At 39.7% G+C, this 144,179-nt stretch overlaps 2 protein-coding genes and 1 non-coding gene across 11 annotated transcripts in view; 1 reads left to right on the forward strand and 2 right to left on the reverse strand.

Moving 5' to 3' along the window:
• The first annotated feature begins 2,860 nt into the window (after positions 1-2,860).
• Positions 2,861-72,481, forward strand: ppm1h (protein phosphatase, Mg2+/Mn2+ dependent, 1H). Of its 2 annotated transcripts, none has more exons than XM_007895272.2 (10): positions 2,861-3,168; positions 33,395-33,560; positions 38,910-39,251; positions 44,929-45,041; positions 48,079-48,163; positions 51,756-51,874; positions 54,310-54,373; positions 57,196-57,303; positions 60,319-60,470; positions 71,222-72,481. In XM_007895272.2, the coding sequence occupies exons 1-10, from the start codon at positions 2,933-2,935 to the stop codon at positions 71,367-71,369; spliced, it is 1,533 nt and encodes a 510-aa protein (XP_007893463.2). In that variant the 5' UTR covers positions 2,861-2,932; the 3' UTR covers positions 71,370-72,481. The 2 variants fall into 2 exon arrangements, with proteins under 2 accessions (XP_007893463.2, XP_007893464.1); XM_007895273.2 differs by lacking the exon at positions 2,861-3,168 and adding an exon at positions 33,262-33,292.
• Positions 72,482-98,485: 26,004 nt separating this feature from the next.
• Positions 98,486-144,179, reverse strand: part of mon2 (MON2 homolog, regulator of endosome-to-Golgi trafficking) — a 55,468-nt gene continuing 9,774 nt past the window's right edge. Inside the window, exons 2-37 of one of the 8 annotated variants that reach the window (XM_042335112.1) lie at positions 137,379-137,442; positions 135,642-135,769; positions 135,031-135,162; positions 133,970-134,099; positions 133,517-133,614; positions 133,105-133,230; positions 130,787-130,981; positions 130,246-130,370; positions 129,615-129,754; positions 128,547-128,697; positions 128,045-128,280; positions 127,057-127,138; positions 124,393-124,574; positions 124,120-124,232; positions 123,909-124,013; positions 123,340-123,420; positions 122,912-122,985; positions 122,722-122,812; positions 121,709-121,810; positions 120,995-120,997; positions 118,300-118,410; positions 116,486-116,661; positions 115,550-115,712; positions 114,655-114,948; positions 113,323-113,521; positions 112,580-113,202; positions 111,939-112,034; positions 109,589-109,732; positions 108,921-108,938; positions 107,336-107,464; positions 106,407-106,597; positions 105,628-105,688; positions 104,516-104,639; positions 102,611-102,818; positions 102,108-102,190; positions 98,486-99,509 (exon numbers count right to left, since the gene is read on the reverse strand). In XM_042335112.1, coding sequence (XP_042191046.1) covers positions 99,346-99,509; positions 102,108-102,190; positions 102,611-102,818; positions 104,516-104,639; positions 105,628-105,688; positions 106,407-106,597; positions 107,336-107,464; positions 108,921-108,938; positions 109,589-109,732; positions 111,939-112,034; positions 112,580-113,202; positions 113,323-113,521; positions 114,655-114,948; positions 115,550-115,712; positions 116,486-116,661; positions 118,300-118,410; positions 120,995-120,997; positions 121,709-121,810; positions 122,722-122,812; positions 122,912-122,985; positions 123,340-123,420; positions 123,909-124,013; positions 124,120-124,232; positions 124,393-124,574; positions 127,057-127,138; positions 128,045-128,280; positions 128,547-128,697; positions 129,615-129,754; positions 130,246-130,370; positions 130,787-130,981; positions 133,105-133,230; positions 133,517-133,614; positions 133,970-134,099; positions 135,031-135,162; positions 135,642-135,769; positions 137,379-137,442 — 5,142 coding nt within the window. In that variant the 3' untranslated portion in view covers positions 98,486-99,345. The remainder of the gene's footprint in view (positions 99,510-102,107; positions 102,191-102,610; positions 102,819-104,515; positions 104,640-105,627; positions 105,689-106,406; positions 106,598-107,335; positions 107,465-108,920; positions 108,939-109,588; positions 109,733-111,938; positions 112,035-112,579; positions 113,203-113,322; positions 113,522-114,654; positions 114,949-115,549; positions 115,713-116,485; positions 116,662-118,299; positions 118,411-120,994; positions 120,998-121,708; positions 121,811-122,721; positions 122,813-122,911; positions 122,986-123,339; positions 123,421-123,908; positions 124,014-124,119; positions 124,233-124,392; positions 124,575-127,056; positions 127,139-128,044; positions 128,281-128,546; positions 128,698-129,614; positions 129,755-130,245; positions 130,371-130,786; positions 130,982-133,104; positions 133,231-133,516; positions 133,615-133,969; positions 134,100-135,030; positions 135,163-135,641; positions 135,770-137,378; positions 137,443-144,179) is intronic. The other 7 variants (XM_042335119.1, XM_042335113.1, XM_042335115.1 and 4 more) reach the window with 7 other exon arrangements.
• trnaa-ugc lies at positions 101,775-101,846 on the reverse strand. The gene has a single exon. It is a non-coding gene; the product is annotated as a tRNA-Ala (tRNA).

The raw sequence follows: 144,179 nt of genomic DNA on the forward strand, positions 1-144,179 counted from the left end.
AGTTTTTTGAGGTCAGTATCATTAAAAAAAATGTTTTTGAACAGTTGTTACATTAACAATTCACCAGTCATTTGTCACTTTTTTGTATATTTCTTCTAGGTTTGAAGGTTGTGAGTTCGAAACTCCACAGCATAATTTCTTATTATAATCTGGTGTTGAGGGAGTGCTATAGGAAAATACCGTCTGAAGTCTCCCTTTTCACTACAGACAACATTAATCACAAAAAAGTTGTTCAACACTAAATTCCAGGATATTTAAAAAAATTCTGAATATGTTACAAATTCCAAGATATGTCAAAAACCCTGCGATATTATTTTGAAGTCGCACAGGAAGTTCTCCTGGTGTACTTGGCAATATTCCTTCCTCACTTAAAACTGGTTAAATAAATTATGGAGTGAAATTATGATTTCAATGTGAAAATTATCATTATATTATCGCCAGCGATAATTTTCACAATATTAGAATTTTCATTCCTATCAATGTCTGAGTCAGTCAATAACCCGAGAATTTGTATAACCTGTACAAAATTACGCTCCATAATTATTAGCGACATATTTTGAGCTGACATGAAGAAAAGTATAGTTTCCTCTGGGTTCACAACATGTTCACAAAATACAGTAGTATTGTTAACGTTTACAGTTGCTGTTTGGGGAATGTTGCTAGCGCACATTGGATACTGCATTTACCAAACAACAACAATCTTCAACACTTCAAAATTCATTGTGTGATACTGTATCGAATGTAAGTTTTACTCAGAAACATTGCTCATGTAAACCCTTACTACAGTACCTATTTCCAAATTGGATAAACATTTCCAACTGGAAAATTTTCTCCACGAAGACTTGGGTGTAAGATTATCTCCTTGGAGATTGAAACTATCACTGATATCTTCAGTATAACTGGTGCTAAATCCACCCTGTGAAATTAACCAATACGTTGCTTCCTGTGAAAACTGCAGTGTTGTACAAACCGTATCCCATTGACTAAATAGTCATTGGAAAAAAACAGAAGTTTGTGTAACATTTCACACCAGGGCCTTTCTGTGCTTTATATCAATCCTGCTATCACATTGGCCAGGTTAGCTATTGACTTGTCTCATGGTGCAGTTTCAGAATGACTGCACACAGTAATGAATCGCTTTAGGAAGGAAATCTTGTGGGTTAATCTCTGAAGGGCTTTCCCCTGCCCCCATGGGATTTATTTTCTGTTTTTTTGAGGTTGTTGTTTCCTATTACATTTCTCTTTTGGTCAGTGATCAAACTCTTGGTTTCTGTTAAAAAAAAACAGCCATAATTGATACTGAATGCAAGAGGGTGTTAAGGAGGAGGTTAATGATAGGTTAGTGGTTCAATGTCACCCCCAAACTGATAAATTGAGCTGTGGTTGCAATCGAGTATCGTTAATCGCCATCTCCAGCCCAGAGATAGCGGCCAGTTGAGCTCTTAACTGCATCTGTACCACAGGTAAAAAGAGAGGAGTGATCAGGCTTTTCTCACCCATCACAGATCAGCAAAGAGAATCTCTAGCCTCAAGAATAAAGTGGTCAGTGACCCATTTGAAATTGACAATTCAATCATGGATCGTACGAGTGAATTTCAGCGGAAATACTGTACCTAAACATGGAATTTGGTTAAATGTCAGGGTTCAGGAATGTGATTCTGTAGTCTATGAGGATTTGTTTTTCTTGGTCAGCCGGGTGTCTGTCACAAATGCGGAAACCCATGACCGTGCTTAAGACAAACCGAGCTGAGAATTCCACGTATCCCAACTACACATGGAAATCCCAGAGATAGATTGCTGGAATTCCATGGACTCTCTCCCTCTCTCCCTGGAGGGACACATCCTGCTCACCTAATTCCGAAAAGTGTGAGGCGCAGGTTGGCAAGAGCCGAGGCTTGGGGACCGTCCCCAGAGTGCGTGTGTGGGTAGGTGCAAATACTGTAGTTAAACATGGATTTGGGTTGAATGTCAGAGTGATGTGAATCTGCAAGTGAATCTATGAGGATGTGAAATCGCATGAGTTGTGCACGGAGACAGTGGCAGATTGAGGACACCCAGAGAGTCACTTGCAAAATACGTGGCTGACATAAGCAGGAAGTTTTGAAGGGAGAACGAGAAAGTACTGTACGTCAAAGTCAACAGGGCTTTGGGGTGGAGTGGGGGGATTTAATCATCTGATTCTTGTGGAAACGTAGTCATCTTTCACTGACCGCCGAAGGTGTTCGGGAGACCTGGATTGATCAGGAACCAGACAGACAAGGATTAAGTGAGGGTTGTTGACAAGTGCAGTGACCTCTGTGTGTGAGAGGGAGGGAGGGAGGGAGAGAGAGAGGGAGAGAGAGAGAGAGGGTAATCCTGGTGTTGTGCAGATGGCTCTGGAAGAGGACCATCCTCTCTGGGCTGTCACTGCTGAGGGGATGGTCTCTGACAGTCTGCAGTCAAGCTGAGGGGGTGATTTTTTTTGTGTGTTTCTTTTTTTGCCCTTTGCTTTTCGGTCTCCTGGAGGAGGAGAGAGGAGTGAGTGTGTGAGTGAGTGAGTGAGTGAGTGCTCCTCCAGCCCCTCACCAAAGACCCCCCCCCACCCCCCCACCCCCCCCCCACCCCCCCCCCACGGCCTCCCTCCCCGTCACATGACTCCCATCATCATGGCTTTATTTCCGCGTTCACAAACCCAACCATTCTGACCCTATCCACCGGGGTTTGTTGTGGTGCGAGATACCCTCATCCTCCATCATCTCCTCCATCTCTCCATCTCCCTCCACCTCCCTCCCTCCCTCCCTCTCCCCCTCCCTCCCTCCCTCTCCACCTCCACCTCCCTCCCTCCCTCTCAGTGCGAGTGCCCCCTCCCGCCTGCGAGACGGAGAGGCGCAGAGGGAGAGGCGGAGGCGGAGGCAGAGGCTCCGGGGAGGGGAAGCCACCGCCGGGGAGGAACATGCTGACGCGGGTGAAGTCCGCGGTGGCCAATTTCATGGGCGGCATCATGTCCGGCGGCGGCTCCGGGGCCGATCAGCTCAACGGGACCGACCTGCCCCCGAGGTTCCCCTACGCCAGGCCGGACTTCCTGGGGCTGTCGCAGGACGAGGTCGAGTGCTCCGCCGACCACATCGCCCGACCCATCCTCATCCTGAAGGAGAGCCGGAGTCTGCCCTGGGCCACCGGCTATGCGGAGTGAGTACCCCCTCCCCACCCCCACACACACACACACACACACACACTGTGACCGTACCCCCCCCACACACACACACCCACACACACACACTGTGACCGTACCCCCCACCACACACACACACTGTGACCGTACCCCCCCCACACACACACACACACTGTGACCGTACCCCCCACCCACCCTCAACAACAACAACCACCACCTGGGGTGGGAGGGTGGGTGGGGGTTGATTCCCACCCTTCAATTGTTAGGGGTTTGGGTTTTATATTTGCAAACTGTAACCCCCTAACACAACACCCCCCCCCCCACTCCCTCCCAACTCCCCTCCACCCCCCCCACTGCACTCCTCCATCACCCCCTTCCCCTCCACACCACTGCACTCCTCCATCACCCCCTTCCCCTCCACACCACTGCACTCCTCCATCACCCCCTTCCCCTCCACCCCACTGCACTCCTCCATCACCCCCTTCCCCTCCACCCCCCCCCACACATACACACACGAAATAATAATGCAGATCAACTGTGGGTCATGTATCTCCTATCTCCCACCCAGTGCTGGTGATGGTGATGGATGGTTTAATTCCAACTGCTGTGTTACAGTGCAATGGTGAACGCAGCTGGAATTGCAATCTAACGTGTCATTCCTGTTGCCTGGTCTTCCTCCAGACTTTTGCACATTTTTGCACTGTTTTGTGTTTTTTGGGCAGTTTGCAACTCGTATATTGCTTTCCAATGACACTGCTAATTATTTCCAATTGCTAACGTTTATTTGGGTACAGAGAGTGGGATTGGGATTGGGCTGATGGGGATGTGGGATATAAAAGGTGACGTTGCATTTTATCACGTTAGGTCCTGCTGCCTTTTTCTCATGGTGAGACCAGATGAAGGGATAATTAAACACAGTTCGACACTGATGAAGAAGTTTCATTCTGTTGGAAAATGTTTTTTTCCAAATATTTTATTCGAGGAAGATAAAATGACTCTGGAGTTGGTGGTGTGATGCAATGTAATTTGAAATGTCGAGTTCACACCCGCAGTTACCATACCATAAATTAAGAATTAATGGTAAGGTAGTTTGTCTGTTTGAAACTCTTATGCCCATCGTGATGATAAACACTGCAGTAAGGTTTGCAAGAGACTGTAACAAGGTCCCTTTAAGGGATCTATGTAGGTAGAATGGACAGGTGTAGAAGGGCACATGGCAATAGTTTTACATGTTCACTGCTATGATTGTATACTTGGAGCACAGATACTATTTCCCCTGCACTGCCAGCATTATATACTTATTTCGAGCGTAGATATTATTCCCCCTGCAGGAGCTGATGACACATAATTGGCATCTAATTGTGCTTATTACATATAATGAATGGAATACTTAGACTTAAATAGTCATGTTACCCAAAAATAAATTTCCCTCCAGCATTTGAACATTAGTCCATGTACCATAAAGCCCTTCCAATATATTGATATTTTTAATTCTGAATTAAATTATAATAATAATATCCTTAAATTCGATATAGTGCCAAATTACGGCATTGAGATGTTTGCAAAGCATTCACAGGATATGTTGTAAAGTGCTGTGACTGTGTGGATCTTGTGGGGGAATGTGATGGCCAATTTTGCACCCAGATTGACCAATTATATTTGTTGCCCTGGGTACGAGGAGAAATGCCCTTCTCTTTATGAAGGGAGTCAATGGTAGTTAGTGGGTGCAGTGATTTGGTGTTTAGGTGTATTGTGCCCTGGACTTACTTTGTGCTTGTAATTACCCAACTCAATTACCCCGAGTTTCTGTATTTTTGAGGGAGATGGCTAATGGAGGGAACCACATGAATGAAGGGAACTTGGGCCTTACTACAGAGGCTTGGGAGCAGGTTGTCTGACCGCTACATCAATGGAAGAATAGTATGTGTTTGGTGGAGGTAGGATTACTCACGCGCAAAACTAAATAGAGATGGAGTAAAATACGAATGTTGAAAAAAATCTAACTCTAGTACAGGTAGAATACTTCATTAAAAAATGCTTGAAAAGTTCACCTGGATTATCTACAGTGAAGCTAATTGAGGAACATGTCAGAGAGAAAGAGAGAGTGAAATGGCCAATATTGCACAGAAATCATCAATAAGATTGATTCAAAATCCACTGAATTGACCCAACCATCCACGTGTTCGGATAAGGGACACTACAGCTTTAAACGCTTTCATTATCAATCCACCCGAACTGAATGATGCCACTGATAACGTCACAGAAATCCCTGATGTTCTTTGAGGTAAGTGGGTTCTACAAAGATCCTACAGTTTTAGTGATCAAATTAGTGCACAGAAACGCAGTTTCCTGAGAGCTTCTCATTGTTTATTCTTGATGGATCAGCTTGAGAATAGTGCTGATAGTTGTTGGATATGGAACTAGTTCATTAGTCATGCTGCCGCATGATGCACTTCAAGGTTAGGCTTACCAATATCAGCTCCTCAGCAGCAAAGGAACCTTTTATGTCTGCAGTTCCTTTAATGAAATGTTGAAGTAATCACATAAGTGTCCAGTTTAATAACTAACATCAATCATCAGTGCAATAATCAGAACTACTGTAAATAAAATCAGCTTAACTGAATTACTGTTGTTAAATTGGATAGCTGCACCCTCTTTAAGTGTAGCCTTGTAAATTGGCTTCTGCGTTTTGCCCACAAAATATACAGTTGATTCACTTTACAGTATATCCTGTGAAGCGCTTTGAGATGTCTCGAGGACGTGATAAGGTGCTATATCAATTGCAAGGATTATTATTATTATTATTGACATGGAAGTACAGTGTGAAATGAAGATTGTTTTCTCATGTTCTGTTAGGCATCTGAATGTATTTCATGGAATAAACTATCATAATGAAAAAGCACAATACCCTGCATATAATGCCACTTCTCATCACGAGAGAAGTGAAGGCTTTGTAATTTCTACAGAACAGCTTTTCCAGACAATCACACAAGTGGTTACAGAAATAGATGAAACCCAATTGAAGACACCACATTTCTAGTCTGACTAGGTAGTAATTCAAAACTATAGTATAGAGAAGTAATTTAAGATGTAATTAGAAAATATTGAAGATTCGATGGCACAGACACAATGGCCTCAACGGCCTCCTTCTGTGCTGAAAATTTCTATGTTCCCCCCTAAAAAAAAAATTCATGTTATTTTAAGATATGCCACTTTTGTCCTCATTCCTCAATAATAATAGCTACTAATTTCTGCAGTTCTGGTCCTCTTTTCAAATAATGCATTGTACTATGTTAATGTTAAGATGCACACAAGATAATTCTGCGTAAGTGTAAAGTTGTATTATCCCCTTCTTTTCTCAGGTAATTAATTTGTAAATTTTATCAGTGCAAAATGTTTCTACTTATTGGTGAAAATGAGGGGGCGTAAATATATCTTAAATGCAGCAAGGTGCAGATCTAAAAGAAAGTCTAGGAGGAACTCCTTTATGCAACGGGTGATGGGAATGTGAACGCGCTGCGGGAAACTGTGGCTGAAGCAGAAAACATCCTTATACTTAAGAGAAAACATGAGGGAGAAGGGAATAGAGGCTGTGGGAGGTGGAATAAAGATGGATGGAGGCTCATGGTGATTATAAACACAAGCACTGACTAGTTGGGCTGCATGACCTGTTTCTATGCTATAATGTTCCATGTAAAAATGAAGGAACAGATGATAATAATAATAATAATAATAATAATCCTTGCATTTGATATAGCGCTTTTCACGTTGGGAGGACGTCCCAAAGCGCTTCACAGAACACACTGTAAAGTGAATTGACTGTATATTTGTGGGCGAACGCGGCAGCCAATTGCGCACAGCAATGTCCCACAAACAGTCGTAGATTGAAAATGACCAATTTATTATTGTTTTGGGTTTTTGGAGGGATTATTATTAGGCTCTGTGTGGAGTAAGGAAACTTGCCCAAGGTTTCACCCTCTGCCTGGAATTGAACTCAGGTCTCTCACTTGCAAAGTGAGTGCTCTAACCACTGAGCTACAGGACTCCACAAATGATGAAGTCTACACCTGGATACAGAATCAGAACAAGGATCTTCAAGGAAGAAACATTAATAAAATGTAACTTATAACATGCATTCACATTAGTTCATGTTTTCTTTCTGTGGAATGGTAGTACTGTACTTTCAGAATGTGTTTCTTGTGTTGCAACATTATCAGTGGCCTGAGATACTGATCTGCATAGGGACTTTGGTGATACTGTTTATACATCAATGTATACTTTGCAAGAACGCACAAGCTTTGAGAAAGATCAACATTTTGACATGTGCAATTGGGCAGTACAGCAATTTGGCAACATTCGTTGTTTAAACATTTTAAAGAGATACGTTACAAATGTCTCCTGTGCAAGTAGAGGCTGCTGATTGAAATGTTCATCACCAAGGACTTACATTAATAAGAGATAGCGGAAAGACTACATTTTTTATTTATGAAGTATTATGCGCAATCTGGTTCCAAGTAAGGGTGAAACTTATTTTTGTTTCAGTATAGTTGGCCGACAGAAAGTTCAAGCAAGAGGATTCTGCTGCTCTTTTCCTCTCGTCATGATGTCCAATATCCCTGATTGTTGTTTTATTTTATTAACTACTGTTTTGGTTTCAATTGAATACCGAAGAAGAGTAAATGATGCTCTGAAATTGTAGTTAAAATCCAAATCAAGACATTACTAAATAAAAATAGTTATGAATGGATGATGCCCTCACAGATTTTCATGAACTAGAACTAAAAATAAATGAACTAAACTGTGCTATGGAACACCTGGTTCCAACCTGTTTTGTCTATGGGAATGCCTTAGATTCATTTATTCATACATCACTGGGGACTCAACCCCAGAACAATTTAGTTATGCAATACACCAATATACAGTTCAGTGTTCTGGAGTTGCAATCCTGCACACAATAAGACGTTTCTCATAATTACTGTGCCTTTCAATTATAACTCCACTGTATCCAACTTGGAGCTTGGCTAATAGCTCCCAGACAAACTAAATTTCTGAGCAAGCATAGTACTGTCACACATTGTGCATGTCTGCTTAAGGCATGCGCATGGAGTAAGTGCTTAAGTTAATGAGTTAAGGGATTTCAGGTACACCACAGTATTGAATGGCTGATTCACAAAGGACTCAAGCTAAATTACAATGTTTGCCATAAGACTATTAGGCGCCATAACTCCTCTAGTGATTAAACATAAAGACATAATATGTGTTACAGTTGAATGGACACACAATAAATCATTATGGAGATACAAGGCTTTCTACTGTATGTAGAATGCAATTGGTTAGGGTTGAGTTACGCAGGTCAAAATGTTAGATTAATATTCTACAAGTTTGTTCAATAACCAATTTCTCTTCTTTGAAGGTTTTCGTCCATTATCTAGATCAGTTGAGAATAAATAATTTCTGGAGAGTCTACGACAGTGCAAATTAAACGTGATCTATTGAGAAAGTAGGCTTCATCCTTTCACTCTGTATTTTCTATTGTTAATGACTCACAAATGGTTGGTACTTTATAGAACATTTTGTGGTTGTCAGTCTTATGAGTTTTCCTTTTACGTTTTTTTATTTTGCACTCAGCTCAATTTCCTCCAGTATCAATCGTCTGAGGCATTTTCATTAAGAAATGATCTGCTGATTGTTTAAATTCATCAGGCAGAAGATGGCAAGAGCAATAGATTAGAATCCATGGAAGCAGATCCAGAGCATATTGCTCTTTATCAGATTCAAGCCAGGGTATTTCTTGTGTTCTGATGTGTGTCTATCACTGTTCATATCACCTCTGTTGCCATTGAATATTAACGAAAATAGAACCACAATAAAGAGAAAAGGAGCCATGTAAGTTAGACTGAAAAGGAATAGAAGCAAGACCAAAAGATGAGGTACACTAACAAAATGAAGACTCAGGTAATAATATTAATAATTTTCCTTGCATTTGATATAGCGCCTTATGACATCATCGAGATATCTTGAAGTGCTTCACAGGATTTTGTTGCACTAGTAGCCATGAAGTAAACAATCCATTCTATGAAGTAGAAGAAACAAATGCTCTTGTGTTTAGCAATTTAGTAGGTAAAAAGAAGTAATTTGAGAACAAATACAAAGCCTTGCTGCTGTATTGATGTAAATGAACTTGTACTGAAGAAGCTTATTCTAACACGGATCAAGGTTTTTCTCTTGCTGTGTTTCATGTTATCAGAGTTGCGTGATTATGCAGCAGCCTTCGGTAGAAACCATGGTATTCCTCAAGATCAGTTAAGAAAAGAACTCATACCACTTTTGGCCTAATCACGTGTACTCAGCTGGGAGCTGACCATCTGTCACTCTCTGCTGTGACATGGTCACTGACTAAAATAATCTATGTAGAGTACTTTGAAATCCGTACCACTAACGTGTTTGAATATGAGGTAACACCAACATTTAACTCTTGCTGCCTTGGAATACATGTCAAGACTGTCAATGTTTATCTTACTCCTTTCAGTTTTGTTCCAGTTATTTGGACGCCAGTAAAACCATCAATTCTCAAGAGGTTGTGAGTTTTGGGGTAAATGGATGGGGTGGGGGGGGGGGGGCGGGTAGAGAAATAGAATGGTAGAAAATGCGTCTGTTTTGGTAAAGTCAATAAATAGCCATGTGTTGTAATCGAGATAACTGCAAATAGTTGTGCAAGGGCTTGGTTGAGGAACTGACAAAAGTAGATGAGTCCTACCACAGAAATGTCAGCAGATTAAAACCTGGTTGACTTTTGGATCTAAATACAGTGATTTCTGATATTCAATAGAAAATTACTCAAAATTTCAGAACCTGGTCACTGTCTTTACATCTCTCTGGAACATAACCACAAAATGTCCTTCCCCTTGTGTCACTGCTGTTCAGAAATGTCTTAAACATTGTAGCTTTCCATAGGCCTGTATGGCTGCTTGAATTGTATTACTTTTCTGAAATAATGTAAGGTGACAGAACTATACCTCGTACTTACATATAAAGTGAAAAAGTAGAACCAAGCTGTGCTCTTAATAACACAGATAAGATAGCAGTGCAAATGCCTGACTGAGAAACTAAAGAAGCTATATCATGATTCTGACATACATGAGCAGCTGAGTATAAGTTTAAAAATCCTGTTAATGGCAACTGAACTTTTAGCTTGTCCATCGTGTAAAGCACTAAGGTAGGCCTGTCCTTGTGAAAGGAAAGGTGAACAATTTTAATAAAGTGACACTTGATAATATTTTTCCCGATTTGACGTTTGCTAGTTGCCAAGTTGCCACAGTGAGCCAAAGGTAGTTTTCCATCAATGCCAGAATTAACAAAATGCAATACTTTGACTTTCCAATTTGGATAACCTGTAATCAATGCTGTGAGCTACAGTGCTGCCTGGTTCCAATTGTTGCATCATTGGTTATGGAAATGAGAATTATTGGGCTATTTTCCAAATGTTTTGCAGAAAAACACTTTCTGCAGATCGCTTGCAATTTCAATTGAAAATAAATCTGTCCAAAATATTTGTCCAGTAGATTTGAAAATTCCACTACCAGTAAATTTTTTAAAAAAACATCCAATTGGTGTTCAGTTCAACTTATTCCAAATCATTGTGATTGGCTTTACTGCCCTATATCTTATGTTTTGCCTCTGTTCCCGGTATCGCTGTTGCAAGCTAAACTAGTTCCCACACATCTCACCACTGCTTCCCCTGCGGTGTGCTGACTTATATTTGGCACGGGGAGGTTGGGGTTGTTTCCAGCTCTTGCAATGGGATGAAATTAAAGTAATAAAATAATTCAAATGGTATGATAATATGAATCCTAATCTACAGAAATAAATATCTTAAAGCAAAATGTTGACAATTCACAGTTGTTGTTTACTTTATCATCTACGTTTTCCTCTCTGTTCTCTTTTCTTTAACATTCTTTATGTGCCCTGATTTTGCTAACTAATATTTGTCTTTCTACCAATTCTATTACTTTTCTAATTTACAAATTAAGTTTTTCACTTGCCATCTTTCACTGAAGCCTGGTAAGAAGACTGCTAGAAGGTCGTTGGCAGCTTGAGGGGATATAATAATGCAGGGTGGAATAAGGAAACTGCCCCTAGCAATACAATCATAGAATTATACAGCACAGAAGAAGGCCATTCGGCCCATCGTGTCCGTGCCGGCTCTCTGCTGTCCAAATTAATCCCACTCCCCTGTTCTCTCCCCATAGTCCTGCAAATTTGTCCTCCCAAATATCTGTCTAATAGTACTGAAAGTCTTGGAGATAAGCTCATTGATCTATGCAAGTGACTATTTCATCCATTTCTCCCCCCTTCCCCCTCCACTCTGGTAAACCATCCATTGTGCAACCCTAAGGTCTTGAGAGCAACATGTTTTTAAACAGCAAACTATTTTGCTGTTCTCGTGAAAGTTAAACAATTAATTCAAGCTGCAGAAAGGTGTGAAGTTAACATTGTAGTATACAAGTTACCCTACAATCTGAAGGAATTATATTAATAATCTTCAGACCATTGCCAACCCAGAACATTGCCAGCAGTAAAAAGAGGGCAGCAGTGAAATCAAGAGTGCATTTCCAAAACCAATGATAATAATAATCCTTGCATTTGATATAGCGCCTTATCACGTCTTTGAGACATTTCAAAGCGGAATATACTGTTAAGTAACTTGACTGTATATTTTGTGGGCGAAATGCAGCAGCCAATTGCACACCAGTGTCCCACAAACAATCGTGGATTGAGTGACTAAATTGTTAATTTTATTTATTTTTAAAGGGAACAAGGATAGCCCATATTGTGGAAAACCACTGATTCGTTCTGTGAATTTGATGCTATGCTTTACATAAATACATTAAAAAAAGTTTATAGCATATCCTGTGAAGCACTTTGCGACGTGACAGACAAGTGGAGTCCTGTAGCTTAGTGGTTAGAGCGCTCGCTCTTGTATACTACAATGTTAACTTCTCACTTTTTGCAGCTTGAACTAATTGTTTAACTTTCACGAGAACAGCAAAATATTACCCCTGGAAAAGCAATCCACCAATGACCAACAACCAGGTTCCTAATTACTGCGAGGTAAACAGAGGCATGTAGAGTAAGGAAACTCGCCTAACGTTTCGCCCTGCCCATGAATCGAACCCAAGTCCTCTCGCTTGCGAGGCGAGCGCTCTAACCACTAAGCTACAGGGCTCCACACGTCTGTCACGTCTCAAAGTGCTTCACAGGGTATGCTATAAACTTTTTAAAATGTATTTATGTAAAGCATTGCATCAAATTCACAGAACGAATCAGTGGTTTTCCACAATATGGGCTATCCTTGTTCCGCTATTACTTTTACACTGCAGCCCACAGTTGGGAACAACTGGTTCTTCAAAACCAAATGTATGGGAATATTGGTTTCAGTTGTAAACGTACCTGGGAACCTGGCAGGTTCACACTCAGTTTGCTCCTGAATTTTAACTTGAATTGCATTTTTTCAAAGCAATCAAAAATTTCATCAATAATGGTTCACAATCATTTGAGGCAAAGTGATTTTATCTTATGGTAAGAAGATATTTTTCAACAAGTGCTAGTATCTATCAGGAAGCAAACAACTATATTTTGATTACAGTGGGCCAAAACTATTGTCTTTAGGAGTCATATAGAAAGTATCTGTAGTACAACAAGCCTTGTGGTTATAGTTTCTCTTTGAGAACTGTAAATAATACAAATTACATAAGGGATGAGCTATTCCATTCCATACTCGTTCCTGGTAGCATCCTAGTAAATCTCCTTTGCACCCTCTTCAATGCCTTGATATCCTTCCTAAAGTGTGGTGCCCAGAACTGAACACAGTCTCCAGCTGAGGCCTAACCAGTGTTTTATAAAGGTTCATCATAACTTCCTGACTTTTGTATTCTATGCCTCTATTTATATTTATGAAACCTAGAATCCCGAATCTTTTTTTTAACAGCTTTATCTACCTGTCCTGCCACCTTCAAAGATATACTTATATGAACCCCAGACCTCTCTGTTCCTTCATCCCCTTTAAGATTGTATGATCTAGCTTATTTTGCCTCTCCTCATTCTTCCTCCCAAAATGCCTCACCTCGCATTTCTCCACATTAAACTTCATCTGCCACGTATCTGCCCATTTTACCAGTATGTCTATGTCCATTTGAAATCTGGTACTATCCTCCTCACTGTATACTACTTTTTCTAGCTTGGTATCATCTGCAAACTTGGAAATTGTATACACCCCATACCCAAGTCCAGGTAATTTATATAGATCAAAAACAGTAGTGGTCCCAATACTGACCCCTGAGGACACCACTGCACACTTCCCTACAAGCATAAAAACAACCGTTCACCACTCTCTGCTTTCCGTCTCTCAACTAGTTCTGTATCCATGCTGCCACTGTCCCTTTAATACCATGGGCTTCTATTTTGCTTACAAGTCTCTTGTGTGGCACTTTATCTAATGTCTTTTGAAAATCCATATAAACTACATCAACTGCCCTACCTTCATCCACCCTCTCAGTTACTTCATCAAAAAACTCTTATCAGGTTTGTTAGACATGATTTGCCGTGTTGGCTGTCCTTCATTAACCCAAATTTTTTTAACTGAAAATTAATTTTGTCCTGGATTATAGGCTCTAGAAGATTCCCCACTACTGACGTTAGGCTGGCTGGCCTGTAGTTTCCGGGTTTATCTTTCTGCCCCTTTTTGTACAGGGGAGTAAAATTTGCGACCCTCCAGTCCTCTGGCACCACTCCGGTGTCCAAGGAGGATTGTAAGATTGTGGCCAGAGCCTCTGTTTTTTTTCCACCCTTACTTCCCTCAGTAACCTAGGATGCATCCCGTCCGGACTGGTTGATTTATCTACCTTGAGCACTGACAACCTTTTTAGTACTTCTCTCGGTTTATTCTTATCCAATTTCTCTACCCAATCCTCCGATACTGTGACATTGACTGTATCGTCTTTTGTGAAGACAGATGCAAAGTACTCATTCAGTACGTCAGCCATGCCTCTGCCTCCACACGAAGATTTCCTCTTTGGTCCCTAATTTGACCTACCCTACCTTTGACTAACCTTTTATTCTTTATATGCTTATAAAATGTAATATATGTGCTGTGGTATGAGGTGAGATCAAGAACTCATTTAAGAAAAACTCATTAAAAAAAGGCATCAAATGCAAGTACTTATAAATAAATATTTTACTGGCATAAATACAGTTCCTGTAATCTCTTGACAAGATTGAGCTCCAACTTTCAATGCTGTGTTACCCTCCTCTGCTTTCTGCATTTCTATCAGTCCTTGGCTGTACCTTTAGGCAAATGGAGTCCCTAGCGTAATAATCCATGTGTGATTGCATCTTTCATTATTTGCCAATTTGAGGTTTTTACTGTAATTATTACATAAAATCTGCCTTATTGATGCAATGCATTACATTAGTGGAAGTCATTCATAATGCTGCCTCGTTCTGAATAATTGAAAGTACAGCATTCAGCACCAGACATGTCCTATCTATTGCTGAAGGGTGAATGAGCAGTGGCATATGTTTAAACCTAGTAGATCCTTGTGGATATTCATGTATTATTTGACCTCTTCAGCTATTCAAATTCAGCCTCCAGCAATGGCTGACTGTAAATATATTGAAAAACATTTGCTATTGTACTTTAATTTCAAGCAGATTGGTCACATGGTGTATCAGATCCCCACTAGATGATGCTGAGGTGTCTGTGCATTGATTGCAAAGCTGGTGCATTAAACTGCTTTAGCACAGGGTAGTGGCATGCAGGTAGATCTCCTGATATGCCACAGGAACCTTCCTGATCTTGGATACACACCATGCAGGGTCTGCTGACTAGAAGCTCTGCAACATGTGCAGATACTGTCTAATTGCCAAATGTCTGACTTATTTTGAAACCTATAATGATACCTTGGAGTTGCAAGGCTGTGGCCTCCAGGAGTCAAGAGGTTCAGACACTGTTGTAAAACATGAAAGCAAATCTTAATTGGTCTATTAACAACATCCCAACCCTGAGACTTGACAGGATCACTGGTTATGTCTAATGTTTTGAAAACTAATGTTTTTGAAAACCATTACAATTCTAATCCTGTTGCTATCTTTAAGAGAATTTCTGTGCTGTGTCAAATTGTGTTTCATTGCAATGCAGTTATTGGCTCATGCAGGTGGATGGTGGATATGAGTCTTTCTGCAGACTCTTCATTGTTAACTTCCACACAGTCAAATCACCAATGCAGAGATAAATAAATCTCTTTCCGTAGAGAACTGGGTGATTTAGAAATTTCTGTTCCTTCACCTCTGAGACCTCGGGTTGAATCTAGCAAAGGCCGATTTGGTGAAGTGTCCATCCTCCAGTTGCGGCCTGTGATTAGTATGAATGAATTGTCAAAGACAGTTGCTTTTGGAGGTAAATTGACCTCACACTCAGAGAACTATATCAGATGATATATGAGGCTAGTGTGGAAAATGAAACAAGGCTCCAAACAGCTGATATTCCAGCTTATTGCTGGGCAATGTAGAGACAGATTTATGGTCAGATTGCGTTGAGTGGCAAATGCTGACACTGGTTTAAAAAATCTGTTCTATTTCCCAATAATTTAATGAATAGACTTCCTTGTTCTGCTTCCTGATGCCTTCATGCCTTTCTTGTATGAGTTGATCTACCAGAAGTGTACATTTGACTATTTTCAAAAGACTCCACAAACACATCCTAATGGTCAGATCAAAAGTTGTGGGCTGGAGGAGGCTAGAAAGGGGGGGTGGGGCAGGGTGGAAGCAGTTTCCTTGATCATTTTCTGAGAAATGTTTTCTTTACAATTCAATTTTTAAAAAAAGCAAAATAAAACACAAAACATAGTAAAGTGAAGGGGGAACACACAGCATGCTACATAAAGTCAGAATGCTGACTCACTGAATGGCATATTAATACACATAGTTCTGAAGTTCTGCACAAGCTACCAACCTTGCTGTAAGCCAATCCATTATTTAACTGCAGATATCTTGCCTGCTCTATTCAAAGCCAACAGCTCTTTACTGATAACAGACTTCACCCTGCAACAGGACTCAACAATTGGATCAACAAACACCTACACCTACAGCATACCTTCAAACTCTGAAATTAAAGTCTGTGTACTTAAAAAAAAGTCATCTACAGTAAGTGCAGTTGTGTTGGTAGCTGGATGATTGATTCAGTGCAGTATTATTATACAACTTGGAGTGCTTTCAGAGATGCAATAATCCAAAGAGAGAGATGGGATTAATGGGATAGAAAGGAATCAATTTTTGCACAAGTTGGCTTCAATTCATTTTTTTTTAAAAATTCCAATTTTGTGCACCACTGCATTCTTAAACCAGAGGGAGCCCTGGACACAGAGAGAGAGAATATGTTATTTGTTACTTTGATGCGCACTGCACTGTCTCTGTGCTGTGGACTGGGTGAAAACTGGACTGAAGGGGTTTGTGGAGGGAGAACTGTGAGCGAAATTGATTTGCAATGATGCGTTCCAAAACTTTGGCCAGGAAGGGCATGTTTGAGATGGTCCTGAAGTTTGTGAGGGTTGGAGGGATCAAGGGTAAGTTTTTTAAGAAGTAGGTAGGAGCTGTGGTAGGAGGAGAGGATGGTGTGTTAGGCGACATGGTGGGGATGGCAGGGAGGAGGAGGCAGCCAGGCAGATATTATCTATCTTAATCCCCAGGACCTCTTCGCACTTGGCATAAGAAGTGAGGATCGAGGGTGCTCCAGAGGAGGCATGGAGGACGTGGTAGGTAGTGAAGAACAGGATTTAGGGCTTGTTTTTGGCCTGTGAGTAGAAAGTAGTTTGGGCTTGAGAGAGGGAGCGGCTGTAGGTGTGAAGATGCTCAAGCCACAGTTGGCGGTGAACCATGAGGCCGGTTTTGTGCGATCTGCACTCAAGTGATCGTGTTTGGAATTTGAGGGAGCGGAAAGGGCTGTTGTACCAGGGGGAGTGGGTTGGCTTGGAGACAGACCTGGTTTTCAGGGGGACAAGGGAATTGAAGGTTGAGCAGAGGTGATCGTTCAGTATGAATCACAAATATTATGATCCCGACTGATATGACTTATATGAGGTTTACTGTATACCATAGAGCCTGCCTGGCTATGATGTGATTTAGAGAGATTGTTTTTTTCAGCATATTTTGCTCTGTGTCCAACATCCTTCCTGATCATTCAATCTTTTTCATCTTTGGGGTGAAAAATGTGGTGATAATTATCACATCTCATGTGGCATGTTTCACCCCTTTTGTGAAAGGCATAAACTTCACCTGACATTGCGTGTGAAACATGAGGTTAAAGGGAACTGTATCTAACTGTGGGAGAAACACAGTCTAGGAAACGTGCTGTGTGTGCAATTTTCCCCTCATTCATCCCACGATTTTTTTCCTTCAGCAATAAAATCAATATCTACTTCCTGCTCATGATGCTTAAGAATATGTGGCAGTTCAAATCAGTATAATAACCCTTCAAATGACCTCATTCTGCTGCCAACAGAGATATGAGTGATGGGACACCTGGCAAACGCTAATTCCAAGTTGCCAAAGTTCCTTTTTGCAAGCAACTAATGGAAGGTGTGACATAGTTAATTTGTGATTTTTTTGTTGTGAGCACGTGTGACTTGTTCACTCTGCAGTTTTCTCTCCTCCTCTGCTGAAGACCCAGACTCGCATGGAGCTTAAATTTCACTTGTCCTGTTTCCCTTCCAGACCCTCACTCGAGTGACAGATCTTTTCATCTGAGCCTGGCAATCAATATTGTTAGACTGATCTTTTCATCTGAGTCTGGCTATGAATGTTGGTAGATTATTTGATAAACGGGAGGAGGGAGGTATTAAAGCCTAACCTGGTCCTATCTTCATTCTATGAGCAACTCACGTTCTCTGGAGTTGAGAAGGTCAAGCGATGGTGGAAGATCTCTTTGATGTCTTTAAAATAATAAAATAAATTGACAAGGATGATCATGAATGACCCTCCCTCTAGTTAGAGAAGTCAGACAATGGGATGCAATTATTATTAAAGTAACTTTTCTTAACTAACATGCCAGCTGCCCCAATGAAGAGTGTTTTGTGGGGACGTTGCACAAGGATAAGATTCGATACCCACAGCTCTGCATCGTGTTCCACCACTGACCAAGCACATTCCCTGCACGAGGGGTGCTATATAAATGCAAGTTGTTGTTGTTGATTGAGCAGTAATGCCTCTTCAGTTCAACAGCCTGCCAGTCATCATATTTCTAGGTGTATAAATTAATTTTACTTTGTTTTCAGGGCAACTCATGACAACAACAAATGCTGGTCCTGCCAGGCATTGTGGATAACATTTATTGCAATCACTAGTTGCCCTGAAAAGGTGGTGTTAGTGGTGGATCTTCTCTTTAATCCACTGTGGAGATGATGTTTCCGTGATGGAGTTGGATAGAGGTTTCCAGGACTTTGATCCAGTGATGATGAAAACACAGTAATATATGTCCAATGCAGAACATGTAAGGTACCAGAGGACAGCCATTGGCCATGGAATCAGACTCCAGCATGAATGCCTTTCGTGGGAAAGATGGAATGAATTGGAGCCCTGCATGATTGGTGCTGTGAATTTATAGACTGTTCACCTATGAAATAAAACATAGATTACTTCACTGCACAACGAGACATTGATTGACGCTATTAAACGACAGTAAATACTGTTCAGCTTGAGATTTTGCGGTCATCAACATCAGGATTTAGCAGAAGATATGACCACACAGTACAAATCATACTGTAAATCACATCACAGCTCACTGATGTTTGTGAATGAATTTTGTGCAACATTTTCTATTCGATAAAACCACAACATTGTTCAATAATGCACTAATACAAGTGAAAATGATTGCTGCTCTTCAGTGCAGTAATTTCGCTTGGCATAACAGTTTATAGTTCCTGCTGAAGGAGGCATATAAAATGCTCTTTACTGTAACTATTTGGTACACCTAGCTGAGGGAACATAGTGGTCAGAGAGCATTATTATAGGGCACTTGTTGCCTTCAGGTGGAAAAAAAAGATGCTAATGCTTCATTGTCAGTTTAATATTCCAAGTTATTCTCATTTCTCACCTTGAAAATGTGCTTGTTAGTGTATAATTTGCCATATTGCGAAACCAAATTTATGCTAACTGGAACTTGACACCACATTTCTAGTTTGAAAATGTTGTATTGCAAGTTTCATGGATTAGCAGATGTTTTCACAGCCGATAATTTCAAAGTGCCTATTCAAAGCCAATAAATACTGAAAGTCTAACCTACTATAAAGTGTATGCAACTTGATGTATTTAATGTGCTGATGTAATACTAGAGCCAACCCCTCTACCATTTCTATATCAAACTTGTTTTATCTAGCTTTATATATAATAATAATCCTTGCATTGAAACGTTTCAAAGTCCTTCACAGAATATACTGTAAAGTGAATTGACTGTATATTTTGTGGGCAAAACAAGACAGACAATTGCGCACAGCAGTGTCCCACAAAGAGTCGTGGATTGAGTGACCAAATTATTTATTTTTTGAAGGGAATATTACCCCCAGAAAGCAATCGACTAACAACCAGGTTCGTACTTACTGCTAGGTAAACAGAGGGATGTGGAGTAAGGAAACTTGCCTAATAAAATGTAATAGCTGAGTTGCTGAAATGAGACTACAGCACTCTTCTAGATTTCTCTTTACTGTGTAAGTATCTGCAAATATTTAACAGTGAATTTTGTAGGTGATGTTCTGTTTGTTAGGCACTGCAGAATATTGTTGAGAGAAGTTCAGTGTTTAATAATACAGAATCCATCATTCTGACTCACTGTTCACCATGGTGCTGGCTTGTTCATCCCTTTGTCAGGGAGTTGACAGATATATAGGGACTAATGAACAATGATCCAAATTGCTGGATAATATGAATGCAACATTTGACAGTTGCAGGTGCATTCAGAGAAGAGGGGTATCACGTATATATCACGTTGGTAGAACTTTTTCCTTTAAGCTGAAAGGTTTGGGTTCAGGCCCCACATAGGGACTTTGAACTCATAGTCAAGGCCAACATTCTAATGTAATAGCAGGGGAGTGCATCAGTGTCAGAAGTAGGAATGTAGGAACAGTATGCCATTTGGCCCATCAAGCCTTTCCTACCATTTTTGAAGATTGTGGACAATGTGCAACTCAATTTCACCCTCACCCTCTCTCCATGTCCCTTGATTCCCCTGTCTATCAAACATATATAACAACGCCAACAAATTGCATTTGTATAGCACTGATGTACAGGTGCAGAACAACTGCACCATACATGTGATGTATCCGACCTTTAAGTACAGTACTTAACTTTCAAGATACTGACATTTTGTAGGAAATCATTGTTTTTCAGTTGCTGAATGAATAAGCTACAATTGAAAAGGGCACCATTGAGTGGATTTGGGATTGCAAATCTGTTATCGTAATAATCTTTGCATTTGATATAGCGCCTTATCATGTCTTCGAGGTGTCTCAAAGTGCTTCACAGAATATACTGTAAAGGGAATTAACTGTACATTTTGTGGGTGAAATGCGGCAGCCAATTGCGCACAGTAGTGTCCCACAAACAGTCATGGATTGAGTGACCATATTTTTTTTGTAGGAATTTTTGTAGGAATTATTACCCCAGAAAACCAATCCGCCCTGCCAGCTCTTTACTGGAATTATCTAAAGTGATTTAATGTCATATTTATGCTCTCTCTATCCTTTTTATCTTCTTTCTGTTAGTGTTTAATTGCCATTGTTAAGTATTGTTATTGATGCTCTTTAGCTCTTGTTACAACAACAACAACAACAACAAGATTCCATTTATAAAGCGCCTTTCACGTCAGGAGGACGTCCCAAGGCGCTGCACAGTTGGGTCATGACCCGAGCAGGGGGGAAATGGTCAGGGTGAGGGGAGGGAAGGGAGGGAGCGAGGAGGGGGAAGAGAGTCGAGAGGGGAGCTGAAGGCTCGGTCAAAGAGAAAGGTTTTGAGACCGGCCTTGAAGGAGGAAAGGGAGGAAGCAAGGCGAAGGCACTGGGGGATGGAGTTCCAGAGCCTGGGGGCTGAGAGGCTGAAGGCCCGACCACCGATGGTAGGGCGGTTGGGGCGGGGGATATGGAGCAGACCGGAGCCAGAGGAACGGAGGGTACGGGCAGGTAGGTAGGGGGATAGTAGGTCGGAGAGGTAGGAGGGAGCAAGGCCGTGAATGGCCTTGTAGGTGAGGATGAGGATCTTGAAATCAATCCTCTGGGGGATGGGGAGCCAGTGGAGGCGAGCGAGGGTGGGAGTGATGTGGTCCCGAAGCCTGGTGCGGGACAGTACACGAGCTGCAGAGTTCTGAATGACCTGCAGTGTGGAGGGAGGTGGCGGGAAGGCCGACGAGGAGAGAGTTCCCATGGTCCAGCCTTGAGGTGACAAAAGCGTGAACCAGAGTTTCAGCGGCGTGAGGGGTGAGGTAATGCCGTAGTCTGGCGATGTTCCGGAGGTGATGGAAGGCGGTGCCAGTTGTGGTGCGGATGTGAGGGAGAAAGGACAGCTCAGGGTCGAACAAAACGCCGAGGTTCCTGACTGGCTTTGAGAGGTGGAGAGTGCAGCCTTGGATGCTGATGGTGTCAGCGCCTGAGGTGCGGAGGCGCTGACGTGAGCCAATCAGGAGGGCCTCGGTTTTTCGCACGTTGAGCTGAAGAAAGTTGTCTCTCGTCCAGGACTCGATGTCGGACAGGCAGCTGTCAGGACATCGGTGGTCGTGGAGTTGAGGGTAGAGGAGGAAAGGTAGAGTTGGGTGTCATCCGCATACATGTGGAAGTTAACTCCATGTCTGCGGATGATGTCACCAAGGGAGAGCATATAGAGGGTGAAGAGGAGGGGACCAAGGACAGAGCCCTGAGGGACACCACATGAGACAGTGCGGGGGGTGGAGGAGAAGCCATTCGTCGAGACGAAATGAAGACGGTGAGAAAGGTACGACCTAAACCATTCAAGGACAGTGCCTTGAAGGTTGAGGTGGGAGGACAAGCGGTGGAGTAGGATAGCGTGGTCGACCGTATCGAATGCTGCCGATAGGTCGAGGAGGACGAGGAGACAGAGGGAGCCCTGGTCACAGATGGTCAGGATATCATTGGTGACCTTGACCAGGGCAGTTTCTGTGCTATGGGCAGCACGGAAACCTGACTGAAGGGGTTCGAAAAGAGAATGGGTGGAAAGGAAAGAGCGCAGTTGGGAGGCGACAACTCTTTCCAAGACCTTGGAGAGAAAGGGGAGGTTGGAGATGGGCCGGTAACTTGATAGAAGTTACTGCTTTTACTATGAATAATCTGGAAGTAGTCAATATCACTATTTTGCAATTTACTTTCATTTTTTCAGCTGCAGACCCATAAATATTAAGGCCATAATATTCATCTCAATTCAGTCAGCGAGACTAAATTCGTAATTGTCAGGACAATTTAATTAGTTGATAGCTTGGAATTATTTTTCCGCTGTTTTCCTCTGATCATTGGTAGATTTAACATGCTACACATGCGTGTCAATAACACTCTGTTAGTCGCAGTGTGCTGTGCAGAGATTCTTTTCATGTAACCCAAATGGATTTTGCTCTATGATGTTTCCACATGAAAGATGCAGGTATAGTTCTTTAGATCAAATTTATGTTCGTTTGAAATGGATCTGAGGCTGGGGACTGGTTAAACAGTGAATTTGTCCTTTGAATGTTTAAGAATCACTCCAGTATAGGTTTATAGGATGAAAGTCCCTCTTAAATGTGATTTGAGGGGTTCCAGTCAAAAATGTGTTTAGACAGATTTGATCCAGTTCATATTGGGGGAGTGGAGCCTATTGGTACAAAACTGCCGATTCCCCATGATTAATATTATATTAATTACATGCAAAATGACATTGAAATACATAGAATCTACTGTTCTGAAACGGTTCAAATTTGACCTAAGTTGTCCATGCCATCATCCTAATTTCTCACACCCCAGTCTCCACCAACCCCCACTGTTCCCCTCTCTCATTAAAGATAATGGGGAGCTTTTCAAAAACTAATGTTTAAAATTAGATGCCTCACGAGAAGAGGAAAAGCGTATCATTAGTAGATTAGGGTTTATTGTGAACGTTAACTGCATTTTTACATTTTTCTTACATTTTTCCCCCTCCTTGCTCAGAATCCTGCACTGTCTCTGTGATGCACTTTTGAAACATTACTGTAAATGAAAGGCAGAATATGTCGTAGGGTATATCATAATATTGTGGTAACGCTCTTATTGCTGGAGTTAGTCAGTTGTAATCGAATATCATGTTGCTGAGCTTTATGTACGGTAATGTTGATGAGATAAATTTGACTAAATTATTGCTTAATACTTTTGAATTGCCATCACGTGTACTGGTATAGAACATGGGACAATACAAGTACAGTATTGTAATTGTCCCTTAAGCCACAACAGTTCTGCGATACAGAAGGCCCATCAAAAACTCTTGTACAATCATTTGGAGCACCCGTTTCAATGGGCTCTACAACCCTCCTTATTCATATTTCAATGGCTGCCTGAATATTTTGCAATCAATATCATCTTTAGATTTATTAAAAAAAGATTGACATTCTAAGCACTTTGTATTTGAGAATGTATTACTGTATGGGTTTCTACTTTTTATTTCTGCCTGTAGTAAAGCTAAACAAGCAATAACATTTTAAAAGGGAATTAATATTTTGAAAGCAACATAAACCACAGTGCTTAAATACCAACTGTTTAGTTAGATTATCAAAAATTTATTGAGCTTGCCCTGTGGCCATTTGTTAAAAAAAACTTGTCAGCAATACATTAGCATCTTCCAGAATTATACAGGGTATTTACACATTTTTAAAATCATCATTTTTTTAAATTTATGTTGGATTTCCACTGACAAAAAGTTTTTAGATCTGAAGAAATTTTATTTTTTACTAGTTTACTGTATAGGCAATGACATTTTTTAGCACTTAAACCATTTGCTGAAACGTTACCACAAAGTCAGTCACAAGAAAAGCTAGTAACTGGAGTCCTGTGTTAGTATTGGATGTTACTAGTCCGGTTTTGTAACTGGCCAGGCTCCACTGACTCCCCATCACCGAATGGATCGACTTCAAGATCCTCACACTCGTGTTCAAATCCTTTCACTCCATGGTACCTCCCAACTTCTCCAACCTCCTCACTCCCCAATCCACCACCCGGCGCCTCTGCTCGACTGCCACCGACCTCCTGTTTGTCCCTCGCACCCTCTGCTCTACCATTGGAAGTCACGCTTTCAGCCACTACGCCCAGAAACTCTAGAACACTCTCCCTCAATCCCGCCGCCTTGCCCCCTCTATCCCCTTTTTCAAGTCCCACCTGAAAACCTTCCTTTTTCGACCGTGCTTACGGTCATCCCCCCCCCCCCCCCACTGCGCTTGGTGTCAGGCTCCACCATTGTTAAGAGCTCTGAGACGCTATCCTGCGTGGAGGGCGCTATATAAGTGCAGGTTGTTGTTTTGTATAATTCTAGGTGTATTTTGCTCGTCGTCTATTAAAAGGGTTGTCTATACTGTGCTGACTGGAGTTTACATTATAATTCCCTTAAATGTTCAATACTGAATATTACAATTTAGGGATGGCAGAACATTTCTTTATCCTTAATCCTGGTGAAATTTAACAAACTTTTTGAACCAAAGCTGCTGCTGTCCAGCTTCATTCAATTGTCCCTTTGACCTAAACTGATTGGAAGCCATTTTAATTTTACACCATAAGACTTCAATTGCACTGGGGTCTTCAAATGATGAAGCAGGTTTAGTTACTTAATTAAAGTGATGTTGGTGCAGGCTTAGAATTGAGCTCCCTGTCAACCAAGCAGAGATGTTGTGGTTGGGAAGGCCAAGAAAAGCAATGAAGTTAGAATCATATTCTGTCTTGGTAAAATGTTGTGCTTTCAACATCCACTGAAGTGAATTTCATGAGACATGTTCTTGTAATAGTTGCCTGCAGCATCTTACTGCTATTGTGCTATCTAATGTGCAAATAATATGTTCTGTACGGGTTGTTGTTAACTCTAGTTGGTAGCTGTGACATTGAACTCTTATAAGTGCATTAGATGAACAAATTGACTTCTTTTCACTCCAACAAAGGACACAGAGCAAAATATAACTGCCCCATTAAACTTGATGGTATTTCCAATATTGCAAATAAAAATAATGGATTTGTGGATAATCTGACCTTGGGATTCAATCCCTTGATAATGAAACGGATATCTCATGGTTTATGTTGGTATCTAACCTCTTTGTGAGATTGTTACTGGGAATGCTTTGTTCATTTGCTTCAAGTACTTTGTGTGGAGGCAGGTTACGCATTAACTGTCTCAGTATGTAAGTGATAACATAAAACAATTATTTTACACTGTGATATTAACTGTGCAATATCCTGTGCAATATTTTTTGTACTTCCACTGAAAGAAGAATAAGGCACAAGGTTTTAGAAACTGATGGGATGTTGGGGTCTAATATGGTATCTCTTAACAGAATCCCTTAACCAACCCATCTGAGTCACATAAATTGGAAATACACATCACCCTCTCCCCCCCGCCCCTCCCCACTCCAGTACTTCATGTCGACCAACAAACAAGTAAGTATTCTGCTCTGTTGTAACCTCCTTTTTGCGAAACTGAGATCTCACGACTCTGCACAAGATACACACACTTTTTTTTGCTAGCTTACTAAATGCAATGACATTTTTCTAGCACCTAACCATTTGTAGATGCATTACCACAAAATAATTTTTCTCTTATCAGTCTCAAGAAAAGCTAATAACCAGAGTCACATGTTAGTATTTGATGTTATCCTGTTTTGTACAATTCTAGATGCATTTAAAAGAGTTACATAGGCTGTTCTGACTAGAGTTTAACCATTTCCATTATAATTCCCTTAAATTTTTGCTTCTAAATATAATGATTTAGGGATGGACAGCAGGTACACCACAAGAGCGCTTTTCAGATGTCACTGTTGAATGGGGGTGATGAATATGTTAACACATTATGCATGTTCAGAATTTGCACATTTCACTGACAGCTTGTATTCCCAATGGCTATTAATATTGATAACAACATCTGTCTAGATGTTGACAGTCACATGTTCTCAGGAATCTCTGGTTCATAAATTAAGTGGCTGTTTTGCACTGGGTATTAGAGATGTGATGGGCTCACACTGTGCAAAGAACTGGAACATGGATTTGCACCTGCGATCACATCCACATGCTGAGTTCCTAAACTGCACTGTGCTGCTGAGAGGCAGTTCAGAGTAGAAGCTGAACATCTCCACAAATGGGGGAAGAGAAGGAAAATTGGCACAAGAATGACCAATTTCATGAACCCCTGGAGATTGTTTTTGGGGTGATGCGGGTTGAGATCTGTGAGCAGTCTGCCAGGCTGCCTTCTGACGCCTGCAGTAATATTGGGACAAAAAGGACTATTTGAGAACTTTGGATTTAAGAGCCTGTATAAACTCACCTGTTTTTCCATGTTATAGATAGTGAAACGAATTTGAAGTTGATCAATTTTAGCGTTCCTTTAACCTTCACAGAGCCTTGTGATGAAAGCTAGTAATAATGTTAAAGAATTGGCTTGAAGATTGGACTAATTTCCTTATTTTTGGGGGGTTGAATAAATTAAGAGCAAAACTCAGCGAGCAGTCTTCAAAGATCACACACTGAACTTGTAATCAATTGTATCCATTAATACATTAGCCTACTTGTGTGTCTATGTAACAGCTTTACTCCATAAAATGTTAAATAAATAAAATCCATCCTCTGCTGGTTGCAAATTGTTGTCCGGATAACTGGAAACTAACAGTGGGTAAATATTACAGGATTAAAGAATAAAGTAGATGAAGGTACATACTGTACCACTTTAGGAACTGTATATAGTAGCAATGATGCAAAAGTAAGGAGTTGGCTTTAATCATATGAATAGTGTGGGTGAGGTGGCAGTCTACAATAAGTGCTTGCAAACAGCATTAAGTACTGTATGTGTTTATTACCACACCTTATGGCATCCAAGAATCCTTTAATGAATTACTCTTCCTTCCTCATAAACTATCAATCTACACAGAGGGAACTATCAGGGCCTTGATCAATCTTTCCATTTAAAGCAAACATTTTCTATGATAAATGTATTGCCTCCTGGACCGTAATTCAGTTCAAACCATACCAGGATTCGTAAAACTTTTTTACAGCAAACAAAGGTTTGTATCACTGATGTATGACAGTCAAGATGTGTACCAATATATGGGTGGAAGGAATCCTGCCTGGAACAATGTAACAGGAAATAGCAATTTACCAAAGTTGTGTCAACAGGTTGCAGGATTAATTGTTTTCTCAGCTCATCTAATTGTGTGTTTGTGGACCGTGAAGCGTCAGTAAGCAGGTTCATTCAGTGAACAAAGTTTGTTATTTCTATGTTAAAATACAGTCAGTAATATCACCTAGCAATGGAAGGGCCAGCTAATTAAACAACCTGAATTTCAGGGGTGATCGTCTCATTTGAAATGTTGCCTGGTAGCTCTGAGGTACTGTAACTCAATCTCAAAGCAGCCAAATCTGTTCATACTCGCCAGATTAAATTGCAACACCTGAGGGATCACAAGGGCAGCAGTTAATCACGTTGATGGACTGAAATCTTAAGTCTACTTTTCTATTAATTTGCTGGTAATCACACAACTGCCATTTAGAAATAGAAATCAGTGACACAGTCGGAGGCCGTTTGACCTATCTTATTAGTTGGTGTTTCCTCCTCCTTTGAAGCCATCTGTCCTGATCCCAATTCCTTGCTTTTTCCTGGACCCTGTAATATCTTTTTCTCTGCGCGTGTTTGACTGATTCTCTTTTTAAATGGCCCTATGAATGTTGCTGCATTGACCATCCCCTGACAAATCATTCCATATACTGATAAACCTCTTGGATCACAAAACTTCCTAACTTCCCCATTGTGCTTCTATTTGTAATCTTAAATCCATACCCTAGTATTGTGCTTGGAAGTTAAATGGAGGAAACCATACAGTGGGTCAAGCCTTCTCCTCCAATTTTATTAGAGCTTTGCAGATCTTTTAATTTCATATCCCTGCCTTTCCCCATACCGTTTAATAGCCTTTACTTCCTAAGTATCCATCTCTTCCCCTGTTAAACGTCCCAATTGACTCTGCCTCATGGCCTTCAGGGGCAGTGAATTCCATATTCTCACAACCCTCTGTGTAAAGAAATCTTATTCCTAACCAGTCTCGCTCTAATTTGGAGATTATGCTTCTCTGTTTTAGATCTCTCAACCAGAGGGAAGAGTCAGCCACTTGTCAATTCCCTTCATTATTTTAAGCACCTAATCTTAAATCTTGCTTGAGGCATGTTAATTTTATACATGTGTTCTCAAGCTCTGTGCGAGTTGAACATCCCACATGTACCTGCATTAATCCATTTCGTTTAGATCAAGCCCCATCTTAATCTTCTTTATTTTAATGAAAATTAGCTCAATTTTATGAGTTTGTCTTCATAACTGGTTGCCTTGTGTCCTAGAATTATTCTTGCCACTCCTCTGAACTCTCTTCAATCTTCTTTAGAAGGTAGGACCTTCAAAGTTCTACACAATATGAATAATGTACGTAAGGCTAGACTATATTGTATCGATTTATCGTCAAATGTCTTTCATGCACATCACAGCATATAAATTAGCATTGTAGATGATCGCTTCTGGCTGACAGGATGGTCATAAAACACCCCAAATCCTTTTCTCTTTGTTAATGGACATGGCTTCATTAAGTATACAAGAGCAGAACAGAGCAAAAAGTGAATGCCTATTGCAAAATGATATTTTGAAAGGTCAGGCTGTCCAGATTTAAACCATCTCAACTGAATTTAATTTAGATTGATTTGGACTGTTCATTTAAAAGCTCAGCCCTCATGGGAGCCAAAGTCAGCTAATGTGGAATTTACATGCACCTTCCATTGTGTTGGTTTGATATGTAATATATTATTTATAATAATATACAACTAAATTGTGCTGAGAGATTAATACATGTAACATTTTAAAACCTATACATTTGTCCAGTTATTTGAACTTCAAAGAAAATAATTTTGTTACTTACCACAGAATGTTTAAAAAGTGCATAAGAAAGAACTTGCATTTTAATCGTACTTATGTTGAAACGCCTTTGAGTGCTTCATTTTAGTAAGTACTGTCATGCATTACTTTAAATCTCATGTGAGTGACTGTCGTCATTTAATTGTGGAAATTGGGGGCTCAAAGAAAAGTATAAAACTGACAATTTTTTTTGTAAATTTGCTACATATTTACCTATCAAATGATGGCTAACAAATTCCTCAGGCAAGGGGTTGGGTTGACGGCCTGGCCTTGTGTTCATCTTAGCTTCAAGAAGTGGTTGTCTGGTGGGATGCAACTTTGCTCCTATTGGAGTCCTGTAGCTCAGTGGTTAGAGCTGGCAGGGCGAAACGTTGGGCAAGTTTCCTTACTCCACATGCTTCTGTTTACATAGCAGTAATTTGGAACCCGGTTGTTAGTCGATTGGCTGATTGCTTTTCTGGGGGTAATAATCCCTTAAAAAAAATTATAAAATAATAAATTGGTCACTCAATCCATGATTGTTTGTGGGACACTGCTGTGCGCAATTGGCTGCTGCGTTTCACCCACAAAATATACGGTCAATTCACTTTACAGTGAAGCACTTTGAGACGTCTCAGAGACGTGATAAGGCGCTATATCAAATGCAAGGATTATTATTATTTTGGGGGAAGTGGATAACTTCTGTCCCTGACTACACAACAAAGTTTAGAAAATCATCAGGTGAAGAGTTGCAGGCTTGATTCTGCCACTTATTTGCACAAACTTTTGGGAGCATCATCATGCTTCATCTGCCCGATCATTACCACAAAGGTTTTATATGCTGTGTGGCCAGCTTTTGTTCAATATATTTGAAAGTTCAGTACTAAGATTATTTTTTCATGAAAGACTTTTATTCATCTGTGATGGATATACAATAGAATCAGATTAATATTTAAACATCAACCCCCTTTAGGATATCTGACAGATCATCAAGGCATGTGTAGTGCTTAAGTCAATCTTATGTGTATTTCCGAAATGGGGAGGGAAGACTGCGGGACTATTTCTGTAAAGAGAAATCATTTATAGATTTAGAAGGAGGAAGTGCTGCGTGTTTGAAATATGTTCAACAGTTCTGTGCATTGTCCCTCAATCCTTCACTGTCGATATGCAAATCATAATCTCATTGCATGTTTGTATCGGAATCCTTAATGAACTTTTATCCTTGGGAGGTGAAGATAAGCATTGATTAATTGATCATATATTAAAGTGTCTCAATTATAACCAAAAGACCTTCGTTGACCTGCTGAGTTCTAGTCTAAACCAGTGAGGGAGTGAAGCTAGAGTGGAGACCACACACTCTGGACAAATTGGATGTATGGAATGATATTGGCTTCTTAATTTATTATCCCCTTTAAAATAAAAATCCCCGAGTCAAAGCCTGCTGACACTTCCTGTCCAGGCTTTGAATGTGAAAGGGTTGATTTTGTAGTATTTTTTTAATGGTCTTCTTAATTAACAAAATAATTTCTAAGGAATTGATTTCTTAATTAAGAATCCCAATTTGGGGCTCCTTCCACTTATTGGAAATACAGTATGTTATGAAAATGACTAACTTGAGGGAACCACTTACCGAAAATAGTTGGAGATGGAGTGACATTCCTGAGAGGCAGGTCAGTGTCACAGATTTAAGAAATACGTTGAGTCAATCGCAAAGAGCAGCCACTTGGACATGGTATTGGAAGGCAGTGGATGTCCAATGAACCAAATCTGTCACTGCTTTCCGGGGAGGAAAAGTGAAAAGGAAAGAATAATTGTCAAAACATTTTTGGTCGTACAATAGTATACGGGTGCTCCGAGATGCTGTCCGGTGTGAAGGGTGCTATATAAATGCAAGTTGTTGTTGTTATACTTTGTGAAGCATAATAATTCAACAACATTAATATCAGCCCTCCACCCCCCTCCAACACCACCCAATTGGGTATTGTGTTGTGTGTTATATATCATCAATGGCAAGTATTCTGTCCTACCCTTTTGACTCAAAGGAGGATTTCCCAATAATAAACTTTGTTTTCTTCCTCTAAAGGTCATTTGTTAAATCCTGATCCAAGCATCATAGGGAGGACAAGTTTACAGGGCTATGGGGAGAGAACGGAGGAGTGGGATTGAATTGGATAGCTCTTTTCAAAGTGCCGGCACAGACATGATGGGCTCTGCTGTGATTTTTCAAAATGTGTTCAGTCCTTATATTGTTTTTTTCTTAAAAACTCACATATATCATAAAAATGTATTTCTTCCACTAATGTTTTTTGGGGATTTGTGAACTGTACAGGTGGAGGAACACTGCACAATTGTTATATTTTTACATTGCAACTCTGAAAGACCATTATAGCAAATCTGGTTTGACAAATGGCTAAAGCAGGCAATAAATTCAACTGCACTATATTACAATTATGGCAAGATTGTTAATAGAATTTCAGGTGAGCAACAAAAATAATCTCAATGTGGTCAATGTGACCCAATAAAATAAATTTCAATTGATTTCTCCTCAGGGACAAGTGGCTAAATGTTAATTAGTATGGACTGTTGCGGCCTCGCAGATATAAATAGCTAACAGTATCTTTTCTATATATTTCATAAGCTGAATAAAAGGGAGGTTTGAAGAACCTCCAGTGCTAGATCTATGTATAATACATGGAATGGTTTGTGTGAGAGAGCTGGTTTGGCGATTTAACATTGTCATTGTTCTTTGGAAATACCCTCCATCCCCATGTGCTGTATTCATTTGCTTATGTTACAACATCTGATGCTAATCAATTTGAATAATACATTTGAGTGTATTAAGGAGAGGGATATGAATAACAATCGAAGCAAGATTAACTATTGCATATTTTTGGCATATTTTTTTCACAAAAATGGGTTTGGATTTTTTGGATAGTGCCAAGTTCCGTAATTATTTTTGGTCTCCTTGTAATGTTTTTAATGTTTTGAAATGTGAACTACAGATTATCTGCCTTATTTGAGACAGCTCCATTGTGGATAAAGGAACAGTGTGATTCATCACACAAAATACAACATTTCACTGACTCTGCGTGTCTCTAAACCTATACTGTAGGCTGGTTAATCCTGAGTTCACTTACGTATTGAAAACTGTATGTAATGTATGTAAATGCACATGCAAAAATAATCAGTGTGCAGAAAATCAACAAAGGAAGTGTATTTTCCCTAATATTTTCCCTCTCATTGTGTTCTAGGCATCAAATTATCTGTATTTTAAGATTACTGAGATGATATTGGGTGGGACAGAACATTTGCTGCTGTCTGGATTTGTAATAATCATCTATTGTTTCTTAATGTGCATAGCCTTGAATTTGTTTCCATTAACTTTTTCTCTGTCAAATTACCCAGCCGCTAATCTCTTCCAATACTTTTCATTCTCTTGTTACATTGGATAGTTCATGGCTCCCTTCCATCTGCCTTTAATTCTGTTACATAACCATAGATTCTCATCCATTACTTTTAACTTTGTCTCAGATGTATTTGTTGCCTTTAGTTTTATGGTGCTGCCTAGACTCTCAGTCCTTCCATTTCATTTAAGTTTGTTACACTCCGTAGCATCATACTCTGACTCTAATGCATTGCCTTAACTCTGTCATGTTAAATGATCTCAGACTCTTTTCAATTAGGTTTTACTCTTGTCTTATTACATAACATAGCACTCTACTTTTATTGTCTCACTCAATATTGAATAGGGTTGCACTCCTTGTGATCCTCAAATTACATTTGTATAGTGCCTTTCTCGTCGGGAAGACGTCCCAAGGCGCTGGACAGACAGGGAGTTGGACCCGCGCTGGGGCTTAGGATCGGGGAGAGTGGAGGGCAGGGAGGATAGGAGGATGACCGAAGGCACGGTCGAAGACGACGGTCTTGAAGGATGCAAGGGAGGGGGTGAGGCACAATTTGAGGTGTCTCGACAATGTGGTAAAGTGCAATATCAAATGCAAGAATTTTTATTAATTGTTTTTGATAGGTGCGTTCGTGTTCTGTGGTATGTATTTATTGTATTAATATGTTGTCTTCCAGGGTTATCAATGCTGGAAAAAGCACACACAATGAGGACCAGGCTTGCTGTGATGTGATACGTGTGAAGAAAAAGGTTGCTGCCCCCATCACACCGAGTAAGAACTCATCCGCCAAAAGGAGATCATCATTACCAAATGGGGAGGGGTCACAGCATAAAGACAATCCAGTGAGTCAAACCTCAATATGTTTTAAGTGGACCCTGTGCCATTACACTAGTACCACTTGAACACTGTTGGTATTTCGAAGCAGGAAGGTCAGCAAGGAGAGGTCACTTGTGTTTTCAGAGTGGCATAAACATTGTGCTTTAATCCACAGTGCAGTGGTTGGCAAAAGCAAACAGGAGCACCAACCACAGAATTAGCTGGTTGAGCCACTCACCCACCCTTCAACCACAAATTTCAGTCCTGCAGGTGACAGTGGAACTGCCATATCAGTCTGGCTCACCAGCTAAACCTGTATCTGTATTTCCATCGCTGAACTGAGCACTTGAGTGCTTAATGAACCCGTTAATAGTGTCTGTGTGCCAGTGTCTCCAATCAGTTGAGATCAAAAGATTATATACCTCCAATAGGTTTAAGCAGTCTTTATTACAACAGAACGTGGAATGGATCTAAGCACCAGAGGGACGGTAAACTAATTGAAGCAGAAAGTACTCGGAGAAGTGATGCTTTGCTGGAGATGATGCACTTCAGAAGAAGTGTTAAAACTGACACCCTATCTGCCTGAGGATAAATTTCTAAAATGAAAAAGGGCGAAAATTATAGAGTTCTGCCGATACATGACTGGAGTGAGTTTTACCTGTCCCTGCAGGTAAAAGTCTTGAAAACGTACCTATTACATATTAAGAGAGACAAAAAAAAACAAATTCCCTTTTTGATTATTTCAAATGTTGTTGAGGTAAACTGTAAGGCTTTATAACCCCTGGTGACTCAAAAAGGGGCAGTGATTGAGAATTTGTTCATGCCTCCTGATTTGGCCATTAATAAACACATTGTAACAAATCCATCATAACAAATCCCACATCTCCAGTTTGCAGTAAGCAGAAGGCAGCTCTGGTGACCCAGAAAATAGCGTTCCAGTGGTTAAGCAAGTACAATTCTAGGTTTTGTGACACGAGATGTAGTATTGTTGTTGTGAAACCAATGGATCACTGGGCACTGGGTCAGAAGGATTGCCTTATACGCTTACTCTGAATTTACTTGAATTTATCATGTGTATCAGGGCAAAAAAAAAAGGATTGCAAGCCACCAAAGGAACAGTGAGCCCTAACATACCTGGTTTCAGAATTCTCAATAACTACAGGGTGACCAAAAAGTCGTGATCCCATTTATTTTAATAATAATAATTACTAATAATTATCATCATTTCTTTAAGACTTATTAGATATTGAAAGGGTATCGCAACGTTTTGGTCACCCTGTACTTTCCTTCCCAGCAACTTGGCTCTCCCACCCCACCCACTTTTTAATGGTATGTGAAACGAGAGGATTTCCAGTGATTTTACGTATCTTCTTGGCTTCAGGAGGAGGTGGACCTGGAGATGAGGAAGAATAGTAATCTATACTATCAGAAAATTTCACGTCCTCTACAGGATGGAGAATGTGATATTTCATTATGTACTGGATTCCGGCTCCAATCTCACTGAAACAGTGCATACATTTCTGGCCACCTAAACACTGGCCACTCATACCAACATTTAGGAGTTAATCCCTCAGGCCTCTGAACACATGCATATTGGGTACATTCACCCACAAGCACTGCATCATGACTCAGTGTGTCAGGACACTTCATGTACCTTTCACTGAAGTATGACTTGAACATGGCTTTGCTTCCAGACTGCATTAGCTGTTGCTGATCTGCTTCAGGCACTAATAAATCTCTCCAGTGAGAACACAAGCTTTGAGAGCATCAAAGCCATTTAGAGTGGTCTGCTGAGTGACAGCAAGTGCAGTAATAATACTAATAATAATCTTTGCATTTGATATAGCGCCTTATCACATCTTCAAGATGTCTCAAAACGCTTCACAGAATATACTGTAAAGTGAGTTGACTATATATTTTGTGGGCAAAATGCAGCAGCCAATTGCACACAGCAGTGAACCACAAACAGTTGTGGATTGAGTGACCAATTTTTTTTAAAAAGGATTATTACCCCCGGAAAAGCAATCCTGCAAATCGACTAACAACCGAGTTCCTACTTATTGCTAGGTAAACAGGCATGTGGAGGAAGGAAACCTGCGTAACATTTCGTCCTGCTCGGGAATCAAACCCAGGTCCTCTCGCTTGTGAAGCGAGTGCTCTAACCAATACGCTACAGGACTCCACAATATGTTCATTGCATTGAAGCACCTGAAGACACTATCGTTAGTGGGATGTGGAAAGAGAAAGATTCAAAACTAAAAATAATTGGGGATTATTAATATTATTATTATTTGTAAACGTAGGTAGGAACACCAGCTGCCCCATCATTTGCAATACCTTGTCTTTAATGTCCATGATGCACTGTGATAGCATAATGTCTGAATAATGGAAAAGTACAGAAATATAGAAAATTAATTCTGACTGAGAGGCAGCAACTTAAACAATGTACCTCAGGAGGTTAGAGGTAGGGAGAACGCATGGTAAATACAGTTGTATGTGCTCCATCAAAATGGGCTGAATATTTTGTTTGGCTCAGTCTTCCGATATTTTACACCGCAGTGAGATTTAAGATCATAAGTTCTGCAAGTTGAATACAAAGGACTGGGTCTTTGCAAATCCCAGCTGCGTTCATGTGTGGGAGGATTCAAATGTCATTTTTTTTATTAATGTGTGTGTGATGGCCCTTCTATTTCCTTTATGTTCTTTTCCCCTCTTCCTTTTGTTTTCCTTGAGTCATGCAACAACTGCTGCCATAAGCTGGGCAGGGAACTTGCTCCGAGGCATCTGCTTATGTCACTCTCATGGACCACTGATGGAACAACCAATTGATAATTCTCCCTTCACTTTTAAACCATTTCTCTCCCTCCTCAAGGGCCCAATTCTGTACCTATTATTGCATTTACTGCAACAAATGAATAATATTCCCCCATGCCTCCAGCCCACATGTAAGGAAAGTCTTCCATTATCACAAATAACATAGAATCAAACTGACAGTTTCTACCCTATGCTGTCTCCCAGAATGATTTTCGGTGACATTGTAATGTTGAACGCCGTGTTATTAATTCAGCAAAATGCAGAAGACTACAAACTGTGGATTCTCTGAATCAATTGCAATGATTGTGATCTTGGACATTTGAAAAAATCGATATAGAAATGCTGCTAGTCTTCAAATGGTTACTCTTTGTCTGGTCTGATCTGTGTTGCATCTCCTGAAGTCATTTCACCGCTTTACAGTAATTTCTGTGATCTGGTTTTCTTTTGACTAAGTTCCTGTTTTGGTTCTTTATCCAGCCTCAGGATTCTTGTTCGCAAACCTACTTTATTTTTCTAAAAAAAAAGTTAATTCACCAGTTTGCAAACTTAGAAGAAATAAAGAACTTGTACTTTATTGCACCTTTTCACATTTCAAAGCGTTTTTTTGTAGGTAAATTTGACAGTTATGTGCACAGGATGACCCTTACAAACAGTAATTGAAATGAATGACCAATTTATCTGCACCTTTGTTGGCCAGGATAAAAAAAAAACTTTTTTTTTGAATGGGATCTTTTAACATCCATCTGAAGATGGATGAAACCTCGGTGTTGCATCTCATCCAAAACTCTGTTGATGCAACACTTCCCCAGCTCTGCACTGGAGTGCCAGCGAAGATCATGAGCTAAAGTCCCACAAACCCCAAAACCTTCTGAGCCAGAGGCAAAAGTGTTACCAACTGACCCAGGCTGGCACCCTCTTGTGGCGTTGCAATGTAAAGAAACGAAATGCCTTACTGTGTTACCTGCACTTGGTAAGATTGTATAGGAAACGTCACCAAGGCTTTTCCCCTCTCTAAAGAGCAAAACCTTGCCAAATTCTTCCTCCTGAAAAATATGCACCTGTAATAAATCAGTTTGGTAACAAATGATTTGGAAATTGTGCTCTGTTGATATCAAAACAAAGAGCTTTTTCCTAACAGCTAGTAATGTTTAAAACCCTAGTGGCTGCATTGATTCTTTTGTGTGGACAGTCTGCCCAGCCTAGTTGACAGGAGGCAGAGAAGTGTGAATTGCGGGGCTCTCTCAGGATTTCTAGCCATAATCTTACAAGTATGCGTTGAGCAAGAACTATAGCACCACCCAGCTGCACCTGACTGAATGCAGACATAATTTATCCTGAAAATCCTAGCTTTTGCCAAGATATTTTGTGCCGGAATCTGAATTTCTGTTAACTGCAGGTGAAGCTGGCTGATTTGCATTTCCTTGTTCGGCAGCTCAGTTAATAACTCTTTCACCATTTTAACGTAAGCAGGGTAAACTGTGCAGAATACAGTCGGTTTTATATATAAGTCATTAGGTCCAGAAAGCAGTTGCATCCCCACAGTTGTATTTAGTGAGCTGAGCATTTTAGCAGAAGAGGTGATTGGGGAAACGTGCTGGGTTTGAAATTATTCACAAGAATGAATGGAAAGTGGTGTGGTACATTGGAATTCTATTCAAGGATCTGGTAAGCATTTATATGGAATCCCAGTCACCTGGATGTGTATTGTAGCATCACCCAGAAATGGTGTAACGCAGGTTGAATCTGCCACGGTTTCGAATCTGGTATTACAATTGCAGGGTGGCCCTGGGTGGAGGCTGGGAGTTGCGCTTGAAGGAGAAATAAGACAAGTAAAAAGCAGAAGGGCAATCTCTCGTGATCTGGTCATTGCAGTTAACAGTATCGACTCATGGGAGGAGGCTGCCCTCCCTGGTTGAAGAAGGTTGATGGTCCAACAAGGAAATCAAATCTGGAAAACCAGAGTGCCTAGGTTCACAGCTAGACAACACCAAGTAATTGAGTCCTGTGTTATTTATGTTTTCCTGAACATCTATTTGTAGCTAAATGTTACTTTGTGTATTCTTCTCAATACAGGCTTGTATAAGAGCACAATTGAACCAAAGCATACCATGCTATGAAATCCACTGAAGCTGTGTCCTTTCTCCAAACTGAACTTGATGGAAACCTACACTGAGTGTTTCTTTGATTGTGAATTTCATTTAGCACATTGGAGGAAGGAATGCCAACTCTGGCAGCGTGAAGCAGGCTCGCTGGAACATGCTTCAGAGAAAGCTTTGACCTTCCTGTGTAACTTCTCCTTATCTCACTGCCTCCCTCACAAATAAAAGTTATTGTTATGAGACCATTGTCTTGATTGCATTTGCTACTAGTTAAACCTGCTTGTAATGTGGTAAACGTACACAGTGAGGACCCCAACTTCTGTTATTGTTAATTCCCATTAAAGCCCATAAACTCAATAATCTTATAAGAGCTTCTCAGCACTGGTAAATGGTATTTGCAAAGAGTATTCTGCATAAGTGCACTTTTGCATCTCTGAAGTGGTCTATCTGCCCTTCTTTCAGGATACCGAAGGGATTATCTTTAACTACTGGGCACTGTTTGATGGGCATGCGGGAGCTGGTGCTGCTGTGGTCGCCTCCAAACTCCTCCACCACCAAATAGCCGAACATCTTCAAGAGGTGGTTGATGTTCTCCGGAACTCCGCAGTGCTTCCTCCAACCTGTCTTGGTGACGAGCCTGAAGTAGGGAATAACACTAGGACACTAACAAGAGCTGCCTCCCTGCGGGGGGGAGTTGGGGTCCCAGGCTCACCTAGCACCCCTTCAACACGATTCTTCATAGAGAAGAAAATTTCACATGAAAGTTTGATCATTGGAGCTATTGAAAATGCTTTTAAAGACATGGTGAGTATCTTGGAGTTGTGGGAAATAAAGAATCCTGCAGGAGCAGACGTTGCCATCATTGCTCCTTTTTTAACAGTTACAACAAACTATATTTAACATCCGTTTTGTCTTTTTGATGATTTTAGCTTTGCTCAAACTGTTTAAGAGTTTATGACCTGCTCGATGGTCATTGACTGAGAGAAATTACTGAGCCATACTCTGCAAAAGATATAGTGTTATTATTATAATTATTGTTATTATATTCTATTATTCCTGGTGCTTTACTGAGTCTCAAGTTGTCATAGGTGTTTCAACAAACAATCACATAATGATAATAGCCATCTCATCAAGAGGATCTAAAAGAGAATTAGAAGGGATTTTTTTTCATGCAGAGGGTAGTGAGAATATGGAACTCGCTGGCAAAAGCAGATAGCATAGATGCCGTTTCAGAGTTTTGTGAGGCTTATAGAAAAAGAACCAAAACCTCACAATTGTGATCAAGGAGTTTGCACATGTCATACTTCAAAGTGCTTAAAAACCGACAGGAAGAATCTGGATTTTCCATTTAGGTAACTAAATTTGGATTTCACTAATTTTGTTCCAGCTTCTTATATATACAGTATTTCACAACAAAGGAATGCATTCAGCAGCATTTTTAGGCATTTTAAAGAAATCTCCCATCCTGCTGTTTCACCATGAAATTGAATCTTACAGAAGTCTCTTGTGATCTTGCAGGTATTAAACTGGTGATTACCTGGTAGATCAAAAATGCTACAGTTTCAATTTCACAGCAATTTTTTGCACTGCAACACCATTATACTGCAAGATGTGGAAAACTATTTTATATATAAAGCAGATCTTTACATCCATGGTAATGTTTTTTTTAATCTCCCGGTAATTGCATAAATTGACATAGAGAGATTCAGCCCAGTCCACTGTACTCCATATGAGCCCCCATTCCTTTATTCCCCTCATCTATACTCCTCTATTCGATTCTCCATCATAAATGCACCAAATTTTCTCTTAAATGGAAAATAGATGCTATTTGCTTCGACCACAGCTAACGCCAGTGAGTTCCACATTCTCGCCACTCTCTGCATAAAGATGTTTCTTCTAAACTCCATATTAGATTCTATCTTACAAAAAATTAAACAGCTTGTAAACTTATACTGGCATTGCATTCGCTGACCCAAAAAACCTTGAGTGACGCTGGTGGGTAACATCTTGAATGTAACGTACAGTAGTACATAAAGATTTTCACATTTAATAATTGCTGCAGAAACCACGAAACCAACACAGCATACATGAAAATAAATCATCTCAAAATAAAAAAAAATCTTACCTCTGAGCATGAAAGCTGCTGAACTCTGTGTGTGGACATGCAACAACCTTTCGAGAACGGTTTAGTAAGGTTTTTATTCACAGGTATAGTTTTTAAAATGTTTTTATTGCATTTCACTTTATAATGACCCATTTTCATTTCCCTTAATTAGTACTCGGGGAAAAGATGAAACATCGTGCCATCCGCAAAATTTTAACCCACGGAAGTATTTACGTATATGGTCGCAGACATTTCAGGCAAGAGTAGACCCATCCAATGATCCATCTTGCCATCCCACTTTCTGAAAGATTCACACAGTAATTACTTCTAAAGAGCAAACATCACCATTCTTATACCTTTTTTATAAAATTAAATGTGTTCCGAAACTGTCTTTACAAGTTATTTTAGCCTCTTTTCAGATTTGCATGGGTCATATATAATTGTAATACATAAAGTTTCCATCATTTACTCAGAGCCTAAATGCTCTACCCCACAAGGTCAGGTCATGAGCAAATACAACTTCTTAGTGTTCAAATATTTCTGTATTTGCCACCAAGAGGAAGCTCTTGTGGAAGATAAATAGTTTCTTCCTGCAATCTCTCTGGGTAGGATGGTGACAATGTGGTCAAATTAAGCTCTGTGCTATTAAGCCATAGCTTCATTAAACCTATACAGACGCGACATAAAATATAAGTGATCCACAGTGATTTAAAAATGCACATTGCAAAGAACAGGAATGATATTCATTATTTGGAAAAACAAGGCAGGAAGTGTTTTAGTTGCAAAGCATGGTACTCGTGATTTGGCAGGTAAATGGTTGATATTTGACATTTTCCTTTTACAGACTTCCATTGGGAAACGAGTCTTTCATCCCGTCTGCCTGACCTTAAATCAAACCTCGGTCACACAGCATAGAGTTTATTTCAGTTCATCTTAAAATCCCTATAACAATATTACTAAGCTAAATTATTTATTGCTGTCAGTCATTTTTCATTGGAGTTTAGCTGTCTATAAACATTAATAATTAGCAACAGCAACCTTCCTACAAAGTGAGCTTGTTGTCGACCCTCTTGAATAAGGCAGGAAATACGCACAGCGGGAATTTTTATTTGTAAGGAGCAGATAGCTGATCTCAACCTGCTTAAAATTTGATTGACTTTTTCGGCTGTCACCTCCATACCACCTCGCAGTTACCTGCTCAGATTTGCTGATATTTATGTCATTTTTTTTCCTTCGGTTTCTCATTTCTCCTGCCCAGAAGCTACTTACCTCCCCCAGCTGGAAAAGTGCGGGGGCAGATAGACACTCAAGACGTGGAAGATTTTTTTATTATTCAAGATGTGTGGATGAACAGCAATGTAATATTGTGTGATTGCATCACCTAGCAACCAATATTTAAAGGAAATACTATTATCATTGCTCCTCCGTGTGAGTGTGAGGCATTCATTGTAGCACACCTTATTGGCCTCAGCTGCTTTTCTTCCCCCTCTTTTCTAAAAGTCTACCTGTAAACCTCACCCAACATGGGACGTCATTGCTTGTAGATTGAATAGCATTCCAGCTGCCTGGGTCTTTTATAAGGCAAGAACTCCTGTACACAAGTAGCCCTTTGTATACGGAAACCCTACTTAAAATTTGTTTTGCAGAGGAATAACCTTCCATCTCCTCCCTAAGAGAACTTTAAGACAGGCTTGCCTTAGTGCTCGCCGGATACAAACACTGTAACTCAGGTGTTGATAATTATCAACATAGTTGTTAGAGAGGGTGTTTTTTTGCTATAAATCAAATAAATAATAACTAACCGTGAAATGAAATCAGTGGTTTTCGTTTAGCAAAATTGCGATGTTTTATGACTGCTTCAATATAATTATCATATCAAGCCTGTTATCACGTTTTATTTCAACCCCTATAATTGCAATGATTTCCAGCTCATTTTAGTCTATCCTTAGCTTTTAACAACACTTGTAGAAAGTATATGGGAATATGTTCGTGCTGCTGGATGAAAAGAGTCATGGGGAGCATGGCCCAATTCGGTTTACACCTGTGCTGTTTATACAGCGCCTTGGGACGTCCTCCCGACGTGAAAGGCGCTCTATAAATGGAATCTTGTTGTTGTTGTTGATACTGAGCGGGGCTACTAAACTGGTCCTGATACTAAGTGGAATATTGAATATTGAATGATTCTTTCTTGTCTGGTTTGTCAGAACATGCCAAATTTGGATTTCTTTACAATTCTAGGTAGCCACTTTTTTTTTTCAAAGTTATAGTGCTTTTCAATATTGAAAGCCCAGAGTTCAGTAGGAAGAGGCCATTCAGCCCATTGAGCCAGTTCCACCAGTTTATTAGATCTTGGCAAACCCTGCTCTTTTTTGCCAAACATTATAACCTAGAGTGGTTGAGGGCCATTGTGTGCAATGGCAAATTATTCTATTTATAAAGTGTCTAAAGTTACAAATGTGGATGCAGATTAACACAAGCAGATCAGTGACCTTCAACATGATAGTTTTTTAAAAGACTGTGCAGAGCAAAAAAAAAGTGAATAGAAATTGTTGATTTGCCCAAGGTTTTTTTTAAAAAAAAGTTTACGATTTGCACAGAAACATTTTGTTAAAACATGATTAACATTATATACATTTTATATAATAATAATCCTTGCATTGCCCATTTCACATCTGGAACATTTCTCTAAGAGCTTCACAGAATTCATAGCAAAGTGTAGTGGATGTGTACTAGTGGGAGGCAGAACACTGCCATGAGCAAATTGACAACCGTGGTTGCCTACAACTGCAGTCGTTATTGTATATTGTAAGTCTATCAAAAACAATTCGCTGTTGCATTGCACCTTTTACGTAAGGAAAATATTCTCGAAGTGCTTTGCAAAGATAGAGCTCATCTTTCATTCACCTACTGAATGAGAGATGAGAAAAGGCAGAGTCAGTGAGATAGGCTGTGCGGAATTGGTTGCCACAGTTCGCTCACAAAGTATACAGTCAATTCACTTTACAGTATATTCTGTGAAGCACTTTGAGATGACTCGAAGATGTGATAAGGTGCTACATCAAATGAAAGGAATATTATTACTATGATAGAGCTTTTATAGACAGATATTGTCTTTCCAAATAGATAGACAGATTTTGAAAACAGAGAAGGAAGGGCAAAGGGAAGGGATTTCAGATGTGAGCGGGAGGGGGGAGAAATCTCAATCATTTCTAAACTGGATTGAAATGGACAATGGAAGGGCTCTGGGCTGGAGTGATGGGATAAATGGGGCAACAGTTTCTATGAGTTTTCCCTGAGAATATGTCACCGTTCCCCAATTTTTGTATTACATCTGCAAGATACCAATCTGTCTTTGAAAGTAAGAGTAAGTTTACACATAAATTTTGAAGAACATTTGTTCTGTTGTGTAGCATTTCACAAATGAGAGTTTAGTGAAGAAGAGATGGAAAATAATTCCAGACTGCTGATGTATTTGTGTTCTTTCATATCAGTTCGTGCAAGAAATCTAAGAAGGTTTACAGCAGAGGAGGCTGTTAATAATAATAACAACAATCCTTGCATTTGATATAGCGCTTTTCACGTCTTCTAGGTGTCTCAAAACGCTTCACAGAATAGACTGTAAAGTGAATTGACTGTATATTTGTGGGCGAAATGCGGCAGCCAATTGCGCACAGCAGTGTCCCACAAACAGTCGTGGATTGAAGTGACCAATTTATTATTTTTTTTTTGAGGGATTATTATTAGGCGTGTGGAGTAAGGAAACTTGCCCAAGGTTTCGCCCTGCCAGGAATCGAACCCAGGTCTCTCGCTCGCAAAGCGAGTGCTCTAACCACTGAGCTACAGGACTGTTTGGCCTATCATGACCTCATTTGTGTCCTATTGGAGCTGTATGTTCTCATCCTATTGTCCTGCCCTTTCACCACACCCTTCAATACTTTTCCAAGGAGTATTTAAGTTTCTAAATCCAGCTGCGTAATCTGCTTCAACAGTCTATATTCTAAAAAAAAATCCTCTCTGTCATTTTTATTCTTCCTTTTTCCTTCTAGTGATAATCCTTAAATGATGCTCTCTGACTCCTGACCAAACAGTGGAAATAGTCAATTCCTACCAAAAGTATGCTGCCCTTCCATTTTCAATGCCTTAAATACAGTTACTTAATACCTTGCTAAGTGTTTATTTTCAAAAAATTCAGAAAAGCTTTTAAAGATCCGGTTCAAGAGCACTTGTCTTAATATTTATTGCAAATGTTTCCATTTCATTAAAATACTTTCGACACTGTTGAGGAACCTGTCGGAGACTGAAGCCCTGGAACATTGGTAGAAGCAGGACTGCCTGTAGAGTAATAGTGTCATTCTCCCCTTGTATTGCTGTCTACAGGATGACCAGATCGAACGAGAGAAGAGCACGTACAATATCTCAGGGGGCTGCACTGCTTTGATTGCGGTGTGCATGATGGGAAAGCTTTATGTATCGAATGCCGGGGACAGCAGGTGAGGACAACACTGTGATTTTTGACCATGCTAGCCAATACAATACAACTCACATTTACATAGCGACTTTCATGTCGGGGGGGACGTTTCAAAGCGCTTCACACTGCTGACTGGGCACCCAAACTGGGGGCTGGGAGCTGAAGGGAAAGGTGACTGAAAGTGCGGTAAAAGAGCTAAGTTGAGGCGGTGTTTAACATGGGGAGGGAGTGGTCGAGTTGGAGGGACTTCAGGACGGAGGTCCACAGAGCGGGAGCAGCATTGTTGAACGCTCATCTGCCAAAGGTGGGGCGGATGGGGGTGGGCAGCAGGAATATGAAGCAGACCAGTGTTCGCTGAGTGAAGTGTGTGCTCGGGTGAGTGGGACTGTAGTGGTCACAGAGGTAGGATGGGCCAGGCTGTGGAGGGATTTAAATGTGAGAAATTTAAAAGAAAATCCATAGTAGGAATTGTGCTTTTAGAGTTTATACTGAAACCGTGCAATTTACTAAATACAGTATGACTTTGCCTTTCAGACGTGTTTTCATGTTGAGTTGAATCTGAGTCCCACAAAGGGGTACTTTTATACATTCTTTCAGCACGTGCTCTGCAGGCTTAGATCCACACATAGTGTTTGATCAAAAAACAAATGTCCATTTAATTAAGGATTTCTCAAAACTGATACCTCCAGATCATAAAACTTACACAAAGAGGATTGTAGTTTGTTCACTATTTTTACACGGTAACCAAGTTCAATTGTTAACTTTCAAACTGTCTCATTTATTGATAGACTCCGCAAATAGTTCATAATTCTTATTATCTTTCAAGAGTTGTGCTTACTGAATTAAACTGAGACAAATGTATAAATATTGAGTGCAGATCCGCAGTGAATCTACCACTACCAACTTGGTTTCTTTTCATCACCTGTAATGTTGATTTAAGGCTTCACTGCAGATTCTTAAGCATGTTAGCTCTGTACAGAAGAGCTTTATGAAAGCCGGTATTCCAAGGCCCAGTTCTTCTCTGCTTTATATAGTAATCCCCTCCCAGTAGCTTGGTGCCAAATTAACCCAATTGAATAAGCAAAGTTAGCTACATATCGGGAAGCGTATGGATAGCCTCAACAGTCTATTCTGGACAGCTGAATTTAGTGACCACCATGTCCATTGTCGGGGAAAAGTTTGCACCACAAGAACATTTGTAAATATGAGGAGTTTTTTTAATTTAAATTTTGTGTGAAGTTTTTCTTTTTAAAAAAAATTGCCACTAGTAATTCAATAGCATTATTGTGGTTCTGACTGCATCATTTATGTCGCACTCTCTTTGGAGAACATAGGAACAGGACTTGGCCATTCAGCCCCTTGTGCCTGTTCCACCATTCTATTAGTTCATGACTGATCTATACCTCAACTCCAATTATCTGTATTTGCTCCATATCTCTTGATACCATTACCTTACAAAACTCTGTCCACCTCAGTCTTGAAAGTTTGAATGTATCCAGCATCCACAGCCTTTTGGGGGAGAGAGTTCTAGATTTCCACTACCCATTGGGTGAAAAAATGCTTCCTGAGCACTGCAAATGAAGAAGAAAACTGCACCTTTTTTTGCCCTTTGCTACTACAAGAGGACACAGATTTACAGTTGCAGTGGACAATTTTAGAACAGCTACCAGGAAGTTTTTCTTAACCCAGGAGGTAATTAGCAACTGGAACAGGTTACCGGGAAAGGTGGTTGAGGCCAGCACACTGGCTCATTAAAAAGATGCTGTGATGGGATTATGACAGTGGGGATTATGGAATAATGAGATGAGTTGAAGGGCTTTCTTCATCCAAACCGATCGGGTGATTTTGTGAGGTGCTTGACCTGATGGATGAGCCCATTTAAGCTAATTTGTGCAAAGCAATACAGATCATAACAGATGAAAGTCTTCTACAAATACAAATAGTTCCTTTAATTAAGTTAACTGCTGTTGGAAAGGTAACGATCTGGGAAGGGCTTATAAAATTCAATTTATTCAGGAATATTAGATGAGAAACGTTGAGAATGAAGTTTGGGCATTTAATAAATATTCACTCCTTGTGAGGTCAAATGTCTGAATAATTCCACCTATTTTTAGCCTGTATAACATCATTTTATCTTTAAATTGAAGATTCTGACAAATTGAGAAAACAGTACTCAAATTCAGTCAATTTGAAAAGCTGCACTTTTTAAGAACTGCTTTGAATAAAACTTCCAAGTGAAGACTGTACTTAAGTGTTTGCTATAATCCTGTGTGATCTTAAGACAAAATTATATTATAGGCTAAAAACAGGCCCATGATCTTTTATATAACGTGTATTCTCTTATGAATTGCTGTTATTTTTGAGCCCGATTAAGGCTTCTTGTCAGTTTCACAAAATCCTTCCCATGCTAAATTGTTCAAGTCTATTTTTCTCCTGCAGTTAAATCATTGCCAAAGGTTTATTGAAGAATATTTGCAGTAGATTACAAGAGTTTCTGTACACTGTTTTTATTACATTTGCAATTACAAATGGCTGGGAGTGTGCAGTGATGGAGAGAGTAATAAAGGCTCCAATTTAATTGAGAGGTTCAGATGAAATCGTGAACTATGAGAATGAAGCTCTCCTATCTGAATCAGTGACATTTTCTGAATTCAGCGATTAAAGACAGACTGCGCTTTTAAATTGAAATGGATTGGAGCCCACCAAATCCCTGGCATGATGAATTCCTTCTTGCATTGGCAAAAATTGCTTTATAAGGCTACCCTCAAGCCGATCACATGTGGAGTAAGCACTGATAAATCTGTACATCCATTTTGTCTAAATTATCTTCTCAAAATGGTCAGAAAACAGCTGTATTACAATCATTTCCCACCTCTCCGATTTGTTCATTTCTTTCACAGTTTTGGAAAGTTAAGTTAAGATATACTGAAGTTTTGATATAAGGTAGAATAGACTACTGAATTAATAAATGCTAAATCCATATTTGGGGTTGAAATCCAGTTGAGTTCAGCCCATTAAAAACTTTTCTTAAATGAACCTGTGGGTTTATTATGTTTCAGGGCCATTATTATTTGCAATGGGGAGGTTATTCCAATGTCTTCAGAGTTCACACCAGAGACAGAGCGGCAGAGGCTCCAGTATTTGGTAAGGACAATTAAAATATTATTGCTTAGCCCATATTGTTGTCATACTAGTAAGGACAGTGTGTGGAATACTATTAGTGTGGTTAAAAGAATGCTGTTTTACTTGAAGCATCGGTGTTGAATGACCAAACAAGCAATGATATTTTATGGCTTTTGGAAATTATGTACGGGAGATAGAGAGGGATTAAGAATGATGTAGCTCAGCACCGTTCATGTTATTCTCATTGGAAATGTTTCTGAGTACAACAACAACCGCAACTTGCATTTATATAGCGCCCTTCATTCGGGGCAGTGTCTCGGAGAGTAATATAATTAATGGCAGAGTGATTTGTCTTTTGAAAGCCCAATTCCATTAATTGCTTAAGTTACTTGAGCCATCCTGTCAATTTCTCTTTGGCACACAAGTACTATGATTGTGCCACCAGAATTCTAGTATTGTTGGCTCTTTTGTTTGTTTCAATGTAGGAAGTTCCAAATGGCCTCAATTTGTTTATTGGTGTCTGTTCTGCAGTGATTGATTGATTGATTGATTGATTGATTACCAGCTCTGAAGTCCTATAGCATAGTGGTTAAGCGTTCGTCTCGCAAGCGAGAGGATCTATGTTCAGTTCCCGGGAGGGGCGAAACCTTAGGCAAGTTTCCTTACTCCACACGCCTATGTTTACCTTGCAGAAAGTAGGAATCTGGTTGTTAGTCGATTGGTGGATTGCTTTCCGAGGGTAATAATTCCTCCAAAGAAATAAATAAATAAATTTGGTCAGTCAATCCACGACTGTTTGTGGGACATTTCTGTGCGCAATTGGCAATCAATCCACTTCATAATATACTCTCTGAAGTGCTTTGAGGCATCTCAAAAATGTGATAAGGCGCTATATATCAAATGCAAGGCTTATTAGAATCGCTGATTACGTCAGCGTGGCCCAGTTAGCAGCACTCTTCCCTCTGAGTCAGAATGCTTCCCTTCAAGACTTTGAGATCATAGTCTAAGGCTGATACTCCAATGCTGTACTGGGGGAGCACTGCATTGTTGAAAGTTCTAAACTTTGGTTTAGGTAAAGCATTGTTAAACTGAAGTCCTTTCTGCCTGTTGAGGTACAAGTTGAAAAATTCCATTGCAATATTTGAAAAGAGAAGGAACTTTCTCCTGGTGCCCTGGCTCACAGATACATTAGTGATTAAATTGGCTGTTGGTGGGCTCTGTCTGTGTGTAAATTGGCTGCCGTGTTTGTCTGCAAACACAGTCATTAAACTTGACAGCAATTATCTATGAAGAGGCATTTTGAAGTTATATGTCAGATCCAAGGATCAATGCACAGTTGCCTCAGGAATGTTGCTCGGCACAGAGAGAAAAGAAACATCTATTAAAAATAGAATAACAACCATTCTATTAAAAATAGAACAAAGAAAAACATGTTTTTTCCAAGTCCATAAATAAATAAGAAGTGGAGTCTTCAGTGATTGTCTGATGGAACAGTAACCTCACACAAAGCTGAAGTGTTTCCAATATGAGGCGTGGTGCCTTGCAGCAGTCGAATCAAAGGATTGTTAGTATTGAGATGCAAACACTCGGATTAGCCCAGCAGCTACAGTGAGTGGGTGCTCCACTCCCAGCCAGGAGGTTGCAGCTTTGAGGCTGTGTGTCACTCAAACCTGACAGCCACAGCTGGGTTATAGACGAAGCACCATGACCATGAGAGATAATCCATCATTTGCTGCTGTCGGCTGTTCAGGTCCTGTCTGGAGGAAGTGTATGACTCCAAATAGCCTGCAAATAAGAAAGGATGGAGAGTTGACATATAGTAAAGCAACCATTAAAAAAAAATCTAAAACTGCCGATTCTACAAGCATTATGATGCTTGATTTTAGTTTGTTGTTCATTGATTATCAATACTCAGAGAACTCAGTGGTTAGAGCACTCACCTTGCGAGCGAGACACCTGGGTTCAATTCCAGGCAGGGCGAAACCTTGGGCAAGTTTCCCTACTCCACACGCCTAATAATAATCCCTCCAAAACAAAACAATAATAAATTGGTCATTTTCAATCCACGACTGTTTGTGGGACACTGCTGTGCGCAATTGGCTGCCGCGTTTCGCCCACAAATATACAGTCAAATCACTTTACAGTATATTCTGTGAAGCGCTTTGAGACGTCTAGAAGACGTGAAGAAGCGCTATATCAAATGCAAGGATTATTATTATTATATAAGCAGTGAACTTGTGCAATGATTTGAAATACTGCAAATGCTGTAAACTGACTGACCCAGAATTTAAGAACAGAAGAAAAAGCTGAAGCTAGGGGGCAGTATGCGCACTTGCTCTGTATCTGTTCAACTTGTAATTTCAAAGGATCATAGACCCTGAATATTCTGTCCTGCAGAATATTCATTAGTTTCAAACCAAACCTTTTAGTGTTAACTTCCCACATTTGATGATATTTTTGGCCCATATACACACGTTTTATCAATAATAAGGGGATTGCATTACTACCTTGTTATGTTGGGGTTCATTCAGGTTTTGATTTTGTAGCTAGGATGCATTCTGCACGCAATTAAACCGTTTTCATTGCACCTTTGGAAAAATTGCATGCGCTTCCCAGGTTTCTAAATGAAATGAATAATAATAATAACAATGAGTAATTATAATAATTATAATCGCTACGTTTGATACAGCATCTTTTCACGTCAGGACGATATCCCAAAGCACTTCAGAGGATACACTTTAAAGTTCATTGACTGTATTTTGTAGGCAAAATGTCCCTAACGTAAATATCATTGTTGCAGCCAGCAGAGGAGGTGCCTTCAAAAATGAACATTTCAAATTGGTGAAGCAACTCTTCTGATGATATATTACTGACTTGTAGCAAATTGTGTACATTGTGCATTTTACCTGCAACAGCAATGTGATCATAAATGTTTTTAAGATTCATGCTATTTTAGATGCTCACCAATGAAGGAAATTACATAATTATGTCTAACATAATTACATCATTATGGCTGTTTATGAATGGAAATGTTTGTGTAAGATTTTCAATCAGCAAATCTTTGATGAATGAAGTGTTTTTGATTTACAGACAATCAAGTGATTCTTCACCAACCACTTAATACATTTTCTCTGGTTCATTTTAAACCATTTAATTAACTTGATTTCAATTTAAGTTTTGCTCTTCCATGTGAGGAAGAATATTATAAAGGAATACAACACAATAGCTACAACACAATAATAATCCTTTCATGTCAAAAAAAATCCTTCAAAGAGTTCACATCAGGAGGACCATTGGCGACTGTGCTTTCAGCCTCTACACACCAAAATTATGGAATTTTCTCTCTTAATCCCTCCGCCTGGTCTCCTCCTCACCCATCTCCAAAACACACATGAAGACCTTCCACTTTCGACACATGCCTACAGTCACCTGCCCCTCTCCCCTTTCAGCATCAAGCTCCGTCACTGTTAATCTGAGACTCTGAATGCCGTCTGGATGGTGCTATGTAGTCTGTGAACATTTCACCAACAAAGGAGAATCCAGGTTAAGATGAGCCTTTGTGAAGTTGGTGCACATTATCTCTCCCACTGTTACACTGTTTTCTTCTCAACAGGCCTGTTTGCAACCACATTTGTTAGGAAACGAATTCACGCACTTAGAGTTTCCCAGAAGGGTTCAGCGGAAAGAGCTGGGGAAGAAAATGCTTTACCGGAATTATAACATGACTGGCTGGTAAGAGCATGACTGTGGGGTGGGAGGGGAGTAGACGGATTCTCTGAAGTGATTGTATTGTCAACCTTTGTGATCAATTATTTCTCCACAAACCTGAAGCAATGAAATCACTGAATGCGAAAAACCTGAATAAAATGCCCATCTCAAATCAAAAGACAAAAGCTTATAAGTAGCAAGTGATACCTGGGTGGAATTACAAGGCAGTAATATGATTTGAGGGCATAGGATTATATTACAAAAGCACTAGAATAATGTCTGAGAAATTCATGTCCATCATCAAAGGCCCAGGATAATTTACAGCTTCATAGTCACCCCCTGGTAATCATTCTCCGTGCCGCTGATATTAAAGGAGTGCTGTCTTTGTGATAAAGTGTTCAGCAAACCGTTTTAATAGCTCGGGAGGGAAAAGAGCTGTGCTTCATTTTCATCATGGTGATATGTTGAGATTTTTGTCATTCATATCCTGAATGAGTGATGGATGGTGTAACGAACACATGTCATTAGGATGTTATGTACCCCTTTAACTCAAGAACCATCATCCTAGAGAAACAGATCTCTCCTGCACATAAAAGCAATAGTCTGCTTACCTGAATCAAGCAACTCATTAAGTGGCTCATTGCTTAATGGTTAACACTGTACAACCATCTACTATCCAAGCAATAACAGGTCACATTGATTCATTCAACCATTCCCTTGCACCTAATGTGTAATGTACCCTGAATGAGCTTTCCCTGCTCACATGATCAGAGGCAAAGTGACAAATGTGGGCTGGGGAGGCTGAGGAGTAAAGAAATCTGTGATACTCCCAGAGGTCGTGTTGTTTGACATGACAGTGTGCTTCACAAAGCATGTCCTGCTTTAAACAGGGAGACATGGTACACAGCCCTGACCACCTCCTGTCTCAAGGACTGGGCAGTAACCAAGGAATATGTAACTGGGCAATATTCTGCAACCCATAGACATGTACCGTATATAAACCTTCTTTCTAAGGTGATCAGCTCTCTACTTTCAGCATTCTAATTTAATCTTCAGAGCTGTACCTGTCCTGTGGATTATTTCAGTACTATTACAGTAAGTAAATATTGATTGTAAGTTGCACCATATACAGAGGCAAGAATAAATCTGCTTTTAGCATGGGCTATGCAGAGGAGTTCCATCTGTAAATGTTCTATCCCCACCCCCCATTCTCTTAAGGAAAGCTACATGATTCTGTGTCTGTACATCCTAACTCAGCTTACCAAAGCTTCATTAGTCTGAATACAAGTTTCCTCATTACAAATGCTAAGGTACATCTCAATGTTATTCTGAATGGTAGGTACATTAGTGGGTATGATTTGAGGTTTCACATTACGATGTGTGTGGGGCAGGTGGGGGTGAGAGACAAGTGTGTAATTATACCCTATCCTTCAATAGTGAAATCAATGATACACGTGGTTTGAATATTACAGCGCACCACTTTTCATAACTGCAACTCTCATGGATCTGCATATGATCATCACTGTTTTAAAATTAATCTGTGTTTATCTGTGGCTATAATAAGAGGTCTGCGCAGGAAGATTACATGTAAAAGTTCAGCGTGCTTAATGGAGGTCTCATCGTGCCAGGAAGAGTAACCATTGTAAATAATGGAATGGGAACAAAAGGCGGTAAACCTATAGCTGGATGCAGATTCTTAGCAGTGATAGATTATGCCTTGCTAAATGCAACTGCTGAATGTCTTGAGGTATTGCAAAGCCCCAGGAAACGGCGGGAGACCTGACCTGTGAGCAGCAGTATATCTGGCAGTGACGAATGGTTGTACTGTTGCTCAACGTGCTGTTGGATTGGGGGTGGGGTTTAATCCAACTGATATTACTAATAAATGGTTCTCTATTTATTGAATTGGATCATTTCTGTCGCTGTGTTTGCTAAATATCAAAATAAGATTCTTTTTATAAAGTAAATTTTTTTTTCTTAATGTGATTTTTTAGATCTAACACTGACACCACATGGCAATAAAATCTAATTCTTTTATGTATCGGGGAAAATAAAAAATCTTTATCTAGCTATAGCCTTATCATGTATGCACAGGTACTCCAGTGCTTTCTGTGCATCAAAAGGGCTGCTTTGCTTTAAAAAGCTGTAATCTCCTGTCTCACTCCATCAGAACTAAAACGGTGTTCTTTGCAAAAAAAATCTGATCTTCAAATTTAACACTGCATATCACTTGCAGAAATAATTGCTCTGCCTCCCGTATCCATTAAGATAGACACATGAGAAAATGAAATTGGCACAAATTGTGCCTTGTGCAGAGATGCACAGCTCCCCAGGGACTTTGACAAAGCTGCTACACATGAGGCCATCATTTTATGTAGATATGGAAGGGCAGTGAATCTACTGTGCTGAAGAAAACTCTTATTTGTTCTCTCTCTCTTTCTCCCTCACTCTCTCTACAGGGCATACAAAACCATAGAAGAAGATGATCTAAAGTTTCCCTTAATTTATGGTGAAGGAAAAAAGGTAGGTTGTAACACCACATATGAATAAAAGTTTTTTTTTCCTTCTTCTTACATCAGATGTGCGCTAAGGCCTGGTTTATTCTTGCACCATGACAGTAAAAAATGAACCTCAGCTTTCTCTAAAACCTTTCACAATTGTTTCTCATAAAATAAAGCTTACTTCTCACCATATGAAATGTAGTTATTTCTAAGAGCAACTCCCATTGATGTATTCAGAGGATATTGAAGGCCAGAGCTTTCCTTCTAACAACACTGGGATATAGTAATTGAGACACATTTTCATCCCATTGTACTGCACACTACACAATTTACATCTTCCTTTTGTGAAGGTGCCCACGTTGGGGGTAAATACTATATTGCCTTAGCAAAGAGCGAGATTACTGACTTAGTTTCTGTATTTTACAATTCATTTCTAGTTCTTTGCTCATTTTAATTTCCCCTCTTTTGCGCCTCTTTTATTTCTTCCTTTTTTGTTGCTGTATTTCCCCCAAACCCCAATTATTTCTGTGTTTTTTCCACTTTCCTTGCACGTCTTGCTGCCCGTCTGCTTTTCATCCGCTTTGATTCTTTTATCCAGTTTTTTTTCTCTCTTATTTCTCTTTGTGTTGTGCTGTCTTCTGCTTTGTGTTATTTCCTTGTTCTCACCTCTCTCTGTTGCCCCCTTTCTGTGTTTAACATTTCTTTTTTGTTTTTTTCTGCTCTCTTTCTTTTATTGCTAAGGATGCTCTTCATGACCTTATTTGTATGATTTTTTTTGAGCGTTTTCTCCTCTTCCGAAGATGCTCATTCTCGCTGGAGTATGTTTCAGTGGCTGTGATCATACTCCAGTGCAGAGACATAGTGGCTGAAAGCCTGGTCGCTGATGTTCAAACACAGGAAGTGAGAGGCAAGAGTTAACCCAAAATTGGTCAGAACAAGGATAATAATCAATCCTGTGTGGCACTGTGAGCCAGTGGGGCCTTGCAACGATGGGGGTCATTGGTGTGTGGAGCCCAGTGCAGGCAATTATATGGAGTCAGTGTTTGTGGAGGGTGGAGCTAGGGAGGTCAAGAGATCACTGGAAAACTATCAATTCCCCCTTGCAAACCATAACACTGATGCAAATTAATCGTACTCCCATTCCTGCTCTAACTGAGATCAGCCAACTCAGCTCCTGTGGGGAGGGGGGGGGGAGGGGTAGGGTTTGGGCCTTTGTGGTCTATGGCTCAATTTCATTCTTGGCAGTAATTTTACCAACTCAGTCAGCGGGGGGATGTGTTCCCCTTTTATTATGACTTAACGTGTAATTCTTCTGTGCACTTTTCTCTCTGCACCTCGGTCTGTGCTGTGCTTCAGAAGATATGAACGCTGAACTCGCTCACCCTTGGGTTCAGGCTCACAGCCAGACTCTATTCTTCATGAGCCAGTCCATCTCTGGGACCGCAGTGCTGAATACTTATTATTTTTTCTCTCTCTACTGGTCTCTGCCGTGATTCAGAGTGACTTGCTGCTCTTTCTTAATGAAATATTTTTTTTCTATTGGTGACACTCCAGGTCTCTCATTGCTGAACTTGCCCTTTTATCTGTCCTACTCCCAAGAAGGGAAAACCAAGTGCACGTAGATCATCTGAGCAGAACTCTGCACAACTTTGTGAGCTTATATATCATATGCACATCAACTAACAAAACAGTGTGTGTGTGAGAGTATGTTTATGGGGTTGGTGGGGGTGGCAGAGAATTCTTTACAGCTTTTATTAACCACTGACAAAATGGTCTTGAACAGAAACAAACATTGGCTACATATGACTGCTTGTGGGACACTGCTGTGCGCAATTGGCTGCCACATTTCGCCCACAAAATATACATTCAATTCACTTTACAGTATATTCTGAGAAGGGCTTTGAGACGTCTCAAAGATGTGATAAGGCGCTATATCAATGCAAGGATAATTATTATTAAAAAAATTCTACACAAACAGGACACGTGGAAAGGCAGCGAGAGCATTTACAGGTAGGCAATCTGGTGCCAGTCCTCCCCAAGTGCCACTCGCTGCTTATGAGGGAATTGTAGGTACAATCAGGAGGCTGACCATCTGTAACATGAGGTGTTGCTGCACCAACTCAGGGAGGCACCAGCTCTCTTACTTACAGATGTTTTGTTTTGTATTGACCATTTTGGAAGTCTGATTTGTCTAACAAAGATTTACTACTGCAAAATTTGACTTATTCATTGGTAATTCTGCATAGTAATAGGTGTACTTGAGAAGACAAGATTGGCGCAGTAGAGAGGTCTTGCTACGTGGTTTTTATATATAAACTGCAGAAAATGCATGAAAATCAAACATAACTGATACAGTAAATATCTCCCCGCTCTTATTTATTATTTTGTTTTCCACCTTTAATTATTGTTATTACCCCCATGTTCTTCAGATTTGTCTTCAACATATTGTCTTTTAATATTATTTTAACTTCCCTACTTCTCTGGCCCTTTCCTTCATTGGCTTTTCAGTTATTCTGCCTTTTTACACTTAGTTCTGCCCTTTCTTCTGCTTCTCATTCATGCATTGAATGTCGAGGTGAAATATTGCTCTGGCACGCTAGCAAAAAACAAGTCTTGAGGCTTGAATTCTGCAGTGTTAGTGCCACCGAGACATGCTTTACTTATACAGGTAGCTCGACACAAATATGCCGATTTTAATTTTTCAGTTGCTTAAGTGTGGGGCAGCAGAATAGGTTAAGTGATTTTCAAGATTCCACAGTCTCAGAAAAGAAACCCTGAAAACTAGATGAAAGTTCCCTGTTGATTTCCTTGCTCTAAGCCATGTCATGTGTATTGTTTTGACAGGCCCGTGTGATGGCGACTATAGGTGTCACGCGAGGTCTTGGAGACCATGACCTGAAGGTTCATGATTCTAACATCCACATAAAGCCCTTTCTGTCATGTACTCCTGAGGTAAAGAAACCATTCTCTGACTCTTTGAGCAAAATAAAATAAATGCTGGTGTATAGTTTTCGATGTGCGTTTTTTAACCTCTGCATGAGTCAACCTTCAATTAATTTCAGATTACACCTTGCGGAATGCAAATCTCTTCTTGCTACCAACTGCGAGATATTGTAACCTTGAAATGTTATATTATTACGAAGTGTACTGATGTGTTGTAGTACAGCTGTTTGACAATGCTTTTGCCCTGTATTTTAGTTTAAGTAGCAACTAATTCACCTTGCATTCCAAGAGTATATTGATGCGTGTTAGCCTGGCTCAGTTGGTAGGTAGCACTCTCATCTCTGAGTCAGAAGATTGTGGGTTCAAGCCCTTGCTTGCACTTCAATGCAGTGATGCGAGTATGTTGCATTGAGGTGTCATTCATCGGATGAGATGCCTGTTCAGGTGGACGTTAAGGATCCCACAGGACTGTTCAAAAAGAGAAGTGAGTTTCTCCCAGAGTCACCTGGCCAGTAATCCCCCAAATAAAACTAATTACTTGTTTCATGACTGTTTGTGGGATATTGCTGTGCGCTAATGGGCTGCCACATTTGCCTACAAATACACTGTCACTTCACTTAAAAGTGAGTATATAATAATACACTTATTAAGGCACTGTACCAGATGCAGGCATTATTATTATATACCCTCTAATAATAGATTTTTATATGAAAAAGAACTCCCTTTTGATTTACAACTTTAATTGCTTATTTAATCCAAGGATATTTGCATATGCAAATGAAACTGACAATTAAGTGAAGTTGCATTTCAGGATTGATCTCAGCTTTCAAATTGGATGCCACAGAAAATCTATTTTAATCTCGGCTGAGACCACAGAGCCTTAACCCAGGGAACAATGAAAACACACAAACAATTGAATGATCAATATAAGTGCCTAACGATTTCATTAGTCATTGTTTTTTTATTTCCAATTTGTGCATTATCGTTGTAGGATGGCAATATAGGTTATATCCTCAAGACTTGAGTCTCATAATCCTGGCTGTTATTTCTGTGCATTTGGTGCTAGAGTAGCTTAGTGGTTAGAAAACTAACCTCGCAAGCGAGAGACCTGGGTTCGATTCCAGGCATGGAAAAATGTTGGGCAAGTTTCTTTAATCCACACGCCTCTGTTTACCTAGCACTAAATAGGAACCTGGTTGTCAGTCGATTGGCGAATCACTTTTCTGCGGGTAATAATTCCTTTAAAAGATAATAAAATGTTCACTCATTCCACTACTGTTTGTGGGACACTGCTGCGTGCAATCGGCTACTGCATTTCACCCACAAAATATACAGTTAATTCACTTTACAGTATATTCTATGAAGCACTTAGAGATATCTCAAAGACGTGATAAGGCACTATATCAAATGCAAGTATTATTATTATATAGCATCTCCTTTGTGACTTCAGTGAGGAACGTGTATTTCAAAGGAGCCTCCTTGCATATGTAAATCAGAACATAATATGGCCTTTCCTCTCATAATAAAAGCCGGCAGTTCTTTCCATGCTGCAATCTCTGTGTTTGGTTATAGGTCAACCTTTTTTGAATATTTTTAAAATACTATTAAAATCCTTTGCAAATGCAAATAGAAGCTTGACATTGTATACCTCTTGACATATAACCTCTATGAAATGGAGAAAGCAAAGCCACGCCAGGGATTACTGAGAGAATCATTCATTCTTAATGACACTGTTGTCAGATTTACATATGCTAATGAGTAAGACTAATTACAAGAATTGCAATAAACGAGAAGTGCAGTGACATTTATTCTTACATTTTCGGTGCAATTCTCCAAACATAATTCCTGTCATACCCAACACAAGTAAAAATAGCAGATAGCCATTAGAAAGGATTTTGGGAGGACATTCTGTACCCAGTGAGTGGTGAGAATGTGGAACTCACTGCCTGAAACTGTGGTTAAAGCAGAAAGCATTAATGCATTTAAGAGTAAACTGAACACATGCATGACATAGAAGGGAATAGAGGGCTGAGGGAGAGGGGATTAGGATGAGCAGGTTCATGTCAAGTATAAACACAGGCACGGACTATTTTAGCCAAATGAGCTGTTCTTTGCTATACAGTCTATGTATATCTATGTAAAAAAGCAAGTGACACACAACTGGTCACTCAGCAGTGATTCGGGTCTGACCCTTCATCAGAGCTAGGCAGTGACCTACAGTACACAATACTGTGGATTTACACCAGACGGGATTTATTTCAAACATATTAAAATAGGGTTATGGCTTCAACAGTAGGTTTTACAATCGCTGTGTCAGTGTGGCCTCCGTTTATTGATGTTCCCTATCTTTGCTGTTCAAAGCAATTCAATTCAGAGTGTAAATCTACAAAGATGGGTCTACCTTGCATGGTTTATGAGCTGTGGAGATTAGGCGAGATAGAATGTCAAGGTGTTTCCATGGAAACATTAACGGACTGATTTCCATATCCAGTCCTTTGAATTGCTATTGACCTGAAGGACGGCACTGAAAGTTTGCACAATCTGAGTACACAACAGTAAGTCTTCTGGCCTGAAGCTTTGCCTCTAAAGCCAGATAACGCGATCAGAAAACAATGGGATAAGCAAAAATCATTATTATTAGTATTATTATTTAATAATAATGATTTTTGTTTATTCCATTGTTTTGTGTATATATTACATTTACATTTATAATGCTTACATTTGATACAGCGCCTTTTATATCGCAAAATGCTTCACAGGATATATTGTAAAGTGAACCGACTATTTAGCAGCAAATAAAACAGATTGTGCAAAAATTTCCTTTCAATGTTTTTTAACAAAATGGAAGGTAAAATAGACTTATGCATCTGATAAGAGTATTTTATTTACGAAATTTTTTTTTGTCTTGTCTTTGATATTTATTTGGGGACAAGTAATGACATTGGAGAGGGAATCCATGTTGTGTACAATTGATCTACCTTCTTTAAATGTTTAAATGGCTCACAGCATTGTTTTCTTGTCCAGGTGAGAGTTTATGACCTGTTGGAGAATGAGCACGGAGCTGATGATGCTTTGGTTATTGCCACCGATGGATTGTGGGATGTTTTGTCCAATAAGGAAGTGTCTGAAGCAGTTACAAGCTTTCTTTCCAACTGTGATCCTGATGATGCACACAGGTTTGTGGGAGGTTTGAACTATTTACAATCAAGTGTACTTGTCTTATACTCCCCAGAATATGGATGCAGATCTACAATTGCTGTCTCATAAAATTATTGGTATAAATTATACCTACTCTTTTAACTGTCCGCACTGAAGACAACTGGACCTTCTATTAATGAAATATTAATTAACGCTAGTATTTTCTTAATTATTATATTTTCCTTTACTTACTACAGTGCTTGATATACAGTGATTGACAAAGGGTGTATCATTTAGTGACATTTCATCTGTCAGTAACTGAACCACATCAGCACATGGTGCTGTTGATCGAAGTAAAACATGTAGCAAGGTTAGATGAAAGATTCATCTCCCACAATGTCTTTCAAATCTCAAACAGCTATTGGAAGCCTGTTTCTTGTAGTAACTGGACTGACTGGGATTGTTCATTGGACTGCAGACTTAGTCACTATCTCTTGGGAAGATTTAAGAGAAAAAGCTCTATTTTTTGAAAAACCTGAAATGACTCTTAAGTACCCTTAAGAGTAAATCACAGGACATACATTTAAAATGAATTGCCTCCTGTCATTTTTGAAGATGCCAACTGGTACCCTCTTGTTACGTTATCCAAGTGGTCGGTCTTAATGTGTGGGCCTAGATAGTGAGAGTTGGTAGACTATTCAACTTTGGGAGTTATCTGAACCAAACCTAAAAATCTCATCACCCAACATCCACGCACATCTACCTTTCAGCAGCAGTTATTATCTAGCCGTCAGGAATGTGACTTTTGGCTGATCCTTACATAGCCCAGGGGTGTTGAAATCAGTATTGTAACTGAGATCATTTAGTTCAACACAAATGTGGGATTGAATCCAGGATCTTCTTAGTATGTGTGGCTGAGTTTTACACTGAAGAATGACTTTACCAACTTAGCCATGGGAGAGGAGGGAGCAGCTCAGAAATATGTACTTTGGGTGAAAAAAAATCATCTTTTCAGAAGAGTTATTTCACCAAATATAACACCAAATACATCAAAAACCAACGATCCAGCTAGGAAAAAATGTCCTCTAAGTCTGTTGTATTGAGCCTGGGCTCCTCAGTAGAATACAATATTACATTTGTAAAACGCCTTTCATGTCTGGAGGACGCCCAAGGCACACATGTTTACTGGTCTTCAGAGGCTACAACAGTCCTATCAGTCTCCAGCTTGTTGCCGCTGCATCAGCTGATTCCCAGAATTGCAAAGAACATAGTCACTCTAACAAAGAGGCACTGACAAGTATGGTGGATCCACTCCATTCTCCTGATATAAGATAAAACACAAGACTCCATTTCAGTGATTGAAAAGCTTCCAGAGAAATTTATTAAGAAATTAAATTTATCACAGTGACAGCTAGTCCATAAGACAATTTTTTGTGGTAGCAAATGACCATAAATGCTGGCAAATGGAAAGGTTTTCCTTTAATTTCAAAGATATTGTTCCTAATCCTGTAGGACTGTGACATTGACTATATGAATATTACGGGGTACTGCCCTTCTGAGTAGCCTTGGCCATTAAACAAGATTATTTCAAATAGGAAATAAGATTATGGGATAGAAAACATAGGAATTTCAGGACATATGTGCATGCGACTGCCAGGAAAGTGAATGCGAACAAGATGCACCTTGGTCTTTTTTCGTCCAGCATTTCTCATGTTCTTATGTGTTCTTATGTACAAGAACGTCCCAAGGATGGTCCTTATCTGCCTTTCCATTTTTAATTTCAAGGGTGCTCAAAAAGATGATAGTAAAAGGAATAGCATTGATCCAAATTGCTTTGTACTGTTTATTAGCCATCATGAAATGTTTATAGGTCAGACGGAGGCCTCTGTGTGTGTGTGTGTGTGCCTTGCCCCTTTATATCTATCACAGAAAGATTCTACTTCCATAAAGCCAGTTTCATTGCCTATCTCACCCAGCTTGGAAATCAAAGGGACAATGTAAGTGATTAATTGCAAGTGTTTCAAGCATGCCCACTTTTCACAAATCTATAATAGCAAATAGAAGAGATTTGTGATCTAATGTCCAGTTAGGGAAGAATACACATTACCTTTTATGGGACTCCCAGGCTTCTGTTTTACATGCAGTTACTTCTCAATGATAGTTCTCTATCAGTATGCATACAGAAGAGCTATAAAGATTCCACTTTGGAGGACGGTGAGAAAGGAGACCTATTTAATGTCCGGATTCATAGCATGAAGGTAGAAAAGTAGGCCACCTTTTAAACCCATATCTCTAATATAATAACAGAATTTGATGAGCCTATAGCTATAATTAACATGAGGTTCTTGATGTAGAAAACCTTGTTCAGATGACTTGTGTCAGCTAGAAGGGTGAGTTGCATCGACTAATCACTGTGTGCAGGGAAATCATATCAACCGTTCGTACCCTATAAACCTGCCACTAAGCAAAAGATCACTCATTTTGATAGCAGAAAGTATTTTACATTGTTACCAGCTGCCGAGGAGAGATTTGAATTACGTTTAAGATGCCTCGATTCAATTGCATCAGATTTCACAGGGTGGACCTAAGCAGTGAATCTATTGTCCGTTTCACGAGCAGCAGCATATTTTGCTTACCAACATTTTAATCCATTTGAGGAGCCACAGTGGTCTAACCCTCTAAACACTTACCTCCCTTTAGCCATGTACTCTATGCTGGCGTGCAAAATTATAAGACTATTTCAACTCTAGATGTTTATGCAGGGGAGAACGATACCTTGGTGGGGGAGGGCAGTCAGTGGTTTTCGTCTGAGCACTTCCCATTGATTTAATCTTTCAATATGCTCAGCTTATCCATGCTGTGTGGAAAGATACGTTACTTTGAAGGTTTAAGAATAAATTATGCTGTGTCGGGGATAGTGAGTTTTGAAGTCCATCACTCCACACTGCCTTATGTTGTGCTGTTTTTCAAATCAGTGTTTTCACCCTGAATTATTTTGAACCTCGTCACTCAGTAATGCAACACTTAAATGAAAGCGGGCCAAAGTGGGAGCAGTTTAATTGGCAGTGTGAGACAATTCAGTTCAATGATTTATTGATTGGTTTTCAATGGCCACTCATGGACGCGTTTATAACAGTGCACATTACGTGGCCAGAAATCAAAGTGGTGTTTCTGAATTATCTAAACCATTGCTTGGTAATAATTCACCCTAGTGAGTCTTCCGCAGAATAATCAAATAACTTTAAGAATTCTGTATATATTAGGAGCGATTCTAGGGTGGCCACATTAAAGATTCTCTCCCTTTGTTCAAAATTGTCTATCATGCTGTAAAAATGTCCTTGCTGGTTTCATGCCATGGCAATAAATTTGTCGAAATGGCTCCGACAGCAACTCTCCCCCACTAATAAATGTAGTGAGCAATCACATAAGCTTACAATGCTATGGCAGGGAATTGGGGAACATTTTTCTCACCAATTGTTTTCTCCTTCCTTCTCTCTGGTCTCTGCACTGTCTGAAGCCTGGCCCAAGTGTCCATTATTCATGTGATAGCCTTGACGGTGGCCTTTGATAGACTTTTCAACCAAGAAAGAGGAAGGTTGGTGGGAGGAAGAAAGCCAAGGTCATGGTAATTGTCAGTTATGACACTAGCCGGAAGATAAATGTCTTTATTGATCTCAGTATTGAAAAAAGATGTCAAGGTAGAAGGGGAGGCATATCCCGGTAATCCCTATTGATACTGAAGGCCGTTTTAAAATTAATCCACAAGTTACATTCCAGTATCTATCCTATATTATAGGGCCTCATGCATTACAGTACCATCACCTCTTTACAAACCATTAACACAAAGCATTAGCTCGCTTGTAGAATTCATTAACATGAAAAGATATACACGATGCTCTCTTGTTTTGGGACTAACTTCAACATGATCTTGTCATAATCCACTAGAATATCTTGGTCACCGCTCACTCAAAGCTTTTAAGATGCAAACACTTCTGCAATGTATTTCCCTTACCTACTTGATTATGCTATATCTAAATAACATTGCCGAATTTAATTATGTTTATCAAATCAGTTACTACACTTGGAAATCATTTCTTGTAACGTACTTTGAGACATTTTGATGTGATGAAGTGCTATGAAATGCATATTCTTTCTATCTATGGCATGTGTATTATAAACTAGTATAGTAGTTGGTTAGTGACAGATTACTGAAGTGTCTGTAGTGTTATGTAGAGTATAACCATGTTAGCTTGACTTCAGGCAGTTTTCTTATTATTTGCACTCCAAGAGCATCCTGTATGAATAATCTAAGATAAATAAATGAGCAATAATTTCTGGCAAGCGGAGCGAGGCTGTGTCTTGGGGGCAGAAATTGGAAAATTTCATAAAATAACCATTTGAAATAAACTCAGAATAAAATGAAAGATCTCTCCTGCAGGATGTGCTACAGTTGCAACAAATCCTTCTTAAAATATAGTGCTTAGGATTGAAGTAGATTGCAATCTTATCCTAGGTGAAGTTTTAATTTCTTGGCCTTGATAATGCAGCTTCCAAACACTAAAGACCATCAGATCTGAAGGAAGTAGGCTATATATATATTCATCTTAATGAACTCCAATAATTAATTTATAAATCAGTAAAGATTGTATATATTTTAGTACTCAGCATTCTGTACTCAGATCCAAGTTACACAATGTATGTTACAATATTTAATAAACCTTGCATTTGATATAGAGCCTATCACATCATCAAGAGGTCTCAAAGCACTTCACAGGGCTTGCAGGAATGTGTAATGGCTATGTATTTGTAGGCGAACACAGCAGCCAATTTTCGCACAGCAATGTCTCATGTAACAGCCATGGAGTGAATGACCAATTTTATGTGGGGAATTGTTGGCCTGGACAGCAGAAGAAATTCTTTCCCTCATCGGGGGAAATGTGTGTGGAATTGGGATGAATTTTGCCAAAGAAATGTAACTATTACTCATACAGGAACTAGCAACTCATTGTTACTGCATGAACCTGGAGCCAGTGGTTGTGTGGCTCTTTTTCTTTTGTTATAACAACAACAAGATTACATTTGTATAGCGCCTTTCACGTTGGGAGGACGTCCCAAGGCGCTGGACAGAGTACAGCATTTCAGAACCGAGCTGGGGTCGGGTAGGGGGAGGAGGGGAAGGGAAGGGGGGTGGCCAATGGATTGGTCGAAGAGGAGGGTTTTGAGGCGGGACTTGAAGGCCCTTCTTGTGTTGAGAATTGTAGCATTAATAATACAACACTCCTTTGTATTAACACCTCAACGTTGATCCAAAATGGAATGGTTGTGTGCTTTAGTTATTCTCAAAAGCAGGTTTTGTTGTGCAGTTATTCGAGTTACTTTTAACTCTGGATGATGATTTTCCATAACCCTGAAGAAAATATTTCTACAGACATGTTCAAATTCCACATTTTAAAATCTATAAAGAAATGCGTAATTCAACCCAACCGCAGCACATTGCTGTACACTTCAGGCATCTAACGTTTCACACAGTTCAATGACAAATTGATCCCCGTCCAAAGAGAGACCAATTAAACCTGTGAACAAGCTAAGAGGCAATGAGTTGCTTGGTGTTTTTTGTCCCATTCCACATGATCATTGGTGAGGTTAGGAAGATAGAAAAGTAGGGGACTGATCCTGCATTTCAGCATTGCCATAGTACAACGTGATAATACTCCAACAAAATTGATATTAACTTTTGAGCTTCTTTACGGTGTATGTAGTGCTGATTTGGGCCATTAGGATGGGGTGAAATATGACAAAAATACAATATGAGATAGGATAATTGTTCCCAGTGACATCACATGCCACATTTGTCGTCCCAAAATCTTCCAATGAGAAGTTTGCAGAACGAATGCAGTTTGTCCTGTGTGGGACAGTGTTGCTGCTAATTTCTGGCTGATTGTGGTATGTCAGTGTTAATACTTGAGAAAATTGTGGTTATTCTGTATTCTCCAGGGAAGCTTTCCACAGGTTTACTGCACAGGAACTAAACAGCACCAATTAAAGTAATTATTAGGAATCAGACCAAAATGTTCTGACTTTGGATAAAGTACTTTAAATTGTTTCAGTTTAAATTGTACACACAATTGACATTGGCATGTATTCGATTGTTTCTTTAAATTGTCGGAATGAAACCTATTTCTTTATATCAACAAATGTACAGGGTACAAATGGCCCAGCAGTTTTTCTTCGTTTAAATGTAATTAAAATGACTTATGTTTGCTTGTGCAGTTCATTGCTAACTGTGTGACATCTGCGTACTTACATAGAGTTACATAATGGCACAGAAACAGATCGTTCAGTCCAAGTAGTCATTGCCTGTATTTATACTCCACTCAAGCCGCCAGACCTCCTATTCCCCTCAACTATACCACCTCTATCCTTCTCCCTCAGCTAAGCATCAAGTTTTCTCTTAAATGCACTGATGCTGTTTGCTTTCACCACAGCTGTGTCTGCTCAGCTGTGGGTGTTCTTTTGGGTCCTTTGCAACTCCCAGGTTGTGATACTGCTGGAGGAGAGATCAGACATTGAATTCCACATTGAGGGAATATGAAGCGAGTCTGATTGATAGGGAATGTCACTGACTATTACTTCTGCCTTAGGGACAGTCAGAATTTCTACCATCTCACCGCAGGGTAAGAATGAATTTTGTTGCTCCTGATATGACACTACCACAGGCGTGATACTGACCAAAGAATACTTGTTCTGCCTAAGTAGTTCCAAATAAAACTATACTAGATTTTACAGAGCATTCGGTTAATCATCTAGCTGGTTGAGAAGAGTTTGTATGACATCCTGTATCTCTGTTAATCCATCATTGCAACACAAGCTGCAAGCAATTCCCAATCTCTGCCACATAAGACATTGAATGGATTCCAGCCTCTGTATCAGCAAAATCCAGAGATTGCAGAGTCCATCTCAGCAGTGAAACTATTAAATTCAACAGTGAAACAGATCCTGTTGCTTTGTCAGTTATATTAACCCATGCCACTGACCAGTCCTACACCCCTAACCTCTGGAATTCCTGCCTCTAACCCTCCACCTTGCCCCCTGTCTCTGTCTTTAAATCCCACCTCAAAATCTATCTGTTCACTTACATCTATGGTCATCTCCCTGTTCTCCTTTGCTCGTTGTCCAAACCCGTCATTGTGAATTGCTCGGCAACGTTATCCTATGTGAAGGCCACTATATAAATACAAGTTGTTGTACTTGTATCCATTGTTCGTTTCAGAAACCTGCCTAGTAGACTGATCACTTCCAGACAGTAATCCAATAACCATACAAGCCCATGAATGAGCTCTGAATGTCCAGCATGTTTATCTTTACCACTTACACACTGACCCTTGCCATTGGGCACGTTAGAATGCAATTCATACAAATTGTGCAGCACTGAACTTTATTGTAGGTCTTCATTGACTGCTTCCTGTTGATGCAAGGGAGTGATTTTACTGAACTTGGGGGGAAAAGGTGGCTTGTGTACACTTCATCATGTACATGTGCTACCATCTCGTTCAAGCGAAGGTAATGCCAAGATATACTTTAACTTCTGTAGTGTTATCTATCCCTCTGGCCCCGCTGAGCTTTAGTGTTATAATATAACAATAAACAATCAAGGTGTTTGTCTGTATATATTCTAAATGCTGCCTCAAAAACCATTTGTAATGAATCGTGAATTGTATGACAGGTGTTACTAGTCCCAGTAATAATAATAATAAACTTTGCATTTGATATAGCACCTTTTCATGTTGCTAAAAGTCTTGAAGCATTTCACGGGGTTTATTTAAAAGTGTTACTGTTGTTGTATGAACCTGGCAGTCAATTAGATGGTTAATTTCTATGCTGCACAAGCGTTTTGAGGCATCCTCCTGACCTGAAAGGCACTACATAAGTTGCATCAGTTGGGATCTTACATTTAATATGACTTATGAAAAGTATGAGTTACATCTATATGCATAGAATATAAACTCTTGAACGGGACTTGGGCAGATGTGTGACTTAGGCGATTATATGATTTATACAGATCAGACTTATGCGAGTTTTACTGTATGTAACAGTATATTGCTCTTAAAATATTTGGACTAACAACATTCCAGTAGCTGTGTGAAAGTGACCCGAAGGAATGGACTATAGCTTTACCCCTGCTTATTCCAAACTCCTAAACAAGAAGCAATCGACCAGAATGTTCCAATTACATTCTGATTTCCCCTTCACAATAATCCTTGAATTTGATATTGTGCCAATAATGTTGAAACATCTCAAAGCACTTCACTGGGAATTGCTATCACCTGCAGTACAGTGTAGTTGTAGGAAAATGCAACAGCCAATTTGATCGCAGTAAATGAAACGAATGACCAATTTTATCTGGATGATTGTTGCCCAGAACACAGAGAGAAACTTACTTCACTTTTCAAACAGTGCATGGGATATTTAATGTCAACCTGATCAGACAGACAGGGCCTGGGTTTAAATCTCATCTGAAGGATACAGTAATACATTATTCAGAAGCACATCAGAAAAGAGTTACCCTCCTTGACTTACTGTATGAGGAGTAACTTAAGCCCTTTTTGCTAGCATCCAGCCACACTTTCTACCTCTTCTCATCTAATTCCTACTCCTTTATGAAGCTCAACTAGATAATAATAGTAATAACAATAATAAATAATAATAATAGATCTCATAATGCTGCACTAATTGTTGGCCTGTCTCGGGATACTGGGAGACGGGTACATAGATTTAAAGCTAACTGTAGTTTTAACTAACTTTATTAAAAACATTGATATTTCTAACAAAGATTTATTTAAATATCGACCAGTTAGGCAGTTGTGCTTCTTTTCAGTGAGGATTCTCTCACAGGCTACTCGCTCTGTATGCTGCAGAAATACTGAGTAATCAAATAAGTACCCACATAAACATCCACCCTGTAATACAGCAGCAATTAGATTTGGGGGGGGAATCTGGGACAAGACTTTGTTGTTGGGGGGCGGGGAGAGTTAAAGTTGTTGATGGGAAGGCATAGCAGGAAAGGTGGAGAGCTAAATTATACCAGCCACAACACTGAGAAACATACAAACTTGTTGAAAATACTGCACACAAGATATTGGAGCCTTCAGCCATACATAAAGCATGACTTAAGGGTGTGGGTTGGTACTGGTTCTGTGGTTCTCATCCAGCTCTGCCTGCTTATATCCTGTGGGATTGCTTCAAAGCGAACGCCTTCAGGATGAAAGTCCAGTAGACGCTATCAAGATTTAACTAAGATCCATCATTCTTCAATGCTTATTACATGAGGAGAGTATGACTCTCCAAATCCAATGATATCCGAATGTCATAGGCTGCTCTATACATTAATAACAGTTGCAAAGAGAACCATCCTGGGACCCTGGGGATTGACAGATCTTCCTGCTACTGAAGAATGAAACCCTCATTAGGGAGACCTTTCAATGCAATAGAGCCCGCACCAGAGCTGAAGGCCTCTGGGGACTAGTCTTGGGGAGAAAATATCCTGGTATTTTTTAAATCAAATATACAGAGGAACAGTAGTAGATGTGAGGTGCTCCTCAAAGATTGAAAGGTCCCCTTTCGACCTGCCCTTTTTTCCCCCTCCGTCAGTACCTGTCTCATAAATCGAGTGCTTGCAGCTTGTTGTGAGAATGATCTTTCGTTTCTAAGCTTAATGTGATGTATGATGTTGTTTCAAAAGAAGCCCGACTTGAGAAACAGCTAACATTGTTCCTGCAAAAGTGATGCAATGTTGTGCCAGCCACTGCATCAAAGCTGAGAGCAATTACCTCTCAGTCAACTTTTACTCTGCAGAGATTTCATGAGAATTTCCAGTTTTGAATATTTTACTTAGTTGTGTCCCAGTAAAGCATTTTTAAGGCAAACACATAGTTAAAAGAGATAGTGAATATCTTATAATGATTTTAATTTTGATATATTTTTAGTATATTCACAAAAGTATTTTATGTCCAAATGAATCAAGTATATATTTGAAATCTGGCACTAATAATAACAACAGTACAGGTTTGATGTAACCATTTGGTCTCTCGATAATCCCCCCCCCCCCCACCCAAGGTCCAACTAACAACAACGACATATTACATTTGTATCGCACCTTTCACGTCGGGAGGACGTCCCAAGATGCTAGACAGTCAGGGATTTGGACCGATCTGGGGGTTGGGATAAGGCGAGGTGGAAGGCAGGAAGGATAGCAGTAGGAGAGTGACCGAAGGCGCGGTCGAAGAGTAGGGTCTTGAGACGAGCCTTGAAGGAGGCAAGTGAGGGAATGAGGTGAAGGGACAATTGTTGTAAATCTGTTTCTGTCAGCCTGGAAATGCCTTTGCACCCTGCAGAAAGAAATACCTGAGAAAGTTCTTGTATGTATTGAATGCTCCTGTACAAGGCCAATATTGACTGCAAATGTTTGTTCTGTGTACAATGCATCCTTCAGCAATCTTCTGCATCACAAAATCTGCTCCGGTTCGGCTCATTGAGAAAGGAGAAGAAAGTTCAATTGAACCATCAATTTCTTCAGTTTTGTGCAGATAAAAGGAGATTTTCCAACTTAGTCCACGATCCTGCATTATGGGTCCAGTTTTTGTTCCAACAGTTTTTGTAATACGATTATATTCTTATATTTATGTGCTAAGCATTCTCATACTGAGACACTAATATTACTTGACGTTCTAACAGGTTTCTGAAGCTAAGCTCTCATAGTCATGTGCTTCACGTTTGTGTTTGTTTTTCCAAGGTACACATTGGCAGCCCAGGACTTGGTGATGAGAGCCAGGGGAGTGCTGAAGGACCGAGGATGGAGAATATCTAATGACAGGCTGGGCTCTGGTGATGATATATCTGTATACATCATTCCCCTTCTGTATGGAAGTAAACAGACATGATAACGTCAGAATCTTGTTGGTCTTGCTTGCCTGTTACTGGTCCCCAACTTCTGGTGATCAGAATCTATAAAGCAGTACTGATTCCAGCAAGTAATGAAATATAATGAAAAGCCAGAGTATGATAAACTGCTTTTAGCCTGGACATTGTTCAGATGTTCTAGACACTGTTCCCGATCTGAATTTCTCAATCATTGATTCCTTTTCAGTTGTTATAGTTGGATGTAATTTTTTCCTGCAAATTAAATAAGTATATCCTGTATAAATTCAAAAGGATGACTATTTAGCAAAAACTTTACAGACATTGAATATTAAATTTTGGGGTCTTAACTTGTAAAGTATGAAATATTTTGATGTATATTTTCCAAGTGCTGTAATGCTACGTGGGGAAAATGCCTCATCTGTGCTGTGTTTTAGAGTTCCGCATATAATCAATATGGCAGTCTCCTACCTGATAATATATTGTAATAACGTAGTAAATATTATTTCAATTTTTTTATGGGTTTGGTAAAAGATAAAATCTGTTCGTTAATTCACATGGATATATAATTCATGGTGTCTCTGGTGTAAATACTGGCAACTTCAAGATGCGATACACAAGTCTGGGTATATTTGTAAAGTGATTTTATTGGGCTCCTGAGTACACACTGAACAAGATTTTCTGCAGGCTTTCCTAATGTCTGCTGTAGTATTCCACATATAATGCACTGCACTTGAAGGATAATTTACATGCACGTTCTGTTCTTTGTTTTTTTCCTTTGTTACTATATTCTTAGCATTGTCAAAATGCTGCCATAATCACGTACTAACTACACTTTGTTAATCTCACACAGCACTATTTAAAAGGCAGAAAGAAATACTGTATTCTCCAAGAGTGATAATCATCTCAATGAAGTATTCACAGTTTTATCTTAAGTTACTTTGAAATATTTAAAAGGTACCGAAAGTAAACTGTTGGGCATTTTTTTTAACTGTTTAATTCATTTTCGGTGAGTCTGAAATGTGAAACATTTTTATTCCAAAGCAATTTTGTGTTGAACCGCGTCTGAAGTTATGATATCTCAGTGGTCTGAGTCTTGAAAGTGCAATGAGAAAAATAAAAGTACTGTATAAGAGCTGTGGATTGAAATTTGTGTTTCATCATATTTTACATACTATAATGTAGACTACACTATATCAATTAGTTTATGAAGATGTTCTGTAAAGAAGAGAAAGTATTGTTATACTGTACAGTGATTAAATGACTTCATGTGTGGGTGCTTCATGCATTTATTTTTCTAACTACATATCACATTGTTGCAATGAATCATTTCCAGCAGGAAAGCAATCTATTTTCTACTCCAGAACTGCATTCATCAGTGAATGGGGAGAACTTTGCCTATGTGGAACTTGGCCCATGCACAGAGCTTATGCCGGTGAGCTTTAAGAACATTAAAAGATTTAGGGACAAATTGGTGAAAAACTGCTTCAGTGCAAAATACAGTAGATTTTGAATTGAGTTCTAAGAATCCTGATTTACACCGTATGTTTACTGTCAATTTAGTATAAAAATAGTGTTGAATCAACATCAGCTGTATAACGTTAGATAGAGATTAATATAGTTGTTCTACATTCCTCTTCCAGTCTTTCCTGTGAAGTCAGAAAGTGAAGAACATGAGAATGATTTTAAAATGGTTAAAATAATAAAAAGATTGCATTGTTATAGATTAACTTGAGAAAAAGTAAATTGATTTAGGAACACTCTTTAACTTTTAAGTGTGCCTCTAACAATAATCAAAACTCTGCTGAGTTTTAAATAGAAAGGGGTTTTGCATTTCACACAGTCACAGCATCAAGTGCTTTCTGACCAAAATGTAATGTTTGCACAACACTGATTTAACAATGAGGCTGATAATAATAATAATAATCCTTGCATTTGATATAGCGCCTTATCATGTCATTGAGATGACTCAAAGCGCTTCAAAGAATATATTGTAAAGTGGATTCACTATATTTTGTGGGCGATACGTGGCAGCTAATTGCACACAGCAGTTTTCCACAGACAGTCGTGGATTGAGTGACCAAATTTTAAAAGTGTACTGCAAAATTATACAACCATCCCAACAGAAACCAACTCTTTATTGAACCAAATGCAGCATTTCTATTTTCCACTATTACTCTTGAGGTGCTTTCTGAAGCCGAATTCTGCACACTGGCATCCTGTATTCCCTACCAACCTGCCCGCTCCCTCCGCTCATCGGGCTCCGGCCTGTTCCATGTCTCCCGTCCGACCCGCCCTACCATCGGTGGCTGGGCTTTCAGCCTCTCTGTCCCCACACTCTGGAACTCCATCCCACGGTCCCTTCGCCTCGCTTCCTCCCTTGCATCCTTCAAGGCTGGTCTCAAGACCCTCTTCTTTGACCTTTGGTCTCCCTCCCACCTCTCTGCCTTCCCTCACCCCGACACCACCCCACCTCCCCCATGCTCAAGCCCCAACACCTGACTGTTCAGCGCTCTGGGACATCCTCCCAACGTGAAAGGCGCTCTATAAATATAATTTTGTTGTTGTATTCATACATTTGGGACCAAGGAAGAAGTAAGACAATATTCTAATTGACTCTGCTACTCAATTCTCTATTACTCTCAATATTTAATTGTCTCTTGTCACTCTAAAACTCATGAAATGCACATCATTCTACTAAAGTGAAAATTATCATTTTAAAAAGCATTTATGCCGATTATAGGGTTAGAAATTCTACCTGGGTCCAGATTTACTCTATTTCCCTAGTATTAAGAACATACAGAATTTGGAAAATTGCTGACTTTAGTCTTCATTTTGTAGTTTATCCTTTTTTGTCTTTCTTAAAAGAATTTACAGAAAATTAACTTCAGAATTAAGATTGGATACTCTGAAATTATTATCATGTACCAAACTGCATTACCCCCACCCACCCCCCACCTTATGTTAAAAAAAAGACAGGAAAACTTTACTTTAAAGGAATGGAAAGTCTTGAAAGAACAAAAATTATCCAAAATGTATTTGCAGACATAATATGCAAGTGACTTGCAGTACAATGTGGCTATCCATGAACTGACCTGTCACTTGTCATAATAAACAATGCACCGTATTCATCTGAAATGACACAAAACCACACGTTCACTGACAGTTCCTCTGGTCGTAAACTGTCTTTAAGATATTGGAAACACTTTGTGCTTCTGTGAGCAAATGCCCTCAATGCGGCGCGCAGAACTACAAGAATAACCTTCTGAATCTTCGTAGTTAGGGTGGAATGTGCAGTCCGTTACATTCCAGTACATTTAACAACAAGCAGGTTATTGAGAAGTCATAAGTCAATTTACCCAAGTTGGTGACGTGCACTTATAATGAAAATATTCCACTGAACAGCACTTGCATTCAGAACCAACATCTCGTTCCAACAAACCTTCTTCCCCACTAAGCCTTGCCTATCCTAAAATCATGCAATCAGCTGATGTGCCAGTCAGTGCTCTCAACGACAGGCTATGCAGTTTTTATTGGTTAAATTCAAGCAATACCCCAGTGCACACTCCAGGTTCCCTAAGTCTTGGCTCATGTCAACTTGTACCTAGACAGGGTGCGAGTTGACAGGGTCCAGGTAGAGAGAGTATGTCGCTTCGAATGCGAATTCCGGAACTCTCAATCGGGTTTGCATACTCTTAAGCATGGAGTTGGGTTTCCACATGTGTAAGACATCTGGCTGACCAAAACAAAACCTCTTTTAACAACACTGAGTTAAAAAGATCTTTAACCAAGCCCCAAGCTGGTATTTATTGAAACAATATGTATAAGTGAATTCACGGCAGTAATTGCTTCTGCACTTTATAATGTGATGCAAATTCCCTCATTGGATTAGTGTGTGGTAATTGAGAGATATCCATTATTCTTTGCATCAGGTTCAGGTCACTTTGCAAGTGAATTAACCTATTGTGTGTTGAAGATACATAATCAAAATTACTTTCATAGTGCAGTATCTAAAGTTTCCATTCATAAAAAAGTCACGTGCAATCTTAAGTAGTAGGTTGTTAAGGGAAAATCTAATGAATAGTTAAATATCATCAATATGTTTATTGAGAGACTGATAATCTTTACATTTTAAATTCCTCATTAAGAATTAATCCAATGTGTGTGCATCATTTGAGATGACAGCATTAAGTGGGCAGCAATAAATAACAAGTAGCTATTTTACTGGTTCGAAAGGTGAAACGTATGAATTTAATGCTGTGACTTATTCAACTCCCTCTATAATTTATGTTCTGCTCACTCACCATTTGTAATATAATACAATATAATTTACATTGATATGGTACCTTTCACGTTTCAAAGCAGTTGACAGTGCCAGGGCTAGGGAAGAGAAAGATGCCCGAAAGAGCGGGAAAAGAGTTACGTTTTGAGATGGGCCTTGAATGAGGGGAGGGAGGGAGGGAATCTGAGTGACTCAGATTCTTCATTTTGTTTCCACAAACGGCTTTTCCTCCAGCCCCCGCACTGTCTCGTGCGGTGTCCCTCAGGGCTCTGTCCTCGGTCCCCTCCTCTTCACCCTCTATATGCTCCCCCTTGGTGACATCATCCGCAGACATGGGGTTAACTTCCACATGTATGCGGATGACACCCAACTCTACCTTTCCTCCTCTACCCTCAACTCCACGACCACCGATGTCCTGACAGCTGCCTGTCCGACATCGAGTCCTGGACGAGAGATAACTTTCTCCAGCTCAACGTGTGCAAAACTGAGGCCCTCCTGATTGGCTCACGTCAGCGCCTCCGCACCTCAGGCGCTGACAGCATCAGCATCCAAGGCTGCACTCTCCACCTCTCAAAGCCAGTCAGGACCTCGGGGTTCTGTTCGACCCTGAGCTGTCCTTTCTTCCTCATATCTGCGCCACAACTGGCACCGCCTTCCATCACCTCCGGAATGTCGCCAGACTACGGCACTACCTCACCCCTCACGCTGCTGAAACCCTGGTTCACGCCTTTGTCACCTCAAGGCTGGACTATGGGAACTCTCTCCTCGCCGGCCTTCCCGGCACCTCCCTCCACAAGCTGCAGGTCATTCAGAACTCTGCAGCTCGTGTACTGTCCCGCACCAGGCTTCGGGACCACATCACTCCCACCCTCGCTCACCTCCACTGGCTCCCCATCCCCCAGAGGATCGAATTCAAGATCCTCATCCTCATCTACAAGGCCATTCACGGCCTTGCTCCCTCCTACCTCTCCGACCTACTATCCCCCTACATACCTGCCTGCACCCTCTGTTCCTTTGGCTCTGGTCTGCTCCACGTCCCCCGCCCCAACCGCCCTACCATCGGTGGCCGGGCCTTCAGCCTCTCAGCCCCTGGGCTGGAACTCCATCCCCCAGTGCCTTCGCCGCTTCCTCCCTTTCCTCCTTCAAGGCCGGTCTCAAGACCTTTCTCTTTGACCGTGCCTTCAGCTCCCCTCTCGACTCTCTACCCCCTCCTCGCTCCCTCCCTTACCTTCCCTCCCCCTGACCATTTCCCCCCTGTTCGGGTCCTGACCCAACTGTCCAGCGCCTTGGGTCGTCCTCCCGACGTGAAAGGCGCTCTATAAATGAAATCTTGTTGTTGTTGTTGTTGTTGACTCCGGGATGGAGTTCCAATGAGCAGGAGCAGAATGGCTGAAATCCCATCCACCGATGGTCGGGCAGATACAGTGGTCTTCACACTGCAGCATCCAATTTACTATGAGGTACACAAAAAGACACAGTAGATTCTCCTCCTATTTCCCCCCATAAGCCTTCTTCAAGATCCATCTTAAGACCTTCCTCTTCGACCATGCCTTCGGTCACCTTTCTACCCCTACCCTTCCGCCCTCCACCCACCTGATCCCAACCACCAGATCGGGTGCGGATCTCTGACTGTCTATCGCCTTGGGTCGTCCTCCTGATGTGAAAGGTGCTATAGAAATGTAATTTGTTGTTTTTGGTGTTAATGTTCTGTGAGGGAATCTGTCTCCTATTATTCCATGTGTTCACCAATTCCTTGCACCATTTTTGATATACCTAGTGCTCCAGGTATATTACAAGATAGAACAACAGGGTGCATGATAGCTCAATAGCAGAAATCATGAGATCAAGTGCAAGGCTGTCAATCACTTCAATGTTCTTCTCCCTGGCTGAATAACCTGTCACTACTTGATGAGGTTCTGGATGCACTGTGTACGTGTAAAGTTTTTGATTGTGGGATGAATGGCGGAAAAAGCTGATGGAACAGTTTCACACCTTTAATCTTGCTTTTTGCTGATCAGGAAACACTGACACGGATGACATTTTCCTGCTGTGCTTATTTGTTCCATTTCTTAATTCCGGTACTCAAATTCTGCTTGAAAATGTCAATGAAAAGGCCCTAGCCAGTTCATTAAACAAATTGCAGTCAAAGCTGGAACCACAGGAAAACCTTTGGAATTTGTCAGTAAGTCACTCATAGCTTTTCTGTTTGGTATTTTACAGTGTGCCATGAATCTAAACAACAACAACTTGCATTTTTATATAGCGCCTTTCACGCAGGGTACCGTCCCGGAGAGCTTAGCATAGTGGAATAAGAGAGAGATAAAAGAATTGGAAAGTAAGAGTGGAAACTTGGTAATATAGGAAAGAAAAAATAACAACAAATATTTCATCGTAAAAATGAAATAATTTTTTTTTTTAAATCTGCCTTTAGAAATGTTTTAAAAATGACAGCAATAAAACACCAGTTCATAATATTTACAGTTACAAGTTACTGAACCTGAGGGCGTGAGTCTACTCTGCAATATTTTGAACCTTCATAAGGTATCCAAGTTACGTTGATGGGTATTGCTTATAGTAACCGAGAATAGGTCACACCAGCCCACACGAACTACATTACAACACGATATACTACTGTGACATGATCTGTTCTGCAAGAAATAAAGGAATCTTGTCCAAAATTACTGTAAGTTAGACTCCAAAGTCAATTATCAATTGCATTAGAGTGCGCTTCCCATTCCAATGCACATACATTTCCACGTTTAGGTGAGATACATGGAACTCTCAGTTCGGTTTGGATACTCCAGCATGAATTCTTCCATGTGTCAGACACACGACTGACCAAAAGGAAGCCACTTATCAATTTGAAAAACTTAAATTCCACTTTGAAACCAAAGATTGTAGAGCTGAAAATTAATCTGGGTTGTGTGAAATGACAGTATATAACTACTAATATAAACTACATGGGGCAGAAGATTTGTGGAGCATGTTGGAGTCTTCATGAAGAGGTCAGATGGTTTTCTGTACAGAGACTGGGAGGAAATATCAGAGGGATAAATGCATTGGCTTACTTTCATACCACTCTCAGCAGCAGGCAAAGAGAGGTAAGTAGTGATGGAGGCCTTAGCCAGGTCTCAAGCCCTCCTTTTTTATCTGGTTACACATGGAAATTAAAGCGATAACACTGAGGAGAAAAATAACAAAATGATTTTTTTCATCCGTAAGTGTGATTGAATTAAATGTCACCCTCCTGTATTGGTATTACTACTCTGAAGTGTTAAGTGTTTGCTTTTCTCTCCTACTTTCGTCTCCGCAGATGACAAACATCACAGAAGTACATAGCCCAAATTTTACACCCTCCTTTATGACGACAATATATTTGGTCATGAATTGCAATCAAGGAAAAAGACTATTATGGTTGTAAAGCGACAACATACAAACAATCAATCTCAATGGAAATCCTTTTGAAATACATACACTCAACAGCTAGTCTAAATATGAGAAGTAAAACATCCACATATACGAATATTGCTGTACATCGAAAGTTGTTATATTTTCAGCAGTTTGCCCTTCCACACTCCACTGGAGCTTGAAATGAGTTACTTCCTTTGCTATTTGCTAATAACAAAAACTGATGAGATTTCCTGGTGTACACATGAACCTGAAGCAATTCTTGTTCTTTTCAATGGAGTTCAGTCATTCTTTACCACACTGAGTGTAAAGGGTTTGAGCAAAGGGTACATACCTTCAATGGTAAACTACATTTACACTGTAGATAGCTTCGAACTGAATATTAACAGAAGGTGCTTTTTCACATCAGTTCTATTTACCTCCACCTCATTTCAGATTATATTGCAGGCAGTGTTGAATTTGCAGCCCAACCCAAGTACCTTGCTACTTTACTGCCGAATACAAAAGGAGATTCACAGCCGTCATTTACACAGGCTTGATCAGGGTTCTGATATGAAACACATTTGAAAATCAAGCTTTTCCCTTTGACTCGTGTTATAAAACTACACCAGATTCACCGAATAGTACCAGGTGTAAACCACACATTTATACATTGTGGCAATCCAATTAGCGTGTAACTTGGCTGTTATTTATTTTCATCCTCTCCGTAATATGACTAAATTAATTAACTGATTATGATCACAATTTGTGCAGCCTTTTATTAATCCCTTTTTGCATAGTAATACTGATTTAAGTACCTGTTTATGGTTCTAATGTGTCAGCGTAACTCAGCTGAGAGCACACGCTTCTCCGAGAAAGAGATTATGGGGTCAAGCCCCACATTGACCCCACAATGACTATGAGCCCATAGTCCAATGTTGTTGGACGTGCTATCAATCAGATGAGACGTTAAACTGAATCTGTCTATTCAAGCATTTGAAAAGTATATTTTGTGGGTGCAAATAACCAATTGCCCACAGCAGTGTTCCACAAACAGTCATGGATTGAGTGACAATTTTTTTAAAAACACACACACACATGTATTTTTGTAGGAGCACCACTGCAGAAAGGTATTCCTGCTACTGATAGTATTTGGTTCACAAAGCTATTGATGTAAGCATATTGGAGGCTCCATACATAAAAGAAACAATAGGTCGACAATGTTATTGCACTAAAAATGTGTAAATTATATAAAACAGATGACATCCTTGTAATATGATACAAGGTCCAAATGGAATTAATGAGCAGCTAACACTTTGCTGTTATAGCACATAGTGTCTAGCAACCTTGCCGTATTTCAGTCTTGTAATGCACTCTCAGTTATTTAATATTTTGCAATGAAAACCTGAGGTCCTAAGCAACGTGAGATTTTCTGGGCCTGTTAAGTGATTTGCAGTACCGTTTCTAAAAAAGATATTAATCAAATTTGTCAAAAGAATCTTTAAAGTAATAGAATGGACAGCTTGCAACACAATATTGTTTATAGATCTAGTGATTTCCATTTTTAAAAGGAACCTTAAGCTTTTCTTAAGTTGGATGAAATTTCAGTGCGTTAGAGGTAAGCTCCAGCCATCACTTTCCAATATTTAGACACAATCAAAACATATATGTGGATCCCTTCCATGCCACATGTAAAGGACCAGACTCAAACCACATCCGAAATTACAATTCAGTGAAGCGTGACAGGGGTTTACAGAGATGCAGAAAACCGTAACAAATCTTCCTCCCACTTCTTCCTCAAGTGGTAGAATACGCCTATCTGTAGCAGACGCCTGGAGATTTAGTATCTAAGCGGGGGAGGGGTGTCACCTCATTCACTGATGAAGTGTAAAGGATCACTGTTCTTTGAATGTAGTGTTAAAGTCAAGACTTTTATGCTCCAATCACATGGGACCACAAACATTCACAGCACCCAGGAATGGGTGTCAATGTGACCTGGAAGTTAGCTATTTTTTAGTGCAGGACTGTTCAGCACCAGAAGCCAAGTACCATATGTTTGGTTAGGGTTGGGCCACAGTAGACCAGCACATTAAGTAAGTAGTGCTATAGTGAAGTGCACGATAAAATATTATGGTTCTCCCCGCCCAAGACAACCTGTCTGGTACCCAACTTGGTCAATGAGAACAGGCATGCAAAATATTGGGATAACTATAAAGATCTTTCAGAGGTATGGGGAGAAAAAAAATCTCTTCACTGCAAATAAAATAAATTTCCAGAATTGCCTTTACAGAACAGAACGCTCCAGAAACAGTGACTTCTAGAAAATGAACTGTTGTGCAAACATTCAGCACCAAACGTTTAACTTTCTCCCTCCTCGGGCAATCTGACTCATTTGTCCCTTTCTGCTAAGGTACAGTCCCAAGGCTGAGCTTGGTACGATAATGAGGGCTGGCTGGCTGTTCTACTACATGGATCGTTTAGAGCAACAGCAACACCTTGCATTTGTATAGCGCCCCTCACTCTGGGTAGCAGCCCAGAGCGCAAACTGATTCTATCCTCATCAAATGTCCGCATGGGGCCCCTGGATAGAGAGATCAGAACCCTGTCTAAATTTACCCTCCATAACTCAGAGCATCCAACCCCCTGGCCTGGCTAACAGCACAGACCTGCATCCTTATTGTCTGTAGTAGCCGAGTGCTGTACAGAGCAATGGGAGTGCTTTTACCCACCAAACCAAGATACCAGAATATTTCCGTACATTTGTAAAAAGAAATGGTCCATAAAACCACCTATATGATGACCAAGTTAGTCTTGTAGAGTTTAGGACATCAGCACTCTCTTGTTGCCTCTCAATAGCGCTCTGCCTTTCAACCGGCTGGATCTCTTACCTAAAGAGTTTTGCTTTTAACAGAGATTGTTACACATATTCCAGTTTCAGATTTGCTTAAAACAAACCTCTATTTTGTTGATCAATTACAGCGAACATCTTGCCTTTTCTTCCTCCCCCTTTTTTTAAAACATCCCTTTAGGAATTGACACATTTCCTTTCACGTATTAATATAGGTGAAAGGTTACAATGAAAGCAACCCATCTGTCACCGACATGAATTTTTTGTTGTCTGGCAGAAATCCAACAACTCACTGAAATCTCCACCACCACCACCACCTCACCCTTCCCCCCTCACCCACACACACATGAGTGAAGGGATCTTTAATATCAGGTGAATAAAAGCCAGGGCTGAGAAATTAGATTTCCATTGTAGCAATCTAGCTCAGCCTTTCCAATAAATAGTCTCTCAGACGTGCAGATGGAGAAGCTGCACCTGGGGACCCAGGCAATGAATGCAGCCGAATTTAAGCAGCTGTGTGCAATTTACACAAGAGCGGGCAGGATGCAATCCAGCTCTGGTATGCTTTGTGCATGGTCGAAAACTACATCGACTTGAGGTTTTAAACAATAAAATGCATATTCCACCACAACTATCTTAATTGGTCAAGCTGCATTTTTCTGCATCTGCGATAATAACGGTAGCCAGTGATTTTTCTTCACAAGGGGCTATAAAAACAGCCCTCTGATTTATTGCTGTGCATTTAATAGCTTGAGACTGATTTATTTTACCACAGTTGAGACACTGGTGCCATCTAAAGAGCAAGCAGTCTGGAAAGCCCATATGTAGGCATAATCAGTCAACAGTTAACTCGGTGCCTTTCTTCTTGAATTCTATTTACATTTATGAAATATTTTATCAGTTTTAACCCTACACGACCAAACAGCTCGCTAACAGTTCATCTATGGTAACAAGACTCAAAAACGCAGTGTGTAAAGTGTAATTTCCATAAAGAAATCGAGTGTTATGATAACCCCTGTCTTTATATTGTGAAATTCTTCTTTTACAAATTGTACGCTTTGATGTTGAGTTAGAAAAAAAAATTTCAGCGGTTGAATTTTTACCAGTTTCAGAATTAAATTGTGATTCCGCCTCTTACAATTTCTCAAAGAAAAAAGTGAAAATTCTAATTTTCAGCTCCTCACAATTTATCCTTTTCTATGCAATACTGAGACAAGTTACACAACCACAAATTCACACTGAACCTACTGAAACCTTTGAAAAATATTTGAAAACAGATGCACCAATTTCTCCAATGCTCGGTGTATCTTTATTGAAAGTCTATGTTAATAAAGTGCTAAGAGACAATATAATCCTTGCATTTGATCACGTCTTCGAGACGTCTCAATATCTTGCCTGAGAAGCGCAGGATACAAGTACAAATTGTTGCTGGGATGCATAACTATGTTTTACTGTACTGTAAAAGTAAACTTCTGCAATAATAATAATCCTTGCACTATTTGATATAGTGCCTTATCACGTCTTTGAAATGTCTCAAAGCTCTTTGCACAGAATGTAAAGTGAATTGACTGTATATTTTGAGGGTGCAATGTATCCGTATTACAATACGCTGATATATTAAATAAGTTACAAACATATCACTTAATCTGAAATCACCTTACTAAGGTCTATACACAACAACTTGCATTACATAGCACCCTTCATGTTAAGCACATTAAGTGCTCCGAGATGCTGCCCTGTGTGAAGAGTGCTATACAAATGCAAGTTGTTGTTGTTCACGTGGGGTAGCATCTCGGAGTGTTGAATAATGTTAGAGTTTGATGCTAAATTGGGGAAAAAGATGCAGTTACTGTAGGCAAAGAGGAAAAGCCTTTAGGTGGAATTTGAAGACAGGCATTGATATAGTATTGATCTCATTTTATGGAGTCATTTGAGACATTCTTTAATGTGAAAGATGCTATATTAATATAATTTGCAGCATTTGATTTTCACCACAGGGGAACTACGCAGCACAAGAGTAATACACCAATCTGTTTAACAAGCAGTATTCACTGTGTAAATCAATCAATAAAAATCCTACATTAACAAAGATTAATTTCAATTGAGTTAAGATAGAATGTTCCCAGCGAGGAATCATTTTGCAGAAGATCTGCACTGAATGCTTAAACTGGATGTGTTTCTTATCTTTGAGAGGAGAGATTGCAGCATTAAGTATGACAGCAGAGAATGCCTTTATCTCCAATTTGAATCCATTGATAACATACATTGTGTTTATGCAGATTGGTATAGGTGGAAGATGCCCTGGCAATGCTGTATTCGAATACTACGGTGCCTTGAAGCAAAACTGTCAAATTACAGAAAATCAAGGCAAGATCTCCTGATCTGTTATAACCCACAACAATGAGATACTCTCTTTACGATGACTTATTCCAGTATCTTTTCAGAACTAAAGAATCATAGATCATGTCTTAAAATACAGAGGTGTATAACTTGGGAATAAAGTTAAAAAAAGAGTGCATTTCAGAATGTACAAGAATTATTAGTCAAAAAAACTTGAATTTCTAGATGGTTTAGAATGGATACTAATTGGCCAGTTATTTAAGCAGATTACTTTTGTTTCCCTCTATCACTCCACTTTTATATATTCTTGCAGAACATCACCTCCAACCCCATGAAAGAATACAAATGATAAATGGACAACATCCCCTCATGTGAGATGCTAACCATTTTTCACCACTGTAGTGGTCTAAGGTAATAAATCCACATTTGTGACAGCTCACTAATCTGGAATGTGAACATATAAGCTAAAAGGCAACATTTGGTCGCTGTATGTGTTTCAATACAATCTCTAAAGAGAACTCCAAATATATTAATCACATTTTATTTTATTTCTCAATTATTTGACTCACGAAACTTGCCCTTTTTGGTTGATGTCAATCTATTTCCATTATGTTCCCTTGTTTTCTATAAATATATCCCATTATCTCTTAATTTATTTATATAATTTGCTTTGATGGTCTTCTCCGATAACTCATTGCATGTCTATCAGTCTTTGGATAATATACCTTGTTGTCTGAACTTCCTTATTATGTCCCCTCAATGTAGATGAGCTTTATGAACTTGCTTTGTAATTAAAAAGACATAACTCAAATTCCTTAACCATTCATGTTGACACGTGGGACTGTAAATTATTGCAATTCAACATTAGAAGTATCTTACAAACGGTTATGCATTTATTTTAAAAAATTCAGATTAACAGTGCGCTCTCTTACACTTGGTATCCAGTGTAGTGATTTGCAATTATTTTCTATAAAGGGCAGTATTTCCTCAAATGGCAGTGTAATTGTAAGAACTATAATTCCAAAAATTCCAAAAAAAAATTTTAAGTACAGATTTGTGATGTGCAGTGCTTTTACAACAACCACTATTTTAATTGTGGGTTGATTACAAGCAGTCCAGAAGGTCCATTTGAGTCAATATTCCATAATACCCACTTTGCAATGTACTTCCACTCTACTTCCAAAATACCTACCCTACTTTCCTCACCTGCAGGCAATCCTGGCTTAATAAAGGAGTGATAATGAAGGCAACCTCACCATTGTGTATTTCACTCTCGACTGATTTCGAGAGGAAGGACCAGCTGGTGAAAAGGTGCACTAAGCATGCCAGACACAAATGTCCATCTACTAGGTATAGTGCAATATAATCCTCAATTAAACACGGTTCCTTACACAGGGGCATTTGTGTTTTTCTTGGGTTATAATTTTAATATACTGTGGTAAGATATCTACGTAAAATAAATAATCATTTCAATATGAACAATAAGATTTTTGAACTTTTCACATGTTATGATATGGTTGTACTGCATCTACTGGTTTGAAAACCAATAGCATGTGTAGGATACCTGGGAGCAGACAGCACCAAGTTTATCTGCTGACTGGTCTCGGACCATTGAATTGTCCAGACTTTTGTTCCAGAAAATTCAAAAAATACACCTGTGTAACATGGTGTTCTCCAAGTCATCAGCATTAGAATTTCTGTCCATCTCTCAAATTCCTGACCGATATTCGGTTGTAATTTAATTCCTACACTAAATTTGGATCACCAAGTCATTTGGCTAGAGTTCCACTAAAGCATCTGCCACATACCATACGTTAGCTCACATGGCAACCTCTTTATAATTTGGAGACAATCTTGTGATAGCAAGGGGAAATAATAATAATAATCCTTGCATTTGATGTAGCGCTTTTCATGTCTTCTGGACGTCTCAAAGCGCTTCACAGAATATGCTGTAAAGTGAATTGACTATATATTTGTGGGCGAAACTAAGGAGCCAATTGCGCACAGCAGTGTCGTGCATTGAAAATAACCAATTTATTATTGTTTTGTTTTTTGGAGGTATTATTAGGCATGTGGAATAAGGAAACTTGCACAAGGTTTTGCCCTGCCTGGAATTGATCCCAGGTGTCTCGCTTGTGAGGCGAATGCTCTAACCACTGAGTCCAGAAATTAGTTGGGGAACAGGAGAGAAGAGTTGGGATGAAAGGGACACAACCTGATTGGCAGCCAGTGATAAGCGATGTCCCTCAGGGATTGGCACTGGGGCCCCAGGTTTCCACGTTATATATATAAATGACCTGGATATAGGAATAGAGGTGAATATGAAGCTAAATGTAGTAAATTGTTAACGAGAGAGAAAAAATTGCAAAGGGACATGGACAGAGTAAGCAAGTGGGCGAAACAATGGCAAATGGAGGTTAACAATTAGCAAAGTGTCAGGTGCGATCTAAGAGTGAATAGTGATGAATTCTAGATGGGGAAGTTGGGGTGAGGAGTTTCTGAGCATGGGGACTTATGCAGGTCCAAGTACATAAGACTAAACTCCAGCTTGTAGTAAAAAATGAAAACGTCCCAAGGCACTGGACAGTTATGGATGGAGTTTCAGAGGGTGGTGCAGAGTGGCGGAAGGCCCGCCTGCCGGTAGTGGGGCGAGCAAGGAGGGAGACGTGAAGTAGGCTGGAGCCCGCTGAGCAGAGGAAGCGAACAGGATGGTAGGGGGTTAGGAGGTCGGAGGTGGGGGGAGCAAGACAGTGGCTGGCTTTGAAGTTGAGGACTAGGATCTTGAACTGGATCCTGTGTGATGGGAAGCCAGTGGAGTTGGGCAAGGATGGGGGTGATAGGGTCATGGAGCCTGGTGCGGGAGAGTACACGGGCTGCAGAGTTCTGGATGACCTGCAGCCTGTGGAGGGAGGAGTTGGGGAGGCCGACAAGCAATGAGTTTGCATAGTTGAGCTGAGATGTAATAAAAGCATGTATGAGGGGTTTGATGTAAGGCCTTCAGGTGGATTAGTAATATTCTTGCATTTGCTTTTGCGCCTTTTCACGTCTTCTAGACATGAAGTAATCTGAAAAAGGGGAAGGAAAGCTAAGCGGATAAGGATTGAGGCAGAGTTCCATAGGTTTGGGATTTAGGGGCTTAAAGTACGACCGCTAGTGGTAGAGTGCAGGGTACAAGGGACATGTAAGAGTCCGGTGCCATCTGAGCGAAGGTCATAAGTAATGGACTGGAGTGTAAGCAGTTCGAGAGGTAGGGAGGTGCCAGGATATGAAGTGATTTGAGTGCGAGGATCTAGAAATCAATTGATTTGATGATAGGGAGCCAAGGAAGGACTGGAATGATGGGAGTAAAGTTTTGTAAGTGTGATGGGAGTTTTGAATTCGCTGGATTTTATGGATGGTAAAACTGGGAAGACCAGAGAGAGCATTGCAATAATCGAGGTGTCCATCAGTGGACATGAGATTTAGATGTCACCTGCATACCTTCTGGAAATTGACCCCAGGTCTGTGGATGACATCGCCAAAAGGAGCAGGTAAATGACACTCTTTAGAACGTATACATACTCGTGTCAGAGGGTACCAGAGATAAGAAAGCGGAGAGCAGTGAATAAATCTGATCGAGATGTTTAAAATAGAATAAACTGATATTTATTTCTTCATGCTTGGCATCAACAATTCTAAATATGTGATCCGATTTTCAACAGATTAAATGCAAGGACATTTACATTGACTGCCCTAGTGCTTAATCTCAGTATCTCATTAAAATAGCTTTTGTAGAGCAAATTCAACTCAGTTCCTCCACCAGTACCAATTCTAAGCCTAAGATCCTACATTTCTTTTGCCAAAAGCCTCAGTTGACTGGTGATCCATTGTCTGAAACAATGAGAAACCTGCCTCTAAACTGAGTGCAATTGCTCCTCGACGTCCCCTGCCAAGGTAACGTTGACTGTGTTGGTCAAGCCACACAGTCGCATCCCGGCCGAAATCTGTATAACGGAAAACTGAGGTCTTTGTGATGTTAATTACTGCATATTCCTCCTTTCATTTCAAAAACATAGAAAAAAAACCCTATTGTGGTATTTAAAAAAAATATATATATTAGAAAGTACCAAATAACCACATCACACTGTATTTATTTAACCTGGTTTAATGGGGGAAAAAAAGCATTAAATTGTCGGCCAGCTTTCTAACTTGCTGAAGTATAGTTTAACCCCTTGGGATTACATTCAAACACAACAGCAACCCCGAATTAGTTTTCGAGTTCTTACTTTGCATATAAATGGACATTATGAATACCAACCAGGCTTTCCAGACATAAGCACTTACAACCCAGTGAGTTATGACAGCCGCTGACAATGAAATCCCTGAGGGTTCGGCTCCCTCCCTCCCAGGCTCACAGCATTGTGGACTATTTTGTTACTGCAATGTAAGACTGGGTAGGAACGCTCATTTATTCAAAATGGTGAACTGTAAAGCTTAAGGAAAAAAAAGTTTAAATAGTGAATGATCAAAACTAGACTAATCCTGAACACTCCCCCACCCACTACTACCAAAAGAAAACACAGTGAAAATATCCCCCCCCCCCCCCCACCGAGGCAAAAACAGGACCAAAATAACAGTATTATTATTACTACTACTACACATTTTGGATATAAACATAGCATTTTATTTTTCTTAAAAGGGAGTTGAAAAGGGCATTTGAATTCATTTTGCCTCGCCGGACCTCAAAATTCACAGAAATCCACAGATTTAATTAAAGCTATTAAAACTCCATCTTAATAAATCTAAACGTTGTAACTAAGACATTTGAGTTCTTGCTTAAAGCAGCCATTTCCAGAAATTTTGGTCAACTCTACAAACTAAAACTAGATGAAACATTATCCGATGTCACATTTTAAAAAGAAGCAAAAAACTTTCTTTTCTCACAAATGTCAGGCCGCGACAAGTTTCGAAACATTTAAATCGTTTAAGATGATACTTCGACGAAAACCGGCACCAAAAATACCGTTTTTTGTGAACACACACACACGCGCGCGCGCGCGCTTACAGTAGATGAAATCCCAAATAAAAAGGAGAAAATATTAAGAGAGTAAATAAAAGAGAGATGTTTTCTGTAGAACAGGACCAGCCACTGGCAAGGCAGTAGCTTGCGCAGTTATCTCCATACTGGGCAGTGTCACAGACCCTTCCAACAACACAAACTACTACCTCAGCCAGTGCACTGGGAAGAAATCAGACTGGACTTGGGGTGAAAGGCAAACATTTGTGTTGAACGATGCTCTGCAGCCGCTTTGGTCCTCTCTTCCGCAGACATGTCTTCTTGGCCGTCAACAAGCACGAGGGCATCATCATCAACCCCCTGCCCTCCGACCCACCGCCCGGCGCAGACACCATTGATTCTTCCTGCTTTTTTTTTTCCTGTCCACCCTCCAGTGAGAGACCTGCAAAGCCACAAGGTTCAATGGGACACATTCGCAGACGCTGGGCGGAACTGCAAGCGGAGGAGGACTTGATCCCAACAATTATTGCAGCAGTGAAAGCCAGGCCTCGTGTTATATCACCGACACCCCACCCACCGCCCAACCACACCACCACCAACCCCCACACAACACAAGTCCTTGCGACCGGCCATAAAGCAACCGCACACACAAAGAGATTCTTTCTCAGCTCCTCTGGTGTTGCAATGCCATCGCAGTTACTGAGATGCAACATTTGTTGATCCCCCCCTCACCCCCCCAACCCCAGGTTGTTTCTTTTGCTGCCTGATTATTTCGATGCAATCGTTTTCTTGCTAACTCTTACCCCCTCCCACCCCCCAAAAAAAAATACCCAAACCTTTCACATACACACACACACACACCATCCCTGCCCTCCCTCCTGGTTTTTAAGGGTTAAAGCAATCTTTGCACCAAACAGCACTCTTTCCCTCTCCCCCCATCCCCCCCACTCCACCACCACCATCACACACACACACACACATAATGTAACCAACTAAAAAGCCTCCCAGGATCGGGCAAAAACCTGACACATTTTAACGCTGAGGCTTTGAAATGTCCACCGATTGCAGCTTCAGAGGCTGCACTCACACTGCAGAGAGAGAGAGAGAGAGGGACACAGAGAGATAGAGGGAGAGAGGGAAAAGGAGAGGGACACAGAAAGATAGAGGGAGAGAGGGAAAAGGAGAGGGACACAGAGAGATAGAGGGGGAGAGGGACACAGAGAGATAGAGGGAAAAGGAGAGGGACACAGAGAGATAGAGGGAGAGAGGGAAAAGGAGAGGGACACAGAAAGATAGAGGGAGAGAGGGAAAAGGAGAGGGACACAGAGAGATAGAGGGGGAGAGGGACACAGAGAGATAGAGGGAAAAGGAGAGGGACACAGAGAGATAGAGGGAGAGAGGGAAAAGGAGAGGGACACAGAAAGATAGAGGGAGAGAGGGAAAATGAGAGGGACACAGAGAGATAGAGGGGAAAGGAGAGGGACACAGAAAGATAGAGGGAGAGAGGGAAAAGGAGAGGGACACAGAAAGATAGAGGGAGAGAGGGAAAAGGAGAGGGACACAGAAAGATAGAGGGAGAGAGGGAAAAGGAGAGGGACACAGAGAGATAGAGGGAGAGAGGGAAAAGGAGAGGGACACAGAAAGATAGAGGGAGAGAGGGAAAAGGAGAGGGACACAGAAAGATAGAGGGAGAGAGGGAAAAGGAGAGGGACACAGAGAGATAGAGGGAGAGAGGGAAAAGGAGAGGGACACAGAGAGATAGAGGGAGAGAGGGAAAAGGAGAGGGACACAGAGAGATAGAGGGAGAGAGGGAAAAGGAGAGGGACACAGAGAGATAGAGGGAGAGAGGGAAAAGGAGAGGGACACAGAAAGATAGAGGGAGAGAGGGAAAAGGAGAGGGACACAGAAGATAGAGGGAGAGAGGGAAAAGGAGAGGGACACAGAAAGATAGAGGGAGAGAGGGAAAAGGAGAGGGACACAGAGAGATAGAGGGAGAGAGGGAAAAGGAGAGGGACACAGAGAGATAGAGGGAGAGAGGGAAAAGGAGAGGGACACAGAGAGATAGAGGGAGAGAGGGAAAAGGAGAGGGACACAGAGAGATAGAGGGAGAGAGGGAAAAGGAGAGGGACACAGAGAGATAGAGGGAGAGAGGGAAAAGGAGAGGGACACAGGGGGATAGACACAGAGAGAGGGAGGAATAGGAGGGAGAGAGAGAGAGAGACTGAGGAGGAAAGGGAGAGAGAGAGGGAGAGACAGATAGAGAAGGAAAAGGGGAGAGGAGAGGGACAGAGAGAGAGAGAAGGGGAAGAGGAAAGGGGGAGAGAGGGAAAGGGAAAGAGAGGGAGAGAGAAGGAAAGGGGGAGAGAGAGAGAGAGAGGAGAGAGAGGGAAAGAGAGCAGAGGCGCTGCTCCATCCATCACTGGGGCCGGACACGTGCCCGTGGACTCGGGGCTGAGAGCGGGGACGGGGCCGCCGCCAGAAGCACAAACACCACATACACATATATACACATCATAGACACCACATACACACACCCCTTATACACGCACTATATACACATATACACACACACAACCATGTGCACACACACACATATATATATACAAACCTATAGGGGGGAGAGCTGCTGCTGCTATAAATTCAGCCCAAGAGCACAGGAGCCTCTCCCCCCGCGTTAGAGTCTCAGACACCAACTCACCCCGACTGGAGGCTGGAGGGAGGGGATCAGACCCCCCCCCCCGCCCCCCGGCACAGACAGACACACAGACAGACAGACAGAGTCCGGGGCCACACCTGCGAGCGGTCACCCGGCGCGGAGCCGGACACTGAGCTGCAGAGTGCGCTGCTCGAGCCGCTCCGCTCCGCACCGCACACACCCGCACACTGGGCGGACAGCGCGGGCTGTGGGCCGCCCTGTGGCTGGGTGTCGGCCTGTCAATCAGAGAGCGCCCCCCCCGCCCATTGGCTGTCGGCCTGTCAATCAGGGAGCGCGCCCCCAGCTCATTGGCTGTCGGCCTGTCAATCAGGGAGCGCGCCCCCCACCCCCAGCCCATTGATCGGGAGCCGCTGGCGGGGCAGCCCGTGAGTCACCCACCAGCCCCGAGCCCCGAGCCTGTCAGTCTGTAGTGAGCCGAGGCTCAGGGCAGTGAGGCTCAGGCAGTGAGCGGAGCGGAGGCTCAGGGCAGTGAGAGGGATGCAGTGATGTGATGGTGTGAGCAGACAGTCAGGCTGCGGGTTGACAGTGAGTCAGACTGTGAGCTGTGAGTCATAGGATGTTGGAGGCAGTGGCTGTGGGGCAGTGTCAGGGGGGGCAGTGGCTGTGGGGCAGTGGCTGTGGGGGCAGTGGCTGAGGGGGGAGTGGCTGAGGCTGTCAATCACGGGTCAGTGATTGGTTGGCTGAAAGTATCAAACACAGGCCCCGCCCACCTAATTGTGCCGTCACTGCACGTGACCGGGAAGCCCGGAATGCGCGCCACTTTTGTAACCTCTGCAGTAAATCAGTGAATGGCTTTGGTGTGAGGGTCAGAGCCTCAGCCCAGCAAACACTGGGCAGGCAAACACTGGGCAGGCAAACACTGGGCAGGCAGGCAAACACTGGGCAGGCAGGCAAACACTGGGCAGGCTAACACTAGGCAGGCAGGCAAACACTGGGCAGGCAGGCAAACACTGGGCAGGCAAACACTGGGCAGGCAGGCAAACACTGGGCAGGCAAACACTGGGCAGGCAGGCAAACACTGGGCAGGCAGGCAAACACTGGGCAGGCAAACACTGGGCAGGCAAACACTGGGCAGGCAAACACTGGGCAGGCAAACACTGGGCAGGCAAACACTGGGCAGGCAAACACTGGGCAGGCAGGCAAACACTGGGCAGGCAGGCAAACACTGGGCAGGCAAACACTGGGCAGGCAAACACTGGGCAGGCAGGCAAACACTGGGCAGGCAGGCAAACACTGGGCAGGCAAACACTGGGCAGGCAAACACTGGGCAGGCTAACACTGGGCAGGCTAACACTGGGCAGGCAGGCAAACACTGGGCAGGCAGGCAAACACTGGGCAGGCAAACACTGGGCAGGCAGGCAGGCAAACACTGGGCAGGCAGCAAACACTGGGCAGGCAAACACTGGGCAGGCAAACACTGGGCAGGCTAACACTGGGCAGGCAAACACTGGGCAGGCAGGCAAACACTGGGCAGGCAAACACTGGGCAGGCAGGCAAACACTGGGCAGCCTCTGCAGTGAGAAAGATGCATTAAACATAAAAACATCATGATAGGCTGTCTCAGGCTCATAGATCCCTTCCTTCGTTGACACATAAAATAATCTCTATATTCGATATAGTGCCTTTCATGTCTGGAGGAGGTCTCAAAGCAATCCGTAGGATTTACTGTCAAGTGTAGTGACTGCATATTATATAGACAAACATCAAAGAAAGGACACTGGCGTTGATATTTGAATTGATATACTGCAATATTTATTACTCTAGAATTGAATTATGAGTAATTTCTAAAGTTTTTCAAATTATGTCAAAATAATACAATTCAATGCAAACTGGCAAATAAATCCGAGCCATTGCCCCACGTGAAATGCGCTATATAAATGCAAGTTGTTATATATGGCTCTAGAGCACACTAGGCACTATTATTCCGTTAAGCCATCGGTGAACACTTGTATTTTTATCTCACTGGTGCTTAACTGCTGTGTAGTTTCATTTTATTGTTTAATGGTAATCATCAAAGTAAGAATGTATTTAAAATGTAAATGAAACATGAAAACAAAATAATAATTCTTACATTTGGTTTAGCTGGTTTGGTAGGATGTCTCAAAGCACTTCACAGGACGTGCTATAAATGCAATGGCTGTCTGTTTTGAGGGGGAAGTGTATAATAAACAACATCTTACTAAACAAATTATAGAACAGTAGTTATCCATACAGATACTATAGAACCAGAGAACGTTATAACACTGAAAAAAAGCTAATTTGGTCCATTATGTCTATGCTGGCTTTTTGAAAGTACAACCATTTTATGATAATCCTTGCATTTGGTATAGCGACTTATCACGTTGGAAGGATGTTTCAAAGTCCTTCACAGGAATTACTGTGAAATGGAGCAACTGCAGCACAATTGTTCACAGCAATGTCCCCACAAACGGCCATGAAACGAGTGACCTATTTTATTTGGCCAGAACACCGGGAGAAAGTCCCATCTCTTTTCAAACAGTGCTACTGGATCTTTAACTTCCAACTGAACAGGTCTCATGTGAAGGATGGCACTTCTGACATTGCAACATACCTCCAACGGTGCATTGGAATGTCAGTTTAGACTATGCGAGTTCAACAACCACAAATTACATTTGTATACCTCCTTTCACATCGGGAGGATGGCCCAAGGCAATGAAGTTCAAGTTCAATTGTGGGATTTACACCCACAACCTTCTGATTCAGAAAATTTCCAGCTGAACAGATTTTTTTTGAAAAAAAGCAAGTTAATTGGCCCAATTTTCTTTCTTCCTCTTAAGGTGAATTGTGTTGCTGATGGTTCAACAGCCATGAACAGCTCTGTATTGCCTTGTCCAAGTGTACATTCTTCTTCATGTCTGAGCCTAGATGGCAATTGTGCTGGCAAACTCTCGATCTGTGCAGAGCATCACGGCCAAGCCTGATCCCGTTCTCAACTAGCGTTTACACTCATGTGGGGTAACTAAAAACGGGACAACCCTGTTATAATGTGGTTTTGGGTCCAATATCTGAGGCTGTGTTATAAAGAAAGTGAAAAAGTGGCAAACTTCTGGGTTGTTAGGTTGCCACTGATATCTCTGTGCATGCTGTGCGCAAGAAACGCTGCTGACATTCCTTTTGTGAAGTAACACCAGAGACTCCTCTGGCACGTGTGCAAGACAGAAAGCGATGTTAGCTGTGCTTTCTGTGCATAGTGTGAAGGATGTGATGTCACAGACAACCGTAAATTGGCAATTGTACAGTGCGGGAAGCTGCTGGTTAGTCCCAAAAGCCAAGTGTACTGCACTTCCGGTTATCCTGGATCCACAGGATCTGACCACATCCAAGCTCTACCATGTTATAATAGGGTTACCCTAATAATTAGGAGCAGATTCCTCCCTTCCCTACTCAAGGATGCTGAGGTCAATTATTTAATCCTCAGCACTATTGCATCTCAAATCAATTCCTGGATCAAGCATTGAATATTGGATCATCTTGGTCTGTAAAGACTAGTAACAGAATACATTACAAGAACCAGAAAGATTTTAGGTTACCCAGAAGTTTTAATTATATTAACATTTTGTTGTTCACAAAATAAGTTTTAGCCATCAGTTATTAGGTGCCGTGAAACAAGCAGCAACCTAACTTGAGGGAATTTTGCCACCTTATAGCAATGGTGTTATAGAAAACGTTATGTACTGTATTTCTATATAACATTTTGCCAGTCAGTCATCATTTATGATAAGAAATATCTTTGTCTAAAAGAGGACATTTATCAGGCACAAATTCATTTTTACACATTTTTTAAAAATAAAAATGCTTGTCAATAGAAAGTCAGTTCTTAGATTTCTGCTTTATAAGTCCTACCAGTGATCTACTACTACTTTTTAACGCTTGGCACTATTGGGTCACATTAATAAGATTTATAAGAATGGGTTTTTAACTTTATATTAAAAAGCAGATCCTGGTGTTAACATGTTTAATCACAAAGCTATTTCGAATGATATTTGTGTTAAAAGAAAAACGCAATGTTGTTAATTTGTTTTAACCTTTTGATTTCAGAGGACGTTGATCAGGAACAGATTCATTTTACATACTTTTCAATACCAAAAATGCTTGTCGATAGAAAGACAATTCTTGGATTTCTGTTTTGTGGGTGCTATCATTAATGCTTCTCTGAATGCAAGCATAATTTATTGTTAATTTGTGGGCCATTTGTATGACACACTTTCCTGGGATTAGGCACTGGAATCATGCAAAGCTATTTCACCACTACAACTGGTACAGAAGATATTTTCATTCTATCAGGCTGATTGGTTTTTGAACCCAGGTCAGAGACCCTTTGATTCATCAAGTTCGATAAAACCTCAAACTGTTACTGAATCCGTGTTAGATTAAATTACAGCTACTTCAATGGTAGGGTTTGCGGTCATTATAAATATGTGATGAGCTCACAGCAAGCTCTCCAATATTGTCAAATATTCCATTGACAATATAAGATATAATTTCTGTTTTGCCTGGAGGTTATTTTAAAGTCCCATATAGTGATCAACAATTAAAACAGAGGCTGCAATACAGGCCACCAGATTATAACATTTAGTACCATATCTTTTAAATCCGAAATATGTTTTTGACTTTACTATTTAGATTTATGTAAGGAAGATTGACCGTATTTGGCTAATTGATTTTTTCAGATTATCTCAAATATAAATGAAGAAAATATGGTATGAGTTTAATTTGCAAACTTGATCATGCTATTGAATGTAAAGTTAGTAAAGTGGATAGAAAGATGGTTGAAGGGTAGAGTGCAGAGAGTGGGAATCAATGGGTGCTTCTCAGACTAACTTGTGGTGTTGTCAAGGAGTCTCTACTGGGAGAATTGTACTTTACAATATACATCAATAATAATAGTAATCAATATAATAATACAAATAAAAATAATACTAAATTGGTCACTCAATCCATGACTGTTTATGGGACACTGCTGTGCTCCAATGGCTGCTGCGTTTCGCTCACGTAATATATTGCCAATTCACTTTACAGGATATTCTGAGAAGCGTTTTGAGACATCTCGAAGATGTGATAAGACGCTATATCAAATACAAGGATTATTATTGTTATTAATAATCACTTGGATGTAGACATGGGAGGGGGATCAGCAAATGTACTGATTAAATAATTGGATAATTGGTCAGTTATAAGGGTTGTAAAAGATTTCAGGATATTGATAGACTAGAGAAATGGTCACACAAGTGGCAGTGCAGTTTAACGTAGATAAAAGGAGGTACTACATTTCCGGAAAAATAGGGATTCTAAGGATAGTTCGAAGGGTGAAACACTCAATAATAATAATAATAATCCTTGCATTTGATATAGCGCTTTTCACGTCGGGAGGACGTCCCAAAGCGCTTATGATTTGGAGTAGCAGAGAGATTGGGAGGACAGATACATAAATTATTAAAAGTGGAACATTAAGTACTGAAAGCTCTCAAGTAAAAGGGTTCTGGGATTTATAAACCAGGTTATGGGATATGAAATCTTTGAAATTATGTTGGAATTGTATGGAAAATTGGTTAGGCTGCAGTTGGAATATTGTATTAAATGTTGGGTTTACAGGAAGGAAGTCAGATGTGGAGGGTGCAGCACAAATGCACCTGAATGACACTGGGTTGAAGAGAGGCTGGCTGAATTATTTTTTTCTCTGGAACAGGGATATCGCACATGTGTTTGAGACACTGAAGGTGATTTAGAAAAAAGGTAGTTGCGGCAAAGATAGAATACGATGAATGTACCCCTTTGTGCAGAAAATGTAATTCTGACTTTCTACCCAGATACAACTTTTATTGGTATTTTTGTAGGACACTAAAGGGTGCTAAATGAGGAAAATTCACTTGGTGCTTAATGTGAAATGCTCTTAAAAGGACAAATCAACTAAACTGCTATTGATGTGACATTTAAAATGTAGTAAATTATTGATATTATTAATTAGATAACTAATTAAAGAGGAATGTAGATTAGAATTCCCACTGGGCGTGGAATATTGATTCAGTTCTATTATAAACAGCCTAACCTTCCTTTACAGGGTCACGTTTTGTTTAAAAAAATTGATATTTTCAACTCTGAAAGAAAGATATATTGTGTTAACTTGTCAGGATCTATTGCAGAAATCTATTAAAATCTACAAACAATCACAAGAGCTAGAGAAATTGTGTAATTTCAATTAGATTGATTACCATATCTTGAAATAAAGCCATTTAGAATATAGACTTAAGAAGGCATCAGACCAGAAATTTGGGAGTTTTAAACTAAATACAGTGGACCTGTTGTAACACTTTTTGTAAAGTACTGGTTCAGTTATAACAGTTGGGAGTGTGGACCACATTCACTGTGCATGTGGGCAGCTGTCATGCTTGTACTGACAGGCTGTCACGCTAAAAGGGAGGGAGGAGGAGGAACATGAGACATTTCATAACAAATTTGATGTAGTCATTATTTTTGAATGATCAAATCTGCTGTTCAATGCAAACATGAGTGCAGGGATCTTGGGTCCTAACACCACCATTTGAAAACAGATTAAATGGGATCACATCAAATTTTATTAAATGCTTCAAAATTCCCCCCCACCCCGCCATATTGTATATAACAATACTAAACCGAGAGCACAACATAGTCCAGTGCCAAGCATTTTCCAATAAACACATTTTAAAAAAATCAGTTCAGATAATAATGGCAGAAATCATAACTGATATGAGAGGGAGGAGGCGGAATTGAAAGAAAAACTGCTTGAAGAAACCGAATACTAACAAGCCTATTTAACATCAATGTGTTGAAACACCAAGGTATCACACAAAAAGGTCCCACTCTGAAACAGAAGTGGACAATTTATTTTACACACAAGTACATAATTTCCCTTTCCTTACAAAGGCTGGTCACAGATGACATGGAATGTTATGGTACTCTCTTGTATTTAATTTCTCTGTGCACTACATTCGTACCTTAAAAGTGCACAAAACACCAGCTCATTTCTCAAATATTGGATGTTGTAATATATATATTTTTAATTACACCAGCAACATCTTTAACACAACCTGTACATATTCCTCCCCCCTCCCCGCAAACACTTTTCATATCACTGCATCAGATGTAAGGTTGATTAACTAAAATGCACCCGCTGGTCAAGTTTCACTAAAAAAAATGGCAGGGGCACTATACAAGTTTGTAATTTAATTTTAATCAAATACGTTTTTAACAAACCCAACTCTTCTCATTAAGAAGCTTCCAGCAAGGCCCTTGATTGTTACTTGTTCCAGTCGGCACTTGTAGGTCTTTACATTCAGTAATGCCCCAGACCCTTGTTTATTTGTGCTCTGGCAAGTAAACTGTGTGATTCCACGCTATGCGGTATTGTATTTGATGTGACAGTCTCATATTTGTCAGGAATCTCCATTTTGCACTTTGGCTACTGGTGGCTGAAGGAAATCTTTAAATGGAACTAATGCCTCTTTCAAAGCAGAGCAAACTTCAGAGGACGTACAGGTAATGCATTCAACCAGTGTTGGATACAAAGCAATTACCTGCGACCAGGTGTTGGTGTCAACTGTAACAAGGGGGGAAAAAAGGAATTAATTAAACTAAACACAAAAACACATTAAAATTAGAAGCTTTTCCCAACTCTGACAAAATACAAAAACAGTTCTAATAGATATTTTCATTCAGACACTTGCTGTAAGATATAGTACACTAGTTCCAGTTTGCTGCAGTTTATATGACCTGCAAATCAGGATTATTTATGCATCACTGCAAGTGTTCTTTTAATGGTCTCCATTTATTTTTTATGGTACCTAAACATTAAGTATCCTGTAGAAGAATACCCCGCAGAGTTCTGAGAATAAAGTCATGAGAAGTTATTCTCAATTCAGAAGTAAGTTATTTCACATTCTTTCAAAATATCCAGTAAGATTAAAAATTAAATACAACAGTATTAATTGCAATCAACTCTTAAAGCAATAACTCTGAGTTGTTGCGCTTACTTATTTTCAGCTCTCACTTCTGGTTAGGATGTGAAAATTGTCTTAGCATTCGCCTGGATGTATCTATGAATTTACCAGGTCAATCTTCAATGTTTATAGTTTTCATTGACTGCCTTTGTTTTTAAAGTTGCTTGTACTTCAGAGAAAATGTAAGAAACAGATTTTAAAGCTGTAAATACATAAGAAATGGATCCACAAAGGGTGGCACAAAATAGAGCGGAAACTTCTGAAGTGGCTCTTGGTTGGAAACAACAGGTAATTGTACATTTGAGTTGCATTGCCAATGGAAAGAGGTAACTAGCAGGTTTGCTATGCTGTTTATTAATCATAGATTTTTATAGCACAGAAGGAAGCCATTAGACCTACCGTGCCTATGTTGGCTTTCTGAAAGAGACCATCCATTAATTCCCTCCTCCCCTTCTGCGGTCTTTTCCTCATTCCCTTTCATCTTCAAATAATTGTCTCATTTCTTTTTAAAAGCCATTATGGATTTTGCTTTAACCATGGTTTTTGATAGGGCATTCTGTGTCCTAATGATCTTTGTGTATATAAAAAAAACGTCTAACCTCTCTCCCCCAGTGAGAGTTCCACATATGTATGCTTTCTCGTTGCCTGGAATGGAGCATGCACTCTCTCCCTAGAGGGACACACACTGTTTACCTAATCCTGGAGAGTTCAGGTGCAGGTTGGCAAGAAATGAGGCTTGGAGACCTCCATTAGTGTAATGCTGTAGTTTAATGAGATAAAAGTGTGCAACTACCATTAAACTGCTAAGCTTCCTGGTGCTTGACCAGCTAGGATAACATTACTGTTAGGGCTTTAGCTTACGTGGTTAATAAGCATTGAGTAGGAAGAATCCCCCCGTCCACAGTATCCTGTCTGCTCCTCCAAGTCCTGCTAATAAGCCAGCTGGCTGGTTCACCATAAGTAGTGCCTTGGAGGACTGTGGACTTATCTGGTTTAGGTATTGGATTATTGAAACCGCCACAAAAGATTGACTTGATTTAAAACTTCTATTGCCGTGTGTGGAACTTTGGACCCAACTCAACCCCAAAAAGGTTCCCTTACCACCCCCCAGGGAGGGCACACAGCCCTAGTGGTTCTAATAGTTAGAGGAGCTGTCGATTCATTCTGAAACATACTAAGTTCCAAAGAACAGGAAGTGACATAGATTGTTTTATTATATGGTCGACCTGGGCTAATTAAACAAAAGACTTAGTTAGCAAAATATGTTGGTTTACAATCAACTTCCAGGTTTACAGTAGAATTCAATGGGATATGCTAAACTATAAAAACATTACTATTTTAAGCAGTTTGCACCACTTATATTGCTTTATCGCTCATCACAAACATTTAAATTGATGTTTTGTGAGCTTCTCTGACAGGTCAGTAAACATGCTGTCTAGTAGAGCACTAAGCCATCCAAACCAGAAGCTAGCAGGCTTGAATAATAAAAGAAACAGGTTATGCTGAGTTAGCTGATTTTAGCAAAGGCACTAGTTGATATACTGCAGTTAACCTCAACTACCTTGCACAAGAGAGGGACAAATCAGTAAGGATTCTTGTTCTGCGATTCCTACTGAAAGAATCATAATAATAATAATCCTTGCATTTGATATAGCGCTTTTCACGTCGGGAGGACATCCCAAAGCGCTTCACAGAACACACTGTAACGTGAATTGACTCTATATTTGTGGGCGAACGCGGCAGCCAATTGCGTACAGCAATGTCCCACAAACAGTCATGGATTGAAAATGACCAATTTATTATTGTTTTTTGGTTTTGGAGGGATTATTATTAGGCGTGTGGAGTAAGGAAAATTGCCCAAGGTTTCGCCCTGCTGGGAATTGAACCCAGGTCTCTCACTTGCAAAGCGAGTGCTCTAACCACTGAGCTACAGGACTCCACATGTTACAACATGCTTGCAGAGTATGTGTGGACCTCAGATAAGGATATAATCAAGCTCAATTGATGCTCCTGCAGTGGAATAGTTCACACATAAAAAAACACATAAAGTCCTGGAGGACAGCTGTGAAACTGTACCCCAGCGGAAGGAAAAAGGAGTCTTAAGAATTTCAGATGAAGAGGGGGAAAGAAGGAGGAACAAAACTAGTGGGAAAAAATATAAGTGTCTCATTAATGCTAATGCAAACAACTGTACTTACCATTTTCAGGCTTGGTTTTGTTAAGGGAGTCCATAAGAGTACTGATTGCTTTCAGTACAAAAACTATTTCCGTTACTCGTTGCCTGTATAAACAAAAGACAAAGGTTGAGTTATCCTTCAAAGTTTACATGCCTCAATTCTCTGAATAAACCTACAATAAACTGACCTATAATTCTAAATTTCAACAATACTCTAATGACAATCATTCCTGAATTTCAATTGTTTGCCATATGATGTTTCACAATAACTGAAACAAGTATTACAAGTACTGGGACACCGCAGCTGTGTCAACAGGTATATTTAGCGCCTGTTTTCAAGCGCCTCTCGTGTCAAGAGGACATCTCAACAGGCTAGGCACCCAAGCTGAGGTGAGAAAGGGAAAGATGACTAAAAGCGTAGTAAAAGAGGCAAATCAAAGAGCAGGCCTTGAATGTGAATGTGGAGAGGGCAAATATCGTAATTATTCTGAGTTTTATGGCATAAATAAAGATAAACACACTAACCTTGGGAGAGGGCATCTACCACTCAGTCTTTCATCTTCAATATATCGATGCAATACATCTTGTGACCTCTTTAATAGCACAGACAACGCCATTCGGGAAATATACCCTTCCTGGGGAGTTGTCACTTTGTTACTGAAGGAAAACTGAAGTAGCGTTTCAAAGCAGACTTTGGAAAATTCCTCTCTCATTCGAATGTCGATTTCTGCTTCTGTAAAAGTTAAGCAATAATTCTAATTATTGATGGAGGTAAATTCTCCACAGTACTGTTTTCCCGTACTTTAGTAAGGATTTTCCATAGTCACTGCAATTATTTCTTCTTTAAACATTTTCTCTCAATAGATCAGCAATTTTAAGGTTCAGTAGCTAGCCACAATGGAGCTGAGCCTCAAAAGTACAAAGAACTGGATAGAATTGTGAAGATATTTCTTCTAACTCTCAGATTCTCACTCATACGTGGGGAAATATGTACAGTTTTGGTCATTGCAATATATGAGGGTCATTTATTGCTGGGAACCAAGATAATCTTGCTATTAACAAATTGAGGTGTTAATCACGCTGAGTTTTTTTTGTCATGATGTGGTATCTGATCCATTCACTTTGTTCTTGCTTTGTCTGAAGTACTTTTTTTCTTTTGATGTTATCTTATTGTCATTCGTTCCAGTTTCTATCTGTGGTTGTGGGTTTAACCTAATCTTCTGTAGTCCTGTTGCACAGTGAGTGGAATAATTTAAAGTATGTATCTGTTGTGGTTTGCAGTTTATTCTTTCTATCTTCAATTTCTGTTTCTATTGCTTTTTTCTAGTGATTATACAAACCCTACTTGTTTGTTAAGTACACAGGCTGATGTGTAGCTCTGAAATATTTGGCAGATTTGTGTGTGTTGCGAGTGGGGTTGGGAGAAAATGGAGAAGGAAATACTGAACAAATTTTATTCGTTTAATTCTTGTGTTGAAATTGAGAAACTTGTAAAAACCAGCTGCTGTGCTTATGTAACTATTCTAAATATCACCTGGCTATGTCTTCATATTACAACCTGCACCCACACGTAAACTAACAGCCACGTCTTCTCTCTGGAAAACCTTAAGTGAAATTTGTATGTCAACAGCAAGAGCCCCTTTATTAAAGTGACTTGTTAGATAAAATACACAGCGTCAAACATTCATTCTACAAGCTCAGCCGAGTTACTGTCTTGATATACCCAAATTCTTCAAGTGCACTCTTACGAAACAGACATTTTCAGGACAGGAAATCATTTGACCTCTTGTGTTCTTGACACTGCTACCTGGGAGGAAGTGAGTGTTGTGACCCGAGAAGCAGTTTTAATGGGGTCAATGATTTAAAACTGCTCCATTTAAAAAGATCCTTATTACTTAACTGTTCTTCCAATGAGTTAGATTATACCATAATCCAACCATTACTATTGTACGAATGTTTGATTCTGAAAGGAAGATGTCAATTCTAAATAATCACTTTTCTCCGTTTTTGTTTAAACACAGGGGCATCTTATTTAACCAAAATTCTAGGTGTCTAGTTTTCATAACCTTTTCATAACTGAATGAAGTCTCATGTTTGCTCAACACTTTTCTTTAATTTGTTTATGTTCAAATCAGAGTTGTTGGGGTGTGGAATGCCCTGCCAAGTAAGGTGCAGAGGCAGAGTCCATTGTGAGTTTCAAAAGGCAAGATTTGAAAGATAAATTATCCAAAGATAAAGATAAATTTGAAAGATTATTATTATTACAAAGGCTTAAAGGGGTATACAGATAAGGTGGCACAATGGGATTGAACAAAATGCTTGCTCTTGAGAGCCAGTGCAGGCTCAATAACTCAATAAGCCAAATGGCCTCCTGTGCTGTCAATTTCTATGATTCCATGAAATCATGAGGATTTAAACAATGGGACTCACCTGTAAACGATGTTGACTGAGAATGGATCGAACCCTTGTTTAGCATGGTCATTATTTGCCCAACAAAGTCTTTTGGAATAAAATTTGCATATGGCAATATATCTGTACTAATAAGTTGCACCACCTAGAAGATTAAAATACAATTCTGTAAAATATTCTTACTGCTTAACAAACAGCAGCGATAAAACAGGAAGATAACTTTTCACACATATACCTTTGCACTGCCTGTGTTAGAAGCACTGCATTCATTAGAATTCACAAAGGTTAACAAGATTTGAATTGATATACAGTCTTTCAAATGGGGAGAACATCTCATACGGTTTCAAAGAAGAAGTGTAAACCCGAGCTGGGAGGACAATGGCCAAAAGAGATGGGTCAACTTTTAAAACATTAAAAATTTGATTACAGCTAAATAATACAATCTATAGGATGTCTCAAAGCACTTCACAGGGACTACTGTGAAATGGAATGACTATATTTGTAGGCAAACGCGGCAGCACAAATGCGCAGAGCACAAAAAGGCCAATTTGATTTGGGAATTGTTGGCTTCCCTTCTCTTTTCAAATAGTGCTATGGGATCTTTAACGTCCACCCGAACAGGCAGATGGGGCATCGGTTTAACATCTCATCCAAAGGACGGCATCTCCAACAATGTAGCACAGCCCCAGCGCTGCACTGGAGTGAACTATGTGAGATCATGTTCTGATATGGGATTTGAACCATAACTTTCTGACCCCCAGTAAAGTCCCTTCTGTTTTTGAATAATGTGGATAACATGGAGTCCTGTAGCTCAGTGGTTAGAGCACTCGCCTTGCAAGCGAGAGACCTGAGTTCAATTCCAGGCAGGGCGAAACCTTGGGCAAGTTTCCTTACTCCACACGCCTAATAATAATCCCTCCAAAACAAAACAATAATAAATTGGTCATTTTCAATCCATGACTGTTTGTGGGACATTGCTGTGCGCAATTGGCTGCCGCGTTCGCCCACAAATATACAGTCAATTCACTTTACAGTCTATTCTGTGAAGCGCTTTGGGACGTCCTCCCGACGTGAAAAGCGCTATATCAAATGCAAGGATTATTATTATTACTATAATGCGTAATTTAACTTACCTCGACATCAATATTCTCATTTTTCTCAAATTCTTGAATGGACAGATTATCTGGTGGTGTGCTGTAAAGACAAATTATTAGTTTGACTAATAAGCAGCTTGTTAAATTTTGTTCAGTAAAAATCAAGGCGTTATTTTTTTTTCTCCCTTCCTCTCCTGAATGCTCTAACTTATCCTCTGGTACCTTGGCCAATAGTTATTCTTCATATGTGAGTTCAGACAGAGAACAGTAACTTGCTTCTACCATGGGAAGACAATCGCACCAGTCAACCCCAATTCCACTGTCAGCTGACAACCATTCTGAAGCAAGTGTTACTGGATAGCAATCAGGAGCTGGACTCAACTCAGGCCCCCGACTCCATGAAGCAGAGACGTAGAAGATTCTTTGAATATGTCTGTTATATCCTCATTGGGACTGAAGTCAATTTCAAACATTGTCCAATTCTCCATTATGTTAGGAGATTTTGCATTTGTATCGATAGTAGTGAAAAACCCAAGAACTAGATTATTTTTAATTGCTCAGATATCACAAGATAGAGAAAAAAATTGCAGACCCAAGTAAAAATATTTGCAAGCAGAGTTGAATGACTCTGGTTGCACCACAAAACAGACTGGTGCATTTAATATTGTCTTAAGGACTCGCAAAATATTTTTTTTAACATGTTGCAAAATTGTTTGTGCCTTCAGCAAGGTAAAATAAGTGGAATTAAATTTTTTTTATGCTTGGCCTAGGATGCAGTAGACACATTAAGCAGATAAATTAAGTGTTTTATTCTGTACCTTTTTGTAAACAAGAAGTCTTCAAACGAGTTGGCTAGTTCTGGCCACATGGTATCAAATTTTCCGGAGGAAGCATGCTGCCTGGCAACTGGAAGTCCTATAGAAAGTACTTTAAGAAGCGAGGAAACAGCCATTTTCCACGTTGTCTCAGAGGGACAGGCATACTTCAGGCTCAGTGGTATCCGCAACGTCTGATGAGAAAGAAAGATTTGTCCATCCTAACCAACGCATTTAAAATTTTTGCAAAAATGTAACATTGGTAACATAAGGACACAGGAGTTTGGGGTTTTGTGACACTCACAAAAGGAAGCATTAATATTGTCCAATTTGTGATAGTCACAGAAGTCCAAAAAATGCTATAGTCCCATAAAAGGCAAGAGAGTCCCTATTTGATTTTTTTTTGCACCTTGCTGGAATTTGGAAATCCCATTTAGCTGTTTTTCAATATCAGATATTAAGTGCCAAAATGCCTTAAATGGAAGCCGCACATAGTCCTTTGCATCCCGTTTAATTTGTGATATTTGTAAAGTAGCTGATTGCAATTTCTGAAAGTTGCAAAATGCAACAAGACCAGAAAGCAAAATGGAACTTTTCACATTTTGCAGAATAATTAACCGTAAACTGACACTTTCATTTTGAATGCAAACTTTTTGCATTCATTTCCACCTTTGCCACCCATGTCCAACAGGAGTGAATTTTAAAATAAATAGACAATTCAGATGTGAACGTGTATTAACAGCTGAGCAGTGGGCTGAAATTCTAGTTAATATTATGCAAAGTTGCATTGACATCGTCAAATGGAAAAAGGAATTTATCCACTTTATCAGCAAAGTTGCTATACTTAACTGTGACCAGAATTTCAGTGCTCTGATATCAGCCCACAAAGCTATTATTAAAGACTACTTCACTGTACTTCAATTGCAAATTACCTTAATGATTTTTTGAAGAACTTTTTCATTTACCACTGCTTTGTGGCATGCGGTCTTTTGGTACAAATCAACAACAACTTCCAACGATTTCTCAGCAAATGGTACATAATTCAATGCTACCCACTCCGCCTGTAAGGAAACACAGTTTGAAGATATTTAAGCTTTGAAACAATGTAAAAGTGAAAATTTTAATATCAGAGTGTATCGGGTGTGTTGTGAAAGGAAATTATCAGTTTAAATTTCCTGGTTCACATGCATCAATCAGGGTAAAGATGGTAAGTAATAATGACGGATGAACAACCAAGCAGACAGAACTTTGATACTTTAAAGTTGCAGTATCTCTATTTGAGCATTTCATACTTCTCAAATTAGTAAGGAGGATTTTGTTACATTTCTGATTGATTCTCTGATTGCCAATGTTTCTAAAAATACACAGCTTATTTTCTTCAGCCAAAACAAAATACTAAAAATATGCTGACACAATGCTATATCATTGCATAATTATATTACATATGCCTCCTGGTGGATAAGCATAGTTCTTACAGCTTCTGTCAACTAATGCAAAAATAACCATTAACACAGCAAAAACGCAGTAGCTTAGGTATTTTCAGTATTCATGGGTACTGTATATTTGTGAGTTTGGACAACTGACATCAGTTCTCATACCGGCTGATGCAAGCATCCCCAATGAGATAAGAGGACCTGCCAGGGATGTGTGAGGTTTCCCCATGTTACGGACGCCATCAGAGTGGTTGAAATGTATATAAATACAAGTTGTTGTTGTTGTTGAAATGAGAAAAAAGATCAGAATAGTTAACATCATGCACAAATCATAGAATGATAGAATCGTACAGCACAAAAAGAAGCCATTCGGCCCATTGAGTCTGTGCCAGTTCTTTGAAAAGAGCAATGTAATGTCATCCCACTCCCCAGCCCTTTCCCCATAACCCTGCAGACCCGTCCTCCTCAAATACCCGTCCACTGCGTTTTTAAAAGTAGTTATCGAATCGGCCTCGACCACCCTTTCAGGCAATGCGTTCCAGATTCGAACAACTCGCTAAACAAATCAATATTTTATTTTCTAATAGATTTTCTTTCAAGAGTGCACAAAGGTTATTACTGGGTTCATTTCCATTTTGAAGAAAACAGACTCAAGAGATAACAACAACTTGCATTTATATAGCGGCCTTCATGGCGTGGCAGAAGCCCAAAGCTGAGCCAGGGGGAGGGGGAAGGTGACTGATGGCACGGTCGAAAAGGAAGGTCTTCAGTTGGAAACAGGATACAATAATTGGAAACAGGATACTGCAGCTTTAAATTCAGAAAAACTGGTCACATTTGTTTTAGAAATAAAAACAGTTTCAACCAAAATGTTAACTTTGCTTTCAGATGCTAGACATTTCCACCATTACTGTTTTTATTTCAGATTTCCAGCAATTTTCAGTTTTTCTTCCAGTCTCAAGCAAATTATTAATCGCTAGGACAACATAGGTTACTGACATATGAGAGGCCATGCAGTTCAGTGTATCCTAATATCAGTAGGAATTGGTCAATTTAAAATAACCCATGGAGGTTTAAAACTTACCGGTGCAAATAGTTGAATCTATTACATAGCCATCACGTACAGAAGTAGCATAAATAGAACAAAAGAAGATTATAATCACTATCAGACTACTTAGAACATGGAAAAAAAAAAATTCTTGTGCATTTGCTGAGAAATATTTTCAAGGTACAGTTTTTAATTTAATTTTAATAAAAGATTTTGATGCCACAATTTTAAATCAGGAATTCACTTAAAATAAGCTTGGATGAGCTCATGCCTTGCTGAAGATTAAAACGATTGACCATAATTTGAGTCCATGGCACTTGAACATCAAAATCTCCATCCACTTGTTTTTGTCCTGTCCTGTACTAAGCTTTGTGAGCCGATCACCTCTATCCTTTCTTGGCTTAACTGGCTCCTCACCCCTCAGCTTTTCAGAGCTGAGAGGCACAAGGGCAAATGATTCAAAGGCACTCTAAATAATGTTTTGATGCAGAAAGACACTGGCAAAAATCTTGTAAGCTGTGCTGAGGATTGCATAAGTAAGAATAAATCTTAAGAGAGAACTATTGTTTCAATTGTGATGACATACATGTGTGTGTGTGTATCATCTACTCACATTTAATCTTCATGTTTTTTTAACTAAGGATTACACAATAACTACGGATTACACAATAAATATTGAAGAAAAAAAATATTTGCCCAATTACCTGATTGAACTTTGCATTTGCTATATTTTTTGTTTCTAATTTGCCATATGTGGGTGCCTTGCAAGAGAATTCAACAAAGGAGAGTAACTGGTCAAAGATTGCCGGGTACATGGTCTGCATGTCCTCAGGTCCCACACAAATTGCCTAAATGGGGAAAGAAATATAAAATATGTTGATGGGAAGTTAATAAAAATGGTTTCATTTACTTGTATCTTCCCCAAGTGTACATAACTGCAGAGTAGAAAAACTACAGACTGCCTTAATAAAGGTAAATGGTGTCCAGTTACAGAACATTAACTTATTTTAAATTAATAAGGAAAATGTTTCAATCTTGATGGAAAATATATTGCAGTCAATACATCAATTTACTTTGTTCAGTGACTGTTGGTCTCTAGTATGCCACCTGCAGCATTTGATTATGTTAATAGGCAGATCAAAAGGAGAATGACCTGAACTAAAAAAATGATCAACGAATGTTCATTTCTGATCATAAACGATCAATTGCTCCTCAGTAATGGAAGCACAAGTTAATTAATCTTTGTATTACATTATCTTAAATTATCGCTTTTTTGAATAGGTAGTGGTCCATTTACTCTCACATTACTTTTATCTGGACAAAATCACACTTTGTTCGAACCATTAATTGATCATTTGGACCCATACAATGAATAGCATTCAGTTATTGTATAATCTGTGAAAATGTTCAATGAGTACATTTTGTAAAGAAAATATTTTACCAGGAAAACTAAAAACGTTGACATTTGATCTTTGAGGCTTCACAATACATAAAATGTAAAAATGAGAACATATATTAACCCTTCATCCTGATAGAACGTCAAAATGTCTTAAAGTACTACACAAAGTGTAGTAACTAAAAGTCTTCCATACTTCCAAAATATTAGGTAACAAATATGTAAAAACACCAATCCTGTAGGAGATAATTCAAATTTAATGTAATTTCTTCTGTAATTTCTACCATTTAAAGTCTCAAAGTAAATCTCACATCAGTAACATATCTATGTGTATGTGAGTATACGCAGAGTACCACAGGAAACCAAGCAAATCAATATCCATGCTAGTTCTGAATTCTGTCAGCAGATTGCTGAACTGAATTTTTTCAGGAACAAATGCACAGCAGATTGCAATTGGGATGGACAGGAAACAAACTGAAATTACGCTTTGCACATACAGTACTTACCTTTTCTTTTAAAGCATTCATACTATCTACACTAACTGCTAATACCGCCCACTGGGTCAACATACCCACACATATTACTCTGCAATTTGTGTTTTGTAATTAAAAATAACATTTGGCCAATATTGGGAACTCAGACTTCTCAATTAATATGAAGATACAATTGCACCAGAAAGAATGCACGCTTCTTTCTGCTGTTGGTTTTGTGAAGCATGGTCTCCTTTTTTAGTTTCAAGATTGCTTTTGAGCTACAAAATTTGGAAATCAAAGAAAGATAATTCTTTTCCAATTAAGATACACCATTTCAGAACAGGCATTTGTAACGTCATAAAAGGTAGTTAAATATTTTCTAATATTATACCATACTACTTATACCAGCATTTCAACATTTCTCGTTGGATCATCTTTTTTAAAATGAACAATGAATAATCCTGTGGACTGGTAAACTAACATTCCCTTTGCTTAATTTTCTTCCAAGTATATAACTGCTTAAAATTCTACTGTTTCAAAAATACGAACATTTGCCAAATCTATCTGCATAACTAATGTCACTGTCCATATGAAAATACAGACATAACATTACTTCACATAGAGTTTATGTCTGGGGCCCATTTACCAAATATGCGCCCACAATGCAGTATGCAATTTACACTGGCAACCTCTGTACTGCACATAAATATATTAAGAAGTGAAAGGCCCACAAGACGGGTTCTATATCTGGGTTTAGGGAAGGAGTCCCAGATTAATACACAAATGTAATACAGAAAAATAAATTCTGATCACTTTAACTGAAACCTAAAACAGCAACAACATTTTTCTACAATAAAACTATGAGTTTCAGATTTATTTCATCGGAATTAAAGGGACGTTGGGATTAAGTAAATTCAATGCCTAGCAGGGAACATTTGTGAACTATCTTTATAATGAATTGCTGAAGGGACAAACACAAGCATACAACTTTGCAATTAACCAAACAGAAAAAATAAACATTTGATTTTTACAAGCAAGAAAATGGCTCACTGTCCCTAACATTATAGTAACCTACCATCCATGAGCTACATTCGTTCATTCAATAGAATGGATTTTGCATTTAAAATGGAGAATTTGCACATTACATGTAATAAGGAAGGTACTCTTGTATTTTAATATACTGACTGTTGCTCCATCGCTCATTCCCCTCCTTGTACAGTAGAAGCCTCTTAATGGGACCAACCCCACAGGGGGAAAAACGTTTTCTGTATCCGCTCGTTCCTATTAAGCAAACACCATTAAAATATATGTAATGATACAAATGAGCAGTACCATGCCCTCTAAATGGCCAAAACTAACGTCACTAAAACCCATCTATCAGCAAATTTGCATTAGGCAATAAAAGGGTACAAAGCTTGTTAGGGCTGGATCCTAGCAGATCGTAACATATAAAAGCCTCTTAATCATATTGGTTATTATTTCATCAGCAGTTATCAGAAAGGGTCTAAGAGCTTGGTTAACTACCTCTGGGAAAGCTTTGATTTTTGTTTGAAATATTCACATCTGTTAATCCAATAATGGATCAAATGCAATTCCAGGCTAAACTGTTCCTGAAGATCAACAGCTTTTTTCCATCAGCACGTGTAGGGAAGTGAATAAATGTCAACACATCACATCACACAAACATGCTCAAATCCCATTAACTCGCATGTGTTTGTAATATTTTGTGTGAGTTTTCCTTTTACTGTTTTTGTTTGACCAGTCTGCAGTACGTATATTTACCACCTATTGGTGTGGTGATATCAGTATTGAAATAATCTTAGTACCTTCTGTAGGACATCTAAAGCAATCAGCACTGCTTCTTGTAGGCTAGTTAGTACTGCTTCGGTGTAGGATGGAAGAATAAACGGAGAGGCATCAGAACTGATTGGGACTGACACAGCACCGTGCAGTATCACACCCAACTTCTTCAGATCCTCCATACTGAAGCCGGACTTGATGTGCTGGTATAGAGCTGGAAAGATCTGGACAAGGGCTGTGAGAAATGGTTGACTAGGAATAAAGAAGAGCTTGTCACAGGAGGCAGGTGGCTTTGTGCTCTCTGAGCCTATCTTGTACCATGTGTTCCACGCAGCCCACCACAGGGCAGAATCCTCGATCTCATCTACTGCTGGATTCAGTTCAGTTCCACTGTATCTTCCTAGCCTTTCTCCCACTGAGTCTGTCCTAGGCAAGACCCTAGCTGGCCCTGGAGGAACTAATGCCCCTACAAAAACAGGCATGTTAACTCCAGAAAGCCCTTCTGGCTTGTCAAATTCTTTTACAGGAGTCACAATCTGCAAAATTTCCTGGCAACTCTTTAAAGCTGCCAGTGAAACCTCACTGTTCTTGCTGAGTGCAGCTGACTGGATATGATCCAATAATACATCCCAAGCTTTGGAGAAGTCTCCTGCAGTGAAATGAAAGAAGATAGGGCTTGTGTTAGGGATTTCAGGTTTTGTATACATTATTAACATATTAAAAATGGCACATTTTAAAGTAAGTAATTACAGAACTTAACCTAACCTACCTAATGATTGCAGCAAATATCTTCTGGTATTGAAGATTCTAGCCACTCCGGCCAATGTCAAAACCCATGTCTCTGCCCACTGTTTCTCAGCAGTGTCTCTTGAATGATGAATAAGAATATTTCCTCCACCAGACTCGATCTTCTCTTTGTCTGCTGTACTGGACGATTCTCTAACACAATCCAACAGGGGAAACAAAACCTAATATTTTGATTCAAGAACAAACAGCATTTAGTAAGCATAGTGGGCATAAATATGAGAAAAAAATACATCAAAACTTTGTGAAATAAGTGCTTAGAAACTGAGAAAAAGGGTTGCTTATTCATATTGTGCCCCATTTACACTGCCATTTTAGCACTAATCCAGGATACTTATTCAGTTTTGTTATTAATTTTTTTTTGAATTAGTTAAATAGATTTGATCCTTTCTTCTCTTGTCCAGTCCCCGAAGAGGCAAATAAAAATCTAATCCCTAGTCTTAATTGAGATTTTTATTTTTAAATCAGTGTCATTTAGCACTATACTCATAATCTGTCAAGTAACCCATTTACATTGACATTATTTAGGGCTCTCGGGCATTTTAAAGACCCGGATAATGTCTCCCCTTCAGAAAATAAATCTACTGCCAGTTTACATATACCTAAGTTGTCGCATAATATTGCTTTCTCAATGTCATCACAGAGTAAATGAGGTTTAGTAAATAGGAATTTTGCCCCTGGGTGGGACAAGTTCTGAGTAAGTATCTCCAGTGTTAGTTAATATGATTGAAATATGAAATCAAGTTATTTTAAACTGAAAAATAAGTTATTAAAAATATTTTAATCTGTCTGAAATCATAAGGGGCATAAAATCGAAGAGCTAGATTTAATCTGATACCAGTATTACCAGAGTGAAGTAAACATACAGTTAAGACAGTTACAATTTGAGAGCATTCTTTCTAAACACACACACAAAAAATGTTAACATTGAAGATTTGTTATTATTATTATTCTAGCTTTGAGGTAAATTTGTTTTTAGCCAAATATGGAAAACACTAAAGTTTTATTAGACAGATTATTTTTTTTAAAAAATATCCACTTCACCTGCACAATAAGAAGTTTTTTTTAGGGATAGGAATAGACCATTAGACCTAACGAGCTGTTCCCTTTCATTTCTCAATCTTAGTTCCCCAGAATTTAAAATGAATTAAGTTTACTATAATTTATTAACAGTTTAAAAATTAGGATAGAATTGTAGGACAGTTGTAGGCACTGCGGAATTCATAATGGAAAGGCCGTTTGATTGAGTTAAAATAGACATTACAATTAAGTTTTTCAAAGCTAGTTTTTCTGGTACCTTCCACAAGACTGTGTGCCAGGTAGCATGGTGTAGCAAGGTTCCATGAGCGCCCACTGTAGAAAATAATGTCTGCCCTGCACTTTTGCGAACCGCTGGCCTTGTATCCACACACAACTCTCCGAGCTTTGAGTAAAGGCACAGCCAGAGGCAGTCGAATGGTGGAGAAGGGTGAAACGGCCGATTAAGAGGCACTCCCTTCTCTTCCGCCTGTTTCTGCAGCAAGGCTTCTTCTTTATTGAGTTCCTTCTCAATTGTCTCACCTCTTTGGAAGAAATAGTCTGATATATTCCACTGAAAATAACACACAAAGCATGACATAAGGAGACAGAATTAGTCCCTTATAAAAAATGTACCAATTCTATACACTTAAAACTGGCTATTGGTGGAACTGCCAATATCCCTTTCTACTCACTGCGCCTGCATGCTATGTGCAGAAAACAGTGTTGCTGTCAATTTGCAAAGGAAAGTGCTATCTGGGGCTTCTTTTCACACCTCACTTTATTACAATTGCTGACACACTTACCCAGTTGACTGCGCTCTAACAAGTTTTTCTGTATATGCAATTTTGTTCCGTGGTCAATCACCTACTAGAAACCACCCAAATCAATTTCACATAGACCCTTCCTTAGCAGTTAGAGGGAGAGAATACTTTCTTCCCATGGGTTGGGCTGGATTCAAACACAGGTTATAAAGGTGAAAACAGTGTTCTTCCTGCTTTTAAGTCTTACTTAAAATATTTCTATTCATTGGCCCCTTCTAATGTATCATTTGAAGCCAGATAGAAGAAGATAACAACAATAACTTGTATTTATATAGCACCGATCACACAGGGAAACATCCCAGAGCGCTTAAAGAAGTTCAAAGATGCTTGTTTAGTATGAAAAAGACTTACCAACAGCCCTATTGATGTTAAACTGATATTCAACTCTTGATTCTGAAGTCCAAAGCTGCCTGCTACATCCACAACAATTTGAAGGCAGGTACTTGGCATGGTGGGAAGAAAATCAGTCACAACTAACTGTAGGCACTGAAATGCTGTGCGAATCAATGATTCTCTGCAAAAAGGGAGAGGACAACATCCATCACTGCACAACAAAACTATCATGTAGCCACAGAGGAGAACAAAACAAGAAAGAACATTTTGTATTCATTATATTTTTATCTATTTTATTAGAACATGTACTACCTAGTGGGAGTGTTTGCTCTGCCAAATAGAAAATTCTATGCTTTACATAACCAAAATGTGATTTGTTATTAAAATGTTATTTTATATTAGGAGTAATTAGAAGCAGCAACATTTGTCACTAAACTACAATTTAATTATTATGTCCAACCTTTATTCTAAAAGATTTGTTATGATTGCACTGTTTATTTTCTGCTTAAAGCAATGTTTCTAATTTACTAAATCAGTAGATCTACATCTATTTATTTTGGTTTATCATACTTATGCTCTGGATATTCATAAGGTTAAAAGTTTATCATGCTAATCTGGTAACAAATTTGGTTAAATTTGAAAAACAATGAGTTATCAGATATCCACTATTATAAGAATAATTGAAAACAGATTATGCTTAGACTTCAGGCATATCAAACTAGATGAATTTCAGGCATAGCAAACCAAAAGACTGAGTATGTGTGTTACTGAGTAAGGTTTGTGCCTGCCACACTATGCAATCACATAATTCACAAGTTAAAACTAGGGACATTGAGCTACAATTTGTAACTACACCATAAAATATCTATTTGGGAATCTGCTTTGGGCTATAATTTGTTATGTGTCAAAAGGACTGGAAAATGGAGGAGACGAACAGCAAAGTACTATACTGACCCTTGATCATTCCGGATTGCACCGATTACTCCCAGAACCAATGGCCACCCGGGTCCTAGGCTGTCTCCTTCATTCTGTAGGATCTGGAGCACACACTCCAGTTGTTTCTGTCGGATATCAGCGTGTACAATGTTGGACAGCTCCTTCAGTGGATTCAACAGCAGCAATTGCAGTCTCTGTGTGGAAAATAAAAGTATAAAACCAAATTCAGAGTACACAAAACTGAAGTATTTTCAAGAAATTAAGCCACTTAGATTGGATGAAGGTTTTTACAATCAATAAAAAAGTTGACCAGTTTATTTTAAACCTTGAGCACGACTGACAGGCATGTTTGATTGTGTGACTGGTTTTGCTGCATCATTGAAGAAGATGTCCTTCAGATGAGACATTAAGCCTGTCTCTTAAAGATTCCATGGCATTATTCGAAAAGAGAAGGGAATTTTTCTCGGTATCTTGGCCAACATTTCTCCAAATAAAACTGATCACTCAGCTCTGTTTGTGGAACATGCTGTGTGCAAATTGGCTGCTGTGGTTCACCCACAAAATACAGTCACTACACTTTACTATATATCCTGTGAAGTATTTTTGAGATGCTTTCCTGATGTGAAAAGCATTATATCAGGCGCAAGTATTATTATTAGTATTTGATATAGCACCTATTCATGACATCAAAACTTGTCAAAGTGCTCAATCTTTTTTAACTAGGAAAAATAATATTAAAGACAATAGTGAAAGAGCAGAAGTATGAGTGTGGTCAGCTCCAACAACAACAACAAGATTCCATTTATAAAGCGCCTTTCACGTCAGGAGGACGTCCCAAGGCGCTGCACAGTTGGGTCATGACCCGAGCAGGGGGGAAATGGTCAGGGTGAGGGAAGGGAGGGAGCGAGGAGGGGGGAAATGGTGAGGGGAAGGAAGGGAGGGAGCGAGGAGGGGGAAGAGAGTCGAGAGGGGAGCTGAAGGCTCCAATTTAAGAACTAGCACCAGCAGACACAAAGGCAGAATGTGCTGTACATCTTTGATGAAACAATTACAAGAAATAGAAAAAAAGTGAAACGAAACACAAAACCTCAAGAAAAAAGGTCACAAGGTACAGTTTTCACAATACTTGTGATCTATTTTCAATGGAAGATATTCTTGAAATCTCACATAAAACGCTGTTTACACAGAACTTCTGTGCAATGGGTCCTTGTTTCAAATTTCTAGCTGATTTACTACAGGTTGGAGGCTTAAACAGGGCATTAATTTACTCGACTCTCAGCTTGGAATAAACACTGTTCTCCCTATACTACTTTCAAGTTGGTTGTATATCAATATTCAAAACATTCTGGTGTAAATATTATGAATCACAGAACCTTCTTGGATTCTGCAGAACATATCAAAGGATAGCTTTGCTATTACCCAAAGTTCTTGTGCAGAAATTATTCATTTAGACAAAACAAGTCAAATGATTACCATACACCTGTGAAAGATTAAAGTAACTGAGTGTCTGACTGCAATTATAAGAACTGAGGCACAGGGAGGTAGTTTTGTAATCTACCGCAGGTCCTAAAACTCCATAGCAGTCAGTGATGCTTTTACATTTTGTGCAAGTTCACCGTATTTTAGTTTCAATGAGCAATGACCTGTTGAAGACTTCAACAAGTAGAAGGATATAATGGTACAGAACTGCATCCTTCCATTACTAACAATTGGTAGTATTAGACTGTTATCCTGGAGCAAGGTGTAACTTTCTGTCTTCTTGTTAGTCAATTGCTATTGAGTAAATGGGCGACAAAAACTATTATTACCCTTCTTTCTTGAGTTGAACTAACCTGATTTTGGGAAAGTGGTGGATCATGTTTAAAAGATAATCCAGCTTTTATCAGAGCAGTTACAGCTTCTGCTCCCCATTCCCTCATCCTGGCATTTGGATGCTGGCATACCTAGAAGCCAAATACAGATAGGAAACTGTGAGGCAAAGGCAAACCCTTTCAAGAAGTCAAACATGCATAAACATGAATATATAATACAACATGACTGATACCAGCGAATGGAGCCCTTAATAAAATTCAGGGTCTCAAGACTTCAAAATCTTAAAAATCTTGAACGCATGCGGAAGGTCGGGAGGATGAGTATCTGTGAAGCTCTGTGGCTAGTGAATGAATTCAAGTTGAAATTCCCACATTTTACTGCCTAATTAAATTGAAAATAAAACAAAATCTACTTTATTCTGCCACACCACTCAGCAAGAAGACTTGTACAGCACCCAAATAGTAGTTGTGCTAATTGTCCGTTACTGTTATTTTCACAGTTCCTACGAGCAATATTTCATAACAAATTATCACGCAGTCATCCCTATACATCCCAGTGCAATCATTGAATTCTTTGGGATATTACCAGCATGGTCTAAATCCTCTCATGTTTCTCTAACCTGAAAAGATCCTACTTTATTACTTAAATTCACTGATAAATTTAAATTGATATTAACAACAACAACTTGCATTCACATAGTGCCCCTTCATGCGTCTCCGAGTGCTTTGAAAACTGCATTAGCTTACTTGACCAGATTTGGGGAAGATTAAAATAAATCTTTTATTTTACTTCACTTGCAACAACTATTTCTTCCATGTTCCATTACAGATATAAACTGTAGCCAATTTACCCCTTTTTACCCATGGCACCCCTCCACATAATGACCAAGAATCACTTCCTACTGGGACATTATCCCTCCACATGACTCAAGAATTAGGCATCAGACTGACTCAGTTGGCAGCATTCTCACCTTTGGAGTCAGGAGACTGTATTCAAGCCCCACATTGGGACTCTGAACACAGTTTATTCTTTGGGTGTGCCATTAAGCCAAGGTCCCGCCTGCTTATTTCAGATGGACCCCATTAAGTTAAAGATCCCATGCCACTATTTGAAAGGAGAAGGGATTTTTTTTTCCTGTGTCCTGGCCGACAACACCCCCCCCGCCCCCCCAACCCCGATAAATATGGTAATTCACTATATAGGTGAATTACCATACTGTAGGGTATGGCTGTGCACAAACTGGTTATCACATTTCCCTACAAAACACAGACACTACACTTTTCAATAAATCCTGAAGTGCTTTTGAGACATCCTCTTAACGTGAAATGCAAGATTATGAACATATTCCTTCACATGATGACCCCAAAACAATCAAAAAAAACAATTTCAAAACAGAATGATCAAAAAATGACAAATCTTGTATTGAAATTTTAAGATGTAAAAATATAACCAAAAGCAATAATGACGGAAAATGTCACCTTAGTTCCCTTGAACTAGGGAATGGTGTACATGGTAAATCAGTCACCTGGTGATCAACATCCTGTGACCTTTCAGCAAGCGCAGGTGAGTGTTAGATGAGGAAAGGTCAGCCGCTACTATGGTGTCTTGGAATGTCCTCCTGACGTGAAAAGCGCTCTATAAATGTAACTTTATTGTTGTTGTTGCCTATTACTATTGGGACATTCTCCTGACTTGAAAGGCGCTATACAAATGTAATTTGTTGTTGTTGTGCCCTGCTACAGTGAGCTAAGCTGTAAAATCACAGTTCAAAGAGTGAATCTGAAGAGTTGGGTAAGATACCAGCAGACTAGGGTCCCAGGAACCCATACCCCAACATGAGCTAATGTCTTTACAGGAAAGGGGAAAACAAAGGAATATTCAAAATCATGCCTTACATTTATACACAATATATGCAAAACAATAGAATATTGCATTTTTAACCCTTTCATTTACTCATGTCTATGACGCATGCAACACAAAGTTGACAATTTTAATGCCACAGTGTTAATATTTAAAAACTGGAACATAAAATAATTCATACTTTATGAAATAACTAAAATGCAACAGAATTTCAAGGCTTCATATGAAGAGAACCAAAGAATTGTACAGTATGGAACAGTTTTAAGTTTCAGAAATAAGTCAATATTCCCAAATGCTCTAGGACCATATAGACATCCATCGACATGGCTCTAGGAAGTAACATTCTGCAAACTGGGGCAGAAACCCACAGCCTTAAAGTGAAAATAAACATTCCCAATTATACTTCATTTCAAACTTAGCACACCGATTTGAAGTACATCAGTGGTGTTTACATTGTGCGACAGAATATTTATCAAATATATTTTGTACATAAATTCTACACAAGATCATATATTCAACAAACAGACAAAACAATTCTTCAAAGATGACAAGTTTGAAGCATTGTTTAGTAATCTGCCAAATTACAATAACAGTACCAGATGTCACTGGAATGGGAAATACCTCCTTTAACTTACAAAATTAAATATCTGTTAATACATAATTCTCATAAAATATACTGGGCTGTTGTACTATGAGTGTGATGCCCGTTAACAAAACTGACTTGCATAAACTTGTTGGTGGACCAAAAGAGAGCAGAAGATGTATGCCCGAGTGATAACTGAAATCTAAGTTTAAGCGAATTGTTTACCAATGATTACATGTATAATGACACTGTGATAAAGGGGAATCACTTACCTTCTGTAAAAGGCAAGATTGCAAACAGGAAGGAAAACAGAAAGGCACAGCATGAAACCAACAAATTACAAAGTGAATAAACACTCCGCCACTGCCTCACCCCTCAGGCTGCCAAAACCCTCATCTATGCATTCGTCACCTCAAGGGTCGACTACGGAAACTCCCTCCTTGTCACCCTCCCCAACTCTTCCCTCCACAAGCTGCAGATCATCCAGAAGACTGCAGCTCGTGTCCTCTCCCGCACCAGGTTCCGTGACTCCACCATCATTGAATGTGATTTTACACAATAAGATAAACTATTGAAATCTCCACTTGAAAGTCCACATGGTGAATGAATAGTCCAATTTGTATTAATTTCTTTAGATATCATTCTGTCTTCTCACATGTTTACGTCATAAATATGCTGCATTTCAAAACAGCCATGGAAATATGCAGTGTAGATATGCAATATATTGTATTCCAAGTCTTCAAATATTTAATCTTACAAAGTAACTAGTGTTCCCAAATCTCAAAACCACGCAGCACAATACAAGTCTTATCTCTATCACAGACAAGAGATGTTCTTTTGATTGATTTTGTAAATTAAAAAACACTGAAGGGTTCATTAAAGTTTGGGTGGTGTTTATACTGTCATCTACATGACAGTACACCAAGCACTCAAATTTAATGGCGATTTGGATTACACTGAATAATAGACATCAATACAATCTTTACCTCCAGAAGGTGCCCTGTTAAAGGTCTCCAAAGAATCTCAATTCGGTGCATGTTCACCAACCCTGTTTCAAGCAATTTAGCAACTGCAAACAGCGAAGGTTCCTAAATCAAAAAATACATCAGTTATCAAGTGTACATCTGTCAATGTTATGTAATAGTTTGGCTTTGAATGCTATGGACATCACCCAAATATATTGCAGACAGATATACCTGAAGAATCATCTCCTTAACAATAAAAACCAGAACAACTATGTCCATCAGAAGCTTCTTGCTGATTTTCTCTATATTAATAATAATCTTTGCATTTGATATAGCACCTTATCACGTCTTTGAGATGTTCAAAGCGCTTCACAGAATCTATGATAAAGTGAACTGTGTATTTTGTGGGTGAAACCTATGGCATTCCAATAAACAGTAATAATAAACACACCCAATTCTGACTAACTTATTTGGGGGTTATTCCTATCCTAATTTCCCAATTAATGCTAATGTAGCAGACAGCAAATTGTGGATTGAAAGCAAATAATTCATAGTAAATGTAAAATAAACTTGGGGTCCAGCAAAAATTCTAAATGTCTAGCCAAGCTGTGCTGTTACAGAAATAAACCTCTAAAAGTCTCTCATTCACTGATCATTTCTTTCTATGACAAAACGTATTCCTAATTTCTTCTACGAATGAGTATGAATTTTGCACCCTCATTATACTTGTAAATGCACGTAGAAAATTGTAATAAATCAGATAGCCAAGCTAATGGAATTAATTAAGAAGCTGATTGCTTAAAGACGGTGGGTATCATAAGCCAGAGCTTTCGGAACCTCTAATTTTGCCCCTGAGCTGCTAATTCAGACAACACATCACTTACATTAATAATTCTGTAGTACCATGCATTAACCAAGATATAGCAAAAGATAACGCATTAGGTTTGTGGCCTACATTTATGCCGCTGCTTTCAAAATATTAATATCCGTAGTTTAAAAAATGTGTGAACAATAAATGTAAGATTTTTTTGTACCTTGTTGTTCCAAAATGCCATATCCATGGCTTCAGTTGATAGGGAGCATAGGGCATTTATTAAATGATGGAGTGACACATCATCAAGGTACCTTTAAAACAGATTTAAAATTTAAGTTGCAAAACTGCTTACAATGTCATGAGAACAATCAATATTTTTTGCTTATGAAATATACAAAAATAATTCTCACTGTGAGCTCTCAAACAGCCTTGAAAGTATATTTGAAATCACTGGTAAATCAGTCATGACAGCGGTAGTTAAAACCTGGGGGGGGGAGAAATAAATAACAATATATACTTAAATGAATAAGCATGAACAAGAACTAAAGCAGCTTCAGCACCATTTCAAGATACTGTATTTGCAAATGCCTTTACACATTCATTTCTACTTGATATTCAATGTGTATACAAATCATTCTGAAAACACACTTCCCTATATATATATAATTTTAATTGAGATTTTTTAAAAAATATAAAATGTGAAGCTTTAATTCCACATTTTGTTTTCACTTTCGTGTGTTTTGGATGCATTATAATTCTTAAGTTCAATATTTAAAATTTTCAGGCAATAGAAAAAAATGAAGAGGATTTGAAAATCATATAGAAACGATAATCTTACTGTGCTTGGACCTTCTACAGCTCTCCCTGGTTTCAGAGCACCCCCACTTGCAGGTTTCAGACCCAAAATCCATACAACATGCTAGTAAGAATAAAGTATATATCAGTTAGTCAATAACTCAATTTATTTATTCCTTAATAACTGAATTAGGTACAAAAGCAAAAAACTAAAATTGCAAAGAAATCAAATGAACCATAATTTTCAATTGCTGTAATAAAGCTACCAGGAATGTATACTGTATCTGAAACAAGATGCTGAACACACAGTACTTTACTTCCATTGAATGTATATGGTGAGGCAAAATTAGCATTGGATTTTTTTGTGTATAATTCACAACAATTGGAAAATGGACCAATACAGAAAGGGGTCAAGTAGGTCTGTTACATAGTAACAATAACTTATATAGCGCCCTTCATGCGAATAACGACTCGGACCAATTATATGCTACATGCAATCTGGAAAATGTTTAGAATGTTTATTACTACAGAAATAGAGGAGACATCTTAAACTAAATACTGAAAACATGTAAATCAACTGAGGTAGAAATGAATGTTATACATCTACTGTACCTGTAGCGTGGCCAACACAAGTTGCCATGATGTTCCAAGAACTGCTCCGTGACAGTGAGCTAAATTCAGCAATGTTCGCATGCACTGAATATTCTTTGCAGTCAACTTCAACGCCAGGGGGGAAAAAAACAAGTTTTATTTACATCAAATCAGTGGCCAGGACTCAGTATTTCAATACAATTTTTGCAAGAATAGGGAAAAGAGATTTTACCATAACAGTCCCTTGGGGTTGAGCAGTAAGCGGCTGACCCACTGCAACGACTTGCTGGTGTGATTCACTTGATGGACTAATCATCTGGACATTCTGACCTTGAATGGAGTAAGCTAAAATGAAGAAAAATATTATATGAAGCCTTATGAAACCTTGACATGTCATGTTCTTGCATTAGGATACAAGCTCTTAGATAAATTCATTATGAAAGTCATTTAGCTACACCACCTTTCTCAGCTTTTAAAATATTCAGGTTAAGTAAAAGCTACTCACTTTTATGAAAGCCACTTGAAGATGCACTGTTCAGAACAGTTAATGCGTAATGCGGGGGCAGGGAAGCCTTGCAAATGGCAGTTATGAATGCATCTCTTGGGGTGACAAGGCTTAATTTGCCACAGAGAGAAGCCATCGTCATTTCTGCTTTTAAGATGTTTTCTGTAGCAGTTTCATCAGTGCTGTAAAAGAAATGCAACTCATTTTCCAGCTTCTTAATATACAACAAAGTAATTCCACAAAATCTTATAATGTAATAATAATTCTTGTATCTGATATATCACGTCTTTATCACATCTTCGAGACATCTCAAAGCGCTTCACAGAATATACTGTAAAGTGAATTTTTGTTTAAATATATTAATTATCCACGGAATATACTGTGAAGTGAATTTTAATTTTAATCTTGGGTCACCCTCCTATTCCTATCCTCCATCTCTCCTGATCCCAACCCCCTGCTTGGGTCCAAATCCCTGACTGTCCAGCGCCTTTAGGGCGTCCTCCCGATGTGAAAGGCATGAGACAAACGTAATTTGTTGTTGTTGTTGAATTGACTATATTTTGTGGGCGAAACGTGGCAACCAATTGTGCACAACAGTGTCCAGCAAACAGTCGTGGATTGAGTAACCAAATTATTATTATTATTTTTTTAAGGCATCATTACCCCCAGAAAAGCAATCCGCCAATCGACTGACAACTGGGTTGCTACTTACTGCTCGGTAAACAGAGGTATATTTTCTAACTGATAAGCTTATTTAAATGTTAAAGTTTACAGTCTATTGAAAAAAGCCTTGGAACATTATGAGTAGAAGCTCTTTTTATGGGTATATTGGCACAGGGTTTTAAAGTCATGTTTAGGCAAAGTGCTGTACTCATGCAGTATTTGATTTCTACCACCAGAGGCTATTATTGAGTTGTCATAATGCTCAAGTGGCCTCAGCATAAAAGTACTTGATTTGTACATTGTGTGGATTTGCTTTATTAATCCTTTTCAGAATTTGGAAATGTTTATTAGGTCATGTCAAAATCTCTGTTTGTTCCCCAACAAGAATAAGCCAAAGTTCTTGATTCAGTTATGATGTAAGACTCGAGAAAAAGTTTAAAAACGTTTTTTTTTAAAATATGATTAAAAATAACAGATCAAAATTTTCCAAATTCCAGAAGTGTTTTCATGATACCATATCAGATCAACTCTAGGCACACTGATCCTTTAAAACAATTTTAGATTGAGTGTCATATTTATAAAATGATGGATCGCTGTGAACAATTACAAGATAGTAATTCAGCCACAGGGTCCTGATGTTACCGAACACAAGAATGGATCTTGAACAGTTTCTCATGATCAGGAGAGAATGTAATGCAATTACGTTTGGATATCCAGTATTTGATTAAGTATAGTATTGCAGAGTTGGTGAGGGTTGTTTAAAATTTGTTTTATGGGCAGCAGCTGATAAAGCACACAATGATGACCATGCTATTTCATACCCTAAATGCTTCCACAGGAAGTAACAGAGTTTAAAGGTAATCTAATCAGAACAACAATAAACTATTATCAGGGCTGCTTCTTTCCTTAATAATAATCCTTGCATTTGATATAGCGCTTTTCACGTCGGGAGGACGTCCCAAAGCGCTTCACATAACACACTGTAAAGTGAATTGACTGTATATTTGTGGGAACGCGGCAGCCAATTGCGCACAGCAATGTCCCACAAACAGTCATGGATTGAAAATGACCAATTTATTATTGTTTTTGTTTTTTGGAGGGATTATTATTAGGCGTGTGGAGTAAGGAAACTTGCCCATGGTTTCGCCCTCTGCCTGGAATTGAACTCAGGTCTCTCACTTGCAAAGCGAGTGCTCTAACCACTGAGCTACAGGACTCCTTTGCAGTATTCAATTTATTTTTGTATTGTCATTTTCAGGTTTTTTAAAAAAAACTGCTGTTAATGTCATATGTTGCATTTACTCACACAATTGATTTTTTCTTAGGTAACGGTCATATTTGGCGAAATGGCAAAATGGGCTTAGTATGAATTTGATGTAAAGAAACTAACAAATGTTACATTCCAGTGTGGCTGAAAATTACATACAAGTAGTTCCCAATGGTTTTAGCTTCTAAAAATATAAAGATAATGATAAATGCAATACTGGAACCCACAGCCCCTTTGTCTAAAAAAATGCTTTTCTTTCATTTGCAACAGCACCAAATATTAAAAAAAGGCAATATCGGTCTGCTATTTATGGGAAGGAGGAAAATCATGTGGCATCGATTGGAAAAAGTCTCAAAGCAACTAGTATTCAAAGCAATTTCCTTTGCTAATGAAAAATAGTGAGCAATATTGGCTTTTCCTGTTAATGCTGAAACTGGATAGGTACATTCCTAATTGTAGAAAAGTACTGATCTAAGTATAAAATTCTGACCTTTCACATCATCTGGAAATTCTGATCTGTGCATAATTTTATTAATTATCAGAATCGAATCACTTTTATAACTTGTTTGGCATTAAAAGTAGTTAAACAAATTCAAACGAGTTAAAGGGTATGTAAGTCTTGTCACAAAGTTATGTGTTTGCAGGTAGGCTTTTCACACAATTGCGGTTCTTCTGGCTCAGGCTATTATTCAGGGAGAAAATGTCATATCGGATGGAAAAAAATCTGCATTTACCTTGCATCCAGCAACAGGGAGAGTGCAGCAAGTAAACCGCACCAGCAGGCACCAACCATTTCTTCCCAGACAGCTCGAGGAACTGGAAATAAATTATAGAATTATTTTCAACTTCTCAATTTCTTTCACAAATCATTCCACGAAAACACTCAAAAGCAGTATATATAACATGAGCTGTTATACAAAAGGTAATTTCAACTGTATTTCAAGCATAAATGACTTGATTGGGTAAGGTGCTAGCATTTTGTTACTTTTTTTGGTAAGCGGACTGTCTAACACATGCGGAAGTCCATCGCCATGTTTTAAGAGTATCCAAATCAAGATGAGATTTCTGTGTATCCCACCTATACATGGAAATCCCAGAGACAGATTATTGGAATGGAATGCACACTCTACTTTTGTTACTCTTGATCAGATCTCTACAGGAAGTGAGGGGAAACTATTTGAGATTCCGTTGCATTACAATTGGAAGTGTTGATTTGTAAATCTTTAGTTTTAAATCATTCACTTGTTCAATGAAAGAACTCAAAACTACTGACTATTTTGATACATTTTATTCCCCAAACAAATGCTCCTAAAAACTGAAACCCATTTTTTGGTATCATTTGTTGAATTTTTTGGAATTTAAAAATAATCTGCTTGTAAGAGGAACCACATAAACAATCTATTGATACATTGAATACAGTATTTAGTTTTTTAAATGACTCACTTAAAAGTAACGCAAATTCCAACTCTGACAAATTTATTCTGAAATATCAAAGCACTGGAGCACTTACGAGAGGTAGCTTTGTGCTAATTTTACCAATGGTATTTTAACTGACAAATATGTTCAAGCTAAAAAGCATTCCCCTGTTTTCTGCAAGTACTAATCATATATCTGCAATATATGGAAAACACAGCTTTGTGTTTTCAGCAGGAAAACTGTCTAAACAAAATCTATGATAAAATATAGTTACAAGTCGCCTATTATTAAGGCCAAGTTTATTACCAAGATCTTTTTCATTTTGTGGAAACTTTTGTGATAGTTGGGGTTTCTGTTCTGAAGGCTGGGTATCCGTGGCCTGCTTCTCAACACGAGTCCGCGAGACCATTTCTTCCTGTGCCAATTCTGCTTCGATCATGGCAGTAATACCTCTCACCAGGTCCAGAAGACAACTGAATGCTACAGACATGGGATAACCATCTGGAATGGTAGGCGGCTCCACTTTATCTAGCATTTCTAAGCTGAAGAATTTTTTAAAACACAAGTTGAATATTTTTAAAAAATGCATTTTCACCTTCAAAATTTCTAGAATACATATACACTGATAATCAGTCGTACTGATTAATTCTACAGTCGTTTAAAAATATTTAATTTTGACTTAATTTTCTATAAAATATATTGACAAAGAATAGTTATTGATGGCTCATATCTGCCTGATCAGTTCCGGCAACAGATTTCCCCCTAATGCTTTCTACTCTAGTAAGAAGTTAAGACAAGAAACACTCACTAGGCTGGTTTAGCAATGCCCTGAGTAGAAACGTTTAGAATTGGAATCCACATGCCCCTATATTCAAATGCTGGTTGTGCGGTAACTCCCACTGTCGCATTCATCCCTGATCCATTCTGTGTTGCAGCAGGACCACCAACTCCACTAGTGCCTGCAAAAACAGAGTTTATCATAGATTTATTTTATAAGAGTTATGAATACGTTATATTATCTATGCACTTATATCATTGACAACCTTCTGCTTAGGACATCATTCCATTTGCCTGAGTTCGTCTTCCTATAGATTTTTCATTCTTATATTGCGAGTGACAAGTTTTAATAGAAATTGTCCCTTTTTCACAACATAGATGATTATAATCTGTTCCAGAAATCCATAAATCTTCCAACAGATTTCATTGTCTCCAGAATTTGTACTTCTAAACTGATCAGAGACGGCAAGATAAAAAATGTTTACAATGTTCTCCATTGGTCACAACATGAAAGTCCTTTCCAAGGTTACTATAAATCCACATTCTGGCTTTCCTAGTGATGAAATTCACTCATGTAAGATGTCACTTGGAATTAATGATGTTTTTGCAAAGCAACTAAATATACAAATATAATTCTGACACTTTGGATCTACTGTACTATAAAACTTTGCAGTTAGTTCTTGAGTAAACTTATTTATATTGTGTTTTTATTGAACACTATTTATGTTCAACCTCAAAATTAATGGAACAGAAATGCTTTTCATCTCAATTAATTTTATTAGAACTTAAAATTGTTACATACACTACATGTTTCTTAATGGGAACATCATAAATGAGAACATTTATTTATTAACAATGCTCTCTTTAATTAATAATAATAATCGTTTCATTTGATATAGCACCTTATAACGTTGTCAAGACATCTCAAAGCACTTAATCGAAAATGAATGTCATTAGAAACAATGTTCCCATGAACAAACTATGTGAACAGAATTTTCAAATGCAAAAGTATTGAGAAAGTTATAAAATATCAGAGGTTGAAAGTCAAACATAAAAGACATGGCTAATGATGCAAATAAAACACAAAATAACTCCTTACCAGTCTGTGTATTTGCAGTTGGATTGTTTCCAGTGCTTGGAGCAATAAAAAGAGATTGTATAAAAGACCCCAGAGCATTCACAATATCTCTAAAGACCTTGGTTGAGTGCTGTTTCATATCATATGACTGGCAGAAAGATCTATAAGCAGATACACAAAAGTGGTTTCAAACACTGGAAGGAACTAAGTAGAATTTTCAGACTCAAATTCCATTCTTGTTATTTGTTGTGATGTTTATGAAATTCTACTGCAACACAGTAACACAATATTATCATAAAAGGAAATGCATTGCAATACAACATAATACTGAAGTTATTCTCTGTTTATATCAATGGTTCGTGATTATATTCAGGCAAAGTTCATTTACCTCATTCATTTAATTAAGGTTTAAAAGTGAGTCTCTCACAATCCTGTTTTATTTAACTACGAAGACTAGAAATTGTTTAGATGTCAAACAAAACAATATAAGCTATTTGCTTCAAGTCAAAATATATCACAAACTTTATATCAGGCCAAATAATAATATCCTGGGCAATAAATTGTTGCAACAAATGTGCAAAATAAATGCAACATTAACATAGTTAAAACATTTTGTTTTAACATTACTTAAGCAATATTAAGGTGTTGTTACCGTAGCAGCTGAGGTTGTATGCAGAGTCTGTGTATACATTCGACTGCAACTGCTCTAAGCCACTGTGGTTTATCACCATCCAAAAACTTCACTAGCAAAGACAGGAAAATCTCACATTCCGTTACCTGGTAAAAATAAAAGCAAAATATTAGCAAAACAGGCCAGGAGAACCAAATCAAAAACCTAGGTAGTATTAAAATAGATAATACATATAAACAAGTAGTTTGTACAAAAGAGCCTTTGCTCAAATATAGATTTGACTAAGGATACACAAATTCTGCAATACATTTTATCTCATGGTGGACTCAAAAGATACACAGATGTTATGATTACTCTATCCACACCCTTCACCCCAAAAAAACTCCTTAGTATTTTTCATTTCAAGTGTATTAATGTAATATAAAAAACTCTTGAAAAACTCACTACAACAAATCCTTGAGAGAATCAATTATCTATTTTGTTTTACACATGGATGTCATTTTTTTTGCACAAACAGTTATTTTGATCTCAGTTAATTTGAGGAGGAAAATGAAGTTCTTACCAGAAGGCTATAAAAGTGCTTGATTAAAACAGACACCACTCGTAGCAGACGCATACAGATAGGAAAATATGGTTTCTCAACAGGTGTTGGGGAGGATGGAGCATTCGTACCCTGTCTGAATTTGATATTTGGAGAGAATAGCTTGATCACTAAAGGACACACCCTTTCCTTCAGAAGAAAGCTGAACTCTTGATGCTGGAGAGAGGGAAGAAAAACATAAAGTAAATAGCAAAATAGACAGATCTCAGAATATTAAATTACCATTTATATGATAATTAATATAGACAATTGTTAGACAATTATTTATTTATTAATCGATTTTCAGACTTATCGTAAGAGTTAATTCATTGTTCTTTAAGTTCAGTTGGTTTCATCAATTGTATAGCAGCAACAACGACAACTCTTCATTTATATAGTGCCGCTCACGCAGGGCAGTGTCCCAGAGCGCTTGACAGTGGCAAAGCATACCGCCGAGCCGGGGGAGGGGGGAAAATGAGGAAGGTCTTCAACCACGACCTGAAGATGGGCAAGAAGGAAGCAAGGTAGAGGGATAGAGGAAGAGTGTTCCAGAGTTTTGGGTGTAGTGGCTGAAAATGCAGCTACTGATGGTGGAGCGGAGGGCATGAGGGACAGCATTTAAGTTCTCATGATATGAAGTTCAACTGAGGTCTAAGAGGTATGCAAGACATAAAAAAAGGAATTTAGAGAAAGACAAGTGTCATCAAATTTGGAAGAAAGACATCAATGGATGACTTCTGAAACAGGCCAGAGTGTACAAACTGCACCAGAAGGAGGAATTAGCTGGGTTCAAGTTAACATGACAGATAATCACTTTCAAATTGTTACTTTACTGACAAATTGCAAGGTTAATTTTGCAAAGCAAATAATTTAATCATGAAATCAACGTGCACTTAAACAACACTAAGTTGAACCCTGAAAACACTATGCTGCTTGGATTCTGAAATTGTTCTGTAACTAACACTGATTTGACTTACACAAAGCTAAATTCAGCTGATGGTGCTATTTATTTTGAAACTGATTACATGTCATGTTAAATTGAACTCAGCTAATTCTGTGCTATTGTAATTCTGAACACAGGTTATTGATGCTGTGGCAAGTATCCCGATTCTTGTGTTGTCTACACATGCAAAGTAATAAAATAAAATAGTTGTTAGATTAATGCAAAACAGGTTTGGAATCAAAACATTCAATTGGAGCGATAGTTTGTTTAACAAGCAACTGACCGAGACTAAGCTTGTACAATTGACTGTAGGAATTAAGCTCTGCTTGACCTAGATTCTAAGTTTTTTTAAAAAAAATATCGGTGTGAGTATGAATTTTATAGATAATACAGCAAAACATGTTTTTAGCAGCAACAACTTGTGTAAGGTCTTAACCAAAACAATAATCTAATTGTTTACAGATGCTGACAGACCATCTGTGCTTTTCAAGTAGTTCAAAAACACAATAGTAAAAGCTGGTAACAAGAATTCAAATTATCAAATTAAAAATCAGCAGGAGCATTCTTAAATTATCTTAGTTTTCTATTACTTTATGTGTAGATTGGTGTCCCCTTCACTTTCTAAAAATAAAAATTCATGATCCAAAAGGAAGCAATGAGCAGGGAACTCAAGCAGATAAATGTATATGATCCTAATTTGTACCAATACAAGCAGCAGCCACACAATCAGTCTGATAACGTACACTGTGCTCCTTGAACAATGTGACATTAAATCTTCAATAACTTGACTTTTCTATTTTCATAAAGTCAAGCTTTATGAGCTCTTTTATGATCGTTATAACTGGTTCTTCTCAAAGCACAATTTAATGCACCTAAATCAAACTGCCAAGGAGCAAATACAGGGCAACCCTGTTACAGTGCGACCGTCTGGGTCCAATACTGGGGAGCTATGTTAAAAGAGAACTTTTTAAAAAAAAGGCCAACTTCTGGGTCATTAATGCCATGGCCAACGTCAATTCCTATGTATTGATGAGTCACTGACTTCCTATGCAAAGTGATATTCCTGCAATGGTATGCATACCCAATGAGCAGGAAGTGATGGCAGTGACACAACAACCTGGAAGTCATCTATCTTTCAATGCCAGAAGCCAGACGTGTATTGCGCTTCAGTTGATTGCTAACTAATGGGAGTTGCCTTGTAATCTCCTTCTGGAAGATCAAATATTACCTGTGTGAACAGTTTTCATATTATATTCACTATACCAACCAGAAAATCTAATTCATTTGCCTTTGTCTCAATTATACACAAAGTCAATTAAAGTACAAAAATATTTGAAATATATAATTAATACTTTACCTGTAAAAACACTTGTGGAAAGTCATTCAGAACCGACTCAAGAAGTTCCAATCCAAAAGTTCGGGTCATTTCAGTCATCCCAACCAACCAGTATGGCGCATCTGCATTTACCAATTGGCATAAGTCCTGAATAATAAAAGTAATTCTATATCAATGCAACATCAACTAATATCAATTAGTGCAACTGCACTAAATCACACTCAGAACTACAAAAATTCAAAAGAATTAATAGGTTGATCATGTTACTATCTCGCCATGCTTGGAACTTGGAATCACATCGAACACTCTGACTCTGAAGCAAGAATGCTACCACTAAGCCAGGCTGACACACAAGTTAACCCGAATACTATCCCTCAAATTCCACAAAGATAATAGACCATGAAACACGCTAATTGTGAAAACAAGAAAGTACCTGGAAAAGCATGTATGCATCTTTAGCACATGGTCTCAGTGTACTGATGCTTCTTCTATTGCTATTTCCTTGAATGACAACAGACTGTCCACCACCATCTAAAATAAACAAATCCCAAGGGAAGGCAATACATTAAATTGAAGTGCATCTTTTCCTGCTTCTGAAGATAGTAGTATAATTTTCAATTAGATTCTGAGATTCTACCATTTTTTTCTCCCCTACAAATAAACACACACACTTTACTTTCTTGCAGGTGTCACTAAAGCAATCAGAGAATTTTTCTCTTCCAGCCAGGAGAATGGAAGCAAATCATAGCACACTTACAGCCACTTACTGATATCAGACAACGCAGAGTATTGAGAACTAAACCGGAACTCTTATGGTCTCTATAGCTCAATTACACACTAGGCAGAGAACCAATACTGTATTTATATAATGCACGTTAGCTCTTACCTTTATACTTTTCATCTTCAGCAACCAATCTCTCAAAGACAACTGTAACCACTTGGCGCACAGTGGCTGCTGCTGTGTTGTTAGTGATATTGTCTTTGGTGAAGTGTAACCGGAAGCAGAGGACAATTGCCTAAAAAAAGTGTAGCAGAGACAACTAATGTAAACAAGATAACATATCTATAGCAAATACAGAGTAGAGTATCTGTTTATTGACCATTGGTAGAAGTCTGACTCAATAAATGACTCAAGATATTGAGTGGAGCAAATATCAGTGGAAGGCAAAAGTATTTTTAAAATTCTGATCCTGATATTCTTCCCTGCCCTCTGAAGTAACTAAAGAGGTGGAAAAGTTTTTTTTTAAATACAGGGAATGGTAAGTAACCTTTTGTACTTCTGTTTCAGTCAACTGACATACGAGAATTTACCCCCTTTTTCTCTGGATCAACACCTTCGTGAATCTTTGCGTGCAGCGACTGCTATTCTTTTGTTTTACAAATGTAATGATGATAAATGTAATTCCTGTATCTTTTACAAACTATTGCTGTTGGAAGAAAATGCAATGTTAATGATTTTCATAATAAATGATTAAAAGCTAATTTATTGTATGTTCTGAATCTCTAGTATCTAATCAGGTACATTCACCTGAATCTAAATCTGCTAATAGAATTTAGTTTTAAAAATAAAAATGTCATGTGCACAGGACCACGAACATAACAAGTTTGGCCTTCAACTTGCTTCTTATTTCCCCCAGAAAGCAACATCTTTGCAATTAAAGTTTTGGTTGATCTTTGAATTGCATTTAAATGCATTTTCTGTCAAAACTCAGGGAAAAGTTAGGAAAACTCACGATTGGAATGACAAAGATTGCAGTCAAACCTCCCAAGAAGCATAATAATATGCTGTGACTGAAAATAATAATGTACTACAGTTCAATATCAAGCAGTATCAAGTTCTCGTGCTAGATATTTGATCTTATGACAAGGCAACAATATCAAAAGAGTATTTACTACCTTTTGGGAATCTTACAGAAGTATGTATGATATTTTAAATGTGAACTCTACCTTAGAAAGGGATTCATCATGTACCACTGTGTTAGTTGTCAAAAGGACGAGGACTGTTTGAAGTAGCTTAAGTTCCTCCAACCCATTTTCCATCAGCTGCCACAGCATGTTAATGATATTCCCAGCAGCAGCCTGCCAAAAAGTAATTCATCTCCGCGCTAAGCAACAGAATGTCACTACTATATTTCCATGCTAACAAATGCAATGAGAACTAAAATAAGATATCCATCTGTATGGAGCAAGCTTTAACACTTTGACTTTCCATTTTTGCTCATGATATTCATTTGTGGGAATAGATAATAAAATTCTGATGATATACCAAAAACTTGTACAACAAAATATTGAATTTTTAAACTTGACTCATTATTATCACTATAGTAGATAAGACACATGAAATGTTAAAATATTAGCTTCATCTCATTACCTAGTAATTTTACCTTCTCCCTCCAAATACTTAAAACATTTATTCTTCCAAAGAACTTTTCTCTTAAGTTCTAACGAAAAAATGAAATAAAGCCCTTTAAACAGATATGGTTAAAAAACATACCAAAAGTCTTTCCACCTCTAGTAGAAAGAAAGCAAACTATTTCTCCAGGCAATTTTTTACGTACCTCAGAAACCACTTCATGTGACATGAGCCTTTGAATTGCTGACAAGCATAACTGAGTAATCTTGGGTTCCTTGGTTCCACAGCCCATAAGCAATGGTTGGACAACTTCAGAGCTGTTCTCTTTTAAGGCTAATAATATACAATCAAGTAGATAATTAAAACTAATGGCAGTTAAGTGAAGAATACAATACAATATTACATTTGTATAGTGTCTTTCATGTCGGTAAGATGTCCCAAGGAGTTGAACAGTCAGGGATTTGGACCCGAGCAGGGGGGTTGGGATCAGGGAAGGCAGGAAAGGTTGAAGAGTGGCCGAAGGCCCGGTCAAAGCGGAGTGTCTTGAGACGTGCTTGAAGGAGGCAAGAGAGAGAGCGAGGTGAAGGGACTGTGGGATGGGGTTCCAAAGGGTGGGGCAGAGAAGCTGAAGGCCTAACCGCCGATGGTGGGGTGGGTTGGGAGGGGGATGTGAAGCAGGTCACAGCCTGCTGAGCAGCAAGAGCAGACAGGTTAATATGGGGTTAGCAGGTCACAGAGATAGGAAGGAGCAAGGCTGTGGAGAGCCTTGAAGGCAAGAACAGGGATTTTGATTTCAATCCTCTATGGTATGGGAAGCCAAAAAGTATTCAAACAAGAATACTATTTTTTGACAAAATTTTAAAGCCAAATCTTCAAAATGCTTGAACAGATTACTCATAAAGGTTTATTGCATAGGCAAATATCCTTTGTCAGCAAAATCATAAAATCTGCAATGAGAAGAATGACCAATTCATTTTTGCATACATTTGATTGAAAAAGAATATTAGCTAGGATATTGGAAGAACTCCTTTTCTTCAAAATAAAGTCATGGGACTTTTAACATCCAACTGAACCTAAAAGATGCCATCAATGTTTGATTCCTGACGTGGGTTTTGAAACCATAACCTTGCAAACCAGAGGTGAGAGTGCTATCCACAGAGCCAAATGTTATGAACAGGTGATGAAAAATAACTCAGAATTGCACTCAAAATCTACATTTGGATGGTCAGTCAGTCTTTAATATTCAAGTTTCATTCGTATGTTCGACCTTACTTTCAGCTGCAAATGAGGTGCAAAATGAGTGTAAATCTTTGACCATAAATTTTGGTTTCTGTCATCATTATCTTTTCAATCACCAGCAACATTAAGATGTGTTTATTTTTACAGTTCCCATTTCACTTGTATGCAAAGAGGACCAGCTCAGGAGCACCTGTTTATGCAGTACAAAAACCTAGGTGTCAGGCGGGACTCCTACAGGTAAACGGTAACAGTAATTCTGACCCATAGGAACTTCACTACAAATGATCAAGTCAGTATAAGTAAGTAAGTGACCTGTAGGTCAGCATGGTACACTTTTGGTTCCTGAAGGAAATCATTGGCAATAAAATCCTAATCAAGAATTTCTGAAAGAAATCACCATGTTTTAGATCCCTATATCAGATGCATTGATAAGAATGCAGTAGCAATAAATAAGAATGAGCTTATGGCTGAACTTCTGTTCTGTAGAATTAACAGAATTATTGAAAGAATTATTTTAATAAAGTTCAGTTCACTTTATTAATTCTGAGCAATGACCCAATAGAAACTTCAATTCATACCAAATGAGTTACATTTAATATTACGTTCTTAAATACACAATATCAAGTTATCACTCTGTTACTCATGTTCTATCCAGTAAAAGCTTTTAGCAAAAGGGGACATTTTATTATAAATTCACTCTTACCTGCCAGAATGTCTGTGCTTCGAGCGGCGATGGTTTTAACCTTTACTATTCCTGATTCAGCAGCCTGGTAAAAACAGAAAAGACATATATGGTAGCCATTAGCCAAGTAAAAGTGTGATGACACTTTATAATACAACCATTTTGAATGACACAGATTTATTCTGTTATAATATATACAAGAATTCGTATCACTGACATGATAAGATGCTATTTCAAATGCAAGGATTATCATCCTGCTGATGCAAATACAGTCGCTAAAATTACTTGAGATGTGTTGAAGTGCAGCAACAAGATTACATTTGCATAGCGTCTTTCACGTCGGGAAGACGTCCCAAGGTGCTGGACAGTGCACAGCACTTCAGACCCGATCTGGGGTCAGGGAGGTAGAAGGGAGGGGAAGGGGAGTGACCGATGGCATGGTCGAAGAGGAGGGTTTTGAGGCGGGACTTGAAGGAGGCTAAAGCGGGGGTGAGGTGGAGTGATTGGGGGATGGAATTCCAGAGGTTGGGGGCAGTGTGTCTGATGGCTCTCCCGCCGATGGTGGGGCGGGTGGGTCGGGGGACTTGGAGCAGGCCGGAGCCGGCTGAGCGGAGGGAGCGGACGGGTTGGTAGGGGGTTAGGAGGTCACAGAGGAAGGGTGGGGCGAGGCCATGGAGGGCTTTGTGGGTGAGGACCAGGATCTTGAACTGGATCCTCTGAAGGATTGGGAGCCAATGGAGTTGAGCGAGAGTGGAGGAGATGGGGTCACAGAGTTTGGTGCGGGAGAGGACATGGGCTGCAGAGTTCTGGATTATCTGCAGCCTGTGGAGGGAGGATTTGGGAAGGCCGACAAGTAGGGCATTTGCATAGTCGAGCCTGGAGGTGATGAAGGCATGAACAAGAGTTTCAGCGGCCTGAGGGGTGAGGTAGTGATGGAGTCGGGCGATGTCGGGTGAAGGAAGGCAGAGCAGGTCATGGCTTGGATGTGGGGAAGAAAAGACAGTTGAGGGTCGACAAGATACCGAGGTTCCCGACTGGCTGGTGAGTTGAAGTGTGCAACCATGGAGGTTGATGCTGCCAGAGCCTGAGGTACAGAGGCGCTGGTGCGAGCCAATCAGGAGGGCCTCAGTCTTTTTCACATTCAACTGCAGGAATTTTGCCCTCATCCAGGACTTGATGTCCGACAGGCAGTCTGTCAGGACAGCAGTGGTCCTGGAGTTGAGGGTGGAGGCAGAAAGCTAGAGTTGGGTGTCATCCGCATACATATGGAAGCTGACCCCATGTCTGCGGATGATGTCACCAAGGGGGAGCATGTAGATATTAAAGAGGAGAGGGCCAAGGACAGAACCCTGGGGGACGCCAGACGCGACAGTGCGGGGGCTGGAGGAGAAACCGTTAGAGGCAACAAAGTGGAGACAATGAGAGATAGGATTCAATCCAGATAAGGGCAGGTCCGCGAAGATTAAGTAAAGAGGAGAGGCGGTGTATGAGGATGGATTGGTCGACAGTATCGCAGGCGGCAGAGCGGTCGAGGAGGACAAGGAGGCAGAAGGAGCCCTTATCACAGATGTTCAGAATGTCATTAGTGCAATACAGATCAGATTGTAAATAACAATATATAATAATAATTCTTGCATTTGATATAGTGCCTTATCACATTGTTGAGACATCTCAAAGCATTTCACAGGATACACTGGAAAGTGGATTGACTGTGTATTTTGTGGGTAAACAAACTGAATAGAGGGAGGGAGGGGGGAAAGATAGGTGGTGAAGACCTGCATCTTTCCACTTTACTGCACCACATTGAAAATGCTGAGCCACCACTTTGCAATTTCTATAGATATCTCTTTTTTCAACTTTTCTTTATTGCTACTGCATTTTAATTTTCATGTGGGCATCTTTTCATGTCATTCTGTATTTCTCCACTGTACTCCTAATATTTGGGAAGAGAGTATTATCATTAAGTCAGGTCTGCCTATCGGGTTGCATAACTAACCAATTACAATTCCCTGCCTGAGGACCTTATCTTTCTTGTGCCATATTGAGCTCATTAACACTTAATGCTTCACTGATCTGATGATTTTCATACAAATGTTTGGTCTCAAAAGAATCAATTTTTTTGATTTTTGGGGGAGGGAGAATTAACAACACAACAACAAAATTACATTTATAGAGCGCCAGTCAGGGGTCAGGGCCCGAGCATGGAGGAGGGGTGGGGTAAGGGGTGAGGGAAGGCAGAGAGGTAGGAGGGCAACTGAACGCACAGTTGAAGAGGGTCTTGAGACCGGCCTTGAAGGAGGCAAGGGAAGAAGCGAGGCGAAGGGACTGTGGGATGGAGTTCCAGAGTGTGGGGGTAGAGAAGCTGAAAGCCCGGCCACCGATGGTAGGGTGGGTCGGGTGGGAGACATGGAGCAGGCCGGAGCCCACTGAACAGAGGGAGCGGGCAGGTTGGTAGGGAGTCAACAGGTCAGAGAGGTAGGAGGTGGCAAGACCACAGATGGCCTTCAAAGTGAAGACCAGGATCTTGAACTCGATCCTCTGAGGGATGGGGAGCCATTGGAGTTGGGTGAGGGTGGGAGTGATGGGGTCTCGGAGCCTGGTGTGCGAGAGTACACGAGCTGCAGAGTTTTGGATGATCTGCAGCTTGTGAAGAGAAGAGTTGGGAAGGCTGATGAGGGAGTTTCCATAATCGAGCCTTGATGTGACGAATGCATGGGTGAGGGTTTCGGCAGCCTGAGGGGTGAGACAGTGGCGGAGTCTGGCAATGTTGCGGAGGTGGTGGTAGGCAGTACCGGTCATGGCGCGGATGTAGGGGAGAAAGGACAGTTCAGGGTCAAACAAGAGGTTCCTGACTGGCTTAGTGATGTTGAGTGTGCAGCCGTGGATGCTGATGCTGCCAGCGTCCGAGGTGAGGAGGCGCTGGCGCGAGCCAATCAGGAGGGCCTCGGTCTTGCTGACGTTCAGTTGGAGAAAGTTGTCCCTCATCCAGGACTTGATGTCAGACAGGCAGTCGGTCAGGACGCCAGTAGCCCTGGAGTTGAGGGTGGAGGCAGAGAGATAGTGTTGGGTGTCATCGGCATACATGTGGAAATTGACCCCATTTCTGCAGATGATGTCACCAAGGGGCAGCATGTAGAGGGTGAAGAGGAGGGGACCGAGGGCAGAGCCCCAGGAACACTGTACGAGACGGTGCGGGGGCTGGAGGAGAAGCCGTTTGCAGAGATGAAGTGGAGGCGGTGTGAAAGGTAGGACCTGAACCAGTCAAGGACAGAACCTTGAAGGTTGAGGTGGGAGAAAGCGGTGGAGTAGGACTGAGTGGTCCACAGTATCAAATGCAGCGGAGAGGTCGAGGAGGCAGAGGGAGTCCTGGTCACACATGGTCAGGATGTCATCTGACCAGAGCAGTTTCCGTGCTGTGGGCAGCAGGAAACCCGGTTGGAGGGGCTTGTGGAGGGAGTGAGAGGAGAGGAAAGAGCGAAGCTGGGAGGCGACGTCTCTCTCAATTAAACATTTAATCATATCATGATAGGAAGGAAAGAAGTCAGGGCAGACTAACTTGTTAAACATGTTGATACGCATATTCTGGAAATTTAGCATTGTGCAATGAATTGTAAAAAATGTGACAGACGATCAATTTTTCTTTTTTGATAAATTTTCTGCCCATCGAGCAAGCGTTGTAAGCATTGGAGATTCAATGCTCTTCCATTTCTAGTGTCTAATATTAGAATCAAGTTCTCCATAATTAGGAGTAGGAGAGCAGTGAGGATCTTATAGATCCAAGCCAGGAATCACCAACTTGCCTTGGAGCTGCCCTTCTAGCATTGGTCAAAAGGTCTCTTTCTGAGGCACGCACTCTTTCAATATTCCGGAGTGCAATTGTGGTTTCCATCCACATGAAGGGGGACCTGACTGAGATCGAGAATTAGACAGGGATCTTACTGATTTCAGTGGTTCTTAAAGTGGTGCTTTGGGTTGTTCCTGCACGTTTATCATACTCATTAGAGACTTGTGGTTTGATCAGGAAGGAGTAGGCTTCTGTTCTCATGAGGAATATATAGAACAGGTTGTAGCTTTGTATGAGATCGCAGCACATCATAAGGAAAGTCAAAACAGCCCTTTTTTAACAGCCGCACAGTCCAATAAAATAAAGCTTTCCATTAGAATGTGAAGCAAATCTTGTGCCATCTCATGAAACAGAAACTCATAATACAGACTCAACTAAGAAAGTTGGTGGACACATGAAAGGATCCTTTCATCTTAATATATAATTGATGATGAATGCAACCAGAAAACAAAGCTTTAACTGTAAACTCACAATAATGAATAAGAAAGCTTTATTTCAGTTCTCCTGACTCAAATCAGAGAGCTACGTCAAAGCCACATACAACAAGAGTTGAACATCTTGTTATTTAAACATGATTGGATTGCGTGGGGGAAGGGAGAGAATAAAATAATAATCCTTGCATTTGATATAACGGCTTTCACATAGGTGCGGCGCCTGAAAGTGATTTACACACTATAATGTAAAGTGGATTGATTGCGTATTTTGTAGAGCGAAACAGGGCAGCCAGTTGTGCACATAAACAACCAAGGAATGAGTGACCAATTTTATTTAGGGCAGGTCCTCGGAAGAAATACCTTTCTCTTTTCTAATGGTGCCATGAAATCATAAACATCCACCTGAAGAGGCAGGTCTCATCTGAAGGGCGGCACCTCTGACAATGCAACAGCCCCCCCCACCCAGCACTGCATTCGAGTGTTAGTTTAGACTATGTGACTCCAAATCTAGACATGGAGCTTGAACCCACAACTTCATGGCTCAGAGGCGAGGCTACTACGGAGCCAGGCTGACACACAAGAGAATGCTGTTTAAAATTGAAATACAGGGAATTATGATTTTTTATTTCTATAATATCTCACAGAAAACTACAATTTTTGTCCTCTTTTAAAGAAACTTTCCTAATCTTTTCAGCCAACATATTATGGTACGATATAAGATCCTCATACTTGTGAGATGTCTTGTTCCAATGCATCTTAATTTAATAAGCTGTTTTTTACAGAATGCTTAGAATAATTATGTGGGTTTATGCAGATGGCATGAGGCATATATATATTTGTCAAAATTTAATTTGACTTAATATGTAGATGTTAAATTCTGCATTCTTCTTTGTTTCTGCTTACTTCAATACCGTTGACTATGTGACCTCCTCTCCTCTCACCTCAACCTTCATGGTTCTGTCCTTGAGTGGTTCAGATCCTACCTCTCACACCGTCTCCATTTCATCTCTACAAATGGCTTCTCTTCTAACCCCCACACCGTCTTGTGCGGAGTTTCTCAGGACTCTGTCCTTGGTCCCTTCCTTTTCAATATCTATATGCTCCCTTCTGGTGACATCATCCACAGACACGGGGTCAATTTCCACATGTATGCGGCTGACACCCAACTCGATCTCTCTGCCTCCACCCTCGATTCCAGGACCACTGCTGTCCTGACAGAATGTCTGTTAGACATCAAGTCCTGGATGAGAACTAACTTTCTACAGTTGAATGTCAACAAAACCGAGACCCTCCTGATTGGCTCCTGTCAGCGTCTCCACACCTCAAAGCACTGACAGCATCACCATCCAAGGATGCACACTCCACCATGTGGAGTCCTGTAGCTCAGTGGTTAGAGCACTCGCTTTGCAAGTGAGAGACCTGAGTTCAATTCCAGGCAGGGCGAAACCTTGGGCAAGTTTCCTTACTCCACACGCCTAATAATAATCCCTCCAAAACCAAAAACAATAATAAATTGGTCATTTTCAATCTACGACTGTTTGTGGGACATTGCTGTGCGCAATTGGCTGCCGCGTTCGCCCACAAATATACAGTCAATTCACTTTACAGTGTGTTCTGTGAAGCGCTTTGGGACGTCCTCCTGACGTGAAAAGCGCTATATCAAATGCAAGGATTATTATTATTATTATACTAAGCTGTCCGGAACATGGCGTCTTGTTTGACCCTCAACTATCCTTTCTAACCCACATCCGTGCCATGTCCTGCTCTGCCTTCCCCCACCACCGCAACACTGCTTGGCTCTGCCACTGTCTCACACCGCAGGCTGCTGAGTTTGACTACACAAACTCCCTGCGTGTCGGACTCCCTAACTCCTCCCTCCATATGCTGCAAATCATCCAGAAACCTGCAGCCCATGTCAGCTCCCGCACTAGGCTCCGCAACCCTATCACCCCCATCCTCGCCCGACTCCACTGGCAAAGGCACGTGACACATCACGCAAAGGCACGTTCCCCCCTACCTCTACGACCTTCTAACCCCCTACCAATCTGCCTGCTCCCTCCTCTTAGCGGGCTATGGCCTGCTTCACGTTCCCGGCCTCGCCCACCCACCATTGGCGGGTGGGCCTTCTGCCACTCTGCCCCCACCCTCTGGAACTCCATCCTGCAGTCCCTCCGCCTCGCCTCCTTCGAGACCTGTCTCAAGACCCTCCTCTACCGTGTCTTAGGTCACCCTCCTTTCCCCCCCTACCCTCCAACCTCCCTGATACCGACACCCAGCTCGGGTCCGAAACACTGATTGTCCAGCACCTTGGGATGTCCTCCCGATATGAAAGATGCTATAAAAATATAATTTTGTTCTTGTTGTTAGACAGATTTTCAATAAAAAAAGGTTGGAAACAAGTTACATTATCCAGGCTACCGGTTTGCTAAGTACTGTCCACAAATGATTTCTTTATTCAGAATAATCGTTTCCACCTTGGTTCATTTTAATAGGAATTTTGGCTACAATAAAGAGAAAAGATGAGGTGGAAAGTGATGAATGTTG

The sequence above is a fragment of the Callorhinchus milii genome, unplaced genomic scaffold (genome assembly GCF_018977255.1).
Source record: "Callorhinchus milii isolate IMCB2004 unplaced genomic scaffold, IMCB_Cmil_1.0 Scaffold5, whole genome shotgun sequence".
NCBI lineage: Eukaryota > Metazoa > Chordata > Chondrichthyes > Chimaeriformes > Callorhinchidae > Callorhinchus > Callorhinchus milii.

Coding starts and splice junctions, on each gene's coding strand:
- ppm1h (XM_007895272.2), top strand. CDS start 2,933: ATGCTGACGCGGGTGAAGTCCGCGGTGGCCAATTTCATGGGCGGCATC. Junction 33,561..38,909: donor CACAGCATAAAGACAATCCA/GTGAGTCAAACC, acceptor CCCTTCTTTCAG/GATACCGAAGGGATTATCTT. Junction 57,304..60,318: donor TTCTGTCATGTACTCCTGAG/GTAAAGAAACCA, acceptor TTTCTTGTCCAG/GTGAGAGTTTATGACCTGTT.